Source organism: Chenopodium album, chromosome 4 (assembly GCF_948465745.1).
Source record: "Chenopodium album chromosome 4, dcCheAlbu1.1, whole genome shotgun sequence".
Lineage (NCBI taxonomy): Eukaryota > Viridiplantae > Streptophyta > Magnoliopsida > Caryophyllales > Amaranthaceae > Chenopodium > Chenopodium album.
The window spans coordinates 1547905-1669800 of NC_137837.1; the positions used below are offsets into that span (position 1 = coordinate 1547905).

At 35.6% G+C, this 121896-nt stretch overlaps 11 protein-coding genes, 1 long non-coding RNA gene and 1 pseudogene across 15 annotated transcripts; 8 read left to right on the forward strand and 5 right to left on the reverse strand.

Annotated features, from left to right (window-relative positions):
- Window positions 1-563: 563 nt before the first annotated feature.
- LOC145626665 (pentatricopeptide repeat-containing protein At2g34400-like) lies at window positions 564-1632 on the forward strand. Its single transcript, XM_081679133.1, has 2 exons — window positions 564-1493; window positions 1627-1632. Exons 1-2 carry the CDS (start codon window positions 564-566, stop codon window positions 1630-1632), a joined length of 936 nt encoding a protein of 311 aa, XP_081535259.1.
- Window positions 1633-3936: 2304 nt separating this feature from the next.
- LOC145629837 (25S ribosomal RNA) lies at window positions 3937-5331 on the forward strand (annotated as a pseudogene).
- An 8192-nt stretch (window positions 5332-13523) lies between these two features.
- On the reverse strand, window positions 13524-16892 carry LOC145628443 (zinc finger CCCH domain-containing protein 24-like). The gene is made up of 2 exons (XM_081680736.1): window positions 16378-16892; window positions 13524-16001 (listed from the first exon to the last, which is right to left on the reverse strand). Exon 2 carries the CDS (start codon window positions 15908-15910, stop codon window positions 13820-13822), a length of 2091 nt encoding a protein of 696 aa, XP_081536862.1. The 5' UTR covers window positions 15911-16001; window positions 16378-16892; the 3' UTR covers window positions 13524-13819.
- A 2360-nt stretch (window positions 16893-19252) lies between these two features.
- LOC145628444 (uncharacterized) lies at window positions 19253-40325 on the forward strand. Of its 2 annotated transcripts, XM_081680738.1 has the most exons (9): window positions 19574-19691; window positions 20952-21062; window positions 31179-31898; window positions 32920-33015; window positions 33105-33188; window positions 37669-37903; window positions 38001-38161; window positions 39332-39610; window positions 39718-40325. In XM_081680738.1, the coding sequence occupies exons 2-9, from the start codon at window positions 21057-21059 to the stop codon at window positions 39745-39747; spliced, it is 1611 nt and encodes a 536-aa protein (XP_081536864.1). In that variant the 5' UTR covers window positions 19574-19691; window positions 20952-21056; the 3' UTR covers window positions 39748-40325. The 2 variants fall into 2 exon arrangements, with proteins under 2 accessions (XP_081536863.1, XP_081536864.1); XM_081680737.1 differs by lacking the exon at window positions 20952-21062 and having other exon boundaries at window positions 19253-19691.
- A 149-nt stretch (window positions 40326-40474) lies between these two features.
- LOC145628445 (uncharacterized) lies at window positions 40475-43444 on the reverse strand. Its single transcript, XM_081680739.1, has 3 exons — window positions 43305-43444; window positions 41657-42466; window positions 40475-41007 (listed from the first exon to the last, which is right to left on the reverse strand). The coding sequence occupies exons 1-3, from the start codon at window positions 43322-43324 to the stop codon at window positions 40695-40697; spliced, it is 1143 nt and encodes a 380-aa protein (XP_081536865.1). The 5' UTR covers window positions 43325-43444; the 3' UTR covers window positions 40475-40694.
- A 2632-nt stretch (window positions 43445-46076) lies between these two features.
- On the forward strand, window positions 46077-51463 carry LOC145626260 (uncharacterized). The gene is made up of 7 exons (XM_081678694.1): window positions 46077-46804; window positions 47823-47960; window positions 48872-49117; window positions 49477-49590; window positions 50274-50456; window positions 50552-50769; window positions 50946-51463. Exons 1-7 carry the CDS (start codon window positions 46265-46267, stop codon window positions 51271-51273), a joined length of 1767 nt encoding a protein of 588 aa, XP_081534820.1. The 5' UTR covers window positions 46077-46264; the 3' UTR covers window positions 51274-51463.
- A 4510-nt stretch (window positions 51464-55973) lies between these two features.
- LOC145628446 (chaperonin-like RbcX protein 2, chloroplastic) lies at window positions 55974-59254 on the forward strand. The gene is made up of 5 exons (XM_081680740.1): window positions 55974-56717; window positions 57846-57937; window positions 58534-58591; window positions 58697-58762; window positions 58886-59254. Exons 1-5 carry the CDS (start codon window positions 56388-56390, stop codon window positions 59006-59008), a joined length of 669 nt encoding a protein of 222 aa, XP_081536866.1. The 5' UTR covers window positions 55974-56387; the 3' UTR covers window positions 59009-59254.
- Window positions 59255-79707: 20453 nt separating this feature from the next.
- On the forward strand, window positions 79708-85653 carry LOC145628449 (nuclear transcription factor Y subunit A-1-like). 2 transcript variants are annotated; one of them, XM_081680742.1, is made up of 7 exons: window positions 79708-79981; window positions 81446-81774; window positions 82389-82504; window positions 82617-82688; window positions 84522-84686; window positions 84802-84928; window positions 85020-85653. In XM_081680742.1, exons 2-7 carry the CDS (start codon window positions 81498-81500, stop codon window positions 85172-85174), a joined length of 912 nt encoding a protein of 303 aa, XP_081536868.1. In that variant the 5' UTR covers window positions 79708-79981; window positions 81446-81497; the 3' UTR covers window positions 85175-85653. The 2 variants fall into 2 exon arrangements, with proteins under 2 accessions (XP_081536868.1, XP_081536869.1); XM_081680743.1 differs by having other exon boundaries at window positions 81446-81753.
- A 491-nt stretch (window positions 85654-86144) lies between these two features.
- LOC145628448 (translocation protein SEC62-like) lies at window positions 86145-99769 on the reverse strand. Its single transcript, XM_081680741.1, has 5 exons — window positions 99592-99769; window positions 98406-98720; window positions 88046-88247; window positions 87382-87610; window positions 86145-86581 (listed from the first exon to the last, which is right to left on the reverse strand). Exons 1-5 carry the CDS (start codon window positions 99676-99678, stop codon window positions 86311-86313), a joined length of 1104 nt encoding a protein of 367 aa, XP_081536867.1. The 5' UTR covers window positions 99679-99769; the 3' UTR covers window positions 86145-86310.
- A 2048-nt stretch (window positions 99770-101817) lies between these two features.
- On the forward strand, window positions 101818-102741 carry LOC145626261 (uncharacterized). Its single transcript, XR_014110979.1, has 2 exons — window positions 101818-102175; window positions 102472-102741. It is a non-coding gene; the product is annotated as an uncharacterized LOC145626261 (long non-coding RNA).
- Window positions 102742-103490: 749 nt separating this feature from the next.
- LOC145626723 (uncharacterized) lies at window positions 103491-104486 on the forward strand. The gene has a single exon (XM_081679192.1). It carries the CDS (start codon window positions 103491-103493, stop codon window positions 104484-104486), a length of 996 nt encoding a protein of 331 aa, XP_081535318.1.
- A 3389-nt stretch (window positions 104487-107875) lies between these two features.
- On the reverse strand, window positions 107876-108904 carry LOC145626751 (protein neprosin-like). Its single transcript, XM_081679223.1, has 4 exons — window positions 108896-108904; window positions 108643-108696; window positions 108374-108514; window positions 107876-108241 (listed from the first exon to the last, which is right to left on the reverse strand). The coding sequence occupies exons 1-4, from the start codon at window positions 108902-108904 to the stop codon at window positions 107876-107878; spliced, it is 570 nt and encodes a 189-aa protein (XP_081535349.1).
- A 3304-nt stretch (window positions 108905-112208) lies between these two features.
- LOC145628450 (protein neprosin-like) lies at window positions 112209-118633 on the reverse strand. 2 transcript variants are annotated; one of them, XM_081680745.1, is made up of 9 exons: window positions 118494-118633; window positions 117676-117950; window positions 116462-116650; window positions 113981-114067; window positions 113537-113683; window positions 113260-113415; window positions 113053-113106; window positions 112816-112956; window positions 112209-112673 (listed from the first exon to the last, which is right to left on the reverse strand). In XM_081680745.1, the coding sequence occupies exons 2-9, from the start codon at window positions 117925-117927 to the stop codon at window positions 112314-112316; spliced, it is 1386 nt and encodes a 461-aa protein (XP_081536871.1). In that variant the 5' UTR covers window positions 117928-117950; window positions 118494-118633; the 3' UTR covers window positions 112209-112313. The 2 variants fall into 2 exon arrangements, with proteins under 2 accessions (XP_081536871.1, XP_081536872.1); XM_081680746.1 differs by having other exon boundaries at window positions 117676-117953; window positions 118494-118606.
- Between the last annotated feature and the right edge of the window lie 3263 nt (window positions 118634-121896).

The window sequence follows — 121896 nt, forward strand, 5'->3', positions numbered from 1 at the left end:
TATAAAAGGATAATAATCTTACCTCCATTGAAAGAGTAGCTAGCATTAGTCATAACTCATATCTAATGGGCATGTAATACCCAAATTGTTAAATCACATACTGATACTACGGATTAAAAAAAAACAAAAATAAAATAAAATAAAATAAAAAAACAAAACCCCGAGATACCAAATACATGTATAAGCTAATCTCATAATATGAAGCTTAGCTTGTATGTGCATCCTAGACCTAGACCATGGTCCCAAAAGGGCCAAAATTTGGATAGACTTATCGGTAATTTAAGGGTGATATTAAAATACAATTACTTGTATCAAATAATGTTGCATTTAAAAAAAAAAAAAAAAAAAAAAAAAAAAAAAAAAACCCTACTTGTATTCTGTATATTATGACATCCTAAATACCCGCCAAATATCAACTGTATAACTAACACTTTGAAATGTTTCACAGCTTTTGTTCTTCACTCAATAATACCCCCAAAATCGACCCAAATCACTGGAATTCATTGATAAAAGATCAAGCTAAACTTAAAAATGATCGAGCAATCCTATTTACATTTTCCCAGATGGAAAATTTGCACATTTTACCTGATTCCACTACTTTGCCTCTGATTTTGAAGGCTTGCTTAAAGCTTCATGCCATTGAAACAGGCAAAAGGATCCATTCTAAGATCAAGAGTAAGAATTTGATAAATGATGTTCGGGTTCGATCTTCCTTCGTCGATTTCTATGGGAAATGTGGGTTACTTGAAGATGCCCGCCATGTGTTCGATGAAACGTCTCAAAGAGATGTTGTGTTGTGGAATGTGATGATTAATAGCTATGTAGGATGTTGTTTTTATTGGGAAGCATTGTTGTTGTTTAAGCAGATGTGGGTTGAGAATTTGAAGCCTACCTCGGTGACATTGGTGGCATTGCTTATCGCGTGTGGGGAGCTGGTGCAGTTGAGATTAGGGAAAGAGATACATGGGTTTTGTTTGAGGAATGGTGTTTTTCCTTCAAATTGCTATCTTGGGGCTGCTTTAATTGGATTTTATGTGAAATTCGATGTGAGGGCTTCTCGTGTTGTGTTTGACTTGATGCCTATGAAGAATGTTGTTAGTTGGAATATTATGATGAATGCCTATAAAGGTGTTGGTGATCAACTTATATCGCTAAAGCTTTTTGCGGAATTGTTGATCGAAGGGGTAGTATGTGATAAAGTTTCGCTTTTGGCTGCCATCCAGGCGTGTTCTGAACTTGGTTGTCTGGATTTGGGCATGCAACTTCATCAACTGATCATAAAGTTTAGGTATGCTCAAGACCTACATATCATTAGTGCACTGGTTAATTTGTATGTGAAAACTGGTTGTTTAGAATCTTCATGTAGGATATTTGAATCTGCTCCTATTTATGACATTGCCATATGGAATTCAATGATATCAGCTTGCTTAGAGTATGGAAGACATGAGGAGGCCTGGAAATTGTTTTCTAGGATGCAATTAGAAGGATTTAGAGTAAATGAAGCTACAATGACTATTCTTTTAACTATATGTTTAGAAACGGGTTGTGAATTGAGAGCCAGTAGGTCCTTACAGGCTAAATTCATTAGAAATGGGCTTTCTAATAATACATCAATTGTGAATGCAGTCTTGAGAATCTACGCATGTCATGGCTGTTTTAACGATGCAATGATGCTATTTGACGAGTTGATTAGACCAGATGTAGTGTCCTGGAACATTATGATCTCTGCTCTGGCTGGTAATGGATTAATAAACCATGCTTGGAACTACTTTGAGAAGATGTTAGATTTGGAAATTAAGCCTAATATGCACACGATTATTGCTGTTCTTACTGTTTGCAAGGAAGAATCTTATCTTAATCTTGGTCGATCAATACATGGGTATGTGATGAAGCATGGGATTGAAGTAAATATAGAATTAAGTACTGCACTCATTGAAATGTATGTGAACTGTATTGATGAGGTAGCTGCTAGAAATTTATTTGATAGGTGCTCAAACAGAGATGTTATATTGTGGAATTCTTTGATTGCTAGTTATGTGAGAAACAACCTGGCTCATGAAGCTCTGTCACTTTTCAAGAGAATGATCTTAGAAGCAGAACCCAATTCTATAACAATAATTAATATTCTCTCATCATGCATTGACATAGCTAGTCTTCCTCTAGGTCAATGCCTACATGCTTACACAATTCGTAAAAACTATTTTGGAGGCTTGAATTTGTCACTTGCAAATGCCTTGTTATCTATGTATGCAAGATGTGGCAGTATGCAGAATGCTGAGAAGATTTTCAAAAGCATGCAACGGAAGAACATTAGCTCTTGGAATGCCTTGGTGGCTGGCTATGGTTTGAATGGTCAAGTAACTGATGCTCTGTGTGTGTACTCGCAGATGTTAAGCTCTGGGTTCAGACCAAATGGGAGGACTTTATTGTCATTGTTGTCTGCTTGTAGCCATTCTGGTATGGTGGAGAAAGGCTTGGAGCTTTTTAAATCTATGGTTTATGATTTTGGTGTAACCCCGATACTTGTTCACTATGGTTGCATGGTGGATTTGCTTGGGCGTGCTGGATATGTTGATGAAGCAAGATTAATTATCGATTCAATGCCATTTGAACCAGATGCCTCTGTCTTGAGGGCTCTTCTTAGTGCTTGTAGAGCCCACTCTAAATTGACATTGGCTAAAGTTGTCTTCCAGAGACTTGTGGAAGTAGAACCTACCAATGCCGGAAACTATATTATGTTTTCAAACATCTGTGCAGATGCAGGTCGTTGGTCAGAGGTGAGAGATTTAAGAATGCATCTTAAGGAGAAGGGTCTGAGGAAGAATCCAGGGATTAGTTGGATTTTTTATCGAGATCAGGCTCACTGTTTTATTGCTGGAGATCAGTTTTGCTTCAAGGCTGCTGAAGTTTATGCAACATTGAACTCTTTACTGCTTGCACTCAAGGATGACGGGTACATCCCTGATCTTTGGTGGACTGTACACGAGGAAGAGGATGAAAGAGGTGCTCTTGCCCACTGTGAAAGTTACTTTTGTGACTAATCTCTGAAATTTCGAGTGTCGTTAAATCTATGGGCAATGAATTTTGGGAAAGTTATGGCCTGAGCATCAGGTTGTTTGTCGACAGCTTTTCATGAATATTAATGTCTGATGCCTCAATGCCTCATGATTGCAGCTGCCAGCCAGCCACTTTGTTCCAGGAATCGAAATATGAACTACTAGCATACTGTTGGATGGAGATTATGGCTACAGCCAGAGGTAGAAAATTGTCTTTGGACGTCAAGATTTGTAGAAGTATTGGCAGCATATATGCGTAACAGCGTAAGTACATAATCACCTCATTGTCTATAAATAAAATAAAATCAAATAAACCTCTTTCATTTCTATCTCTGCTATTGATTATGATCCTTTGGAAAAATATTCTTTTATTAAAGTGAAAAACAGGGGAAATAGGGTAAAAGGGGGGAGGATGAAGGATCCTGAGGAGTCCCTTGGTGCACATTTTCGAGGTTTGGGGCTTATTATGAGCCGGTAATGTGGCAAAGACCGCAAAGTGATTGGGAAAGGAAAGGTTGAATGTGATGGTGAGTCCTTTTTAACCACAACGCTAAAAATATTACACTGCTCATACTCTCTTTTAAGCATATTCTGTGATTTGTATGTTAGTATAGGAGTCTTGTTAGATTTGTCGCAATATGTACTTTCAAAATATTTATGTTTACCTGCCAAAAAAAAAAATTCATATGTAAATAAAGATATTAATGGCCTGCCACCCTGGAAACGGCTCAGCCGAAGGTAGGGTCCAGCGGCTGGAAAAGCACCGCACGTTTTGTGTTGTCCGATGCGCCCCCGGCGGCCCTTGAAAATTCGGAGGATCGAGTGCCGATTACACCCGGTCATACTCATAACCGCATCAGGTCTCCAAGGTGAACAGGTCGATGGAACAATGTAGGCAAGACAAGTCAGCAAAACGAATCTGTAACTTCGGGAAAAGGTTGGCTTTGAGAGCTAGGCACGGGGGTCCCAGTCCTGAACTCGTCTACTGTCGGCGGACTGCTCGAGCCGCTTTCGTGGCGAGAGCAGGTCGTCGCGTGTCAGCCGCTTTGGGTGTCAAACAGTCAACTCAAAACTGGTACGGACCAAGGGGAATTTGACTGTTTAATTAAAACAAAGCATTGTGACGGTCCCCGTGGATGTTAACGCAGTGTGATTTTTGCCCTGTGCTCTGAATATTAAAGTGAAAAAAAATCAACTAAGCGCAAGTAAACAACGGGAGTAACTATGACTCTCTTAAAGTAGCCAAATTCCTCATCATCTAATAGTGACATGTATGAATGGATTAACGAGATTCCCACTGGCTACTATCCAGCGAAACCATAGCCAAGGGAATGGGCGGGCTTGGTAGAATCAACTGTTGAGCTTGACTCTAGTTCGACTTTGTGAAATGATTTGAGAGGTGTAGGATAAGTGGGAGCTTCAGCGCAAGTGTAATACCACTACTTTTAACGCTATTTTACTTACTCCGTGAGTTGGAAACGGGGCAATACCCTTCCTTTTAGACCTAAGGTTCACTTTGCGGGCCAATCCAGACAGAGGCAGTTTGGCTAAGGCGGCACATCTGCTAAAAGATAACCAAGTTTCCTAAGATGAGTTCAACGAGAACAGAAAAATCGTGTGGAATAGAAGGGTATAAGCTCGTTTTATTCTGATTTTAAGTGCGAATACGAACCGTGAAAGCGTGGCTTAACGATCCTTTAGACCTTTTGAATTTAAAGCTTGAGGTGTCAGAAAAGTTACCACAAGGATCCTGGCTTGTGGAAGCCAAGTGTTCATAGCAATGTTGCTTTTTGATCCTTCTCTTCCTATCATTGTGCAGCAAAATTAATTCACCAAGTGTTGGATTGTTCACCCACCAATAGGGAACGAAAACTGGGTTTAGACCGTCGTGAGACAAGTCTGTTTTACCCTACTGATGACAGTGTTGCAATGGTAATTCAACCTAGTACGAGAGGAACCGTTGATTCACTTATAAGTGGAAGAGTGGTCTTCCTACTACAATACACTAAGATTCAGTCCTATGTCGCTTCGATTCGTTCATCCCCCTTATTCCCTAAAAACACCTATATTTTGAAAAACGAAGTTAGTAGTGCATCTTATATGCTAAAAAATTCTAAGTGCGGGATTGAGACAAGTCACAAAGCCTAAGTGTTGGGGTGTTGGATGGTGCAAGGGGGCCTGTGGCATGTGCTCAAGACATGTGCACCCAAGGACAAGGCATACGAACGAATAGTTTTGTCATTTGAGGGTATGTCGTCTTTGCCTTAAAACATGATGATTAAGAATGAATGAGGTGGTTTCGGGCACTATTCACGACTCGCAAGGACCTTAGGGAGCCCGTGGAAGTACCTAGATGCATAATCACGCTAGGTGAAAAAATTATGTACAAAAGCCAAATTTGAAGGCTATAATTCACGAAATTGGAGCAATCCAGGAGGTGTTGGGACCCGATGTCAGAAATTCACTGAATTTTACAGGATGCATCCCGAGGTCATATAATGTTATTTCGACCCATATATGACCATTAGTCGGGTACATAAAGGTCCCGTGAAAGCCTATAGCCAATACAAAAGGCGTGTACGAAAACAGATAAGTTGTATGCTTTAAGGCAAATTGGATGGTTCCACCCACCCAATTGAACTCTCGAAGGGTATTGGGGTCTATAGGAAGCTTCTCGGCAATTCTTGTTTCCGGGTAAAAAAAAGTTGAAAATTTGCAAAATTGAAGGTTATAATTCACGCTTTTTGGGCAATTTCGGAGGTTTCTGGATCCGGTGTTGAAAAGTCTCGAGATACTAGAGGATACATTGTGGGATCATATAATGTCGTTTGAAACCATATATGATTATTATATACTGTCATAAATGTCCGTGGTAACCTTGAGTTTATGAACATGGTGCAAGTTGTAAATAGGTAAATTAACAGTTTAAAGGCATATTGGATGGTTTTACCCGCCCAAATGGGCTCCCGGCGTGTATTGGGGTCCATGGGATGCACCTCGGTAAATTTTTTTTCCGGGTTCAAAAAAGTGAAAAATTGTACATAACTGAAGTCTATAATACACGATTTCAGGTCAATTTTTGACATTTTTTCAAAAAATGAACTAAGTGTGTGGGGTGACTCCTGGGGTCATATAAGGTAATTCGAAACCATAAGACACCTATAAAGATGTCTATAAAGTACCAAGAAGGAGTTTTGTTTCTATTTCGAAATTCTGAAATTTTGAAATATAATGATGTCATATAAGTATAATGATGTGATGTGACTTGATTATAATGATGTAATAAAAGTATAATGAAGTGATGTAACTTGACTATAATGATATATGAATTTATTAATTTAACGATGTCTAATTATGTAATTATATTTATAATGATGTGATGTTATATGATATGACTTGACAATAGTGATGTCATATAAGTATGATAAGGGCATGAGCAATAGAACAAACCTCTAAGAGGTTTGTTTACTTGCCATATCATCATCATACAAACCTCACACTTAACAAACCTTTCATCAACAATAAACAAACTTGTTCAAAGGTTCATATAGTGGGCCCTACAACTTTTTTTCCTTAAAAAAAAAGTTAAAAGCTTCACATTTTTGCCAAGTAAGCAAATCAAACCGGTTTGTGTTTACAAACCTCTACCCAACAACAAGAGGTTTGTCAACAAACCTCTAAATTGTTCCCACAAACCTCTTATTGCTATTGCCCTAATGATGTCATATAACCATAATAGTGATGTGATGTGACTTGATATGACAATAGTAATGTAATGGAAAAGAACAAACGTTATGATGTAACTATGAATAATCAATCATACTACTATTCACATGTGTGTTGATTGATGTGATGTGATGCGTTGAGTTGATAGATATATTTGAATTAACAATTCATGTTTGTAATATAAGTATCATATCTTATCTCATGCAAACAATCAATTACCTCATTCCATCATCAATTAACACAAACGGTCCCTCTATCACCATGTTCTCGAGTCAATTACCACATTTCCAGTCCAAAACAACCCCAAACCTCGAAAAACGCGCAACAAGAGTAATATGGGATGTACCAAAGTGTTAAAAACCCATCCCCCTATTATTCTCAACCTTTTTCCCATGTTTTGGGACTATTCCAGCAACTTTCCCTAATTTTTCAATTATCACCTTTTTTCCCGTATTTTCCATTTTTGGGGCTCACGAAAAATATTTTTTGGAAAAATAAGTGTTATATAATAATAACCCATTCTTTCGATTCCTCCACACACAAAAAAAGGGGTGTTATTATCACATTTTCACAAGTTTTGACCCATTATTGTGTTATTGTCGTCGGGTGTTCACTAGAGTTTCACAAGGGGAACCATATAAAGCTCTTTGGGGGAAGGTAGGCAACTCAAGGTTGAATAACTACAAGATGTAGCTATTCAACTTTTAGGGCCTTCAGTGTGCATTGTCAGACGCTAGTAGAATGCCCACAAAAATCTCATCGGGGCAATCCTAGTGTGTTGTGGGGTCCATGAAAAGTACCCTGACCTCTTTTCTTTCCGGACTTGAAAAAGTCCAAAAATAAAGGCTATAATCTTCAAATTTAGCTTTTGAAAACATTTTCGGATCCTGCAAGGTTTGGCATCAAGGTGCTTCCCGGGGTTCCCAAAGGGCCCTAGGAGGACTACTTTTGGTGCCTAGAACCATCTCATACATGCCTTGACCCATCCCTTATTATCATGTCTTCTGACTGCCTTGGCCTTTTGTTGTCTTGCCCTTGCCCTTGCCTCAGCCCTAAGGTTAGCTAAGATGCTACCCTTTATAACCATATATAGTTTGTTTTTTGAAGGATGAGGTGTTTTTAATTCCTTGTGCCCATGCTCATGCTCTATGCCTAGGCCCTGATGTGCCTTGGCTTTGCAGCAGTGCCATGCCTAGGCCTTGGTGTGCATTTGCTGGGAGGCAGCAACAGTTCCCATAACTTGGCTAGGAGGCAGCAGCAATGCCCATGCATAAGCCATGGTGTACCTTGGCTCAGTATCATTAGAGCCAATGCTTTGGCATGCCCTGGGTGGCAAATGCTGATCACAGCCCTAGTTTACCCCTTCCCCCCCCCCCCCCCCCTCCCTCCTTTCTCTGCCTCTAAAAATGTTTAGAAACGAATGGTTTACAAATGTTATGCTACACACTTTTCTTCCTAGTTCTCACTGAAGGTAGTCTTTCTCTTTACACCAATGCCACCCCCTAATCTCACTAGCCTAGAGGTATCTATGCAATCTTACCCCTAATTAATCCCTTTTGCACCACTTTCCAGCCTTTCACTAAAACTTAAGCTGCGTGCGCCTTGCTTAAAAATATGATTATATGATCTGTTACACAAATTTTCTGATCAAGCATCTTCTTACAATTTTTTCCCTGTAAATTGATTATCTAGTCATCCTACATGCTGCCATGTACTGTAATCATATGCTTTAAACTGATTTAAAGAATTCATTATTATTCTTTAAAGACGGAAATCGTGAAATGTCCATATTATTGTATTTTGCCTGTTTGAATTGCTCTTCACAGAAACAGTCAAGGCTATATAGTTCAGTTGTTATATTCAAGAGTGGATTGGGCAAAAGAAACAGAGACTCAGTCTTTCCTCTTTCTAAGATAACAAATCAAGTAAAGGTAGTCTTACTATTTCCTTTTTTTTTTTTTTTTTTTTTTGAGTTAAAATATGAAGGAGATTATAAATTTCCCAGCTCAATACTCAAACCTTGACGATTTGGATGTGTTACCTGATCCTAACATCTGCTCGGTGTTGGTAAATTCAGGATACGCTTTGGTATGTCTTGTTTAAGTACCTAGTTTTGTTTAACTAGGCCAAATATGTGTGTCAATGTACCAATTTGCATGTCTGGGATCATATTTCGTGGAGGGATTAGCAAATTATGGAGTACTTAACTCTGCTTATGCTACATGAATGTTCTACAGTTCTTTACTAGTTTACAACTGTGTGACAATTTCCTTTTCATTTTGCTCATCTGAAAGTTAGCCCAATATTATCTACTTAAGTTCTAATACAATATTTGTTATAGTTTGTTGTTTATGGCCAATACAATGTATGTATATAAAGTTTGATTAAAATCAGAAAAATCCAACAGAATTGTACTTTAAAATGTTCTAGTGAATCTAGTCCATCCATTATATTAGACATGCTAAGAAGATATGACAAGGGGAAAACATATCATGTTTGTGGGATTCCAAAAAACTATATCTTTCTAAATGTCCTTTTCTGGAACCATCATAATTTGGAATCATTATTTTAATTGCATAATCTTGTTTTATCTCTAATAATGTTTCTAAACATCTGCTGATATAACTCCTGGTTTTGCTGGGGAGATTGTTTTCCAGCTAGAAGAAGTGCCCACATAACACATAAAGAACACTATTCACTTGTAGCTCTTTATTTTCCTATTTCATCTACAATCAATTGTCACACCGTCCCAAAAAAAATGGCCTTTTATAACTGATTACTCCACACTTGTTACTACTTCTGTCCCTGAATGATGTGCTTGTATTTTTCCCGAGAGGGAATATGGGTTTTCTTCGGATGGATGGTATTTGGAATTATGAGAAGAATAGAGCCTTTGGACTAAAACCAAATTTGTTGAATTATTTCCCCATCTCACGTCATATAAGCCAACTTTGTGGGGGAAGTGTAACCCTATGATTTAGTGTAATCTCACTCTCTTTAGAAAAAACGTCTAATATACTAAAGTTTGGAGATGCTCTATTGATATTGTTTTCACCCTTGTTATCTCACTTTTAATTTCTTTTTGGTTGCCCTACTCTCCTTGTCCTACAATCCAAATATCACTAACAAAATCTAACTACCATATCAGAAGGTGGTTGTGCAACAACCAACACCATAAATTATGAACACCTGTTAGGGGACCGATGATGGGTCACTCTTAGATTCATACCATAGGTTTTTTTAGGGCATTGTCAAAATACTTTCATTAGTCCTTTTATGGGGTTTCTTAGTCGGGGACGATATATAATATTAGCGTTGATCGATCATAAGTCGGATTGAACCTATCATAAAGTCACCCCCAAATAAAATGTGACGATTAAGTCAAGGACTAAATTGGTCTAAACATGTGCATTCATTACCTTCTACACCCGAAAAAAAAAAATCTCAACCAATCAACTCAAATCATGTTGGACTCAATCAATTCTACAAACTATAATATTACCTAGATGATCTACCTACAAGTGGTAAGCAACTTGATTGCCCCTTAAAGGGGGTTTCGGGTTTGAGCCTCAATGTATGTAGAAACTCTTGTTAGGAGTCTCACCAACCAAAAGTCAGTTGTACGTATCTAGATGATCTATGTGTGCTTATCCTTTGTAGCTCAAACAAATTGTACAAATTAGTTGGGATGAAATCATCTGCAATAAGTCGATGAATGGACATGATTAAAAAAATAGTTGCTTTCATTTATGTTTTTCAAATAATAATGTTATTGTCATTAACCGGAGCACATTGATAATAAATTCACAGAACCTAACCAATTTGTAGCTTTATTCGATTCATAATTTCGTCATTAGTAATACAATAATGAACTAATGCTATCTAAAGCAGTTATCTTTCGCTATCTATGAATGATAAACAATAAATTACTACTACTATGTACTAAGCTTACTTCTTAAATGATGTCATAATTTAATTGCAATTTGCTGAATTATATTGCTGATGTAGTTAAATACCATATTCTTCGTAGGTGTAACGGAGATGTACAATGTACACCTTGCTAACCTAATTCAATGCAATGTGCTGTCTATTTCATGCCATAATTTATATGAGCACTCAAGCAAGGATGGACTTCAATTCTTTCGTGATCATAGGATTCGTTTTGTAAAATACTATACCACTGGAACTTTTATGTAGGCTTTTGTCTATGTAGGGTAGAATGACTTGAATCCCCCCCCCCCCCCCCCTCTCTTATATGTACTTATTTTTCACCTAATATAAGCGGTGAAAGTGTGTAGTGATTATGAAAATAAGATTAGGAAAAAAAACAAAAACAAAATGAATTGCTAGACAACCTTGTATTATTCATAATATGTTTAACCATGATAATTAAGCGTCCATGTAAAGTTAGTATGAAATTTCATTGTTGATACTTACAATAATTAAACATAATACGAAATACTTTGTACCTTTTTTTTTTTTTTTTCCTAGGTTATTAATGCTTTGAAATTAAAAAAAAAAAATTTAAAAAAAAAAAAAAAAAAAAGTGAAAAAGAAAGGAAACTACCCTTAATTCTTGTTGAGTAAACGTTAATATGGACAAAACTAGTCGGTTTAGAAGAAATTAGATTTGAGATTCAGATTGAATCTTATTTCAATTACGTATTCTTTGTGAATATAATGAATAACCAAAATCAAAATGTGTATATAGGGGGAAGAGAATTGGCTACCCTTTTCTATCAAAGCAAGATCTAGAAGTAAGGAATGTTTATAATTTCAAAGTTTGATTTTGTTACATTACCATGTGATCCTTTATATGTAATCAACCGCCTAAATGCTTATTACTTTCTTACTTGATAGTCACCACCCACCCATCATCAACCATATGATTTGGACCGCCCATGAACGTTTCCGAAACTATTAAATTCATATAATATTGTCAAATAACGTATTATTTTATGGTAAATTTTTTAACAGGGTATTTCATAAAAGTAATTTATATTGAATTAGAGACACCGATAATATTTTATAATTACGAAGTATAAGATATACTAGAAGCAATGAAGCATTTAAACCTCTAAGCAATAATACTAAGACTAGCTCAAAAATCAAAGCACCCAAATTTCAATAACTAATCTAAATTAATTAAACAATCCATCCATCAAAGTCGCATCCAAATCACAGTTACAAAGGTGATAATGTTCCCTTAAAAACTGCTAATGATTCTTCCACCATGCGCAAAATCTGTTACTCGGTATAATTTAGAGTTTTAATCATGTATTATATACTTGTATATTATATGTGTGGATTGAGCATAGATTATTAGTTAAATCACAAAGAAAGTAGTAAGGGATATTTAATATTCTCCACTTCAAAAAAGAAACCAACAATATAAGGTTTAGGTGGGGGTGGCATCAAAGTGGCTCATTGGCCATTATACTTTGAACTTTTATGCCTAAACAAAGTATTCCACCTTTAATTTTAAGAGAGTTTTGGACCTTTTCTTGATTTTAAAATTCATCACATCGGATTTTTTTTTTATTTATGAAATCAGCGTATAACTTATCATGACTCGTCTTCCAATATGATCTCTCTCAACTCTTATTATAAAGCCAATCAATATGCTCCAAGCTTTTTTTTTTTTTATTATTATTATTATTGAATAGATATGACTCCAAGCTAATTAATTACTTAAAGACGTATCAATAATATCGTGGAAAATGTTGCTAAACGGTACGTAAGCTCTTTCCACAATAAATGAGATCAATTATAAAATTATAAGATCAGTGGACTTTTATATTTGTAAATTGTTTAAAGTAACACTATTATTATTATTATTATTATTATTATTATCATTTAGGACGTTTATTTTACACTCCACCATACATACAACTCAAGACCCTTACATAATGGACTCTGAGTTTAATTTTTAGCTTGTGCGGAATAACGTTTTATCTATCAAAGCATCTAATTTACACTCTAGTTCTTGTACAGCTCAACAACGCATACTTGACAGACTCTAAATGCGTCACACGTCATCTTGAATGCACCCTTCTTTCAAATACATTCGAGTGTACATTAAATTTAATGAGAGTGCCAAAATCATATCGGAAGAAACATCCTTTCCCTTTCCACCCCCATCTCTTTCTCACATCTTAAAGTTTCCACCCACCATCATCTACCATTGGGATCCACATCATAGATTCCATGCTTTCATGAAAAATGGAAAGAGATAGAGAGAGAAACATACAAACATAAAATAAAGGAAGCAAAATGAATCAGAAACCATCCAAATTTAGACCAAAGGGACAGTATTAGAAATTTAAAGCAAATAATACAATTTAGCTCAAACTTTTCATTTAATGTTCATACATCAATAAGAAGTTAAGAACCAAATGCCACCACCCACCCATCATTGTCAGTCCTACAATAATTCATTTTGTATACGGAGAAAAAAGAAGCCGCTTGAATTTTCCTCATTTTATCCAATACAAGTTTTATTTTTTAATTAAAGCCTTATTTATTTATAATATACTTGTACAGTATTTTGCAAGTGCAAAAATAAGAAATAAATAAATAAAATTCATGCAAAATTTCATATATTCAGTAATAATATATTACTTATACGAAGTATTAGTTATCGACTTATCATACATTGATACATGTTTTTGATACGTATCAAGGGCGATAATAAACGAATTGTCTTAGGAATAATAAAAAAAATATCAAGATTAATGAACAAAAGAAATAATACATAGAAATTTGATTAATTGATTAAATGAAAAAAATTACCAAAAGAATCACCTTAGCTGGGCAACAACTTTGCAAATAGCCCAGATAAGGTTCTCATTTATCTTTTCTTTTTAGTTTCTGTAGTAATAATAATAAATAATCAAATAATATATGGTAAAAAAAAATTCTTGAAGAATGTCCTCCAACTCCCACCTACTGTTAATTGTAGTCTTCTGAATTCTGACCTGAATCTCGAAAACAAAAATGAAAACTTGGGTTTTCACTCTTTCCAGTTCAAGCAAGCATTACTGAGCAGCAATCTGATCAAGCCATGCCCCCAGAGTCGAATGGTCCACGGATTGTTCCTGAGAGTTAGAATTTGAACCATCGGCACAGAGCATTGAACCAGATACTGCATTACTCGGCACCTCTTTATTTTCAGAAGATGGTGAATCCTTGACCAATGATTGAACCCAGGAAAGATCAGGCTCCTCACCATTATTCCCGACTGTATAAGATCGCTTCAAATGAGTCAATTCGTCGCCATTGATAGACCAATCAGCTCTTCCATTGGATGAAGGATCCCACTTAGACCATGAACCCACACTCACAGGAGAACCAGATATCCCACCAGTCTCAGGTATGAGGTCCCGAGGCAAATTAGCACCAAGATCACGTGCACTCAAACTGCGCATCTGCTGGTGTTTGTCACGCAAGGCAAGTGCAGATAAACGAGCATTGAAAGAAGACTGAGGATCGATGCCTCGAGGTGAAGACATCATACCAGGTGAAGATGACCCAAATGAAGGCTGTAAAAGGGAATGATCAACTGGTTTGGGGGAAAAAACTTTGGTATTTATAGGTGACAACATGCTTTGTTGCTGCTGCTGAAAGTGGTTAAAAACTGCTGACTTGTGTGAAGGAGAAAACACGGATGCTGCAAGTGGATCAGAGTACCGAGGGGATGAGATCTCAGCAGAGAAAAGCTCATCAAGGTTGGATGGAGCCAGAGATTTTGGGCGAGCTGAGAGATTCCCATGTGCAAAGCAAGACATATCATTAAGGATATGACGTTGCTCCATATCCTGCAGCATACTCAACTCCTCAGCTGGAATATCTCTCGCATTTAGTGATGATCTCAGACGGCTACTTTGGATATTGTTGGCCTGAATGTTGCTACCTGGAAGATGCAAGGTAGGGATGTTCTGCTGCTGCCAACCTGCAGAGTGAGAGATCCCATTCCCAGATGGAGAGAGTGGCGGTGTGAATGGTGACGGTGACATGGCAGATGCTGCTGATGGTGAACCAGGAAAGAGATTAAGGGCAGCAGCCATATCCATAACAGCAGCTGCAGAGGCTACTGAACGGGGTGAAGGAACAGCAGATCCCGTTGATGCATACAGAGGTCGAAGTTCCTCAGGGGTATGTGCAAAGAAGCAAACACGACGATTACAGCTTGTGCCATCCTTGCACAGTCTAGTCCTGTATTGTGCTGGATGTAGCCAGCATTCAAACACACCATGAGCATATTCACACATATCACCACGTCTACAAGTACCCTTACGAAACTCAGGACAAGGGACACAACTGTAATGGAATTTCCTGGGGTCCCTTCTCCTAGCATTCTCTCCCGGGTGGACAAAGGGGCACTCGGTCCAGTCATGGGAATAAGCTCGTGAACAAGGTCGAATCTTAAATGAGTACATTCGAAAATCATCAGTGGCATAAATGCTATTCTTTATATCAGGTAGAGATGGGTCTACAGGGTATTCCTTCTTTGCGGACATAGGAGATGAAGGAGCCTCTAACCCAGAGGAGATAGATTTGTTCTCCGAAAGAGTAGGGATAACCAAAGGAGCAACCTTCAACCCATTGCCTAAATCGCGGAGATCTTTCTGATCAGTAGAACCATGGCAACTAAGCATATCTTCAAGGGCAACTTGCAGCTGAGGAAGCATCTGGGAAACAGTGATCACATCACATGGTCGATTCCCTTTGGCATCAACTAGATTCGGATCAGCACCATTGGCTAGAAGCAGCTTCACTGCATCAACAGCATCTAGGGATCCACCAGAAGCAGCAGAATGAAGGGCAGTGCACTTATCAGGGCCACAAGCACAATTAACATCCACCTCCGAGATTGAAAGAATAAACTTCATCACATCCAAACTTCCATACATAGACGCAACCATCAACGGCGTCCTATACTCCAATACCATCCCCCGAGCACCCAACTGGCGGCCATACCATAAACCAATCTCGTCGATTACATTAGGTTTCGTCTCTATACATTGTTTAAACCCTTCAACATCATTATCAGCAGCAAGTTCAAGCAGCTCAGAAAAACTAATCTTCGCCTCAAAGACTTCACTAGAATTGCTCGTTTTCACATCCATGATCACAGCAAAACTAACTGACAAAAGTTCAACCTTACTTGCTCTAGCCTTCAAAGGTCTACATACACGCGTCGATAATCCGAAAATCAATCTGATAATCACCAATCAACCCTCTATGTTAGCCATTAATCTCTTGTTGACTTATAAAATTCCGATTTTTTTTTTTTACCAATTAATGCAGAAAATCAGCAAATATTAGCAGAAAATCAACAAAATAAACTTGCTCTTAAATACAGGATATCAGTTTTAACAACAGCTTATCCACAAAGAAATAATTAAACGAATGCTAAAAAGAAAAACCCCAGAATTTGATTTAGCTTAGAACGCATATATGAAATAACTAAACTACATATATTTCACAAATCAATCCCACAAAAAATAATTAACAAGATTAAAAAATAAAGCAGAAGAATAGATGAAATAATAAATTAAAGTGAATAATCAAAGTAAGAAAAAGAAATGCTTACTGAGTTCAAATGAATTAATTGGATTGAGAACAGCAAACTGTATATTTATCTTCTGAATTCAAGAAACCCCACCAAAATCACAAATTCATGGATCTACTGAAGCTCGAACCCCCATAAAAAATGGAGAAAACCCCATTTCAAAGAAACTGAATTTAATCACCATTTTTGTACTTCTTATTCAAATTAATCACAGTAAAAAGGAAACAAAAATAAAACTAAAAAGTACTCCGTAACGTATTAGAGAAGAATAAAAGATTGGAACTTTAGGGGAAAAAATAAATAAAAATGAGTTTGATTTGATTATTATTCATTGAATGAACAAATGAATAAATGAATTCCCTCTCGCTTTCTCTCTCCTATAAATTTGTTTGAGAGTGAAGAGAGAAGATGAAAAAGAAGAGAGAGAAAGAGGGGGGGAAGAGAGAGAAGGAATGGGAGGGTCTGTTTAAATTTGCAGGAAGAAGAGTGGGGGTAATGGGGAACCGGAAGAAGCGGTGAGTGTAATAGGGGGTAGGTGACTGAGGGAATAGGTTTGGTAACCGGATAAAGCGGTAGACAATTCAGTGGACTTCACTTTGAAAATTCAACTGAATTTGGGGGTTTCCTTTGGTGTCCGAAATGTGGATATAAAGGGGCAGATTTTGGGGTACTTTAGTCAATTTTTAGTCAGAAATTACACCATTAAGCATGAGTGTATTGGACTTTTGGTTATGTTTTGTTTTTGACTTGTATCAAATCAAACAATATAAATATACAAGTTGAAGATAAATTATGCAACAATGGAAATAAGTTCAAGTAACTCGTATAGTCGTATATGCAAAGTATGAAGTAAGGGCTTGTTCTCTTACGTTGAAATTCAATTCAGTTCGGCTCGGTTCAGTTCAGTTCAGTTCAGCTCAACTCAGCTCCTAATTTCCTTCTCTTATAAAATATTCATTTCAGTTCAGTTCAGCTGAGTTCAGTCAATGAGAACAGGCCCTAAGTGTCACTAGATTTTTCGTCCCGAATTTATCCTAAGCTATTTGATTTTATTTTGTTTGAAGTAGTGAGTTTTCGGCCAACATGCTTCAGAACATAAAGCTTTATAACAATAGATTTTTAAAAACTTCGACAACTTCATAATATCATATTTTCATGTCATGATCTTCTTCATTGAAACTTGGCCTACTTGATTCCCCATGGCATTATACCATGGTGGACAGGTGGATGTTGAGATAAAGAAAGTGTGTTACAAGAATTAATAAATCTTTTGGGATATTAGTTAGTTATCTTCACACCAGCTACTAGAAGGTAGGAGGTGTATATTAAGTGAAAACGCTACATCCCTTGGCGTGATCACTTGGGATAATAAGCACGTAGACAAGGCATAACACATTAACACCTCATCTTTGTAAAATCTTATTTATGACAATAAAGGATAGTGTCTTGGTACGGTTGATCTTAGGATCTAGGCAAGATGTAAGACAAAGCATCTTAAGATGATATAGGATGCTACTTGAGACAAACAACTCTTCCTTGCCACCCAATCACTTTGCTCCATTCTCATTTTATAATAATCCCTAAACCCTTAAAATGCTCAAAGCAATGAAAGTATTCAATACCTATCCATGTCCGTTCCCCTAAGCTTGTCCTTTTTTTTAAGGGACTTCACTTTGTTTTACATACCTGTTCTTAGTTTTCAAATTTCTACCTTAAACAATATATATAATATATATATTCATAAATAAACACTGTCAACACTAAGCTTAATCCCATTTATTAGGTTCCAACAAGTTTTGTGTTAGTATTTTGTTACTTTCAATTGGGTGTTCATTGGAAATATATATAAGTTAAAATTAAATGTAAAGCTTCATAAGGGAGGGTAAGCAACTCAAGGTTAGTTGGTTGGCTGGTGTACCTCAACAACCTAGGGACTACTATGCTCATAGGGAATGTGTTAGGGCCTTTCTACGACACCGCAACAACAAATGCAGCAATGAAGCTGCATACTTCTTGCTTGTTCCCACAATCGATTGTAGTCGCATCAAGATTCCATGTCACAAGTTCCCCTTTGCTACACAACTCTATTAATAAATAATCGAGACTACCGTGTACCAATTTTTTCCCAATGTTCTTAGGCATGGAGCTCCATACATGTACCTGCAAGAATTGAACAAAATCCCCTAACTCACACTCAGTTCCCATCAACGTCGGGAGCAATAAAGAACGATGTTGCCGTCATAGGTTTGAGGTCGAGTTTGTGGTATCTCGTATTTCAATGCTGTAAGTATGTGATGTCCTATATCTACATGAATGAAAATACAAAAGAATGTTTGTTCAAGTTCTCGAGCAAAATCTCAAGTTAACAATGTTTTCGATGATTTTGAGATTACTACTTCTTTGCTAATGGTCTATGTCGGCAATTTTGTTACCTTCATTTCTCGAAGTAATCTAAACATAACATAATAATAGATACAAGTTTTAATTTATGACATTAGCTTAAACCATTATACACAACTTTTGGAGATTAGAATCCCCAAATCAAGTTTTAACTTTAAATTTTTTGTTTGTTTATTTTGATATCTAAAAGCTTGAGGTGCCCATAATCACACATTATAAAATCGAATCATTACCGATCAACTCTATCAAAATTTCGAAAACTATTGCTCCCATAGTCCAATTCCGCCAAAGAATTTCCGCTATTAATCTCAAGAGTAAAACTTTATCACATCTTATGAGCCAAATTGATTGCTCCCATGTCCCATATTTTTTCACTAACAAACTCATATGGATTTTCAATAATAATAAAAAAAAAAAAAAAAAAAAAAAAAAAAAAAAAAAAAAAAATTAGACTAGTAAAGCCACCAAAAAAAAAAAAAAAAAAAAAAAACAAAAATCAAAAACCAAAAGGCAAAAATCAAGAAGAAACACACCTTTTTTTCTCTTCTCTTTCCTCCCACAATTTCTCTGTCCTCCGTGCTGTACGTGACACCCCGCCGCCGGCGGAGGCAATGCCTACATCAGCGACAAACAACCGCCCGGAGGACCTTATTCTCCGACTATCATCGCCGGAAAATCAGACAAAGTTCAAAGCACTTCGAGAATTGAAGAATCAGATCATCGGAAATCGCACGAAGAAGCTAACCTACGTGAAATCCGGTGTCGTAGTACCTGCTGTAGTGAATTCTCTCTCCTCCAGTGATTCTTCTGTCATCGTTCAAGCTTCGGCAGTTATCGGAAGCTTCGCTTGTGGTGTTGATGCTGGTGTTAAGGCTGTGCTCGATGCTGGCGCTTTCTCTCTCCTCTTAGGTCTTGTTTCTCATTCCGACGTTAAGGTAATTTGATTTTGGAATTGAATTGTGTTCGCGCGCGCTTGTGTTTGTGAATTGAAAAGTTGAAAATTTTGAATTTTAGGTCAAATTTTGATTTGATGAAATGGTGAATTGTGAAAATTGAGTTGGTTATAGCTGTGTGAGGAGGAATGTAAATTGATTAGGTGATGTTGATGTTGAAATTATTGATAATTTTGATGATAGGATAGGCTATTGTTTTGATTAATTTTGTATTTGAATGTATAATTTAGTCGGAGTTTGGGTTGAATTGAAGCTTGGTACTGAAATGTTGTGTAATTTGTCGTATAAGAGTTATAATTTTGGGAGTTTCTGCTGGATTTCGGTTTAATGGAAGGTTGTATTATGAGAATTGAGCTAATGGAATCATGTGAAATTTGATGTGTGACAAACTGATTTAATGCGGTTGTATAAGGTTTGATTTGATTGTTTGATTTATTAGAAAGTTGAGGAGAACTGAAATGAGTTCATTATTATTTACCTAGTTGAGTTAGGGTTGTTGATTTTTAGTTCAAGCTTGAATTGAAGGATGACTGGAATGTGAAGTTAATTTGGTTTTGAGGTTTATAAGTTAGAGGGCGGATGTGAAAGGAACTAGGAAAGCAGTGATTGATTTGGTATTGTGAGGTTTGATATTGATCTTGGAACTGTAAATTTGTAGAGGTTAGATAGAAGTCATAGAACCATGTGTGTGTTAATTCTGGAGTTCAGAATTCTAGAATTGTAGCTCTTATTTGATTTGTTGAATAAGCTCTTTCTGAAAATTTAATTGGGTTTTGAGGTTAATTGGGTGTATGAGGGGAATTTTGAAACGGGGAGTTGATTTATGAGGTGATTGTAAGAAATTATGAATTATTCAGAATTTGTGTCGGCCATAAGGAATTTCTAGAGCAACTGAGTAAATGCTTAAAAGTTCTGTATTTAATTCAATTGATGAAGGGTTTAGGGTTTGTGAGCTTGTTCTATTGTGTCGAATAGGGGAGCAGTTTGAAGAAAAATTGCTAATTTAAGACGATCTGAATAATTTTATGTATAAAAGGCTGTGATGCCAGTGTAGGAGAGAATTGTGTTTATTAGTGATAGATATAAGCTGCTTATATTGGGTATATCCATGTCACTGTTCTTATGCTGACCAATAAAAACAAACTAAAGGATTTTGTATGGATGTTATTTAGCAAAAATTATGGTTTTTATCTATTTGCTAAAACTAAGATGTTCAATATGTGTGAAATGATGCTCTTGCAGTCCCAATTAATGTGCATTGTACTAGCGAAAGCGGTTTCCCACCCAAAGATCATTTCTGAGTCTCAACTGGATGCAACTTTGCAATAGTGTGTTGGCTTATAAATAATGAAGGTAGGTTTTGTTTGTATAGTTTGTTAGTACCCACCTAGTGTGATACAATTTGAAGCCTTCAGTTGTTATCAAAGATGTACATACGTTGTGATTGATTTCTGCGAGCTTTTCCAATATACCTTTAGCAGTTTAGGCCCTTTACAGTGATGCAACAAACACCAGTATTAGATCTATTAATGTCCAGTCCTGCCACTGTGTGGACTGTAATTTCACTCTGGGGTAGCAAGGTGACATTTGATAATTAAACCTAATATCTTAAGTTGGTTTACTTGTATACAATATGCATATATTTGTCGATTATATAATGTAGGGAAATTATCACTCGTACACTCCAGCTTTTGGCTTTTATCTTTGGTACACCTCATTAATTTTCATTATCAGCGATACACTCATAATTAGCACCTAATTACTACAGTAACTAAAACGTTTAGGTAGTTAATCTAAAACGTGTTAGTTGAAAAAAAGAGGAAAAGACCTCAATGCCCTCCCATTTAATCTCCCTCCAACCTTTCCCTCCAACATTTCCCTCCTTATTTTTGAAAAAAAATAAATCAATTCCCACATCATTAACCCTTATAAATACATGCTCTTCTCCATACTTTCTTTTACAATCTTTCTCTTTTGTTTTTTTTGCTTTCTCACTTTTAAGTTCAAATGTGCAATGACTTCCTCTTCTAGCACAAGATCTATTTCAAGCAATAAAAAATATAACTAATGTGTGGGTTAAAACCATTACCTGCAACTGTAATCCTCCAAGATCTGCAGATATCAGGTTCTCAAACTCAACGGCTAATCCTAGAAGGCCCTATTACAACTTTACATGTGCAGGCTATATTGTAAGGGATGTTGGTGGCAGACTCGGTGTCATGTCACATGTCACAATCAGCATATGGTCAACTATTAAAGGCAGAATTCACTAAGTTCATGAAGAAGACAAATGACTTTGCTGATTTTGTTCATATGGCTTTTAAGATTGCTGTTATGTATTTGGTCTAAAATAGATGCAGTTCAAGAATGGGTGTGTGAGTTGCAATGAGAACTTAGTTGTGAGATGTTAATTGAATTGATAATAATAAAAGTGTTTGATTTATGTTATACTTTCCTGTTACTTTAATTATTAACACTTAATGGTGCACTAACAAGAATAAAGTAGTTAAATTAGGGAAAATGAAGTGATATAGAGAAAAGACATATATTAACTGTTATAGCAAAATCACTACAACCCTAACATATTGTTTCAGAAGGTTAAATCAGAAGTAAGACAAACATAATGAAAAACTTGTACTAAGTTCCCAACAAGTACACTTGTTTCTCAAAAAAATCTTAACCAATTGTGTGATCAAACAGCACTAAACTTTGGTTTATATACTTCAAAATAGACTAAAATAGAATTACATCCTTTTTTCACACAATAGACTAAAATAGACTTGACAGTTGTGAGCCTTTGAGCTTGTTACACCATGCCCTTCTCCTTTTGATTTTGCTCTTGCTTCTTTTGCAGCGTTTGTCTGATATCACACTCTTGGGTTTTGTATCACAATTGCTTCTCCAGCCCTTAGCTCTTTTCCAGTCAGCCCTCCTTTGCAATTTTTTTTTTTTTTTTTTTTGTTATGTCCAAAACAAGCACAGCTTGAGCATCTCACAGTTCTTGACCTTTTGACCTTTTGCCTCGCTAGTCCTCTCTTTCTTCTCTTTTCCTTTTGCTAGGTTGGTCCTGCAAGGAGTCAGCCTGGGCCCATAATCACTTATGCTCATAATCACTTATGCTCACAGGAAGGCGAAAAAGAATTCTGTTATGAGTTTGTTAGTGGGGTTTGGGGTAATGTGGTAATTTAGGGAATAGTTTGTTATTTCTTCTTAGGTGTAGAAGTTGCTAGTAACGGATTATAAATAGGGGATTTGTAATAGGAGATGATTATCCAAAAAATTATAGATAGAAGTTTTAGGAGAGATTCCTTCCTCTCGAAAGAAGGGGAGTTGTATTGTTTGCACTGATTATCAATACATCATATTGTTAGCTGCTATTTCCCTTTTTTGTACTTGTGTGTTTTACTCTGTTTTGATCTCAGTTCCTAGCAATTGGTATCACAGCAGTGATGATCGGAGTTGGAGACGGAGATGGCCTGCTTGAATCATAGCAAGAGGTTCCTGGTATGATTAATCGGGTTTCTCTCGAAATCACAGCCGCCATAGAACGGACCATTGTCCGCCATAGCAGCCTTAAAACTGATTTCAGTGACCAAAACGAGAAGCTACGTTGGGAGCTGCGTCTATCCATGGTGAACGTACCGCAATACCAGTCGGACAATCCATTCGCGTTGCAACCTCAGTTAGATTATAAAGACGACAATTTTTGGGGAAGTTGCGCAAGCTCGATTTGCTCCTCTTTGATGGCACAAATCCTGATGGGTGGATCCTGCTGAATGGATCTTCCATTTCTATTGGCTCACTAAGGAAGACTAACTGAAGGCCGCCATCGTCGCGCTTGATGGTGAAGCAATGCTCTGTTTTCGATGGGAGCACCGACGTCATCCTTTGCGAACGTGGGAGGCAATGAAAATGTCGCTTCTCCGTCAATTCAGTACCACATCGATCGGTATGCTTCACGAGCACTGGCTCGCGCATCAGACCCCAACACGGTGGCTGACTACCGGTGTCGCTTCATTGAGCTACTTGCTCCGATTGAGGGTGTACATGAGGAGATTGCAAAGGGGAAATATATCAATGGATTGCAGGAAAATATCCGGGTTGAGGTTCGGATCCTAGACCTGATAACCTTGGATTAGGCCATGCGAATTGAAGAGAAGTTGCGGCTAAGCCCAAGGCCCAAACCATGTAGCTTACCCACGTAGAGACCCTCTAACCCGAATTTTCGACCAGCTAAACACTACAACCAAAACACGACCTTAAACACTACCACCAACCAGCCATACCTAAACCGCACCACCTAACACCCAAAAAAGAACACTGGCGGAATTAGGAGGTTGACGGAGAAGGAATTTCAGCAAAAGCGGGAAGAAGGATTGTGTTTCTGGTGTGACGAGAAGTGGAATCTTGAGCACCGTTATCGCCGCCGTGAGTTAAGTGTGCTACTGTGGATGACGACAAGGAGGTTAGCGAAGAATCCGTTGGATTCGCGGCCTTCGAGATGAGTGAACTAACACCACCTGTAACCTTACCTCTTGACCCAAACCCAGAAGTGTCACTAAGCTCCGTAATGGGCATAACTAGCTCGAAAACCATGTGAATGGAAAGAATCATGATCATCAATGGAGGCAAGGTGATAGTGATGGTGGACCTAGGAGCTACCCATAATTTCGTTTCTGCATCGGTTGCGCATCAATTGCTGGTGCCGATCATTGATTTGAAAAGCTTTGAGGTTACTTTGGGAACCGGAAAAACGGTTCAGGGAGAGTAAGGGGGTGCTATTGGAGCTTCAAGGGATTTCGATTATTCAGGATTTTCTCATCCTTCCTTTGGGAAACTTTGATGTAATCCTAGGCACCCAATGGCTTGAAAAATTGGGTACTATAGCCTCAAATTGGAAGACTCAGACCTTAAAATTTAGGTTGGAGGAGACATGGTGACATTGAAGGGGGACCCACTGTCGCAGAGAACCGACATATCCCTCAAGGCGATGGTGAAGACCTTACATAGAGAAGGGCATGGTGTGTTGTTAGGTCAGAAGGGGGAAGCATCCCACATTCCAGTTGCACTCAGATCTCTCACTATCAGTTGGCCTACCTCATAGGGAGATTGAACATGCCATACACCTTAAAAATGGGACTAATTCGGTAAGTGTCTGGCCATACCGAGATCGAACGATTGGTGCAGGACATGCTACAAGCTGGGATTATTCAGGCTTCTACAAGTGCCTACTCCATCCAGGTCCTCTTAGTCAAGAAAAAGGACGGCTCGTGGAGGTTTTGTATTGTTTATGGGGCACTAAACAAGGAAGGCGAATTTCCATTTCCGATAATCGAGGAGTTGCTAGATGAGCTCCACGGTGCTCGAGTGTTCACGAAGTTGTACTTCAAATCAGGCTATCATCAGATTCGGGTCAAGGAAGAGGATGTGTCAAAAGGGCATTCGTACCCACGAAGGACACTACGAGTTCCTCGTAATGCCCTTCGGGCTTACAAACGCCCCTGCGACTTTCCAATCTTTAATGAACGAGGTATTCAGGTCTTTTCTTCGAAAATTTGTCTTGGTTTTATTTTTATTTTTTTATTTTATTTATTATATACTCATTTATAGTGAGTCTATGCAAGAGCACTACACTCACTTAGGGCAGGTCTTAGTGACGTTAGCATCCCATCGGTTATATGCTTATATGAAGAAGTGTGAAATTAGGAAGGAACGAGTGGCCTATCTAGGGCATGTCATTTCAGGATTAGGGGTGGAAGTGGATGCCTCAAAAGTACAGGCGATGATCAATTGGCCTGACCCCAAGGAACTCTGAGGATTCTTAGGCCTAAATGGGTATTACAAGAAATTTATTCAAGAATATGCGAAGAAAAGGAATGTTGGGGGTGGACTGCTTTAAAAATGTCTGTATTTTGTAGCTTTTAAAATGGCAATGTCTAGGGCACCAAACCTGGCCATGCCTAATTTCTCACTGCTTTTGTTATTGAGACTGACGCTTCAGGATATAGGCTAGGGGCAGTATTATTACAGGGAATTCATCCCATAGCTTACTTCAGCAAGGTCTTAGGAATACGAGCTAGAGCAAAACTAATATACGAGAAGGATTTTATGGCAATCATATTTGCAATAAAAAAGTGGAGGCACTATTTATTAAGTAGGCAATACCAGAAGAGCTCGAGGTACTTGCTGGAACAAAGAGGGGTTGGGCTCGCGTATCAGAAATGGGTTTGGGTTAGCAAACTGCTAGGCTATACTTTTGACATACACTACAAGCCGGGCCCTACTAATAAGGTGGCCGATGCCTTGTTTCGACAACAACCACCGGAGGTGGAATGTGCGACCTTCGTTACAGCATGTGGAGTCAGTTGGGACTTTGTCAAAGTCTTACATTGATAAGGATATGGGGTTACAAAAGCTGATTTCTCGGTTCATCAAGGGGGACTCAGTTCCTAAATGGTTCTCCTTGGAAAATGGTGTGTTGAAGTACAAGGGCAGGGTAGTCATCCCTAACAAATCTAACAAATCTAAGCTCACTGCTCGTTTACTTAAGGAATACCACGATTCACCATTAGGGGATCATGCTAGAGATTTGAAAACGCATCAACCACTTGTACTGGTTAGGCGTGAGGAAAGACGTAGCACATTATGTCAAGCAATGTCATGTATGTCAGCACAATAAGGCTTCAACTCTCTCTCCCTTGGGGTTGCTTCAGCTCTTGCCTATTCCGAATAAGATGTGGGAAGACATATCCTTGGATTTCGCCGAAGGATTACCCAAGTCCGGGGGGTGGGATTCGATTTTAGTGGTGGTTGACCGCCTCACAAAGTATGGATACTTCATTCCCTTAAAACATCCTTACATAGCTTAGGGTTTTGCTCAATGCTTCATGAAAGAGATAGTGTGGCTCCATGGTATACCTTCATCCATAGTTTTGGATCGAGACAGTTTTTCTCGGTGTATTTTGGTCCTAATTGTTTAAACTCCGGGGCATACACTTGCGAAGAAGCACGGTACTCAACAAGGGAGTGGAATCATACCTTCGTTGCTTTGTGAATGGGAAGCCTAAGAGTTTGACATCGTGGTTGCCATGGGCTGAATATTAGTACAATACAGCATTCCACACTGCCACAAATTGTACACCCGTATGGCAGTGACCCCGCTTTATTTAGTGCGGTTCATTCCTGGAAGCAGAACTGTGTCTGCCTTAGAAGATCAATTGCTGGAGAGAGATGCCATCTTGGATGAATTAAATTTCACTTGGTTCAAGCTCAATGTTATATGAAGCAGTATGAGGATAAGAGTAGAAGAGATGGACAATTTCAGGTAGGGGAGTTACCGTCAGGCAACAGCCCGACAAGGAGAAAGAATGAGAAGCTATCTTCAAGGTTTTATGGGCCCTACTCAGTGCTGCAAAGGATTGGGAAGGTGGCTTACGGGCTGCGGTTACCTCCTGTATTCCACATCTGCTAGCTCAAAAAAGCCGTAGGAACAGGACACCATCCCACGCAGCTTCCTACTCAGCTCACTTCAGATTTGGCGCTTGAAGTTGAACAAGAGTAAGTGCTAGCAAGCCTGATCAAATGGAAAGGGCCGTAAGAATTCGAGTCCACTTGAAAGCATTTTAATGAGATAAATTGCAGATTTCCCTCTTTCCACCTCGAGGACAAGGTGCAAGTTTGGGAAGGGGGTCAACTTTTGCATGAGTCATTGCCCTTATAGCATGTTTGACAATTGCTAAGCTTCACATGAGCAAATGTTACTGTTTAGGCTAAGAGGGAATTGTGATTTACCCTTATATTCCCTGGGCTTGACTGGAAAGCTCTATAGGTATAGGTTGTAGTGGCTATGCTGATCTCTCTGACCGCTCTTGCTATCTTCGGGCAGAGTTCATCATCATTCAAGGCCATTGTAGCCTCATGCCTTGAAGCTATCCTGACCATGCACACTCTCCTTATACCTATCATAACATAACAATCAAATTAGTAATGTAATCATTCAAAAATAGTGTGAAATGCAATTTAGCTTGATCATTACCTTTTAGTAAAGTCAATACTAGCTTGCATTTGTCACCTCCAAGTTTGAGTCATTGCACACATTGGATCAAATTTGTGCTTACTCCACTTAGATTAATAGCCTAAATCTGGAAACCATTTCATGACATCCTCCCCAATTTCCTTTTTAAGTCTCTCAATTGACTTTGTGAATGTGAATTTGTTAGTTAGCATTGCAAGCTCTTTGGACAAAGATGTGTACATTAGTGGACTTGGGAAAGCTTTCTTGTAATTTCTACTCAAGTGTCTACAACAATACCTTCTCTTAGCTTCCGATCTTCTCTTAACTTCCGGCCAAACAATTTTCAATGCAACATCAACACCCTACAACAATCACATTTAGCAATGTATGCCATGGAGATGCAATTAAATATAGCAATCCAGAAATGAAAAAAAGGAAATATATACACACCAGTCTTTCCTCCCTGAATCTTTGACTATGTTGTGGATGTGCTAGAAAAAATAACTCCCACTGTCTTTGTGTTACAATTGCATATGCAACCGTGTGTATCTCATTGTTACCATCCAAGGCAATGACAGATAGTAAAATTCCACCATAATTTCCCTTTAAATGAGCACCATCAACTCCAACCAATGGCCTACTGTTAGAAAGCCTTGCCATTGTCCAGCAAATGAGATGAATATGAATATGCTGCCGAATAAGTTAACCCTTAGGAATGCTTTTCTTGCCATGCCACAAAAGCCTTAGAACCTGATGCTCATTATAACTTTAGTTTATCTAGGTAAATGGTTGTATGGCTCATCATGTCCTCCAAATAATTCATGAACAACATATCTCTTCAACCTATACTAGTTGGCTTGCTTCAAAGTAAATGCCTGAAATAGTAGCTAAGGGCCTTTCCTGAAATGTCTGGATTTGCCCTTATGTCTTCCATTACCTTTGGAGCAGCCCGTTTAACTATACAAATTGGGTTATGCATTTCTAACTCCCTGCAGTTATGCACATTTAGCCAAATCTTTTTTATAGCCCAAGTCTTATCATTTTGCAGCCTACTAGCATGCATCCTCCACTCACAGCATTGTGCCAACACCACAACAACTGCAAAGCCTTCCTAAACTTGCATAATCTTCACGGTCTCTCTCAAATGGGCCTTGTCAATAAATATCATCCATGGTCTAAGCATTATCTTCCCAAATTTGATTTCTTCATACATCTCCTTATGCTTATAAAGCTTATCCATATAATTATCATCATAAGAATCATTAATGAAAGCTGACCAAAAGGTAGGTTTCTAGTTGTCTTCTATGTGGGGAACAATGCTTAAATCATGCAACTCATCCTCAGTACATCACTATCAGGGATTACTTCTCTATCTAAAATCCCCATCAGAAGAATCATCACCAATAGAAGAATCATCACTAGAACCATCAGGATCACCACCAGCACCACCCAAACCATATGTAACCCTCCTAGCATTAGGTGCACTACTCTCCCCTAGCTTTATGAGTTCCCTTTTTGACCACTCCATATACCCTTCCTGATTTGAGTACTCTTAGGAATTTTTCTAGTAAATAGGTTAGGGTCAATAATAATATATGATGGTTGGTTGTTTGGACTTGATCTGGGAAGGGGAGTGGTGTGAAAACCTAGGACTTCTTCTCACAAGTAGTGTTTTGAAGACAGTGTGTGGTGAAATTGGAGGTAACTTCTCACTCCCAGACCCAACCGCCTCCAATTGTTTGGACTTGTCCTTACCCTTACCCTTCCCACCACCAGAACCAGCCTTGCCCTTACCCTTCCCAACCCTTCCTACCTCCACAACCAGCCTTTCCCTTATCCCGAGCCTTTTCACTGTATTTCTCAAACTCCTTCGTACCCTTAGTGTATTCTTTACTAGATTGCTGACCATGATTCTCTTCAAACTCATCTTGTATATCAGCAAAGGTAGTGTTTGGGTCATGATTAAATTCAGTCCCAAAAATCTCATGTAATGGAGGGCTACTAGGATTAACCACACTAGCAGTGGCAGTAGCATAATCAGAGTATTTCAATCTCAATCTCAATCACCTCCTAGTCTTTAGTTTGGTGTTCTCATTCCCTTTCTTAGAAGGAGTGGTATTTTCCACAGATGGCTATTAATTCTCACTCACAATCAATGGTAGGGATGGTTGGTTTAGGGTTGGGGATTCTGGTTCTTCATGTACACCTTGGCTAGCTAGTTCAGTAGCTAATTTGTTCCTCCTAAACTCAGATACTATATCATTCATAAAGGTTGAATTTAAAGAAGTCCCAACCAAAATCTCATACATCTTAGCATCAGGGAATGTCCTAAACATCCTATACAGATCACCATCATCATCTATTGGCCAATGTTTGCCTCTATATGCATAAGCAAATATAGGGTTTTAAATCAGTACTCCCTTTTTTAGTAAAATATCTTCAAATTTCGTCATTAAGTCCATTTAGTTGCAAGTATCACAGTCCGAATCAATATCAACATTATGTTGCTTATATTTAAATCTCAGTGTAACCTTGTCATCCATTCTGCAAAGTAAATTAAACTACCATGATTTAACAACAACAGTAATCACAAACTCAATAATACATATTTAAACCTAGATTAAGCATACAATCACTAACACTATAGCATGCAAACCCAAATTCAGCAATTTTCAATAAAGTAAGTCAGAGAGTACAAAATTAAGCAAGCATACATATTCAGTCGAACATAAATCAAGGCTAAATTAACCAACATTAGAGCATAATTCAACCAGTCAACATAATTCAACCACTCACAAGAAAGTACAAACTTCATCTAAAACCTAGCAATGTAATGCAAAAAATTCAAAAATTACAACAAAAAATAATCGCTAACCTTTTACAATCCACAAAGCAGGCCGGTCTGAGGCTACCAGAATTTTGCTTCAGAAGCGCGAGAATTAGGGTTTGATACAGAATAAGAACAGGGGAAAGAGAGAAGGAGATGAACGATGGAAAATTTGGAGTAAATTATGCTAGTTGGGCTTGGAGGGAGAGTTAATGATTGAGGGGGCATTTTAGTCAAGTCAAGTCTAAGTAAAATTCCTGTCATTAACCCTAACTAAACGTGTGATTAACGGTTTATTTACTGTAGTAATTAAGTGTACCGCTGATAATGAAAATTGAATGAGGTGTACCAGTGATAATTTCCCTATAATGTAATTGTGGTCACTGAACACGAAGTGTTTAAAGAAGAATCGACCTCATATACCAAGTCTTGTGAAGCTTTTTGATCAATCGGTTTGCCTTTTGTGTGTGTGTGTTTCTGAAAATCTAAGTTATTGATGCATATACAGGATCAAATAGTTATTTCACTTCACATGCGGTTGCTTTTATGTATGCATTTATCTATCTTTTGCAGTATAATCAAGAAATATCTTTCTTCTTGGTGATTTTGAAACCTTAATGCTATGCAGGTTGTGGATGCTGCTGCTAGATCACTAAAAATAATATACCAGTCAAAGTTAGCCCCCAAGTATGATTTTCTTTTAAAGGAAAACATGTGCTTCCTTATTTCGCTATTAGATAGTGAAAGCGAGAATATTACAGGACTTGGTGCTACTATTATTACGCATTCTTGTCAGATTATAGCAGAGCAGAAAGTGTTGTATGAGGCTGGCATCTTAAAGAAGCTTTTAAACCTTCTGCGAGGTTCCCTTAGCCAGAGAGATGCTAGTTTGGAGGCTCTAGCTGCTGTTAGTAGGAACAATCCTGATGTTAGTTCAGAGTTTGCTGAAGCCAATGATGGAAGAGCTTTTAGGGTTGTATGTGAACTGACGAAGGATAAGTATCCCCGGACAAGGCTTCTGGCCTCCATGTGCTTGATTGCTTTGTGGAACACTTCACCATGTCATCTACAAGATGCTGGGCTCAGATCAAAGCTGATACATATACTGATTGAGCTTCTTGATGATCCTGGTCAAGTTGGAGATGACGCTCCATTCGCTTTGTCCAGTTTGATTGCTGGAAAAGAGGACCTACAAAAACTAGCTTTTGAAGCAGATGTTATTGATAAAATGAGCAAGCACCTAATGAAAGACTCATTACCAGCTAAACGTTTACAAGGGATATTCTTGGCTCTTGCTGATGTATGCTCAAAGTTGGAAGTCTGCAGGGCAAATCTTATATCACTTGAGGTTTGTATCATATATTAGTTTCTCCATGTTTGAAACTTAGTTGTAATGATGTGTCTTTATGTGGATCAGCCAACCAGCTATTTTTTTTTTATATATTTATTTATTTGATATTGTATCTTTTTCCAATTCATGTCACTATTGTTTGAGAGGGTTTGGTCACCTTTTTTTAAGCATGGTGTTTGACAATAGTAATACTACCTTAGTTTCAATCTGATCATAACATTTACTATGTGCACACATTTTAAGAAAATTGGTAAGAGTGGGGGGAAAAAGGCGGATAAACTGATAAAGTAATAAAGAGTGAATGGAAAATGAATATATTGCAGGTAAGAGGGGTGATGTAGTGAAGGAAGATTCTAAATATGAAATAAAGTGATACTGTTAAGAACTTTTAGAAACAAACCAGTAAGGAAAGTGTTAAAGTCATTTGAAAACAGAGTAGAGTTATTAATGTGTTCCTCTTGTTTGTGAGTGTGACCTTATAAACTGTTTATTATATATGAGTAGAATAAACTGAATATTAACAATTTCATATGTATTTGCATTCCTCAATCATCAAATTTCCTACTTTCATATATAATATACCTCTCTTTTAAATGATCATTAATCATTTCCTATGATCTATACATCTTTTTTCCTATATAATTCAAACTTTCATTTTCCCTTTAATTTATGAATCTCTAGAAGAGCAGCTGGGGATACTAACTTCCAAGATTTACCTGGAAAATTACTATTGTTTGATTGAGCAATTACTGATATAGGGTGGCATATCTACAAAATGACTCACCAAGTAGGACTTTCATGAATTAATAAGAAAGATTGCAGGGGGTATCACCAAAAGTTTATACTTTATAGTGAAGCAATGAAATTAATTGGTTGAAGCATTTATTTGTACTGTCATTGAGGCATCCCAAAATCTATAGCAGAATAGTCAAATAGTATTGTCAGAGTACTTAAACATGATAAAGTAAAAATGCGGTTAATAAACTGATGATGCATAATTTTTACCTTGTTGATATAGGTACTCAAGTTGGTAGCTGAGGCATTAAATCATGACTGCTCTGAAGTACGAATTGCAGCTTGCATGTGTTTGCGGAGTGTTTCTCGGTCAGTCAAGGTTTGGACTTTTGATATCTGTAAGAAAGTTTGTATTGCGTTTGTATATTTGCCATCTTTAGTGCATTATCTCATATTCCATTATTTCAGAATTTGAGTGCAGGTATGTTCATGAATGATCTGATTGTGATTCCGTTGATAAAGCTTCTAAATGATGCTTCGACTGCTGTCCAGGTACTGTTCTATCCTTTTTGCAATGTTTTGTGTAATATGCTAAATATCCTGTTCAAACAATGTTACTTAACAACTTTCTTGTATATGACTCTTACATTGGTGTTGATTATGAAGTAATCTTTTTTTTTTTTTTTTTTTTTTTTTTGAAAGAATTATGAAGTAATCTTTATTCCTTAACAAAAATTAGCTTCTTTTGGCCCCTTGACATTGTGGTAGCTGTTCCAGCTAGATGTATGGCTTGTTAAAGATACTCTAAGTTTAGATTACATGTGGTAGCTTGAGAAATGGGAATGGGATAGGAGTGAATAAGAAATAGTCGATCATGTTTAAATATCTGATAGTAAATTTATTTATTCACACTGTTTTTTAGGGTGGTACATTCTCGATAAAGATTGTGGTTTCTAATGTGAAAATATGTGTTTTTTAATCCTTTTTTTTTTTCCTTTTAAATTGGTATTAGGGTTTAGGGTGACACATGCGCCTGTTGTCTGATTGCCATCTTACAGTAGTCGATAAGGCCGCCTTATTATACAATTCCTATTTCCTACGAACGGATCGCAAATGACTTAAATATCGGACATAGTATTGTAAGTGGTAGATTGACTTAAAAACACATGTTTTTCTAGATGAGGGCAGATTTGCACCCTTTGGTGCTAAAAAATGCCAAGTATGGGATTGGCCAAGGCTCAATGCCTTAGTGTGGGGATGTTAAATGTTGATGCAGCTGCCCATAACCCTTGGGGCCAAGGCACAACACCTTAATCTTAAAAAATACCTATTAAAAATAGTTCCAAGTTCCAACCATTAAAAATAGCCTCTCGACATGTTGTGGGGCCCATGGGAAGTACCTCAGCTTGTTTTCTTTCCGTGTCCACTATACTAAATAATTGTCCAAAACCTAAAGCCTATTATATACTCAAAATTTGATAATTTTCGGAAATTTTGGGACCGAGGGTTAAAACTACCGGCATTTTAGTGGATGCTTCTCAGGGTCATATTACATTGTTTGGAAGTATATTTGACCAGTAGTTGGTCACAGAAAAACATGTAGTGGCCTTAAGTAATTTACGGAGGCGTGTGCGTTAAATTTGAGTGGACACTTCAAAGGCTATATGGATGGTTCCAACCAGGCAACCATGCAAATGGCCTCCTGTAGTTTTAGGGTCCATGGGAAAAGCACCACGACTTGCTTTCTTTTTTGGTTCCCAATAGGTAAAAGAAGTCCAAAACCTTTAATTCTATACATAAAATCAGACCTGTTTTGAAGGTTTCATGACCTGGTGTCTAAAACTCTTGGGGTTTAAGTGGATGCATCCTAATGTCATATAATAATGTTTGCAACTATATATGACCACTAGTCAGTTATATAAAGTCTCGTGTTTGCCTTGAGTTAAGAAGGGAGGCACAAGTTATATGGTTAAATTGGTAGTTTAAAGGCGAAACAGGTGGTTCCAACCGCCTAAATGGATTCCCAAGGTGTTGTGGGGTCTATGGGAAGCACCTTAACCCGTTCCTTTCCTAGCCTTGAAGAGTAGCTAACTTTGGAAAAAATATTCCAATATTGAAGTGAATGGGTTGGGTTTCTTCCGGGGTCATGTAAGTTGATTTGGAACCATGATAAACCTACTATAGCATTAATAAATAATGTGGGTATACATATAATCTTCCTAGATGTTTAGGCAGTATCTCTTTGCTTAAGGTTTGAGAAAATGAAATATAGTGGGTATAGTATGGCTATGTGTGTATCTTAACACAGAGTGTTTCCAGCCTATTGCTAACACTCAAAATCATTTTTTCACTTACATATGTAAGTGGAAGTTGTTAATGCCTACTTGCATATGAGAGATATTACCATTAAACTTCAGGGACGCTTAACTATGTCTCCGGGTGTCCGATCAGGGTGAATTATTTTTTGAAATTGGGTGTTTCGACGAGATCTACACCGTCCAAACTCCCAACGAGTGTTTGGCCAGGTAAAAAGTCGAAAAAAGGCCTCTAGAAGGGAAATTGGAATTTCACCCTACATCCATCCCTTAGAAGGGTATTTTGGTAAATTGAACCATGATACCAAAGGTTACATACGTAATTTGCCATAAAATATACCCAATATCCATTCATTAAGTAAATCCATATGTTTTTCTACCATTTTAGTTTTCACACAACACCAAACAACAACCAGAGTTAACTACTACATACTTATAAACCTAACTAATATAAGGTTTTCTTTATTACATTTTTTTTCCTTATATTTTATCAAAAATCTAAGTTGCCATGATGGTACAACACCTTATTGGGTTAGGACCTAGGTTGACTGGAGGTTCAGGATTGAATCTTGACCCACGATTTTTTTTTTTCCCCTCATTTTTATTACTTCAAGCTTTCCACAATATGTTCTCTCATCACTTGAGAAAATTTGATCATAACACCCAATTTTTTTTTTATGGAATCCCAAGAATGGGTATTAATCTTCATTTTGACACTTTTTTTTTTCCAAAAAAATATTTTTTGTGGGCCCCAAAAATGGAAAACACGGGAAAAAAGGTGGTAATTGGAAAAACTGAAAAAGTTGTTGAACAAGCCTAAGAACATGGGAAAAAGGTTTGGAATGGTAGGGGATGTAATTTTGACACTTTGGTACATCCCATATTACCCTTACTGCTCGTTTTTCGAGGTTGTTTTATACCGGGAATGTGCCAATTGACCCCAGGACATGGTGATTGAGGGACAATTTGTGTGTAATTGATGATGGAATATGAGATGAGATGTAATACTTAGATTACAAACATGAATAGTACTAGTATGATGATTTCATAAAAGTATTATTACTATTTATAGTCTATCAATCGACACATTAATCAACACACATGTGAATAGTAGTATGATTATCTATAGTTACATCATCTATACCTTGTGTTATTTTCCAATTCCAAACTATAGTGTGAAGTCACATCACATCACTAATATCAAATCCCATAATATTATGACATCACATCATTATGCATATAATTACATAATATGACATCATTATACTTGTATGACATCCTTAGATTCATATGACATTATTATTGTCAAATCACATCACGTCATTATTGTTAAGTAATATCACATCCATCATTATTATATGACATCATTATTATCAATTCACATCACTTCAATATACTTTTATGACATTATAATTTACTTTTATGACATCATTATTGTCAAGTAATATCACTTCAATATAATTTTTGTGACATCATTATATTCCAAAATTTTAAAATAGAAACATAACTCATTCTTGGTACTTTATAGACATCTTTATAGATGTGTTATGGTTTCAAACCACCTTATATGACCCCGGGAGTCACCCCACGTATTCAGTTCAGTTTTCATAAAAAATGTCAAAAAATGACCCGAAATCGTGTATTTATAGCCTTTAATTTTGGACAATTTTTCACTTTTTAAGACCCGGAAATAAAAATTGCCGAGATGCTTCCCATGGACCCTAATACACCCCAGGAGTCCATTTGGGTGGGTAAAACCATCCGATATACCTTCAAATTGTCAATTTACCCGTTTACAAGTTGCACCGATTTCATAAACTCGAGGCTACCACGGACATTTATGGCAACATATAATGATCATATATGGTTCCAAACGACATTATATGACCTTGGGATGTATCCCCTGGTATCGCGAGACTTTTCGACACCGAGTCCCAAAACCTCTGAAATTGGCCAAAAAGTGTGTATTATAGCCTTCAATTTTGCCAAATTTTGACTTTTTTTTACCCGGAAACAAAAATTTCCGAGAAGCTACCCTATAGACCCTAACACCATATGGGAGTCCAATTGGGTGGGTGAAACCATCCAATTTGCCTTTAAGCATTCAATTTACCAGTTTCCGTACACGCCACTTGTATTGGTTATAAGCTTCCACGGGGCCTTTATGTAGCCGACTTATGGTTGTATATGGGTCCAAACAACATCATATGACCTCAGGATGCATCCCGTAAAATTCCGTGAATTTCTGACACCGGGTCCGGACAACTACTAAATTGCTCTGATTTCGTGTATTATAGCCTTCAAATTTGGCTTCCGTACATCATTTTTTCACTCGGCAAGATTATGCTTCCAAGTAATTGCATGGGTTCCCAAAGGGCCTTGGGAGTCATGGATGATGCCCAGAACCATCTCGTTCATCCTTAATCACCATGTCTTAAGGCAACGATGACATACCCTCAAACGACAAAACTAGTTGTTTGTATGCCTTGTCCTTGGGTGCACATGTCTTGTGCACATGCCACACGCCCCCTTGCATCATCCGTTTATTTGATTTTTTAATGGGGTCTGAAATGATTTTGATTGTGCCTTCTGTTTTTGACAGAAGTCAGACTAAATTATCAGGGGTGTTTTATTTTTATTTGTTGCTTATGGATTAACTTTGGGTGGAGTCTTCCTTATTACATGACTCAATGTATTTTTTTCTCTCTATTGTTTAGATTGCAGCACTCAGTGCTTTATGTAATGTAGTGGTGGAATTCACAACGCGTAAATCCATCTTTCTTCAATATGGAGGTGTCAAACAACTTGTTCATCTGTCAACATCAATGGATTCTACTGTCAGGTTAAATGCTGTACGGGCTCTGAAAAACCTGATTTTCCTGGCCGAAAAACAGTTTAAAGGGGAAATATTTTTGGAGCTGTCACCTGCCACATTGTGGAGTCTCATATGTGGTAATAATTGCTGTTAACTAATTATTGAAGAAAATTTTTGCGTAAGATAATTGTTAAATCTACATATTATGATTTGCTACATTATATTTGCATGCAGATCATGAGTCGTCTGTCCAAGAGCAAGCCATCTCTTTTGTTCGCAATCTTGTTGATGGATGTGTTGACTCTATTGAGTATATATTCACTGAAGAAGCTATCATATTACATGCCATTGTAAGACTACTGAGGAACACATCCAATCCCGAAGTCTGCATTCAGGTTAGATATCTTGCTTGCTTAAGGATATCAACAAAATGTGGTTTATGTTCCTTGCTTGTTCTTGATATGTTATTAGGCTGATGGATGAATCGCCTTTTAAAATGCTATCCTTCTTAAGAAAATAGTACTCCCTCCGTCCCACAATATATTGTGCCCGTTTCTCATTATTTATGGGATTTAAAGGAAAATGGAGGGAGTAGCAAGATTCCTTAGACTGCATCAAATGATTTTCTGGTACATATTTCTTTGCATACTACAGTTATATATATATATATATATATATATATATATATATATATATATATATATATATATATATATATATATATATATATATATAGTAAGACTGTGAGAGAGATAATGTGGATCCAGTGGAGGGAGAGTGAGAAGAGCATCGGTTATTCAGTCAATTCCATTTGAGTTAAAATGTGTCCCAAAATAGTGGCACATTTTTTAATTTTTTGTATAAAAGTTTGGTATTTTTCAGAGGTTAGGTCAATTGTGAGGGTAAGTTTGTCCAAAAAAGTGTGATGTATTAAGAAAGAATCCAAATAGGTGCACCATTTTGGGACACCCGAAAAGAAAAAGTACTATATTATGGGTTGGAGGGAGTAGACCCTAGCGTAATTCAGTTGATGACTACATTACTACAGTGTATTATCTCAGAATTATGTATCAGTTGCACTGCTCTTTCTTTAAAGACAGTAATTGCTACAAACTGTGTTGATTGAAGTAAAAGAAAGTGGGCTGTGTACCGATTGGCATGAATGTAGATAATTGCTGCAATCACTGAAAGGGCTTTGTGGTTCTGAATTCCAAGTTTGGAGCTTGGGTAAATTGCATAGCATGAATTCACTTTAGCTTGCTTGCTTGCATATTTATGTTCACCCACTTATATACTTTGGTAAGAATGGTGCATCCTTTCATTTTCTGATACATAGATGTTGCTTATGTATGAGTCCTTTCCCTGTGGTTGCTGCTCATGGTAGAACTTGCTGAATATTTACTAACAATTTGTGAAAAGGATCAAATTCCAAGTTCATAGAGTATCGTTGTGGTCTGACAAAGCCTATGTTTATTTTGGCACTGATATACTTTTCCTTAAACTACCTCCTCCAACCGCTTTTTTTGGATTAGCTATTTATGTCATATTTTGCATTCTCCTGCTAGGGAATGTATGTACTTGCAAATGTGGCAACTGGAAACGAATTCCACAAAGAAGCAGTTCTGCAGCAACTCCTCCCACCAGCTGGTAGCGATGATCCATCCGTTTTGATCAAGCTTTTGCAAAGCAATGACAACAGATTACGCACAGCGACTGTTTGGACTGTTGTAAATCTAACATTTCCTAGCAGCCCTGGTGCTTATAGTCGGCTTGTCAAGCTACGTAATGCTGGTGTATATAGTTCGATAAAAAACATGGCAAATGATTCCTGCCTTGATGTCAAGGTAAATTATATATAACACAATTTAAAGCATCTATGCCAAGTTACATTTTCTATTATTTTTTATGCGAACTTGTAATATTCTTTATGTTTTTCCCCCTTGCTTTGCAGCTTCGTGTCAAAACTGCACTGGATCAATGAGCAATCTGTGGCGTTTTGTGACTACTCTACCTAGCTTTCTTTGGCTACGAAGAGGCCCTGGTGTAAGAGTCCAAGAGTTTGCACATTCATTTGTAAGTTGTATTACAGTCTGTAGCCCTATGTCCAGTATTGGGGAAGACAGACAAAATATCCATCCTCATAGGCCTCGAAATTTTGCTGAATCTCAGCACAGAGATTGCAATGTATCTGAAAAACAAAAGGGATGGGGCGGTTCATAGTTGAGAAGTAGCAAAGGCATTGCAGTATTCTAGGCTAAAGCTCCTAGAATCAGTGCTGCTTTGAATAGGGTCTATTATAGAAAATTGTTGTAGATTAGAGATTGTTGCTTAGATTATTGAGATTAATCTCAGCTGTATTTTGAGCCATGTGAGACAGATTGTTCTAAGATTACAGGCCATGTAAATGAGGTTTTTGCCCGTGGTATTATTGTAATAATTGTAATGGTTGTACTTGCATTAAGAGGATTTTTTTTTTTTGGTCCGCAAGTTGCTTTATTAATTTGTATCATTCGATTTGAATTAATTCATTCAATAATAAGAAAAAGTGTAATTATAATAGATCAAGTCTTTTTTGTAAGACGTTCAACTGTATATATTGAAGCTTAACTTGGGGATGTTACCAGGCTGCCTTTCCTTAAAACTGCGGAAGATGTTGAACTGGCACAAAGCTGGTAAAAAGAGGGAGTAGAAGTTTAACAAAAACGAAGTTAAGACTTGAACTTGCTTTAATAGTTTTCATAAAAATAAGATTCACAAATACATGCTCTGATGATACAAAGTTAATCTGAAATGTTACATATAAAGCATCTAAAAGTGCCCCTAAATTATTCTGGATTCAAGACGATGTCATAAAAAGGAACTGGAGTAAAAAAAAATAATAAAGAGAAGAAAAAGGTAAAGGAAAGCCATGACTAAATGACTGTAATTTCACCGTCCCTTCGAGAGAGCCTCGTTCAGGTCTTCCTGTGAAGAGGGGAAGAGCTCAATGTAGCGACTTCCAAGGGACTTTCTGTCCTTTTCCATTGCAGCCTCTGAATCTTCAGCACTAGCGAACTCCACAAAAGCCTCGCCAGTTGCCCTCCCATCAGACATAGATGTAATATGGATTGAATCTTCTGACAATACAAATCCGTTGAAAAATTCTATTATGTCCTCCTTTGTGGCTGAAAAAGGCAATCCCCTCAATTTTAAGACTCCAGTATGTTTAATTGGCTCGTTTAGGTCATCTTGAGAATTTGCCCTGCTTGTTAAAGAAACAAGTTAACAACTGAAGATTTTGATCAACCTATGAACTACATTATGTTGAGTAAACCCTCAAACAACAATGAGTTTATAACACAGAAGCTTACAACATAAACAAATATCCAAAATTCTTCATCAGAAATCAAACCAGATGGTGAAGTCACTAATTTGGTAATACTCCCTCCATAATTTTTATGCACCTATTTATTGCGGACTCTTATTTCTAATAGAGTTAAGTTGATGTAAGAAAAAGGTGAATTAATTAACAGAGAATAAAAAGTGGGTGGGTATAGAGTGAGCCAGAAAGTGTAAATATTGTAATGGGTACCCATCATAAAAAACATACTTCAAAATTATGGGTAGATCTTTTGGAAAGAGAGGATGTACATACATTTCCTTCAAAAAACTTTAAATGGGATTCTTGGGAACATGTCCATTGTCCAAAAGGATAATAGGCGAAGTGAAAAAAATTAGCAATTTGCAAAAAACATACTTCAAAACAGTTTAGAAGGCTACCATTAAATAGTAATTAAAGATTTCATTAAGACAAATCACATAGGATGATGGGCATAGGGTTGGTTAAAAAGAAACACATAGATCATGCATGCGAACTGAAGTTGAGGGGGAAGAAAAGATAAGATATACACCTTCCTTTAGCAATTGCGTCATCCATCTCTTCCCGAAGTGCAGGAAATAGCTCAACATATCGACTCCCAAGAGTCATTTTGTCTTTAACCATTGCAGCCCTAGAATCCTCAGGACTAGGAAACTCCACAAAAGCTTCCCCAGATGGCCTACCAGCAGAATTGTAAGTGATATGAATAGCATCATCTGCAAGAACATAATCTTTAAAGAAGTTCTTGATATCCTCCCTTCTAGCTGAAAAAGGCAAACCTCTTAATCGCAATATTCCTGTGTGTTCCAACTGTTCCTTTCCTTCATCATATGACTTTGCTCTAGAACCACGACGTGGAGAAACACCACTAGCCTCTGAAACTTCATTTGAAATAGCTTTATAATATTCATGCCTCTTGCCTCGGAAAACCTCTACATATCTCCGACCAATATTCTGTCTATTTCTCTGGAGGGCAAAATCCACCTGCATAGGATAGCCCAGAACACAATATGCTTCCCCAGAAAAGCGACCCCCTTTATGAACAAATAGGATATCAACAAGGTCCAAACCACGAAGAAACTCTTGAACATCTGCTTCAGTACAGTCAAAAGGCAGACCACGGAGTCGGACAACAGGGAATGGGGGAAGTTGGCTGACATATCCAGCATACGGAGTAGGGTTATACATAATACTTGAACCAGGTGAAGCTCCATAGGGGGTTGAGGCCCCATAGCCAGGAGAAGCCCCATAGCCAGGTGATGCACCGTAATATGAAGATCCTTGCTCCATCAACCGTTGTCTCTTTGGACCCATTTCTCGACCATCAGCATAATCTCCGTATCTAATCATTATTTCAAATCCATAAATAAGCAACGTACAAAGAAACAAGACATACATTCAAATTTCGCCATGACTTCAATAAGCCACTTAGTAGCTCTAGTTCAGATCACAGGGATCTAGCTATCAACTCATAACCGGCAAACCTGTCACTTTACCAGCCAATGTTACCTATAACATAACTACACAAGGACATTTCCACCTTCAACGAGGACATATATATCACCTACAACATTCAATCTCTGTCCTCAAGAAGTCACAGTCGCGCTTACATATCTAAATTGAAGCGAGCTACTACTTCACAAAAGAAGTATTTTTAACAGATTCCCCAAAATGTATCCAACAATCGCACAAATTTTTACAGTGAAATCGTATTTCTTACAAAACCAACTAATTGTTGGTTCTCATTTCATTTTCAATAAATTGCAATTTCATTTTCAAACACCCAACAGTGCTAAACCCTAGATCACAATTAATCAAATTGCACCAAAATAAAACCAAATGTAACTTCTTTCGCATATTTCAGCTTCAAAAATACCCAAAAAACAATCATAATTACAATAAATCAACCCTAACTTTATCAATTATAAAATTATCAAGTTCCCAAGTTTTTCTTCTTATCATATATCAATTGAATCGATGAAACATCATTCATATACCCAACTTTAAACATCAAGCAAAATCTTTCGAAATACTCAAAGTTATAAGTTACAAAACACTAAGAACATAATCAAATATAAAAATAAGCAAAAATCGATGAAAGATTATAAAATAATTAAAGATTAAACAGTATTTAAAATCAAATATTTCGCAGAAAAATAAAATCAGATAAAAAGACTTACCCTCCTCTGTTGTAAAACATCGTATTAAGAATTCTGGAAATTTGTCGTCTGAAATCCTTGAATTTTCTCTCTCTATTCTTTAACAGTTTCTCTCTCCTGTTTTTTCTTGCTGATTTTTAGGGTGTTTTCCAGGAGCTCGTGTTCTTCAGAGTCTTTATTAATTGAATGGGCTTTAAGTTTCAATGTTATGGGCTTTAACTTTACAAAAGTTATGGGCTTTTACAAGGTTCACCCTTGAAGATTTTTTTTTATAAAATCAAACAAAACGATTTCCTTAAAAATTGCTTAAAGATGAAATAATGCTATGTTTGTGTCGGTTTTTGAACTAATTCCTAGCATAGTGTCCACTTAACCCGGATAAGAAGGAGGAGAGTTTGGTCCACGAACAAGGTTTTGGAGCTTCCATACTAAAACCAATTGGCAATAGTAGGAGGTGCTCCTCTACCTTATAAAGTGAAACCATCTCTCCTCTTTCTCCAATGTGGGACACTCATAAGTGGGTTACAATGGGTTTCAATAATAACAATACAATCAACGTTTGATCATGAGTTGTTTTCAAAACAAAAATCGATTAGTATTACTCCATAAGAAGGATATATTGCAGATAATCTTGGCTTGAAATTATAAACAGAGCGGTTAAGAGTTGTCCATTTAAGCGAGTTCAAATTGCAAATGAGAAAAAAAAAGGTTCTCGGGTGGCAACCCTTGACCTGACCCGAAGTTACTGAGAGAAACTCAAATCCGACCCAAGCCCGAACAAGACTCAATTTTCATATTTCGTAATAATATTATATTAGATGAAGCCCATGCGATGCACGGTTTGTTTGAATTTTTTTAAATAATTTTTTTTATACATATATTTATGTGCTAAAATTTGTTATATATTTAGATAAAATTCCTAATATCAAAAGATAATATTTTATATTTAATTAATTTAAATTGGAAAATCTCATTCGCCGATTTTGCTTACGTGGCATTTGAATTATTTAATTATAAAAGATTTTAATAATCTCCTATTTAATTGGTTAGTACTAAAATTTATAATCCTACATGGCACACTATGAAAATTAGATCCTATGTGGCTCTCTAAAAACTCGGGAAAAAACTCCCCTTTATATATATACTAGTTTTGTGCCCCGTGCGATGCCCGGGTTGTTTATTGAAGATAAAATTTTAATCTATGTGTCAAATTTTTAAACATATCATTGATACAAAATTAGTTAGGAATTGATGTGCTTTTATGACAATTTGTTATATTTTAGCAAAAAAAATTTAACAAAATTATAATTCAATTTGTACCTCTGAAATATTGGTATTTTATTGAAAATAAAACTCTAAACTAACAATTTTATCCTAAAATTATATCCAAATAGAATTTAAATTAAGTTTTTAATCGTCTATTTAAATCTATCCAACGTGGCGCGACACTTGACGAAAAGTTGAAACGCCAAGTGTCGATGTCTTGTGACCTGGCTAAAAGTTTAGCTTTATATATTAGTTACTAGTTTTGTGCCCCGTGCGATGCCCGGGTGGTTTATGAAGTCTATTTAAATCTATCCAACGTGGCGCGACACTCAAATTTTATTTTATCAAAAATAAAACTCTAAACTAACAATTTTATCCTAAAATTCTATCAAAATTTGATTCAAAATAGAATTATAAACTAACTTTTTTTATCTTATGAAGTTTATTTAAACCTATCCAACGTGGTGCGACACTTGGCGAAATTCACAACCTTTCCTTAAAACTTGTTGGCGGCTCCCTACTTTCCTTGTCCCTAATTGTATTATGTCAATTCCCACTTCATATGAGTGCCAAGCATATTCACACATGCTTTAACGTAGGCGCACTTCGAACGACGCCTACACAACGAATGAATAATGAGGAAGTTATGACCAAAATACTAAACTGGGCACAAAACGGATTTTACATACGACCCAATGATCATGAGGAGAGTCCAAAGGTTTAATCCCATTCTAATAATCCTTTTTTGAAAAGATAAGATCAAAAAATTTGTGCCCGTGCAGTGCCCGGGTTATTCATTGAATTTTAAGATAAATTTTTAATCTATATGTCAAATTTTAAAACATATCATTGATACAAAATTAATTAGAAATTGATGTGTTTTTATGATGATTTAAACATTTCTTGACCCGTAACCTGAAATAATGACCCTGTCCGAAATGACTCGTGACCCGACCCGATTGAAAGGTCTACATAGAGTAATAAAATTATATTAGATTGTAAAGTATATTGTTTAAATTGATTAAAATATATTATAAATAATGGATATCGTGTTAATTCCTTCGCTCCAAAAAAAATAATATGATACAAAAAATAAATTTATACGTAATTTATGAGTGTTATAATTTTTTTTAATAAAATTATAATTTAATTTGTACATATGAAATATTGGTACTTTATCAAAAATAAAACTCTAAATTAACAATTCTAAATTAACTTTTTTTTATCCTACAAATTGAATTCTATATAACTCTATCCTATGTGACGCGACACTTGGCGAAAAGTTAGAACGCCAAGTGTCGATATCTCGTCTGGCTAAAAATTTAGTTTTATATATTAGTTATATATGATATGATATATTAGATTTTACATTATTTTTTTATTGTTTATAGACATAACCCGAAATCGATCAGAATTCTGACCCGAATTGCCACCCTATTCTTCTCATCCTCACTCATAAACATGCTACTCCATACTCCAACTTTAGTCTTCACTACCAAACGTAGTGACATAATACTCTTAACTTCCTAAGTAACGCAAACCAAGTCGTTTGAACCCTTTTCTCTGCTTTTCATCTTCTCCAATTTTCAATCAACAAACCCAGAAATTGATTCCTTTCAACAAAAATAACCCTTGAATCCAACAAAAATATCACCAAAACCCATATTTTCACAAGAGAGAATTCATATTTTCATTATCCTCCTCATCAAAATCAAATGCTATTACCTTCAATTTCATCAATGTCATTTTCTCCACTATTTCCACCATCTTCTTCTTCAACTTTTCACAGAAATTACAACCTCTTTTATCATCATTTTCTTCCTCATCATCAATGTCTGAAACCACTTTCTCACAACAACACCAATTTGACCCTAAGAGCAAAATCCCACTCCCTTGGACCGGCATCTTCCTCTTTGGAGAGCGAAGTTGTGGAAGGAATTGCCGAAATTGTAGCCGAAGCTGGGGTGGAACCACAAATTGTATCGGAAGAAATCGCTTCGAAGGCGCCGCAATATGCGAAGATGTTGAGGGATAGTGTTGCTGAGCTCGACGAGCTGGCGCTGTGGAACTCTTGGATGAAGGTGGAAATGGCGGCGGCACCCCTTACTTTGAAGGAGAAGATTAAGTACATTGCTAAGGAGAAAGGTGATAATGGGAAAATCCCTTATTTGGAGAGTCTTGGGTTGAGTCTTGCTTCTGCTATTCATCTTGCTCGCCTTCTTTCATCTCAGTCTCTTTCTTCTCTCATTCAAAAGGTTTGTTTGTCTTACTTGAATTTGTTTGGATTTTTTTTTTCTGGGGTTTTCATGTTTTGTTTTAATACAAGTAATTTTTATTTGCTCTATTATTTTGGATTATGATGAGGATTTGATTGTTGGATTAGAATGAGGTTTTCTTTGTTAGTCTTATTTCTGGATTTGCATTAGAATCAGCTTTTTGATTGTTAGATTAGAATGAGGTTTTATTTGTTAGACTTACTTCTGGGTTTGTATTAGAATCAGGTTTTTGATTGTTGGAGATGGAGGAAGGGGAGCTTTGTTGTTGGAATAAGGCTTTGGTTGATTGATGTCATAAAGAAGCAGAATTTTGATGTTAAGCTATGCATTTGATTTTGGTTTTTGGGTATTCTTAAGATTCATAAATAGCCCTTTTTTGAAGGGTGAATGACAATTGTTAAGCAAGTGAATTGTGATTCTGGTATTGATGTAGGAAGAGGAAGATGTGTTAGAAGCTGCTAGTAATTGTAAGTTTTAATTTTTTTTTTAAGTATGCTCATGTTCTAGGACTTTTGGCTTCATGTATTGGAAAATTGCGAAACGAAAATGTCTTCCATCATGAGCTTGGTGAGCGTGGTGGTAAAGTTCGCCTTGTTGGCCTAGTATTTTACTAATAAAAGTAATGTTGTTTAGAATAAAACTTGATTAAGGATTGTGGAATTGATGAATTGACATCTGATGTGCTGGTTGTAGTGTGAAGTGGCACTAGTAATTCATTCATTTTTCGACACTTTATAATTCAACTTGTAATCACCTTCCTTTGATAGAGGAGAGAAAAGTGACTTTCATTGATCTTTTATTGCAATGATTTCTTCATTTTCTTGCATGGTTATAAAAGGGAAGGAAACAATTCTTGGGGTGTTTTGCTAAGTGTTGAGCACTTCCAATGTCTCCAATAACTGTGGCATCGTAACTTGCTGCTAGCTAACTGGTTTGCTTCGAGTGTATGGTGTCAAAGGCACTTTCTGGATTGCTGCTTATATGGTCTTTGTTATAGGTTTTGTATGTCAAGGAAATATGTTTTTCTGGCAGTGATGACAAAAGACAAATTGGCAAGCGTGCCCGTCGTATGATGCTCTACCTTTCAATTTCAATAGATGAGGATTTGCAACAAACTTTATCATTTTTTGAAAAGGTGAGTTTTCGTCACTAAGTATTGTGTGTATGTGTGTATCTGGTAGTTAAATAGAAGCCTTAATCTCTTGTGACTTTGAAGCTGGTTTACATTTTGGTTACTTAATATTTGTTAGAACTTAGAAGTGGTGGATTTATTTCCGGGTTAAAGGGAGCCCTTAGGATTAAATTTGTTGGGTTATTGATTTAATGAATGCCCACAATGGCCTCAAATTTTTAAATCAAGAACTGTGTCATTATGTTCAATATTCATGACATGAAAAATCAAAATAGCTTAACTTAGGGTTTGTAGTTCTATTCTGTCTCCTTAATTTGTCTTTCCAACCCATTGGTTTGCTAAAAGCATCACTCCATGACACTAGTCCTTAACTACTACTGAAGTGACAACCACCCTTTCATGTTTTTACCTCCTTTCCCTCCCAATTCCCCTTAATTAATGAATATAAGTTAATAAATGTGCTTTGAAAATAGAAGTTTACATAAACTAATCAACTATAAAAAGTATATTTTGATCAGAAGTATATTTTAATCATAAGTAAAACCTGATTTTTAAATAGTTGTATTTAGTAAAGATCAAGTTTCGATTTATATAAGAGTATTTCGTACATTATTTAATCTCGTGAATTATGTAGCCATACTAATACTTCATCCGTTTTTTTTTAATTGCAACAAACTCAAGTGGGTGGACTCCAAGGCAATATTTTAATGCGGAAGGAAAATGGATAGGGAGAGAAAGTGGGGCCTATAATGAAGAGAGAGATAGGAACAAGAGACTTGCAAATTAGGAAAGAAAACATTTGTTGCAATTAATTTGAAATTTCTATTTTTGGTAATTGTTGCAATTAAAAAGAAACGGAGGAAGTATGCTTTTCTGTGTTGTATTTAAGGATGCTTCCCTTGTTGCCCCAACAGATTGAAGCAAGACGTGGTGGTTTGAATATGTTAGGATCCTTCGACGCTTCTTTTAGGTATCTCATTGAGTCATTTCCTCGCATTCTTTTGCTATCAGTAGAATCGAATATGAAACCAATGATGAACTTCATGGAGAATGCTGGAGTTCCAAGAGAATGCATGGGAGATGTTTTACTACTATTTCCCCCACTATTTTTTCGCGACATTGAAGCAGAAATTGGAGCTGGATCGTGGACATTTGAGATGGTAAAAATAAATATATAATTTTTTCTATGGTTTATTTTTACCCTTCATAGATATTGGTACTTATAAAATATAAAATTTCATGCTTCTTCTTCCAGAATCTTTGTTGACTTGAAATGCACTGGCATTGTGGCATCTTAAATAAAACTCTTTAAGTTTATTCTGCCAATAATGAATTTTACTTGTCTGGTGCATTCTAAGATCATTCTGCCAATAATGAAATTTACTTGTCTGGTAAAGTTTACTTAGTCTTGCCCTGCTGTTTAACTTATGTGTGTGCTATCACGCACTTTGCGTTCACAGGGATGATTTTGCATTATGACTTTCTCTTACTGATAATTAATACTTATTCTGTCTTCTAGGTTGGAGCACTGGACAAAAAATTAGGCAGGATGTTGGTGAAATATCCTTGGGTGCTGTCAACAAGCATCCAGAAAAATTATAATGATATTTTGGCTTTCTTTGAAACTGAGATGGTAAGGTGTTACAAAACCTGATGTGTTCACATCAGTAGCTATCTTCATTGATATATTTTTTTCATGACCTATGTGATTGCATTGTAAATACTACGTAATATGCAAGATAACTGACTATCCTCTAGTAAAACATTGCTTTGCAGAGTTATAGGGTATAGTTTATTTAGATATTTACTATGTAGAAAAGAAGCCATAGCCTTAGTGTCAGTTCTTAGTTTTTGTTTCTGACAAATAATGCTTGGAAATCCTATATAATCATCCTCTTGGTGCAGCAAGTCCACTTGTTGAGAATGTGTGGCCCTTCGTATTGTAGTTTATGCATATTGTTGAAATTCAAAATTTGTAAACATGTCTTCAGACTTTCGTAGTGGTTTTGCCTGAAAATATCAATTGTGATTGAACATTTTCAATGTTGGATACACTTATTCTTCTTTTTTTTCTTTTCTTTTTCCTGCATTTCAATTATATTATCTGTTACTGCATTAATGGATTGCTGTCTTTTGGTTGTTGATGGTTTAGTGTTGGGCTATTTGAATTAAACTTGTTAAGAATCCAAGGTCATGTGCATCCCAACCCCCTTCCTTCACAGGATTAAGGCCTCTGTAGATTTCCAACAATACTTAACAGTATCAGCAGCAATACTCATGTTTGCTTTTATTTATGGATGAGTCTGTTCATGGCAGGTACCAAAAGTGTGCATAGAGCGAGCAATTAGGGATTGGCCACTTCTGCTGGGCTGTTCAGCAAGCAAGCTGAAGCCAATGATAGAAGAGTTTGATGACCAGGGTGTGAGAACTACAAAACTGGGTAAGGCTATAGCTACAAGTCCTCAGCTTCTACTGCGGCGACCTGAGGAGTTTCGGAAGGTAACTCGGTGCCTGTTCTTTTCTCAGTTCATTGCTTTCGGGAGGCTGTTTCATCTGTTCATTATTGTCTAAGTGGAAAGTTTCCGGTTATATAGGTGGTTATTTTTCTGCAAGATGTGGGTTTTGACAAGGAGAGCATCGGTACAATCCTAGCTCGGTGCCCTGAAATTTTTGCAACAAGAACTGTTGAAAATTATCAGAAAAAGCTTGAATTCTTGACTAGCTTGGGCATATCAGAAAAAGATCTCCCTCGGGTGATAAAGAAATACCCTGAGTTTTTGATATCTGATGTGGATAGTACCGTCAAGCCAAGGTGAAGCTCTCAACTGGCTTTGCATATTTTTTTACCAAAGTTCTGTTTAAACATATTGCCACAGAATATTGGGCGCACAAAGCATGCTGTCACATACCATTACTGCAGAAAGTAAGTTTGGAAAGTTTTGCACTCATACTAGCATAACTGATTTTATTTATTCTCTGCGTAAACAGATTGAGGTACTTGATGAACGCTGGGTTAACTGAGAGACATATTGCTACAATGATTGTACGCTTCTCTCCTCTTCTTGGGTACAGCATTGAGGAAGTGTTGAGGCCAAAGTTGCAGTTCCTGGTCTACACCATGGGCAAGTCAGTGAAGGAAGTTGTGGATTATCCCAGGTATTTCAGCTACTCAATGGAAAAGAAAATAAAGCCAAGGTTTCTATTGCTAAGAAGCAGAAATATAAACATTAGCCTGAAAGATATGTTAGCCAAGAATGATGATGAATTCACAACAGAATTCTTGGCCATTGAAAGAACTTTTGTGTCTGATAGGTAGAACGGTCTAATTTCATGGTCTGATATGTACATATCTTATGCCAGTGTTTTTTTTTTCATAGCATAGAAAAATTAGACCTACAGTAGTATAGTCTGAATACTATCATGTTCTTGTGAATATGTAGTGAATCAAAAATTTTGGATCATCATGTATTGTATATTCGTATCTGCAAAAGTTGTGGTATCATGCTTCAAAATTGTATGTAATTGGTTGTTATATAAGCCTACTTGTTCAAATATTAGAGCAGTATGGACTAATGAAGTCTAAAAGTTTAATCATGAGTTGTTTTCGAAACAAAAATCGGTGAGTAGTACTCCATACTAGTACGATGTATAAATTCTCCATCAATATCCATGTTATTAGAATATAGAACTAGTAATCCTCGGTTTATAAACACGCTACTTTAGTCTTCACTGCCAAATACAATGACATATGAAGCATAAGTAATGTAAATCAAACACACACAAATAACGAGACAGAACAACCATACACAATAAACAAATTGCTTGAACCCATCGCTACTAAACATACCAACAAATAAATCATGAGCACTGCGAATTAAGCATCCATGCTTGAACCCATCGCGACCAAACATAGCAACATATAAATCACTAGTATGATAAACAAAACATCCAAAGGCTCCAACAAGGTATAAAAGCCATACATAAAACATAAATTGCTTGAACCCTTTTCCCTCATTTTCGTCATCTCCAGTTTGCACCCATGCTAAATTTTCACTAGCACCAACAAACATCTCAATCAACAAACCAAGAATTTGATTTCTTTCAATAATACCGTGAATTAAACTTGAATTCAAGAACAAATCACCTATAACTTCATCCACCATATTTTCACAATTCCCAATCTCATAAACTACTAATTCTTTAGCTTTGGCATATGCTTCATCAACTTTTTTTTTAGTATGAAAATTCTTAATAGGAGTATTAATCACCTGCTTTCTTGCCTCTTCAACTCCCATCTTCATCTCAAAGTAATTCCTCTCAAAAAACGTAATGAAGTCCCAACTAAAGCTCTCTTTGTCATCGCGTATACTTGTGTGATTAATCATTTGCATCATTTTCTTCTTTTCACTTTGTATGTACTTCAAATTTTCATACAAAATTTGTAACATTTGATCAATGGCTACCAATGTTAGACTTTCGGTTTCATCTATGCCTTTGCCTTCGTGTTGTATGTTGTGCATAAAAATCGAATGGCAATTGTCCCTGTCTCGGGTTTTGTTACATATATCCTGGATAAAATAGTTTGTATCTAAGAGAAATAATTCATCTTCAAAACTGCAGAATAATGGAGGAAGATAAGAGAGTAGAATACAAAGAATTAACATGAATTTTATTGAATAGGCTACCATTTTTCCTAGTGTCTCTAACACTACTAAAACTTGCTATTGATTGAATTATACTTGGTTGGAAGATATGTTATACAAGTAGGATAATAGGTCAAAGAATGATCATTATGAATAAGTTTTATGGTAAAACAATAATAATTAAGTAACCCTTTTGGGAAAAATAAGATATTCATTGTTACTATGTACAATGACTCACAAAGAATCATATGTAAAAGGTAGGGGTAAATGATATTGATCTTGAATTTTCATCTACATATATAACATAAAATCTTGTGGAATTGGTCTATAATTATAATTAAATATTATGCAACCATTTTGGGAAAAATTAAGTATTCATTATGCGATGACTTATATAGAATCATATGAAATATGAAAATATGGAATCGGTCTACAATAACACCGGTAATAAATTTTTGCCAATTATTTGTGGGAAGTAGCCTCTTGGCCACTTCTTTTAGACTCAAAAGTAGGAATATTGACACAATAATACTCATTGTCCATGACGTCCTATCTCAGGAAATGATAAAACTCATATTTATAATATAAGTGTAATACAAAGTATTTTTGAAAAATTTGTTAATTACTACCTTAAAAAGAAGAGGTCTTTGTGAATGAATACCCCTAAAAAAAAGTTGTTAATTACTACCCCTAGTAACTACTACCTTTTTTCTTTTAATCAACCTACCTTCATGGCATTATTATTCGGGTTCGGTGCAAGTTAATTAAATTGGCCGTTGTAAACCGGTAAATCGATACAATTTGTAAACCGGTAAATTGGTCGTTTAAAGGCAAATTGGATGGTTCCACCCACCCAATTGGACTCCCGGAGGGTATTAGGGACAATGATAAACATTTCGCCAATTTTTATTCCGGACGAAAAAAAATCAAAAGTTTCCAAAATTGAAGGCTAATGTCCACGCTTTTTGAGAAATTTTGGAGATTCCGGGGTCAGGTGTCGCAAAGTCTTGAGATTTTAGGGAATATATCTGGGGGGTCATATAATGTCATTTGGAACCATATATGAACATTATATGTTGTCATATATGTTCGTGGTAGGCCGCTTGAATTAATGAAATCGGTGTAAGTTAGTTGTAAACCGGTAAATTGGTCGTTTAAAGGAAAATTGGATGGTTTCACCCACCCAGTTGGGCTCTCAAAGGGTACTAGGGACCATGGTAAACATTTCGACAATTTTTTTTCCGGGCGAAAAAAAGTCAAAAAATTCCAAAATTGAAGGCTAATATCCACGCTTTTTGAGAAATTTTGTGGGTTTCAAGGCCCGGTGTCGAAAAGACTTGAGATTTTAGGGGATACATCTCAGGGTCATATAATGCCGTTTGAAAACATAAATGACCAATATATGTCGTCATAAATGATCGTGGTAGTTTTGAGTTAATGAAATTAGTGCAAGTTGTAAACCGGTAAATTGGTCGTGTAAAGAAAAAATTGGATGGTTCCACCCAACCAATATAATTGGACTCCCGAAGGATATTAAGGACCGTGTTAAATATTTCGGCAATTTTTATTTCTGGGCGAAATAAAGTAAAAAAATTCCAAAATTGAAGGCTGATATCCACGCTTTTTGAGAAAATTTGGAGGTTTCGAGGCTCGGTATCGAAAAGGCTTGAGATATTAATTAGGAGATAAATCTTAGGGTCATATAATGCCGATTGGAACCATATCTGATCATTATATGTTGCCATAGATGTTCGTGGTAGGCTGCTTGAATTAATGAAATCGGTGTAAGTTAGTTGTAAACGGTAAATTGGTCGTTTAAAGGCAAATTGGATGGTTTCACCCACCCAATTAGACTCTCGGAGGATACTAGGGACCATGGTAAACATTTCTGCAATTTTTTTTTCCGGGCGAAAAAAGTCAAAAAATTCCAAAATTGAATGCTAATATCCACGCTTTTTGAAAAACTTTGTAGGTTTCAAGGCCCGGTGTTGAAAAGAGTTGAGGTTTTAGGGGATACATCTCGGAGTCATATAATGCCGCTTGAAAACATAAATGACCATTATATGTTGTCATAAATGTTTGTGGTAGGTTTTAGTTAATGAAAACGGTGCAAGTTGTAAACCGGTAAATTGGTCGTTTCAAGGCAAATTGGATGGTTCCACCCACCCAATTGGACTCCCGTAGGGTATTAAGGACCATGGTAAACATTTCGGCAATTTTTATTTCCGTGCGAAAAAAAGTAAAAAAATAAAATAAAAAATTGAAGGCTTATCTATGCTTTTAAACAAATTTCGAAAGTTTCGGGGCCCGATATCGAAAAGAAATGAGATTTTAGGGGATACTTATCAGGGTCATATAATGTCGTTTGGAAGCATTAATGATCATTATATGTTGTCATAAATGTTCGTGGTAGGCTTGAGTTAATGAAATCAGTGCAAGTTGTAAACCGCATAATTCACCATTTAAAGGAAAATTCAATGGTTCCACCCACCTAATTAGAATCCAGGAGGGTATTAGGGACCCTGGTAACCACTTCGGCAATTTTTATTTACATGCGAAAAAAAGTCAAAAAAATTCCAAAATTTAAGGCTAATATCCACGTTTTTTGAGAAATTTTGGAGGTTTCGAGGCCCGGTGTCGAAAATCTTTGAGATTCAAGGGAATACATCTCGGGGTCATTTAATATCGTTTTGAACCATATATGATCATTATATGTTGTCATAAATGTTTGTGGTAGGCTTGAGTTAATGAAATCAGTGCAAGTTGTAAACCGGTAAATTGGTTGTTTGAAGGCAAATTGGATGGTTCCACCCAGCCAATTGAACTCTCGGAGGGTACATTTCGGCAATTTTTACTTACAGGCGAAAAAAAGTAAATAAAATTCCAAAATTGAAGGCTAATTTCCACGCTTTTTGAGAAATTTTGGAGGTTTTGAGGCCGTGTCGAAAAGGCTTGAAATTCGGGATATATCTTGGGGTCATATAATGTTGTTTGGAACCATGTATGATCGTTATTTGTTGTCAATTTGTCATAAATGTTCGTGGTAGACTTGAATTAATGACATCGGTGCAAGTTGTAAACCAGTAAATTGGTCGTTTAAAGATAATTTACACCATAAGTACCAAATTTGTAAGCTTATGTCAATTTAACCAATTAAGTAACAATGAAGGAACCTACTCCTATAAATCTGTAATGTAAAAGCACAAAGTTTGAACCATTTGAACAAATATTGTCGTTCAAGTAAATTAAGAACAGTTTTAACACGTAAAATGCAAGTACCTTTGAACTCAAAAACAAATTACATACACGTTGCTTTACCCTAAAACAACCCCCACAACGTTGGAATCCTCTTAACCGTCCAGGTGAACACAAATAAGTGTGGCAAAACTGGTTAACTAACATCAACCTTTTTTTCTTTGGTCTTCCAAAATAAGTAAAAACCCTACATCTTTGGAAACATTTGGACCTCATAATATTCTCTGGTCATCACTTTTGTTTGAATTTTCACAAAAAAAATCACATCTTTGCTTCCTGTACATTCAATTCTCTTCCAAATCTTATTCTCCAAGCACGTTTCTTCGTTTACAAACCCCCTTTAAGTCCCAATTCATGCATCCTTTGGATTAAAATTCTGAAAATTCTACCTTTTTGAATGCCCACCAACTGTTTGTTAAAATTCCCCTAAGAATCTCATTTGTTCATTTCATTGGAATTTTGAGAATTTGATTATCTGGGTGTTGTTATTTTCGTGTGTTTTTAGGTGGGTTGAGTTTTGTTTGTGAGAATAATGGTGGGATCTTTCTCTTTACTGACTTCCCCTGTTATTGATTCTTCGCATACTTGCCCTTGTATTTGTTTGGAAACCATGAATTCATCTAGTATGAATCTCAAGAGTGGTGGAGATGTCGGGTTAGGCAGGAAATCGATGGGTAATAAGCAATCAAAGAATAGGCAGATTGGGTCATTGGAGCTCAGTAGCTCTTTTGTTGATTCAGGGAAAGAATTTTTGGGTATTGTGAATAAGAGGAGCTCAACAAAACAAAGGAAAGTTAGAAGCCCTGTGATTGTCAGTGAACTTGGAGGACAGTATGAGGACAATTTCGAGGACGTCAAGACGGTAACATCTTTATTTGAGAATTTGTCATTGATTATATTGAATATTTAAGCTAAAATGTTCATATTATATTAGATTTCATCATTAAAGCTACCAAAGTACCAAGTGGATTTAGTTTAATGAATTGTTTACCGTTGTTGAATCATATTGTATTGAATTTTGCTGCAAATTGGACTTATATAATCAGCTATATGACGAATGAATTGTTTTAGTTTGTTAAGAATCATATTGAATTGAACTATGGTGGTCGACACTGCAAAGTGGACTTACTGGACTATATCTTAAGTTATATGATTATAAGTTATTTGTACTGATGTATGCATTGTTAACAATAGAGTTTACAGATCTTGGTGAATTCCAGGATTAATTGTGGTTTGTTCTTCATATGACTATGTTAAGATCTTGTTACATTGAGAGCTAATGCAATATGTTGCTATGCTAAAATCTTCTCTGATTCCTAGTTTTTTGAGTGAATGCATATCATCGTGGACCTATAGTGTTGGATGTAGCTCTTAGGAATGTGATATGTGTGCATGCTTCCATAGGTTCATGCTACTCTCTGTAACTTATCTGAGCAGGTTGTAAATTTGTTTATATTCAAGACGCTGTCACGAATGTTTAGGGAGTCTGATTTCAAAGTCATGTTGCTAGGGGAAAACTTGATACCTGATGTTGTAAACTTGTATCTTAAGTCTTTCTCATCGACATTTGGATTTTCCTTAACTCCTGTTTTTTAAATGGAGGAGGTAGCTCTTGGATTAGAAACAAGTACTTTAATTTACATCAACCATTCTCATGGAGCCGTGTCCCTAAATGAAACATTAATGTATGTGGATACAACCATGGAGCTATTTACTATATTGTACTACATAATGAAAAAGATGTGAAGAACCATTTTAACTCGATCGATTTTTTGGCTCCATGATGACTTATTTGATCATTTTTTTTTTAATTATCTGCTTTACGTAAATTTCATTATACAACATACTACTGCAGTCCTGTTAAATTAGAGAACTCTACAAAACTTAGAGAACTCTACAAAACTTTTTTATGTTGATGACTAATGATATTGTCTCTCCTTCTACGTCAATGTTTATTTGATGAAAATATCTTGCTCAATTTTGCTTGCAGCAATTACTCAACTATTTTACTTACAAAGCTACAAGGACTGTTTTAAACCAGCTTTACGAAATGAATCCCACTCAATATACGTGGCTGTATAAGTAAGTAGGCAATTGATTATCTTTTACAGTTTTTACTTATCTGTATACCTTGCACTTCTTTTGTTACTAAATACTATTGCTCTGGAGAAGTAAGAATTAACTTGGCTGGCTCAAAACTGTTAACTTCTAGTGGCCTATTTTATAGGTTAGTGTTTTAGAGTCTTCATGACATTTCTACCTCTTTTGTGACCTGAAAAACAACACTTGTGACAAACATAATGAAAGCTTGGAAAATCTCAAGCATGAGGAGTTTAAATTTTAGAGCTCAAAACATAATGGGGCTCCTGTTTGATTATGTATGTTGTTGGATTAAAATCAAGTATAAGGTCAAACTTTAGAGTGGTCATATAGCTAAAAATATGATGACTCTTTGTAAGATGCATCTTTATTTATGCTCTGTATTTAGTTATTTACAGTCTGTGAATCCTGTTAATGTTCTAGATCGATGACAGATAACTCCTATCAAATGTATATCACGTGCACCATTTCAACCGAGCATCTGATAAATGCTCGAAGTTTTCAAAAATATTCTCGGTTGCATGAATTGAATGAACTGCAGTATTTCAGCTTCATGAACTTGGGTTTTGTCAATGCAGTTTTCTCGTTTCTAACAAACCTGGAGATGGGAAGGTGTTCATCCGTAACCTAGGGAAAGTAAGTTTCTGAAGCCATGCTTTTACATTCAATTGTGAAGCCCTCCCAAAATTAGGGACCAAGAACCAAGGGATAACTCAACATACTAACTCTTGTAATTGACAGGAAAAACAAGAACTTGCAGAAAGAATAATGGTAACACGCCTTCATTTGTATGGAAAATGGATTAAGGTGTGTTAGCAACTAGCAACTCATCTCCTTTCTTCCTCAGTATCAATTTACATGCAAGTCCAAGTAGAATTGTTTGTATTTGTTTTTTTCTAACCCCGTAATCTTCCTGACATTTTGATGCAGAAATGTGACCACGGTGAGATTTATCAATTCATATCAGATGAAAACTTGGAGTTGATGCGGGAAAGGCTATTGGAGACCATAATATGGCCTTCAGATGACACAAACACAGAAAAGATTGGTTAACATGCATTCGAGGGTATCTATTTTTCACTACTTTTCGGCTGTCTTGTTCAGTGTGTCCTGAAGTCTTCATCGAAAGATTAAGATGAACAATACTATGGTGCTTTTTGTAGATTCATGCTTTTGTACATAGTATTGGTTATTTTAGGCTATTAATTGTAAGAATTTTTATTCTGATCTTCACTTTATTAGATGTGAAGTATATTGTTATCAATTACTAAACCAAATGATGTTTTACTCTTTCTTGTTTGATCAAAGCTTAGAAAATGATGTCCTAATTAGTCAATTTCTCCTGATTTTGGTTACTTTTGACCCAAAAAAAAAAAAAAAAAAAAGAAAAAAGTCTTTCTTCCTGATTAGGGGGATGCATAAAATCCGTATATTATGCCGTTTATAATCATGCTAATTTTTTTTTTTTTTAATCAAAAAAGGTGGCAGTACATGTCTACGTGATATTAATCTGGAACATTCCTCTATTAGAGTATAAAGTTAAGTAATTCACTGTTTCAAAAAAAAAAAAAAAAAACATAGTTAATTAGATCATCATTAAAAAGTTAAGCTCTTACTATATTTTCTTCTTCTAATAAAGCTCTTGTGCGTAATTTATGTGGTTTATAAATCTCCATACATGTATGAACTCCAAAAGTTTTCCAAAGTTCTTATTTCTAAATTAGATGGAGTAGTCTACTAACCTTTTTTTTCATTTACTTTCAATGGACAAAGTCTCCTAATCTACCTATTAATCCATACTTTTCTTTTATATTCCCTTGTTATCAACAATATCTCACTATAATTACTTTTTTTAGGTTGTTAGAGTCACGCTAAACTATGTCTTATATTTTGGAGGTTATACCCTTCACTAAAGAATATTCCACATTAACAAGAATATAATACGGAGTAATATTTTTATGCAACAATAGTTTAAGTGTCTAATGAGAAACAAAGGCAAGTCACATGTGACTTTGGTAGAAAATGGTGAGGTAAAAAAGAAATCGGTTTATTTGCAAAACTATCTAAGAAAGTAGGAAAGATTTTATGGTTTTATTTAGTAATTGCAGTAATTATGAAAATTTGTTGTAATAGCCTGTAATTAGCGGCTTTGCCGCTACAAACGGGTTGAGCTTTGGTTCAATAATATCTAGCCATTGCTCGCGTGGGGTAGGTGGCGCGCCATGGTGCCAACCCATAGATTGCCCTTGTACCAGCCCATAGGTCGACCCAGCCCTCTAGACCCACGGGCCTAAGTATGCTTGGGACTTACTTTTCAAATTAAGCCCAGCCCATTAGTGGTGGGTTGGGCCTGTGCAACCCTAAAGCCTACAGGCTTGTTCTATGTCACAGTCCAATCCAAAGTCATCTTTATTTACAATCATAAATACAAAAGGTTATTAAAAAAAAAACCTTTATTGCCACCAACTTCCTTCGTTACACAACCAACCAAATTTATCACCGGAGACTTGTAACCTAAACAAAGCATATATCACATGGAAAGGAACCCAATCCTTGTGTTTCCAAATGCTTTTGAAGAAGCTACAAGTATGGCTAATGTTATGAAAGGGTGGGCTAACTGGGCTTCACTCACTTCCTCAAAGTTGAGGTTTTGGGCGATAGGACGACCATCCATGCGTTGTGTCCAAAATTCATAATACCTAAACAAAAACATATATAGTCAAGCTACATATAAACAATATTTTACACAAACTCATCATGATCAACTAGTTCATTGTTAACATGTTATCCCATGTTATAGCAAAAAAAAAAAAAAAAAAAATACAAATTTCAACAAACCCTAGTGCATATAGAATTTCGATCCAAAATTCAAGAACGAAGAAATGTTATTGAGCCAAAATTTTAACATGATTATCACAATATCAATTTGAACATGGTCATTTTCAGATTATTTTCAATTCAGTTCAGTTCTTAATTTCCTTCTCTCATAAAATATTCAGTTTTTAATTTCCTTCTATGATAAAATATTCAGTTCAGTTCATTTCAGTTCTTAATTTCATTCTCTCATAAAATATTCAGTTCAGCTTAATTCAGCTCAGTTTAGTCAATCAAAACAGGCCCTTATTAGCGGTTACAAATTAGCTATCAATGTAAGGATTGATAAAATAAGCTAAGGTACTTTGATCATTAACAAAAAAGGTGCTTTTGGTAAAGTAATTGTAATAGGTAGAAATAAATCTTGCCAATTATTTTCCTTTATACAAACAGTAATGAAAGTTGGAAGATTATTAGCGGGTGTGGTGACATAATGTCGATAATACATTAATACTGCCAATAATACATTGAGTTTATATGGACTACATATTTTATTCATTAAGCTAAGCAATTTCCTTAAATAATTACTGAACTAATTAGGTCCTCTCTACTTTAAGGCGGGATTAGTAACATTAGTTTACCACTTATTAAAGTTATACTTAAAATAACTATGGAATAATAATAAATAAGGGTCTGTTCTGATTTATTGAACTAAACTAAGCTGAGCTGAATTGTTTATAAGAAAAAAAAATATTAAAAATTGAACTGAACTGAATTTAAGCTGAAGAAAACAAGTCCTAAGTTACGTTGAATAAAAATTAAAAAAAAAAACAACGCAATTCATAGATAACAAGTTAACAATGACATCGTTTGGAGTTTTATTAACAAAATATCTCTAAATAAGTAAATACAAAGGTTTAAAAAGTACAACTGGTAAAATCCAATTTGATATTTACCCAATAAAAATTTTAAAAAAAATACATAAAGAGATAAATATAGGGACAAATTAGTACTCTAGTATAAACCTAAATTCTCTCTTCATACCTCCTCTTTTTTCTCTCCTATTGCCTCCTCTTTCTCTCTCATACACGCACTTTCTCTCTCCTCCTTACAAAAGTCCTGATCATAAAACCCTTCTTTAATGTATCTTTGCTTCTACAAGTGATGTTAAGTCTTCATCATCAAGAATTTTCTGAGAAAATAAACGAATTTTAGTTTACAACAAAAGGTATGTCCCCTAAAGAACTAGTCATATTTCTCATCTTTCAAGAAAATGTCATTTCTATTAAAAATCATTTTATAAAAAATTAAAGTAATTTTTTTTTCTTCTTTACTTTCTTATTTATGTAATTGAATAAATCATTTGATTTTATAATTTGTATGCGTTTCAGTTTCTCCCAAAAAACAAAAACCTATCAAAAGAAAAATGGCACCAACAACAAGTAGAAGAAGAACCCAAAAAATATCAACACCAACAACAAGGAAGATCATCACAAGAAGCATTTACAAGAAGGAGCAACAACTATCATTGCTACATAGCCAAAAACCACCCAAGAAATCAAAGGAATATAACAATCGTGTCGAATCGGTTTCGTGTTTCAACAACCAGGAAGATGACCATCAAAGAATCAACAACAACAACAAAAGTAATGATAATAGCTCATCAAATGGTGGTAGTGGTGATTTGTGCACAACACCAAAATCAGAGAAATATAAGATACCAGAGATAACAACTTGTCCACCAGCACCAAAGAAGCCAAGAAATAGTACTTGTTTATTTCAAAAAAGGAGGCCAATCACTTTTTTTGCTCATCCTGATTTAGACAAATTCTTCATGTTTGCTACTCCTATCAGAGATATCAAGGTTTGAATTTTCCCCCTTTTTTTTTCAAAATCAAAAAAATTTCAAAAAAAATTAATTATAACTAATAGCATATTTAGCGTGTTTTATTTTTTATTAGTTATTAGGTTTTTTTTTTTTTTTGAAGAGCAATAGTGTGAATGAGGTTTTTAGTAAAAACCCTTTTAGGTAAAGGGTTTTTTTTTTTTTAATTAAAAAAAATGTTGGGAAGTTTTTATTAACATTTTATAGTTAGTTTTTTTTTTTTTTTTTTTTTTTTTTTTTTTTTTTGAAATATAAGTTAATGGTGAAAGAGGTCACAATCTCACTGACCAAATGATAAATCAAGCATGAGGTTTGTTTGGTAATCATATTTTGGTTTTTAGTAGAATTATTTCCTGGTGATGAAAAAGAAGGAATCTTATCTTACTGTATAAATTTTTAATTTTTATGGTGTGAAATTGTATATTTTTTAATTTTTGTGTTTTTTTTAGTTAATTAATTTCTATAATGTGGTCAAATCAAAGAAAGCAAAATGCTTTTGAATTTTCTTTGTGCCGCCCATACGCGTTTTATTAATATGTATGCTCTTAATTAAAATCTTATTATGTATTTCCTTTTTATTTTCCTACTTTACTTTAATATAGCAGTCCAATTTGGTTGGTGGAATATTATTTTTGATTATATTGGGCAATAATAAAGCTAACTTTGGTACCAAATGATGCCAATTCATTTAAAAGATACTACTACCACAAATTGCACCGATTAATGGTCGTAATTACATCCCTTAATTACCTCTTTTATCTCCATGTATGACTCGTAATTAGGCTGTTTTTTGGTAACAGATTAAGCGTTTGTGGTATCTGGTATGTTTATTTGAGCAGTAACCTTTGCAGTTCTGTAAAAATCAGCTAAACTTATTTTAAAATGAAACTGTCATGTCGAAAATATGTTGTTCAAATAAGAATCCGATAATTATTAATCTGTATATTGAAATGATTAGTCAAGTTCAAATACAAAGGAAATGATGATAAATTGGCAAAGTTATGAATGTAAATTGGTCTACCATGCAATATTGCAATATATATAAATTCTATCATGAATATAATGGTTCAATATTTTATATTCTATGCTAATTCTATTGTCTTTTTTTGATCAATTATAAAAAGGCTTCCACATTCCACAAAAAGTGACCAATTCAAGTCAAGAAATTAAATTCCACTTTTGTGTGCTCAATTCATCAGCACATACGTATCAATTTCATTTCGCAGCTTTAAGTCGATCCCCACACGAGTTGATTGCATTTTTTTTATTTTTATCTATGGAAGGTTTAAATATGGTCCACAAGAAAGACTAATGACTCAACTAATGAACCAGCCAATTCTTTCATGGTTGATTAATCAACTATTAAAAAAGTTAAGGTTAGATTTGATTGTGTCCGTCAATTCGCAGTAAATTATCATATGCATTATGGAGAATTATATTTTTATTAACATGTGTAGGTAGCACGTTGATTCATACCTCGACGAGGGAATATTAAATTAGGTATATACAGCGTGTATGATGTATCATGTATCAATTCATAAATAAATGGTCATACAAGTAAGATATTTCAAATTACCCAAAAAAACAACATGATTTGTAAAGATAATGCAATCCTTATAAACAACACATACAATTTTTTTTTTTTTTTTTTGAAGGAACATATATAATATACAATCATTCCCTATTTTTATTTTTCATGGGAGTAGTTGGGGGAAAAAAAAAGGGAAAAAAATCAAAGAAATTAGGATAATTCCATTATACTTTAATTAACGCGTGGGACATAAACATAATAGACATGAATAATTGGTCTTGATATTATGAACTACTCCACCCCATAATTAGATATAGACTATGGTACAATACATAAAGATAATGTGATAATATAAAGTTTTTATATGTATCACAATTATATAATATGGTTTGATATTAAAATAATTAAGTAGGGTGGTGTCTGAGTCAGAGATAGCCATCAATTAGAAGGGAATCCAAGGAAGAGAGTGGCTCGTGCGGGTTGTGATCATTGTCCTTGTTAGTAGGGAATCTCAAGAAATACCTCCTTTTCCACTCAAATCCACCAATTTTATTTTTATGTATTTCCCTTAATTAAAATGTAACTGGTCACACCGTATGGCCAACTATAAGTGTTACGAGGGTTAAAATTACCTAGTAAGCCGGTTAAGTGTCCAGGAATTACTTCGTCAATATTATAAGGTTACTTCGTCATTGTTAAAAGGGTTACTGGATTAATATTTCAAGGGTTACTCGGTCACTGTTTTAAGGATTATTTTGTTCTTGTACATACAAAATGCACTGTTTATTTTATTTACACTTTGTATTACTTTGTATGTATTTTTTTTATGTTTTTAATTTTTATTTTATATAATTATATTTTTATATTATTATTATGTGTTGAAGATAAGGGGGTGAATTTCCTGATTGTATGCAGGGTAAGCAGCAGAGTGACATTAACTGGCAATAAATTTGGGGTTCTATTCTTTGCATATGCTCAGAAAATTAACCTGTGTTTTTAAGGGGAGGCAATGTTCACTGATCAAGTGACTCAATAACTTTTTGATTATGACATGAGTTTCCTTGCCTTAGATTCCTTTAAACTAGGCAGTTGCCTGCCAATTCTGGTACTAATGTAAATATAGAGTACTTGTATTTCCTTTTTTGTTTATTGTCCAATCGTGTAGAGAGACTGAGTGGAAGTAGTAATGTAATATAGTTATGTATTTGTTGTTACACAACAAGGCAAATTTGTAAATATTTTAAAGGTTAACATTAGTATTATTGAATTGTGAAATGTACAATTTATAGTGAAATAATAATATATATATAGGCTATAAATGATTATGATGTTACTTAAGATTGCTAAAATGGTATGCTTTTGAAGTTAGTATATATACTATTCGGTTATGAAATCGTGTTATTGGTAGTGTAATGATATTATAAATGGTTGTAAACTTGTAATGGTAAGTGGTATACTAAAAATTTATAAATTAAAGTGACAAAATGTGGTCTCATCACCTATTATTGTTATACTAACATACCATTATATCCTTATTATTATATACCAACACATACACATAAATAACAATATCCCTTTAGACTTCCTCATACGATATGATGAAGATATACAACTAATACAAGTATGGCTTTAGTTTAGCATTTTGTAATGAGGGTTCGTGGATCGGACATCAAGTGAAGCTCGACTTTGTATTACCTACAAGATCAATATACAAGGTCCTGTGCTTTTATTTGGAATGATCTTCAAATTAGTTAAGCTCGACTTAGTATTATTCTACTTCAGTTTAATTCAATTCAGTTTAGCTCAGCCTAGCTCATTATTCTACTTTCTTTTCTATACACATAGTATAACTCATGTGGTCTAGACTTATCTTATTAGCTTAGTTTGTCTACTACAATATAAGCTGGCCAATTATAAGCCCTAAATCATAGATAACTATCCAATAAACCTGGCCAAATAAGCCTTGATTAAGGAGCTTCAATGCCTTATAATATGTAAGACAAATCTAATTACTTTTTTTTTCTTCTTAGATTTATATCTTTGATGATCCTCTATTAGAAAATATTTTCTTTTTAAAACTATGTAATGGGGTTCTCTCATGCTTTTAGTTACATTTATGTCTACTAATAAAGATTGCATAAATGAGACTAAAATGTTTTATTATTGTACGGAAATGACATATCTTTGTAGCTCATCTTTTGCTTTTGCTTTCCTTTTAATTGAAATCAAATTACCAAGGCCAAAATCACAATCATTCTCAAAGTTAGGGCCGATAATATGTGACCTATTAAAGATAATTAATTTACATGTACTTATGTTGGCCTTGTATGTTTCAGTCCTCGATATTAAGAGTTCAAAAGATTAGCTAAAGTTTTAAACTTTGATTCTAGCTTTAAATATGTATATTGATCACTTTCACTAGCATTTGTCAGGAACACCACCATAAGTCTTAGTTTATCCATTACAACATATATAATTAGTTCTAATTACTAATTAGGATTGTATACTTATTAGCAAATTGTTTGCGCCACAGAAATGTCCCAATAGTAATTTGACTAAACTAAGTTCATTTTTTATTTCCATTACATTTTTAAATAATATATAACAACATGTTATCAATAAATGGAGGTGTTAATAAATTTTTTAAGGGGAAACGTGAGTTGGTGTAGGTAAACAACCCAAGAAGAGGGCACGATTGGTCCTGTTACAAACAAATTATGTTCCCCTACACTTACAAGTAAAGGATCGGAGGATTAACCTCCTCTACTAAAATTGCCATACACTAGACTAAATTATTACTGTATTTAATTTATATCTTCTCTAGTATAAAACGATTCACATATAAACATTCGCAAGGTTTTCAAGATAAACGAATCATCATCAATGCTCAAATACTCATCAATGCTTGAAACTAATCGTTTCAAAAAAAAAAAAAAAAAAAAAAAAAAAAAAAAAAAAAAAAAAAGGTGATGTAAGGTATAAGATGCAAATCCTTAGTCTATATAATACTTGAGTGTGCATGGTATGTAAATAAACCAAGACATTGAACTATTATCAAGTAGATAAGGATACACGACATATATAAAAGTAGGGAATCCTTTTTTTCATAATAAAATCAAGGAAGTTTACGTGAAGTAATTACATACATATTAATTACTGTTAATTCGTGTAATAGTACACTTGATTGTCACAAATGGACATAAATTAAGTTGAAAAAAATGTAAGTGGTTTCTCGGAATGAGGGTTGACAAAATATGTTCATAGGAAGGAATCAATTAAAAAAATAAATTGCATTTGGATTGGTGTCTTTTTGCTAAAGTTGATGAATTCCTTTTATAATTCCAATGATATAATGTACGTGAAAATATATATGTATTATATCAAAGCAAATGCTTCTTTTTCTTTAAAATTGAGTTAATTAAATGAAGTATGTGTCATAGAAAACTCATCAAAGCTTTTCTAGAATCCGAGGTTCTCTTTGCTCCTTCTAGTAATACTTTGGCTTTTGGGTCAAAACACCATTACTAGCTTAACTACTGTTGTAATTAAAGTTTGGGCAGCACTTCTTCAGTTTTCCCTCCTTCGATGTGTTTTTTCTTTTGGGGTATTTGTTTGTTCTTATTAGGGTTGGCAAAAGTTAATCGCACATATACTCATTTGGGGAAAAAAATTACTCCGTAGTTTTTTCAAATTGAATTTTTAATTTAAACTTTTACTCTATTCACATACTTCACTTTGATCTCATTAATACTAATACATAAGATTAAATTAAATATACAGAGAATAATATAGTCATGTGGACACTTGTCATAATCGTTTTAATGTATGGTTTGCGAATATCAACTGTTTATAATTCAATCATGTTGATACTTGAAGAGATTATTGATCAGAGTGACGTTCTGTATTGGCAAATATGCCAATCAAATTATAGATTTTTTTATTGTTATTTTGATATAAATGGAGTAACAACACAATACAAGGTTGACATGTAATTATGCTTTTGCCTAGCTTTTAATCTTTTATGATTATTTATCCAATTTTATTGATTTAATTATTTTTTTTATTTTTTTTTTATTTTTTTTTTGTGAGTTAGTAAATAAAATTAGATGCCATTGTACATGTTGCATTTAATGAGTTCATGTGATATATTTGAATTTTCAACTCATGCATTATTTTCTGTTTTTGTTTCTAGCATAGATATCTCACAAAGCCAAACCATATTACTTACTACTACGTAGTAAAAAAAAATATAAAAAATAAAAAAATATCAATAAAGCAAATTAATTTAAAAGGATTAATAATACTTCGTATAATTAATTTAAAAGCAAACCTTTCACTTCAATTCGTATAATAAATCAATAAAGTAAATAATTAATTGAGTTTGTTAGGAATATAGGAAAATATATTATTGTGATATATTTTCCATATATATCTTATGATATTATATTTAGGATAATAATATATCTTAGTGATATTCAAAGATAGATTTATGGAAGTTTATATGATAGAGTTTATATTGTGTAGGTTATCTTATGTAGGCTATAAATATTAGCCAAGATCATCAATACAATTCAAGCTATTCTCTCTCATAAATAATTTATCATGGTATCAAGAGCAGGTTAAATCTTGGGACCGTTCACACAAATACCCCCCCTGCCGGTGGGTTAGAATATTAAACCCACCGGTGGGATTCATAAATTTGCTTCCGCTATGCAATAGTATTGCTCTTTGAAATTTCTATTTTTTTATTTAATCTTTTTTTTTTTGGAATAACCATGTGATACGTGGGTTATTATTGGTGTATGTGATCAATATGAATGGTCATATGTGATTTGGTTAGGTTGTAGTGTTTGAGTGTGCTTCCTCCATTATTGCATCTCCAAGGAGATGAAGAAAAGCCACGTTTGGCGTATTATTTATTATTTAAAAAAAAAAATTGCAAAAGACCACGGACACCAGCGAAGGGCCTGGCAAAGAAGATTACGGACACCAGCAAAGGGCCGTGGCAAAGAAGATTACGGACACCAGCAAAGGGCCGTGGCAAAGAAGACCACGGACACCAGCAAAGGGCCGTGACAAAAGACCACGGACACCAGCAAAGGGCCGTGACAAAAGACCATGGACACCAGCAAAGGGCCGTGGTAGCAAAAGTTCGTTTTTTTTTTAAATAAAAAAAAAATTGAAGGTGACATCAATAGAGAGGTGCAACTTGATCGACTTCAACAAAGTGCGAATTTCCAATCATAACGTTCGTGTTACTGCCGTTACGATTGCGGGAGGGTGTTAGGAATATAGGAAAATATATTATTGTGATATATTTTCCATATATATCTTATGATATTATATTTAGGATAATAATATATCTTAGTGATATTCAAAGATAGATTTATGGAAGTTTATATGATAGAGTTTATATTGTGTAGGTTATCTTATGTAGGCTATAAATATTAGCTATTCTCTCTCATAAATAATTTATCAGAGTTTGACACTAGACTACTAGTGAAGGATTCAAAGATATTAATGTCGCTGTACAGACCAAATCCAATGATCAAGATCATTGTATTAACGATGAGGTATTATTGTAATTTACAATGCTAATTTTACCCATAGTTTTTATATATCAGGTGCTATTATCACGTATTGCTCATTACAAATTTACAAGTACCCCAATCTATTCCACGGTCCCACCTTGTTTGAACCCTTCAACATATCACTTCATAAAGAAAATGATCAATTGAAGATTAAACGAAAATTCGAAAGTCTCAGGGCCTGTTTCGATTCACTGAAAACAACTGAACTGAACTTATTTGATTGGGACTGAATTGAGCTGAATTGAATAGAGCTGTAGTGAATTGTTATGAGAAAAAGAAATTAGAAATTGAACTAAACTAATTAAAGCCAAACTTAATTGAATGAATTAAATTGAACTGAAATGAAGCCGAACAAAATAGGCCTTTAGATTGACTATTATACATAAGATAAGCTAAGAATTCTTTATAGCATTCTCAAATGAACTCGCATATCAAGTCCTATGCTTGCAAACAATGTGTATTGGTATATGGGCCTTAAATATTGGACTTGCTATATTTTGGACTCCCAAAAGCTGCTCTTACATAGCAACACGTTTTCCTAGAACTCTAGAAGCTTATGCAAAATTGCAAATATTCCTGAGTTAGGTTTTAAGGTTTGAGAAAAGGTTTGTATACACTACTAGTTCTTGGATTTTATATTTTTGGTCAGTTGTTGATGTCATTTCTTAACAAAATCTTTGATCTTTACTTCTTTAGCAGTGGATTGAGTCAACATAGTCATCAATTCACTAATTTAAAATAGCTTAATTTGACCATTTTGCCTATTATTTATGGTACATTTTTTCTTGACATAAAAGGCTAAAGATAACTATACAAATACAGAAATCGATTTACTTGATAGGGTTACTTTGGAGACTTGAGTAATGCAATACATCATTTTACATTCCAACTCAAAATTTGGTCAAAATTATTGTGATCTCATAAAAACAAATAGATAGGCTTTGTGTTCTTAATATTACATATATATCGGTATACTAAATACTAATCTACAAAATGAAATCACTTGCAACTAGAGCTGTCAATTCGGGAAAATGAGTTGGGTCAACTCGGGTCGGGTCAATTCGGATTAATTCCATAACCTATACGGGTCGGGTTCAGCTTGGGTCATGCTTGAGTCGGGTCACGTCGGGTAATACTTCTTATCAGGTTTGGGTCGGGTCTAGTTTAGGTCGGATTACATTCGGGTCGGGTGAACAATAGGTCGGGTTTAATTCGGGTTTTCACGGGTTAGGGTAATTCTCGGGTTCGAGTTAGGTTCGGTTCACGTCAATAATTTGCGGGTTAGAATCAGGTTGGGTCATTCTCGGGTTTGAGTCGGGTTCGGTTCAAGTCAATAATTTGTGGATTATAATCAGGTCGAGTCATTTTCAAGTCGGGACATTCTCGGGTTCAAGTCGGGTTCGGTTCAAGTCAATAATTTGCGGGTTATAATCAAGTTGGGTGATTCTCGGATTCAATTCAGGTAATATTCAAGTCAATAATTTGCAGGTTACAATCAGATCAGATGAGGTCATTTCCAAGTCACGTCATATTTGGGTTCAACTAACTATAAATAGATAATTATCATTTTTATCACGCTAATTATTTCCTTTGACTATAATATATATGACAATATACTAGGGAATTATAGTCTATAATTTAGGAAGATAATTATCTCCTTTGACCATACAACAAATATATACTATATTTAACTCTTAAATTTGAGGATGATGCTCCTTTCTTTTGCTAGCCTGGACCGACTTGGTCTCTCTAGACAAAATGTTTGATCAACAATAATAAGGTGGTCTAAATTGCATTTAAGGTGATTTGAAATCAGGTCAAGAATAATTTGGGTTGAATTTAGGTCAGGTCAATAACAAGTCGTGTTAATTTCGAGTCGGGTTAGTAACAGATCGGGTTGAATTTTTGGGTCGGGTAAGTAATACGTCTGGTAAAATTCAGGTCAGGTCAATAACAAGTCGGGTTGAATTTGGGTCAGGTCAACAACAACTCAGGTTGATTTCGGGTCGGGTTTGTAACAAGTTGGGTTAAATTCGGGTCGGGTTAAGAACGGGTCGGGCTGAATTCAGGTCAAGTTAGTAACAAGTCGGATTAAATTCAGGTTTTGACAGGTTAAAACGGGTTAGGTTCAATTTTGGTTCAAGTCGGGTTCGGTGCAAGTTAAATAAATTGGCCGTTGTAAACAGGTAAATCGGTGAAAGTTGTAAACAAATAAATTGGCCGTTTAACAACAAATTGAATGGTTTCAAACACCCAATTGGACTCCCGTATGATATTAAGGACCACATAAAAAATTTTGGACAATTTTATATCCGGACAAACAAAAGTAAAAAAATTCCAAAATTGAAGGCTAATATCCACGCATTTTGAGAAATTTTGAAGGTTTCAAGGCCCGATGTCGAAAAGTCTTGAAATTCTATGGGATACATCTCGGGGTCATATAATGTCGTTTGAAACCATATATGATCATTATTTGTTGTCATAAATGTTCGTGGTAGGCTTGGATTAATGGCTTGGATTAATGAAATCATTGCAAGTTATAAACCGGTAAATTGGCCGTTTAACAGCAAATTGGATGGTTCCACACACCTGATTGGACTCCCAAAATGTATTAGGTACCATTATGGTAAACATTTCGGCAATTTTTATTTCCGGGCGAAAAAAAGTCAAAAAATTCAAAAATTGAAGGCTAATCACGTTTTTTGAAAAAAATTCGAGGTTTCAGGGCCCGGTGTAGAAAAGTCTTAATATTTTAGGGAATACATCTCGGGGTCATATAATGCCTTTTGGAACCATATATGATCATTATATGTTGTCATAAATGTTCATAGAATGCTTGAATTAATGAAATCCGTGCAAGTTGTAAACCGGTAAATTAGTCGTTTAAAGGTAAATTAGATGGTTCCACCAACCCAACTGGACTCCCGGAGGGTATTAGGGACCATGGTAAACATTTCGGCAATTTTTATTTCCGGGCGAAAAAAAGTCAAATTTTTCAAAAATTGAAGACTAATATCCACGCTTTTTGAGAAATTTTGGAGGTTTCGGGGCCTGGTGTAGAAAAGTCTTGAAATTCTAGGGGATACATCCCGGGGTCATATAATTTCGTTTGGAACCATATATTTTCATTATTTGTTGTCATAAATGTTCGTGGTAGGCTCTAGTTAATGAAATCGGTGCAAGTTGTAAACCGGTAAATTGGTCGTTTAAAGGCAAATTGGATGGTTCCACCCACCCAATGGGACTCCCGGACAGTATTAGGGATCATAGTAAACATTTCGGCAATTTTTATTTCTGGGCGAAAAAAAGTCAAAAAATTCCAAAATTGAAGGCTAATATCCACGTTTTTAAGAAATTTTGCAGGTTTCAAGGCATGGTGTCATAAAGCCTTTAAATTTTAGGGAATATATCTTATGGTCATATAATGCCGTTTGGAACCATTTATGATCATTATATGTTGTCATAAATGTTCGTGGTAGGCTTGATTTAATGAAATAGGTGCAAGTTGAAAACCGATAAATTGGCCGTTTAAAGGCAAAATTGGATATTTGAACCCACCCAATTGGCCTGGACTCTCGAAGGATATTAGGAACAATGATAAAATTTCGGCAATTTTTATTTGCGGGCGAAAAAAAAGTCAAAAAATTCAAAAATTGAAGGCTTATATCCACACTTTTTGAGAAATTTTGGAGCGTTCGGATCACGGTGTCAAAAAGCCTCGAAAATTTAATAGATACATCTTATGGGTCATTTAATGTCGTTTTTGAAATCATATATAATCATTATATGTTGTCATTGACAGGGTAAAGTCGTATCCCCTAATCAAAAATAATTACCTAATTCACTAACTAAAGTAGATAGGGAAGTAGGGTCGATCTCCACAGGGAAACAAGTCTTTTTACTCCTAATTAAATATTATAATCTAAATTATTTAAGTAACCAATATTAAAAGTTGAATATGAAACTAAACTAAAAAGAGTAGGAAAAGGGAGAAAATAATATATAAAAGGATCTAGGGCATAGGTTCACCAATAAATAATACTCCGGGGTAAAATAGGGTAATCAATCATTGACATTGCATAAATAACATGATTAACAGGCTCTCACAATTTATTAATCAACATAGATCTAACAGGCTCTCGCAATTTACTAGATCTAAGTTCTTATTGAAAATAGCCTTTAATATCAAATTAACATCTGCTCGATTCATCAATTTAATATTGCTATACTTTTACAAGCCGCAATTGTAAAACATTAAAACAATCCAATAAGAAATTATCATGCAATACCAACAATCAATAATAGTCAATCATCAATGCATCAATTAACCAGATTGTAAAGGGCTCTCGCTACTTATTACAATCACACAATTAAATTACCGGTATTAATTCTCATCTCTCGAATCTTGATTTAACAATTTATAAATTAACTTGCCTATTGAAACTAGACCTAAACATTAATTCTCATCTCTCGATTCTTGAATCAATATTGTCAAACTCATGCATAAAAGATAGGCCTAATCTAGTCACAGAGCATTAAATCAATCAATAGGAAATTAATCTAGCATTAATAATCAACAACAATAATTTACCCCTTCATATCATTTATTAGATCCCCATAAACCCTAGAAATTAAACTACTCACACATAATTAAATATAGACTAAGCAAGGCAATAAAATAAATCATGATAAAAGGAATAAAATAAATAACTAAGATTAAGGGAAGAGAAATCGTCACCAAAATAAATCTGGAATTAATCAAAGAAATAAGAACAAAGGTTTAGAGAGAGAAAACTAAGTAGAGAGAGAAAGTCTAGGAGAAAGGATTAAGAGAAGAAGAAAGGAGAAGAAGAGAGAAGAAGATCTCCCCAAAACTCCAAAAGAAGAGACGATCTAAAAACGTATTACGGAGGAGTATTTATACTCCGTACAAAAATCCTAAACTAAAACAAATTAAAACGACTCTAATTGTCTCCTAAATAAACACGCGCCCGATCGGGCGAGGCACCGCCCGATCGGGCGCGCCTTTTTCACCTCTAATAACAATCTCGCGCCCGGCCGGGCGCGTCACCGGGCGCGCCTCCGGGCGCCAGCCTTTTTGGCCGGGCGGATCATTTGGGCCAATATTTGGACTTCGATTGGGCTCCAATTCTTCGGGCCAATCTAGGTTTCCTCTTTGGGTCTTGAATACTCGGTCCAAACGCCCCGGTATCACCTCTACCGAGCCCTTAATCACCGGTTCGATGGCTCCAACCGGCCCTGGGCTATAAAATCTGGTCGTGCTTCTCCAGTGCTCGTGATTGCTCCAAAATATCTCGGGAAAATACTCCACAAGCATAAATCCCTGCAAAAGTCAACCAAATCTACGAAAACACTAGAAAACACCAATTAGTAATAAAAGTGGCTCTAAAGAGCCAAAAACACTACTAATTATGACCAAGGGACGGGGGTAAAATACTATATAAAACGGACACATCAGTCATAAATGTTCGTGGCAGGTTTGAGTTAATGAAATTGGTGCAAGTAGTAAACCGATAAATTGGTCGTTTATAGGCAAATTGGATGTTCCAACCACCCAATTGGACTCCTGGTGGGTATTAGGGACCATGGTAAACATTTCGTCAATTTTCGTTTCAGGGCGAAAAAAAGTGAAAAGATTCCAAAATTGAAGTCTAATATCCATGCTTTTTGAGAAAATTTGGAGGTTTCGGGGCCCGTTGACTAAAAGACTCGAGATTTTAGGGGATATATTTTGGGGTCATATAATGCCGTTTGGAACCATAATATATATAATAATTATATGTTGTCATAAATGTTCGTGGTAAAGTTAGATTAATGAAATCGGTGCAAGTTGTAAATCGGTAAATTGGCAGTTTAAAGACAAATAGGATGGTTCCACCCATCCAATTGGACACCTGGAGGGTATTAGTGACCAAGGTAAATATTTCGGCAATATTTATTTGCGGGCGAAAAAAATAAAAAAAATAAAAAAAAATTGATGGCTAATATCCACGCTTTTTCAGAAATTTTAGAGGTTTCGGGGCTCGGTGTAGAAAAGTCTTGAAATTCTAGGTGATACATCTCAGGGTCATATAATGTCGTTTGGAACCATATATGGTCATTATTTGTTGTCATAGATATTCGTGGTAGGCTTCATTTAATGAAATCGGTCAAGTTGTAAACCAGTAAATTGATCGTTTAAAGGCAAATTGGATGATTCCACCCACCTAATGGGACTCCCGCATGGTATTATGGATCATGGTAAACATTTCGGAAGTTTTTCTTTCCGGGCGAAAAAAAAGTCAAAAAATTAAAAAATTTAAGGCTAATATCCATGTTTTGGAGAAATTTTGCAGGTTTCGAGACCTGGTGTCGAAAAGCCTTTAAATTTTAGAGGATATATCTCGGGGTCATATAATGCAGTTGGAACCATATATGATAATTCTATGTTGTCATAAATGTTCGTGGTAGGCTTGAATTAATGAAATCAGTTCAAGTTGTAGTTTGGTAAATTGGTCGTTTAGATACACTTTTTAAGAAATTTTGGATGTTTCGGGTCACGGTATCAAAAAAGCCTTGAGATTTTATGGAATACATCTCGGGGTCATATAATGACGTTTGGAACCATAAATGATCATTATATGTTGTCATAAATGTCCGTGGTAGGCTTGAGTTAATGAAATCGGTGCAAGTTGTAAACCGGTTAATTGGTCGTTTAAAGGCAAATTGGATGGTTCCACCAACCCAATTGGACTCCCGGAGAGTATTAGTGACCATGGTAAACATTTCGGCAAATTTTATTTCCGGCGAAAAAAAAGTCAAAAAATTCCAAAATTGAAGGCTAATATCCACACTTTTTGAGAAATTTTGGAGGTTTCGGGCCTAGTGTCGAAAACTCTTGAAATTCTAGAGGATATATCTCGGGGTCATATAATGCCGTTTGGAACCATATATGATCATTATATGTTGTCATAAATGTTCGTGTTAGGCTTTGATTTAATGAAATCGGTGCAAGTTGTAAACCGGTAAATTGGCCGTTTAAAGGCAAATTGGATAGTTCAACCCACCCTATTGGACTCCCGAAGGGTATTAGGAGCCATAATAAAAAATTTCGGAAATTTTTATTTGCTGGCGAAAAAAAGTCAAAAAAATTCAAAAATTGAAGGCTTATATCCACACTTTTTGAGAAATTTTGGAGTGTTCGGGTTATGGTGTCAAAAAGCTTTGAAATATTAAGAAATACATCTCGGGGTCATATAATGACGTTTGGAACTATATATGATCATTATATGTTGTCATAAATGTTCGTGGTAGGCTTGAATTAATGAAATCGATGCAAGTTAAAATCCGGTAAATTGGTCATTTAAACGCAAATTGGATTGTTCCACCCACCCAATTGTACTCTCAGAAGGTATTAGGGACCATGATAAACATTTCGTTAATTTTTTATTTGCGGGCGAAAAAAAATCAAAAAATTCCTTAATTGAAGTCTAATATCCACGCTATTTGAGAAATTTTAGAGTTTTCGGGGTCCGTTGACGAAAAAACTCGAGATTTTAGGGGATACATCTCGGGGTCATATAATGTCGTTTGGATCCATATATGATCATTATATGTTGTCATAAATGTTCGTGCTAGGCTTGAATTAATGAAATCGGTGGAAGTTGTAAATCGGTAAATTAGCCGTTTAAAGACAAATAGGATGGTTCCACCCACCCAATTGGACTCCAGGAGGGTATTAGGGACCATGGTAAACATTTTGGGAATTTTTATTTCCGGGCGAAAAAAGTCAAAAAATTCCAAAATTGAAGGCTAATATCCACACTTTTTGAGAAATTTTGGATGTTTCGGGTCACGGTGTCAAAAAGCCTTGAGATTTTAGGAAATACATCTCGGGGTCATAAATGACGTTTGGAACCATAAATGATCATTATATGTTGTCATAAATGTCCGTGGTAGGCTTGAGTTAATGAATCGGTGCAAGTTTTAAACCAGTAAATTGGTCGTTTAAAGGCAAATTGGATGGTTCCACCCACCCAATTGGACTTCCAGAGGATATTAGTGACCGTGGTAAATATTTCGGCAATTTTTATTTTCGGGTGAAAAAAAGTCGAAAAATTCTAAAATTGAAGGCTAATTATATCCACGATTTTTGAGAAACTCTAGAGATTTCGAGGCCCCACTGTGGAAAAGCTTCGAAAAATTAAGGGATACATCTCGGGGTCATATAATGCCGTTTGAAATCATATATAATCATTATATGTTGTCATAAATGTTCGTGGCAGACTTGCATTAATGAAATTTGTGCAAGTTTTATACCGGTAAATTGGTCGTTTAAAGACAAATTGGATGGTTCCATCCAAACAATTGGACTCCAGGAGGGTATTAAGGATCATGGTAAACAATTCGGCAATTTTCATTTCCGGTGAAAAAAAGTAAAAAAATGCCAAAATTCAAGGCTAATATCCACACTTTTTGAGAAATTTTGGAGGTTTCGGGCCCTGTGTCGAAAACTCTTGAAATTCTAGAGGATATATCTCGAGGTCATATAATGCCGTTTGGAACCATATATGATCAGTATATGCTGTCATAAATGTTCGTGGTAGGCTTGATTTAATGAAATCGATGCAAGTTTTAAATCGGTAAATTGGTCGTTTAAAAGCAAATTGGATAGTTCAACCCACCCTATTGGACTACTGAAGGGTATTAGGAGCCATGATAAAAATTTCGGCAATTTTTATTTGCGGCCGAAAAAATGTTAAAAAATTCAAAAATTGAAGGCTTATATCCACGCTTTTTGAGAAATTTTGGAGTGTTCGGGTCACGGTGTTAAAAAGCCTTGAAATTTTAGGGAATACATCTCGGGATCATATAATGACGTATTAGGGACCATGATAAACATTTCGGCAATTTTTAATATTTGGGGGAAAAAAATTCAAAAAATTCCAAAATTGAAGGCTAATATCCATGCTAATTATCTGGTTCAAGTCAATAATTTGCGGGTTAGAATCAGGTCGGGTTATTCTCGGGTTTGAGATGGGTTCGGTTCAAGTCAATAATTTGCGGATTATAATCAGATCGGGTTATTTTCAAGTCAGGTCATTCTCGGGTTCAAGTCGGGTTTGATTCAAGTCAATAATTTGCCGGTTATAATCAGGTTGTGTCATTTCCAAGTCGGGTCATTCTCGAATTCAAGTCAGTTTATGTTCAAGTCAATAATTTGCAGGTTACGATCAGGTCGGGTCATTTTCAAGTTAGGTCATATTCGAGTTCAACTAACTATAAATAGATAATTATCATTTTTATCAAGCTAATAATTATTTCCTTTGACTATAATATATATGATAATATATTAGAGAAATATAGTCTATAATTTTGGAAGATAATTATGTCATTTGACCATACAACAAATATATCCTTTATTTAACTCTTAAATTTGAGGATGATGCTTCTTTCTTTTGTTGGCCTGGACCGACTTGGTCTCCCTAGACAAAATGCTTTGATCAACAATAATAAGGTGCTCCTAATTGCATTTAAGGTGATTTGAAATCGGGTTAGGAGCAATTTGGGTTGAATTTAGGTCGGGTCAATAACAAGTCGTGTTGATTTTGAATCGGGTTTGTAACAGATCGGGTTGAATTTTTAGGTCGGGTTAGTAATAGGTCTGGTAAAATTTGGGTCAGGTTAATAACATTTTTTTTTTTTTTGAATTTTATTTTAGAATTTTTTATTTTAAAGAGTGAAAACTAGTGGCGGCTAAAGGGGAGAGTAGTAAGAGTGAAGAGGTATAGTGAAGTAACACGAGAGCACTGGAACACTTCAACGTGTCGTCCTTATACCATTCTTGTTCTGTTGCGCAGTCTTCCCGTTTATTTTCCTCCTCTCAATTTTTTTTATTTTTTATTTATTTATTTTCAAAAATTAAAAAACAAAAACGAAAAAAAGACTACCCAACGAAAGACTTTGCTACGACTTCCTTCTTCACAAGATTGGAGGAGAAAAAATAAATAAAATTTAGAGAGAGAAAATTAAAAAACAAAAAGTACCCAAAATTAAATTTTTACAATTTGATTTTTGGGTGGAATTTCAAATTAATTTTGATATATTCAATTGAAAGTTTCCCCCAATTTTTCGAAATTCTCAAAATTTTAGGGTTCTTATTGTTAATTCTCTTTTGTTTCATCAAGCGAGAATTTTTCTTCCAAGTAAGTATTTTTTTTGTATTCCGATTGGTCTGATTTGAATTTGTTGAGGATTGAGCGTCTCTTTTGAGGTTTTAATTGGTGTTTGTGTTTGTAATTCGATGCGAATTTTGGTTTTTTTCGAATTTTTGTTGGGTAATTTTATTTTGAGTTGTTAGGGTTTCTGCATGTCGATATCTATAAGTTTTAATTGTTCTGAGAATTCTGTATTAATTGTTTGTGATCCTGTTTGTTTGATTTTCATCGTTGATTGAGCTAGGGGATTGGATTATGATAATTTGGGGAATTTTGGTGGGTTTTAGTTTGTCAACTGTTGTTGGGATTTGCATTGGGATTTTGTTTAAATTGATTTGGATTGATTATTGAAATCATGACTATAAATTTATTAGCTTTTAGTTTGATAAATGTTGCATTTATTTTGCCTAAAATTATGAGTGAATTATGGTCTCTCAGCGGCAAAGTGTTGAAGGTTGTCAAATTCTGGGGCACTCTGCATGTTAAATTACCTGAATTCTTAACAACCTAAAGAGATATTGATTGAAGAAAGTCTCGGATCATATACAGTGTTCGAGTTATCGCGATATAGATAGTGTCGAAGGTGACATAAATCTTTCTCAATTTTCTCTCAGAAAGGGGTTGAGACGGGTGATTGCTAAGATATGTGACAATTGATCTAGTAGATGACGAATCGTCCTGTCATACTTTGCTTCCCAGGAAAAAGGGTGTTTCAGCTTCATGCAATTAGTTTTTTTTGACAATCTTGGTAGACTGTGTAATTCAATTGAAGTGTTGGAAGGGGATGATGATATATGTTATTAGTTACTTGGGGATCTATAGTATTTGATGACTCCAGATTGGTTTGGAATTCGGCTGATTCCTATGTCAAGCTCGAAGTGAGCTTATAGATTGTGAAGCTGGTTTAAGCATATCCAGAGTACTTGAAGTCAGTGAATTCATTAATTTTGAGAATTCAATGCCAGAGGTGATAGGACTGGATAAGGGTAAGATAGGGGAAAGCAGCTAATCATGTTTCGGAGAACTAGTTTTAGTCTTTTAGGTCAATAATATTATTGTACCTCCGAGATTATGATCTTGTTCTTGATTAGTGGATAGGTTATGTCAGCAAAATTATATTAAGAGGAGATGACTATTGTTAATACAAGTAATAAAAAAACGATAATTAGAGAAAATCATATAATTCGTAGTACGTAAGCTAAAATGTGGAAAGGTGATAGGTCTAAGATCCTGAGATTAATAGAAATACACACGTAAGTTTGAGAGGGAGTAAATAATTATATAGATTACTTTATTAACTGGAAGAATTTAAAGTTGGAAAACAGGATCTTTGCTCGAAATTTTTAGCTTAAGGATTTGACTTGTATTTTTCCAATGTTAAAATCACATGATTGGTTTTTTGATGCTATTTTTGCAGAATCTCTAGGCTGATCTAGGTTAAACACTTTGCAGGTTCAAAGTTGAATATCTGTGATTGATGCCTTTTTAAGTGCTTAACTGAAGCATGCCATCAAAATCTATTTTGGCAAGCCAACCCGAGCCTAATTCCCAAACTAATACTCCACCATCAGCAGCTTGTTCTGATCAGTGGTGGCGAGGGGCTGGATATGGTCCATTGCCTCTAACTGATGCAGTTGGAAGTGTTCCTAAACCAACATTGCTAAACCATCCAGTTGAGATGTCGGGATCTAAAGATGACCAGTCACTGTCAAATGCGGGGGATGATGAAGAAGAGACCAGCAAAGACTCAGAAACTACAGGTTCTACTTCTACCCCTCGAGGTATTGTTCCACATATATGTTACTCGCTCCCTCTCTAGATATTAGGCCACATTTCTATTTTGGATTGTCTAATAATAGTCCACTTTTAAAATTTTGTCGATCAAAACTTACAACTTGTCCATATTAATCTTAACCGATGGTAACTTAAATAAAAGAATACTTTGTGGGCTCTATGGCATGGTAATAATGCAAAGTTTTTCAATTAGGATGATTATGATAGTTCTATCCAATTCCTTAGCTTTACCTTTTATTATATGTGGCTTATTATTTAGGGATGGGGGGAGTATCATTATGCCAAGATAATGGCGTGTTCATAATGCGGTGCTCTATAATTAATTGGAAGAAGTATCTCATACTCTATTTGCTTTCTAATTCCCCCCCCCCCCCCCCTATTATTTGAGGGCTAGGATGGGTGTGTGTTTATGGGCTTGTGTCTGTATGTAGTATGTAAATAGTAAATCATTAACAGATTTTAAGATTTGTACATTAGTTGCAGACTTGCTGGACTTGTACTAGAATGCAAAGTAGGAATTTAATTTACTTTTTTGCTTTAATAAGGAACCAATATAAGATTCTCTTCGCTATGCTAATCAGTTTATTTTCCCTGCCTCAAGACGGTAGCTGTGGGCACGATCTTCAGAAATCGCAATATGGTGAGTCTGGTATGTCTCTCGGAAGTGCAGATTACTATTCACAGCATCCACAGCTAGAACTTGTTGGTCACTCAATTGTAAGTGATACATGTTTTTTGTTTACGCTGCTAGACTTGCCAAATGATGATTACTGCAAATATGAATATATTACAACCAACTATTTTTGTAATACTATACTGCTATATGCAGGCCTGCGCGTCAGCTCCTTATCCTGATCTCTACTATGGAGGAATGATGGCTGCCTATGGATCTCAGCCCCTGGTAGGTCGCTTTATATTTTCGTAACTGGTGATTTTTTGTCATAGGGGAAGTGGGGAGTGCACTAGGAGTTTTTTTTGTCCTTAATAACCTACAATTACTTACTCATAATTTGTGATTGCTCTGAGGGAAAGATCATTGTCAAAGGAAAAGGGATGCATAGAAATATATTAATAGCTGTGTTGTTAATTTAACTTCTTGTTGTCTAGTGTGTGTGCCTATTGTCTGGTGTATGTTTGTTTTTTCCCATGTGAAAGCTCTATGATGTGAAAGTATCACCTTTTTTCCCCTTCTGATTAGTTCAATTTGTTCTGGAGCCCATTAAACTACCATCTTACCACATTATTCTCTCTGCAACGTCTCATTATGCCCCAAGAACTAGCAGCTACTACACAGATGATCCCTAGAGCAGTGACACTGACCGACCACCCTCTTCTCCATGCTTGGATCTTGGCCGTCTAATTCACTTTATATGCAAATGGCTTTCGCTACTTGGTAATCACTTTCTGAAATGACTGCTGCTCTTCTGCATATGTTCTCTGCGCATGAGAAACTTCTTCAATTGCAGTTCTTCAGCATGAATAATTCTGCATTTAGCTTAATGACATTCTCTCTGCAAGCAGTACATAGTCCTTTCTGAAACCACTTTCCACTCTCTAGTAGTCTCTTAAGCTCATTTAGACCCACATGGCCGCACACAGTGACATAACTGCAGTTAGCTCCACACAGCTTTGGACTTGGAACCTTTAAAGTAAAGAATGCTTGCAATTTGCGACATTTATGTATAGGAGCAGAAAATCACATATCCTACTTAACAGGTAATATATCTGTGGAGGAGAACTCCTGCATATATATCCACCGAGTAAGTAGGATTCTAAATTGTCTAACTCCATTTTTTCCCCACTGTTGGAAGTCACCTCCATTTTATAGATGGTCATAATAGACCTCCATTCTGCTTCATTTACGAGAAGTAGTCACTGTTAAAATGTCAATTGCCTTAAATAAAGAAAATAACTGATTATCGCTGAAGCTTGCTTGTTGCTTGAGAACTGACAGTCTCTAGGCTTCGGCACACTTTTGCATTATTTTTGTTAAAGCAACAAGTCTATAATTTAATTGTCTAAATCTGTTTTTTGAAATGACTATTTGCTGGCAGACTTAAGCATTAAATAGCTTATTCTGCTATTGGAATGGCTCTATTGACGAGATTATCAGGGTTGTGGCGTTCTCCAGACTACTGATTGGATTTATGTCTTAAGGTTCTGTCCTAGCATCACTTTGTCTTAGTGCTTGTGGTTAGCCTAAGGTTTATGATAATTGCCTTAATCTTACAACTTGTGAAAATTGGAAGTTTTAGGACTTTTAGGATTTTTAAAATAGGGGAAAAAATGTTTTTTTTTTTTCTAGGGAAATACGAGTGTAATATTATCTTCCCGGTTGATGATCTTGGATGAGTTTTATCTATAGTAATGTGCTTTGTCCACCTTCTAACTCGACATCTCTCCCATTAGCAGTAATTGCTTTAAGAAGGGAGGGGGTAATGACCTCTAAATAAACATGGATTGGATGTTATTCAGCTGTATAATGTTTGATAAAGCTAGCTAGGACAGTTGTGTTTGCGATTGTGTTTACAGTTTTACAGGTTTTTCATGTTAGAGGTCTGTTTCATCTATCAACTTTAAATGCTTTCAATTGTCAATCGTCCAAAACCTTGCTATTGAGTATCTGTTTGGCCTTAGTTTTATGAATAAGATATGCTGTTTGTTTTTGGCTTGAGTAGGGTAATGATGTGTGCCTGTGTGACTAAATCTTTCCTTTAATGTATGATATGATTAGGTTCCTCCCCAGTTTTTTGGGATGCATCAACCTAGGATGCCTCTACCTCTTGAGATGGCGCAAGAACCTGTTTATGTTAATGCTAAGCAGTACCATGGAATCTTGAGACGGAGGCAGGTCCGTGCTAAAGCTGAGCTGGAAAGGAAACTTATCAAAATCAGAAAGGTAATTGCATGCTTGATCCATGTAGACTTCGTATCTAATTTTCTCTTGTGACCTTTGAATGTGTTGAATCCTTAATATGTGTGTGTGTGTGTGTGCGTGTTTCCCTTTTCTGTAGCCATATCTCCACGAGTCTCGCCACCAACATGCTTTGAGAAGGGCTAGAGGTACAGGAGGACGTTTTGCGAAGAAGGGTGAAGCTGAAGGTTCTAGCCACTCTGCTGATGAGAAAAATAAATCATCAGGTTTTGATTACCCTTCTGATCTTTATTGGATAGTTTCAGGATGTTGCTTTTATTCTCTTTTGACATTTGGAAAATTTATGTATACAATCAGATGCAGGAGGGTCCCATTCGCATGAGGCCCATGAAGAACGGGCTGACATGTCCAACGGTTCGGGAGGAACTAGAACTGGGGAAGGTCAGTCGAACCAGCAATGGGGTAACAGCATGTCTAATGACCAGGCTCCACAATGTGCACTAGCCATATGAAAGTTTGAGCATAACGAGGGAGTCGAGAATTCAACTACCTGGATAGAAGATGTAAATGTCCTATTTCTCTTTATCTTTTTATGGCAGATTGGATCTTCTCTTGGCCTTAAATGGCCAAGCGGCAAATCATTCTTGGCTGGTTAATAGTGCTTGTGGGTGTCAGGGAGAGTAGGATAAACTTGGATAGCAAATGTTAGCTGTTTGATGGCCTTTGTGTTTATCGGCATACCCTCTGGATTATGTACAGTTTGTAGTTTTTATTTTTCTGTAGTTCAGAGCTTTAGGTTAGTGAGGAAGGATAATGAGGCTAAGATATCATCATTTGGTAGCTCGTTATGTTCGATCTTGACGACTTTTACTTCATTTTAGTACTTTGTATAGTTGGTAGGTTTATGGTGCTATTAGGTTCGTATTTGAGATATTACCATACTCTTGGCTGGCTACAGCTCATAAAGTGTTTGGAACAATAGGTTTACTGAGATTTTGTGTTTAACCATTCTACTTGAGACTAACACTGTACATGTTTTACCGGCACTTTGGTAGCATTAAAGATGGCTGAATAGTGCGCTTTTGCTGGTTTGTTGCTCTGCTCAGGGTGAAGATTAGAGTAGGAGATTACGAATAAGCTACTCATTCATTGGGTACTTGGCTATGCGATCCTCCAATTGACCTGGGGCATCTCTTACGTAGATGTATGTTGAAACTGTAAACAAATGTTAAAAGTGCAATGTATGTTCTCGTAGTAGTTTTTCAAAGCTGAAAACGTTGTAGTACAGACAAGCAAAAAAAAAAAGGCTCCTTTCATATTTTGTGTTTTACTCCGTTTTAATTTCAACACTCGACGAGGTTAACAATGCTAAAACGATAGTGCACACATTTTTTTCTTTTTTTTTTTTTTTTGAACAAATGTCTAAGCAAATTTTTAGTTGTAAACAAAAGGTGAAATCAAGATGTTAGTTTCACCAAGATGTTGACGTCCAATAAGGTTCAATTTAAATAAAATCAGATGAAAGGGTCCCCTAGGTTTCTCTCACACGTTAAATACATGGTTTTACAATGTAGAAGGGAGAGAAATGTAACAAAAATGGTAGCCATAAAACTGTAATTTCAAGTAGACAAAATTAACACAATATGGATTATACATCTCCATGATGTTGTGACTGCCCCTTGTCATCCTCAATATCCTCTACGGTTTCTTCCACAGGCTCATCACCAACATGAACATCAACATCTACGCTACTTGGTGGTGGTGGCACCTCAAAGTTGGATCCACTATCACTTGCAGACTCATTATGAAAGTCGGTCACATTGACTCCCTCGGGTTGTTGATTCATTATTCCTGAGATAGCCAGTTTCGGGGACCACTCCAGGACATCATCAATGATATTAGAAACCCTCTTCTGGTACCTGAAAACATAATGTTGGCCATTAGGCTCTGTTCCCTTCAACTTAAACCTATTATTGGGGTCCTAAATTCCTTTCTCAGTTAAATTCAACAAAGTATTTTACGTAGTAATTAAGAAAATCAGCTCGTCAGTCCCATTTTAGTTTGATAAGTATACAATACCAAGCATTTCTTTCAAATTTTTTTCTAACCATGAAAAAGAACTCAGGTAAATGGGCCCTCCACAACTACTATCTTCTCTCTCTACTTCATACTCTCCTTGTTCTCCTTTTTTATTTTTGGGATGTACTTCGTAAATAAAAAAATTTCTATATGCAACTATAAGTCTAAGTGTGTTTAAACTCTACACTCCAATTACCAGTGGAATTTGTAGCACCTTCCCAATCTAAGTAAATCATTCTATTGTACAGGAAAATAAAAAATAAAAAAATAATAAAAAAATCTAATTCCAATATTATAAAAACATACTGTGTGTGGTTTTGTAACTAGACCTTAGATGATAAAAGCAAGGATCTCCTATAGGTTACCACTTATGTTATAAGAACATGGTCGCAAAACAACATTAAAACCAAACTATATGATGGGGCCTGTCATCTCCAAGAAGTCTAGATTATTTTGGCACAATTTGAAAAATCAATGGCCATTTCAAAATGTCCAGTATCCAACATGGGTATTATTGGTAAGGCAATTACACCACAACACTAACAATAAATTTTTAAAATAAAAATCAAATGCAAATTGAGAAAAGCAGACACCAGTAAGTACAGGGCTAGACAAAAATAGATTTGAATATGACACTAACCTAGCTCGAGCAGCTTCATCAGGAGCATGATGTCTCAAAATCAATATGACAACAACAGATGTTACAGCATAGAAAAGCCGGCTAGTCCACTTTGGTGGGTCCTCTTCATCTTTTTTAGGCCAAAAACGGAACAACTCGCTTAATGTTGCTTCTTCTGCAAGAATATTGGGGAAAATCCACACGCGCTTTCCAAGGAAAATCCAAAGAGCACCAAAAATTGTGGCTCTCACTGCAATTGTAATCACCAAAAATTAGTGATACATGAATTGAAGACAGACAGTATAGAATGCAAGTTAAAACTAATGCATCAGAATATAGAATGCAAGTTAAAAATATATGGGTCTTGTAATCTGTTAAAAATATATATCCACCCATTCATGCAATATTATCAGACGAAGTCTGGCAATCTTCAATAAGATTGAAAGCCACCAGTGCAGAATATGCAATAAGGTTGCACCAACAAAGACAGTTGATAGATAAAGATTTGAGGTGGGGTGGAGGGATCTAGTGATTCGGCAACAACTCCATACAGTAACAAGTACAGTAAATGAAAGTGATGACAAGTATAGGCCAGGAATATATGAATGAATTCAGAAACAAGAAGATAACAAGGAACAAACTACAGCTGGCAACAACAAAAAATATCAAGACATAGGAAACATACACATTAGAACGCTAAGTATAAGTAGAAGAATCCCAGCACACGAGTAGAGTACCACAAGCTTGGCCGTGTGTGGGTACACTGGAAATAAGCAGATTGCTAATGTTAGAACAGGCCAAGAGAATGAGAGAAGTGTCTGCCACAAAGGATGCCGCTTTATAAATGTCCATACAAAGAAAGCATCATTATCTGAAAAGGTTTGAACCTGCAACACAACAAGAAAAGTGGCTAATGAACACCAACAGGAAGGAAGAAAAACTTTAGACTTTTTTAAGAAAAGACTAGTCACATAGCAAACGGGACAGCAAATATATCTTACTCTAGATTCATAATAATCATAATCACATCAACTATAGAATAATAATAATAAAAAAAAAAAAAAAAAAAACAGAGATAATGATAATTGCCTAAAGGTAAGTTCATGATTTAATTAGAAAAAACTTACAACTCAGAGAGATAGAGTTAAAAACTTGAGTACTGAACAGTAAACTACGACAAAACACATCATGAAATAGCTCAGTCTTGCTGGATTCCTGTTCTTCAAACACTCGGACAGAGAAATTTACAAGAAAACTATAGCACCCATTTCCCAAGACAGTCAAATGGATGAGAAACCCCAATGTACAATTCGCTAATCCAATTTATCATAAATTACAAGAAAGAACAACATTAAGGAGGACATGAATAGTCATAGATTGTACCCTGACAAGTCCATATTTCAGAAGACATGTTAAGCATAAACACATCATGGAGTAGGAATGTCAAAACAGAGAGAATAGACTTCACTCACATCAGCATATGATTAACATGGATCCAACCCAAACCCAAAAACAAATTCCTACATTTTAAGATGTAATTTACAAATAATATGCAGACTGCTCTAGAGGAACCATCATCACAAATAAGACCAAACAAAAGTCCAGAGACGGATCTTACAACAATAGAGGAACAAGAAAATTTTCACTTGACAATTCACAAAACCTTGCATCACACAGAGTCTATACAATTATACAAATCCAGGTAAAGACCGTGGTACACCCTTGAATAAAAAGGGAAATAGATTGATGATAAAATCAGCAAGAAAATGGATTGGGAAGCTAATCATGAGCTTCAACTCCTTTAAATATGACCATCATTTCCCGGAAGGCCAGCTGCGTTTGCTCACCCCTCTTTCCAGTTTCCATGCCTAATTCATTAATCTCTTCCATGTCAACAGACTAGTCACCTAACGCCTTGTTTCATTGATTCTCAACTAGAGCTGTCAAAACATGACCGGATTCGAAATAACGACTCAAACATGATAATTAACCGACCCATCTGAACCCAAAAATATGGTGACCCAAACCCGACCTGAAACAAACCCTAGACCCGTGTTAACCCGAGTATGTGCAACCCGAACCCGAACATGAACTGACCTGGAGATGACCCGACCCGAATGTAACCCGTAAATTATTGACCTGAACCGAACCCGACTTGAACCGAAATTGACCCAAACCCGTTTTAACCCGTCGGAACCCGAATTTAACCCGCCTAGTTACTAACCTGACCTGAATTCAACTCGACCCGATCCTTAGCCGACCCAAATTTAATCCAACCTATTACAAACCCGACCCGAAATCAACCCGACTTGTTATTAACCTAACCCAAATTCAACCCGACTTTTTATTGCCCCGACCCGAATTTTACCGGGTCTATTACTAACCCGACCCATAAATTCAACCCGATCTGTTACTAACCCGACTCGAAATAAACACGACTTATTATTGACCCGATCAAAATTCAACCCAAATTGTTCATGATCCGATTTCAAATCACCTTAGATGCAATTTAGACAACCTTATTACTGTTAATCAAAGCATTTTGTCTAGAGAGACCAAGACGGTCCACGCCAGCAAAAGAAATGAGCATCATCCTCAAGTTTAAGAGTTAAATATAGTATATATTTGTTGTATGGTCAAAGGAGATAATTATTTTCTTAAATTAAAAACAATAGTTCCCTAGTATATTGCCATATAAATTATAGTCAATGAAAATAATTAACTTGATAAAAATGATAATTATCTATTTATACTTAGTTTAACCCGAATATGACCTCACTGCGAAATGACCCGACTCTAACTTACAAATTATTGACTTGAACATAAAACGACACGACTCCGAGAATGACCCGACTTGGAAATGACCCAACCTGGTTATAACCCATAAAATATTGACTTGAACCGAACCCAACATGAACCCGAGAATGACCCGACTTGATTATAACCCGTAAATTATTGACTTGAACCGAACCCGACTCAAAACCCGAAAATGACCCAACCTAATTCAAACCCGCAAATAATTGACTTGAACTGAACCCGACTCGAACCCAAGAATTACCCTAACCCATTTAAACCCGAGAAAACACAACCTATTGTTCACCCTACCCGAATGTAACCAAACCAAACTTGATAAGAAGTATGACCTGACGTGACCCGTCTAAAGCATGACCCAACCCTAACCCGACACGCATAGGTTATGGAATTAATCCGAATTGACCCGACCTAATAATACCGACCCAAACCCGTCCTGTTTACCCGAATTGACAGAAACCTCCAAATATTCTCAAAAAGAGTGGATATTCAATTTTGGAATTTTTTTACTTTTTTTTCGCCCGGATATATAAATTACTGAAATGTTTACCATGGTCCCAAATACCCTCCGGAATTCCAATTGGGTGGGTAAAACCATCAAATTTGCCTTTAAACAACCAATTTACCGGTTTACAACTTACACCGATTTCATTAATTTAAGCCTACCACGAACATTTATGACAACAAATAATGATCATATATGGTTCCAAACGTCATTATATGACTCCAAGATGTAACCCCTAAAATCTCTAGTCTTTTCGATATCGGGAACCGAAACCTCCAAAATTTCTCAGAAGACGTGGATATTAACATTCAATTTTGGAATTTTTTAGACTTTTTTTTGCCCGGAAATAAAAATTACCGAAATGTTTACCATGATCCTTAATACCCGCTAGTAGTCTAATTGGGTAGGTGGAACCATCATATTTGCCTTTAATCAGCCAATTTACCAATATATAACTTGCACCGATTTCATTAATTCAAGCCTACCACGAACATTTATGACAACATATAATGATCATATATGGTAACGGCATTAAATGACCCCGATATGTATCCCCTAAAATCTTAAGGCTTTTCGACAACCACCCTAAAACCTCCAAAATTTCTTAAAAAACGTGAATATTAGCCTTTTATTTTGTAATTTTTTTACTTTTTTTCGCATAAAAATAAAAATTGACGAAATATTTACCATGGTCCCTAATACCCTCCGCGAGTACCATTGGGTGGGTAGAACCATCCAATTTGCCATTAAACGACAAATTTACAGATTTACAACTTACACCGATTTCATTAACTCAAGTCTACCACAAACATTTATGACAACATATAATGATCATTTATGGTTCCATACGACATTATATGACCCCGAGATGTATCCCCTATAATCTCATTTCTCTTCGACACCGCCCAAAAACCTTCGAAATTTATAAAAAGGCATAGATACTTGCCTTCAATCTTTGAATTTTTTGACTTTTTTCGCCCGGAAATAACAATTGCAGAAATGTTTACCATGGTCCATAATACCCTCCCGGAGTCCAATTGGGTAATTTACCGATTTAAAAACTTGCACTGATTTCATTAATTCAAGCTTACCACGAACATTTATGACAACAAATAATGATCATATATGGTTCCAAACGGCATTATATGACCCCGAGATGTATCCCCTAAAATCTTAAGGCTTTTCAAAAACAGCCCCGAAACCTCCAAAATTTCTCAAAAAACGTGGATATTAGCCTTCAATTTTGAATTTTTTTTTTATTTTTTTCGCCCAAAAATAAAAATTGACAAAATATTTAACATGGTCCCTAATATCCTCCGGGAGTCCCATTGGGTGGGTGGAACCATCCAATTCGCCTTTAAATAACAAATTTACCGATTTACAACTTGCACCGATATCATTAACTCAAGTCTACCACGAACAATAATGACAACATATAATATTCATAAATGGTTCCAAACGACATCATATGACACCAAAATGTATTCCCTGGAATTTCAAGACTTTTCGACACCGAGTCCCGAAACTTTCAAAATTTCGCTAAATACGTGGATATTAGTCTTCAATTTTGATTTTTTTTTTACTTTTTTGGCTCAAAAATAAAATTGTCAAAATGTTCAGCGAGGTACCCAATACCCAATTGGGTGGGTGGAACCATCCAATTTGCCTTTAAACGGCCAATTTACTAGTTTACAACTTGCACCAATTTCATTAACTCAAGCCTACCACGAACATTTATAAGAACATATAATGATCATATATGGAACTAAACGGCATTACATGACTCCTAAATGTATCCCCTAAAGTCTAAGTCTTTTCGACACGCCTGAAACCTCCGAATTTCTCAAAAAGCATGGATATAAGCATTCAATTTTAGAATTTTTTTACTTTTTTCGCCCGGAAATAAAAATTGCCAAAATGTTTACCATAAGCTCTAATACCCTCTTGGAGTCCAATTGGGTGGGTGGAACCATCCAATTTTCCTTTAATTGGCGAATATACCGGTTTACAACTTACACCAATTTCATTAACTCAAGCCTACCACGAACATTTATGACAACATATATTGATCATTTATGGTTTAAAACAGGATTATATGACCCCAGATGAATTCCCTAAAATCTCAAAGCTTTTCGACACCGGGCCCCGAAACCTACAAAATTTCTCAAAACGCGTGTATATTAACCTTCAATTTTGGAAACTTTTAACTTTTTTTCGCCTGAAAATAAAAATTGCCGAAATGTTTTCCATGGTCCCTAATACCCTCCGGTAGTCCAATTGGGTGGGTTAAACCATCCAATTCTCATTTAAACGGCCAATTTACCGGTTTACAACTTGCACTTATTTCATTAACTCAAGTCTACCACAAACATTCATGACAACATACAATGGTCCTTTATGGTTTCAAACGTCATTATATGACCCCAAAATTAATCTAATAAATCTCATTTCTGTTCGACACCTAGCCACAAACCTTCGAAATTTCTCAAAAAGCGTGGATATTAATCTTCAATTTAGGAATTTTTTGACTTTTTTCCGCCCAGATATAAAAAATGCCGAAATGTTTACCATGGTCCCTAATACCCTCCGGGAGTCCAATTGGGTGGGTGGAACAATCCAGTTTGCCTTTAAACGACCGATTTACCGGTCTACAGCTTGCACCGATTTCATTAATTCAAGCCTACCACGAACATTTATGACAACAAATAATGATCATATATGGTTCCAAATGGCATTAAATGACCCCGAGATGTATCCTATAGAATTTCAAGACTTTTCGACATTAGACCTCAAAACCTCCAAAATTTCTCTATAAACGTGGATATTAGCCTTCAATTTTGGAATTTTTTTACTTTTTTTCGCACGGTAATAAAAATTGTCGTAATATTTACCATGGTCCCTAATACCCTCCGGGAGTCCAATTGGGTGTGTGGAACCATTCAATTTACTTTTAAACGGCCAATTTACCGATTTATAACTTGCACCGATTTACCGATTTACAACGGCAAAATTAACTAACTTGCACAGAACTCGACTAGAACCGAAATTGACCCAAACATGTTTTATTCCGTCAAAACCCGAATTTAACCTGACTTGTTACTACCCTGACTTGAATTCAACCCGACCCGAATTTAACCCAATGTGTTACAAACCTGACCCGAAATCAACTCGACTTGTTATTGATCTGACCTTAATTCAACCCGAATTATTATTGATCTTACCTAAATTCAACCCGACTTGTTATTGACCCGACCCAAATTTTACCATACCTATTACTAACCTGACTCGAAATTAACATGACTTGTTATTGACCCGACCTAAATTCAACCCGAGTTGTTCCTGACCCAATTTCAAATCACGTGAAATGCAATTTAGACCACCTTATTATTGTTGATCAAACCATTTTGTCTTCGAGAGACCAATGATCCAAGCGAGCAAAAGAAAGGAGCATCATCCTCAAATTTAAGAGATAAAAATATAGTATATATTTGTTGTATGGTAAAAGAAGATAATTATATTCCTAAATTATAGACTGTAGTCCCCTAGTATATTGCCATTCAAATTATAGTGAGAGGAAATAATTAGCTTGATAAAAATAATAATTATCTATTTATAGTTAGTTAAACTCGAATATGACCTGACTTGGAAATGACCCGACCTGATTGTAACCTACAAATTATTGACTTTGACATAACCCAACTTTAATCCGAGAATGACCCAACTTGGAAATGAACCAACCTGATTATAACCCGCAAATTATTGACCTGAAACCGAAACTGACTTGAACCCGAAAATGACCCGACTTGAAAATGACCCGACCTGATTATAATACGCAAATTCTTGACTTGAACCGAATCCGACTCAAACCCGAGAATGACCTGACCTGATTCTAACCCGCAAATTATTGACTTGAATCGAACCCGAGAATTACCCTAACCCGTTTTAACCCGTGAAAACACAAATTAAATCCGACCTATTGTTCATCCGACCCGAATGTAACCCGACCCAAACCCGATAAGAAGTATGACCCCACTCAAGCATGACCCAACCCAAACCTGACCCGCATAGGTTATGAAATTAATCTTAATTATTGACCCGACCCGAGTTGACCTGACCCACTCTTACCCGACTTAAACTTGAACCGTTTACCCGAATTGATAGCACTATTATCAGCCACAATTATAACTAGACCTAAAGTCAGAAATATTCCTTTACATATAGGACACCTTGTGAAGCCGGGTGGGTTCATCAAACGTATTTCATTTCTACATGCAAAAACACTATAAGACTTAAGCTACTAGAGCACAAAAAATAAGGGCCCCGTGTCTTCCATTAGAAGAGACAAGAGTTGAGCACAGTTTTGAGGCAAGGGAAGGATATCATGCCTAATATAGCAAGATGGCTAGCATAGTGGCTATGGAAGGCAATCTAATTTGCACTAATATTCAGCAATCACCTCTACTTTCATGAATCATTGCAAGTGATGTAGAAAAATCCCAAGACATTTAGAATGTTTTAATTTCAAACAATAGTATTTAGCTAGGTTACAAATGGTGATGCAACACATAGAGGAGCTATAGGAACATGAACTATAAAGGCTAAAAATCTTTACAGAATTTACAGAAACAAAGTCTCTAACACAACTTGTAAGCTCCTTTACCATCCAATGTTGAAGGCCAAAAGATGGAATTTACAACAAGAAAATTACCCGTTGTAATGATATCAATGACTAACTCAGTAATATCAACATTCCATCAAACAAAAAATGTTTTCCCACATGTTTGGATACAATGAATAATTTCTAAAATCAGGCCCACATATTATCACATCCAACAAAGAAAATGTTTTCTCCTTTATTTAGACCTTTCTTTCCCCAAACTCTCACTATTCTCATACAATGTTGGCCAAAGGAAGCCAAAATTGTGAGAAGCAACACAAAGGGACGCTAAACAAACACCAACCCAAACACCTAGTGCAACTTAACTAGAAATAACAAATCCTTTGCAACACAATAAAGAGACAAGATCTCCATCTCCTAAATGACTAAGTGACATTCATAGCCCCAACGCCTAGAGCAACTTGAAATAACAAATCCTTTGCAACGCAACTACACATTCTTCTTTTACAAACTCTTCTTCTTAAGAAATAACTCTCATAAAGTATTCTTAAGAAACCAACTCCATGGTCAACAAGTCCACATCCAATAAAAAGTCATATAGCATTACAACACATCCAAAGATCAACCCTTGTATGAAAGCTCGAATATACTTTAACTTCCTCATAGACTTTACTATAATTACAAAGGAATTAAAAATATTAGAAAAAATAAATAATACTTTCTCCGTTCCCCTAATGTTGCAACAACGGGGGAAGACACGAAATATAAAATGAGGAGAGATATAACGTAAAATAAAGATAGAGACCCAAGTGATGAGGAGAGAGACAAGTAGAAAGCATGTGCAAATATTGGGTCATGTTGCAATATTTGTAAAACTTCCGAAAATGGTAATTGTTGCAATATTTAGGAAATAGGTGAAGTAGTAAATGAAATATATCTAAAAGAAAATTTGTTTGTTATCTAGTTTCCTTTAAACTCTAAGAAGTTGTTCTTATATATCCCTATCATAATAGCTTAGATTGTGTTTGCAAATGTTCTTAAAAACGGTTCAATACTTCCGCATATAAAGAGACATAGATTCTGTAGTTTAAAAGAAATGCAATTTGTTGACTACTATCACATTGGGAATACAATAATACATAGCTCTTTCTCCTATTATGCTTCCAGTTTCTTTACTTCACTTTGTTTCTTTTCTTTGTTTTTTGTTTCTCATTGCTTCCTTGAGTTCCATCTATTTCCCCCACTATCTACTTTACCATCCAACTATTTCCAATCAACTTTCTCAATCTCTACCAATTAAGGTATTGCCATCTCTTTCCAATACATTCTCACCGTTATAGAATCTAATACTTATTAACAATATAGGTCAACCACAAATTCTCAAATCAAAATGTAGAGCTTTAAATAACTACATAACATTCAATAATCGAAAATCCTATCTCCAAATAAAATCTATCCAAGTAAAAAACCTCAGGTTGCTCAGCTAACCCCAAACAAAATCCAAGCATTTCATAAACCCACCATTGCAGCAATAAGTCGCTGACAGAGTCGCGTATCATAAAGACAAAATTCCTAATGCAATCACCAAAACACCTCACATTGCTTTAATATATGAATCATTATTCCTCACCAAACAATACACGTTCAATTTCAAACTTAAGATCCAATGAGAAGATGAATCATTCGCAGAGACCTGCAGAGTATCTTACCTGGCACGCTTAGAAGCGTGTGGACCACACACTAAGAACAAGAACAATTGCTCAAAGCCTCGTAATCAAAAAATTTAGCAGCCATATGCCCAATTGCCCAGCACAAAATCAATCAGTAAGGTGTAAACCATATTTGATCAGCAACATATAGCACGAGCCTTCTAAAGGGCATAACAACATGCTATTAACAACTTAGTGAGAGGATAGTGGTGTACATCCCACAATCTCTACTCTCACAAATGTGTACACTAATCACTAGAGGTGGTTATTGGGTAGGGTAGCCCAATGATAATAGGGTCAGACCAAGCTTAAAGGGCTTTTAATGGACAGGGCCCTGCCCTTCGTCAATATAGGGCCAAAATGTTTTTCCAATTTAATTAATAAAGAAAATAGATAATGCAAAAATAGTTACATAGATAAATTTATATTCATATATACTTAATAATGGCTTTGTCCAATATTTTTTAAAATTGATATTTTGTAGGCCCATCCATTATCGACCCGCTATTGACTAGGGGTGAAAGTTCGGTTTGCGATTTGGATTATAGCCAAAACCGAATCCAATCCGAATTAATTCGATTTCGGAAATCTCATCCGAATCCAAACCGAATTATGATTCGATCCGATCCAATCCAAACCGAATTAATTCGGTCTTTCAAATTAGAATTCAATCCAAACCAAATTTTGTTCCCTTCTTTTGCAATATTCAAACCCGAAACTCGAACTTCACCTAGAAAATTCCTACAATCATTTCTTTTTAACTAAATTCTTTGTGAAAGAGTAAGATATTGAGAAAGGAGAATTGAGAACTAGGTTTTTTTTTAAGTTTATATATGAAAGGGGAAAGTGGTTAGATAATTTGAAAAAGAAAATGAGCTTAAATTATTGGGTCGAAATTCGGTTTTCGGTTTTTTAAAACACCAAACCGAATCCAATCCGTAATCCATATTTTTTAATTTTTTCAATCCAATCCAATCCAATTCGAATTTAAAAAAATCCAAACAGAATTAGTAATTCGGTTTGGTTTTCGGTTTTAATCGGAATCACTTTCACCCCTACTATTGACCCGCGGCCCGCATTGGTCCGTCCCAATATTGACCCTATAAAATTTGACCCTCTTTAACCCGACCCGCAACTGACTCTCACCGACCCTGACCTGACCCGACCCGCCCAATAACCAGGTCTACTGATCACCCATATTTACAGCTCTAAATACTGACTTGAAAGCACAATAAGTTAAAAGTCAGAAGAAAACAAAGTTTATAAAAAGAAAAATTACCCTAATTAACATCTCAAAGTCAAACCATACAAATTTATAATACAAACTTAATTCCAAAAGTGTCTTTTCCTGTTTTTTAAGGACGGAAGGGGTTGGGTTAGGCGAGCAAAAAAAGAAACTTACAGGAAAGATCTCCAAATGTGCAGGCCATGTTGACAACTTCTTCTTACCCGGCCTTAAAGTTTTTACAACACGGTCACATCGTACAATGAGGTTTTTCTTCAATAGTACATCGGCAATATCTTCTGCTTCTAGATTACTATCTGAACCCAGTATATCTCTGACCTCTGGGTGACTTTTTAAGAATCTCACAAAATCCTTCCCCCTGAAGTACTCAACGCGTGTCTCTTGTAAAACTGCCCACCTTGACTCCAATTCTTTATGATCTCTCACCTTTTCAGCAAATAACAGGTATACATCCTTCTCTACAGCTTGTTTCTGAAATATAACACGACAATTCAAATCAGAGATGTATCCACACCTCCTCAAAAACACAAAAGGAGCTACATAAGACAAACATGGATACATAGCAAGGAAAGAATAACCTATAAGAAATAAAAGAGCCACCTCATTTGCTTTTGTAATAAACTCGTTGTTTCAAACGGGTTCAAATTACCAAAGTAACCAATCTGCTAGAGCTAAACAATAAAAAACGAATAGAAATTCAAGCCACCAAATCATATACATCACCGAAACGACGAATTCACATAATTGGTACCAGTCTTTCCAATATGCTCCATCCGTCCCGAAACAGTTGCTACTTCCCTCCTATTCTCTCTCCCTAATTCATTCCAAATGTTCTGTAAGTCCGTATCAAGATGAATCCGAGCAATAATCAACTTACAATTACCGAAAATGAAACAAACTTTCTTCAGACATCCCAAATTATACTATGCGTATGTTATATTCGAAGAGAAATCACTACAAAATTGGCATGCATTGCTTAATTTTCTTAAAAACACCATGATCTCATACACTATTAACATCTATCAATTACGAAAAAACAACCTAAAATAAACAAAATTCAAATCTAAATCACCAAAACAAACTAAAATATCATTCATCACAACAATTAAACCTCAATTCACAACAAAACTTCAACCGAAATTGAACAATTCATCAGCCAAAACAGATAAAATCATCAACCGACAACTAATTCCATAAACAGAAACATCATCAAGAAATTAATCATCCAAAATGTGACAAACTAAAAGACGAAATTCAAGATCTGTAACTAACTTAAACCCTAAATCATCAAACAAAAATCAACAAAAATGCGAGAAAAAGAGGAGAGAGAAAGAGGCTGAACCCGAGGAGGAGTATCACTGCCGCCGCTTTGCAGAGATCCGGCGGATGATCGCCGGACTTTCTTCTTATCGGCGCCGGCTTTCTTCATATTTTCTCTCTCCTCTGATTATTTTTGTGATGGAAGAAAGAAAAATGGGTTGGTATTTCACGTATTTCGACGAACTTATTTGAAACGTTTTTATGTTTCTTTCTTACAAAATCTGTTTGATTTTTTTTATGCTGTACTCGAGTGTAGCATAACGAAGTCATTACTTGTCGTTTTAGCGTTTTGAGCTTATGTGGCGGCGTGTGGATGCGCCACCTCAGAGCCAATTATTATACACGTTGGTAAGTAAAATATATAATAAAATGAGCCATAAAAATAATACAAATCTAAATTAAGGGAATGAAATTTGAACATGTAAGAGAGTCTATTATGTTAGGGCTGTACAGAGTTTGGTTTGGACCGTAATCAAATCAGACCAAACCGCATTTTAGCGGTTTGGTTTGGTTTACGATTTGGAAAAATACGGTTTGGTTTCGATTTTTTGGGAAATACGGTTTGCGGTTTGGTTTGGTTTTTCAAAAATTATAAACCAAACCAAACCGTAAACCAATAAACCCCATTTTAATATTTATATAATATTTATAAAAATTAAAATAGTTATTATATATTTTAAAAAAGAAAAAAAATAATAAAAAAACATGAAAAATCATTAGAAGACGGTCAGTAATTCAGTATAATACTATACTCCAAGATCAGTTTAGCTCCGGCAATCATTGATATCGCATAATGTAGCCCTTGATGTTGTCAAGTTGTTGCCAATTATTAAAAACTATAATGTAGTATGAATTTTTTTTTTTGGACAAATGTATTATGTTTTTTTCCACTGTAATTTGTTATGTATTATTTTTATTATGTGTTATTGTGTTAGCACTTGATTAGTTGGTTGTTATTTTATTAAAACTTTGTAGTGTAATTTAATCCGTTTGGGCTAATTATTTGAACTTTATTATAATTTATTAATATTTGACAATTTTTAGGAAAAAATGTCGTCTCATCATAAACTGCAAACCAAACCGCATTATTACAGTTTGGTTTGGTTTCAATATTAATATGGTTTGGTTTGGTTTAGAAAATTGACCAAACCGTATTTTGCGGTTTGGTTTGGTTTATACTCAAACCGCACCAAACCAGACCATGTTCACCCCTAATTATGTATATCTGAATGTACCGTATATTCGGGGTCATTCAATCAACAAATGTGTAAAAATATTACTTGTTTATTTGTTGATGGAATGAGCAAATGACCTTGTATAGTACACACGGATGTATATAACAAATTCTAAACATGTAACAATCTTAATCACTAGGCCAAGATTTAATACATGTATATAAAATGTTGGTGCTTTGGGGTAAACATAAAAACAGTGAAGATAAAATAATGTACTCCCTCTGTCCCATAATATTTGACACGATTTCTCATTTTCATCAATACCATAATACTTGACATGTTATGGAGTACTAAATATCTAATAGGACCGCTAATAAAAAAAAATATTTCCCACATTTTCTCTCTTCACCTAGTCCGTTTTCACCCCACTTGCTGTTTTCTTGCAATATAAAAATATAAAAGAAAATCTTTTATACAATAAACTAATGTTTTAAATGGACTCACTTGTAATTTTCTTAAACTACGTGTTCACTCGAAGTCTCAAGTATTATGGGACGGAAGAAGTAGTATAGTAGCACATTGGGAAAATTTAAATCTATGCCTCTAGTACCTGAGTCCTGAATTACTCTAATAAACACGTCGTTGGTATTAAATTGTGTTTAGATGGTAACATTTAAATACCAACAAGGAAATATATCAATACCAACAAAACATTTTTGTCTTTGTTGATATTATTGAATTAGTATTTTGGTATCATGATAATACCATCTAAAGTATTATTTAATACCAATGCGTGTTATTAGAGTCGTTCATGACTCAAATTATTATGGGTAGAGAATTCCTCAAGTTTTAATATGAACATACAACCTTTAAGGAGCATCAACTTGCTTATCACTTGAGTCGGCTCTTCTTGATTCCGATAGTTCAATCAATATGTAATTTATGAGCCTTATGGAATTAATTATAATTGGACTCTTATGAGCCTCTACGAAGATCCTCTGTCATGAGCCACATATATGGACCCACATGAAAATGCAATAATAATATAATGAACGGTTTAAATATTTGTAAAATTGTGGGTGTTGAAGAATACAAAATCAAAGCACAACCTTATCCCTCAAATGCATCATCTTTGCTCTCTGTCACCTCAAACTCCATTACCAACAACAACAAACAACTTCTTTCACTTCTTCAATCCCAATAATTCTACCACTAATAATCATGGTTTATATGGAATTAATTGGAGATTTAATCCACTAAATATGCTACCCAAAAGAGGCATTTATCATCAAAGGTGGATTATTTCATCAGCAATGGAAAATGATTCAAATTTTGAAGTGGACCAAGATAAGGCTAGACAAGCTCTTAGTGATCTTGACCAACAGCTTGATTCTCTCTCCTCCAAACAAGTCAATCCTCCTAAAATTAGAGGTCTTGTATAATTTCTCCTCTTTTTCTAATCGTATTAATCTAGTTTACTCCCTCCATTTTTAGTTGATAGTCGTTTTAATTTATATGATGATATAAGCAACCATATTTAATATGTACATTATCAACAAACTTGCATAAAAAAGGGTGAAATTGAGTAGCACCACCCAAGTTAGATAGAGTTATTCAGTTTTTATTCAAAGGTTTCGTTTCTATGACAGAACACCACGTGATAATGTTACCTTTTTCGTGTTACATCTTAGGACTAACAAAATTAACGCGTTTGAAAATAAATGCAGCCTCGAGTATTGGCGACTTGAAGGGGCAAGTGAGAGATGAGCCACCAGAAATATCAGGATCATATTTAGGATATACAGCATTTGTTCTTTTTTTGTTCACAATATTTTATAATGTACTTTTCTATACAGTCATTAAACCTTCAGTCGATGGACCAGATGAAGATATTGCATCTACTGATGTTACTTTAACTTATCAAACTCCCGATGTAATAAGCCAACCATAACAATAAAAACATTTTAATTTGATAATATAAAGTTAATATTATCTTATTCGTTTAATTTAATAGCACCTCTTTTTTCTCCAAGTCAGACGATATTCTTGATATTATTAGTAGATTGCTGTTATTTATTATCTTTGTTATTGAGATTCAATTTGAAACCAATAATTGTTCCAATTTATTATAATGATGTTGGTTTAATTTGATTAATTTGTCTTCAATTTCAATTTAAAAATAACTTTTTTTATGGCTTGATGCATGATCGGTTAATTGATTGCTTGTAAATGAATGAAAATAGTTATAGCTTACAAGTAATTGATTGTACATATTGATTCATACCTAGACTTATATAACATTAATTATTCCGAACCCATAATCGAGCCAAGCTCACCATTTTTAGTTCATAAAAAATGGGTACGAGAACGTGATGTATGATTTTTTTTTTTATTTTATTTTATTTTATTTTGGTATTGAGGAGAGTTAGATAAGAACATTAAATCATTAAGTACGATATTGGGATAATATCATATATGTAAATATTGTTAAAGAGATATTATTGTACTTATCCTAGGAAGTATATCTTTTAGAGGATATTAGGGTTGAGCACTCTAGTATATATATTTGTATTGTGGCCGTGACATACACATGAAATACAGAGAATTCATTGAGATTATTTTATCATGGTATCAAGAGCTTAGGTTTGATCCGATTGTTTTTCACCCGTTATTTTCACAATTTGCGAGTGAAGGGAAGGTGAGAGTTCACTGCAAAAAAATTTCAGGCGTGATTTTGTGAAACACAATGTCAGGGGGAGATGGTGGAAAAACGACTAAGGTGGATCTCACATATCACCTTGGATCGAGTGATGCTCCTGGCAGTGTGATTACTCCTATTCAACTTAGGGGTGAGAACTATGATGAGTGGGCTAGGGCTGTGCGTACGGCTCTAAAGGCCAAGAGGAAATTTGGCTTCATTGATGGGTCAGTTTCAAAGCCGAGTGACGCTGAGAAGCTAGAGGATTGGGTGGCTGTGCACTCCATGCTCGTGTCATGGCTAACCAATACTCTAGACCCGATTGTTCGTTCCACGATTGGTGATTATGATGATGCGAAACTTCTTTGGAATAATCTCAAGAACCGGTTTTGTGTAGTCAGTGGGACTCGGGTTTGCCAATTGAAGAAATCGTTGGGTGATTGCAAGCAGGGGCCGAGTGAAACAATTGCAGCTTACTTTGGACGATTGTCCGAAATTTGGGACGAGATGAATGCTTATATTTCTGTACCGACTTGTTCTTGTGGTGGCTTTAAGTGCAACATTGTTGCTCAGGTGGAGAAAATTCGTGAAGCTGACTATGTTCATTGTTTTTTGATAGGGCTCGATGACGCTTATGCGCCTATTCGAGGCCAATTATTGGCTCAAGAACCCCTGCCAGGTGTAGACAAAGCCTACCAACAGGTTACTCAAGCAGAGAGATTGCGTGGGGTTGAGACTTCTATGGTCTCGACTCGTGAGAATGCGGTAGCCTTTAAGGTTCAATATGACTTGAAGACGAAGCCAAGGTCAGGTGATACTAGTGACAAATTATGTGCTCATTGCAATCGCGAAGGGCATGACGAGTCCGGGTGTTTTCAAATTCATGGTTTCCCGGAGTGGTGGGGAGATAGACCTCGTGGAGGCCGAGGACCAGGGCGTGGGGGTGCTGCAGCAGCCCGTGGAGGCAGAACAGGTGGCCGTGGGAGAGGGGGGGTTGCAGCCCCTGTCCGTGCTCATAAGACATGTGGGCAGCCCTCTTCTTAGCATACTCAAGGCAGCAGCGCTGCTTCTTCAACCATGGCAGATGGAGGGGCTCTTGCTGGGGTCACTTCTGCTCAAATCCAACAGTTGTTGGATCACTTAAGTAGTATTAAACCCAAGCTTCACGGTGAGTTGGGTTGGATAATTGATACCGGTGCTTCTAACCATGTGACATGTGACCTTTCTCTCTTGCATAATGTGACTAACATACCGAAGTGTCCGGTGGGATTGCCGGATGGAAAGAGTGCCAATGCCTTAAAAATTGGCTCGGTGAAATTACAAGGAGGATTAACGATTAATAATGTCCTTTTTGTACCTCAATTAGATTGCAATTTGATTTCGGTGACTCAATTGTGTGATGAATCGAATTGTAGTACTCAATTTACTAATAAACTTTGTGTGATGCAGGACCTAACGACGAGGAAGGTGATTGGAGTGGGTGAACGAGTAGATGGACTTTATTACTTCCGTGGTGTTCCTGAGGTGAAGGCTTTGGCAGTGAATGGGAATCGATCATTTGAGCTTTGCATCAACGGATGGGACATCCTTCAACAAAAGTTATGCAATTTCTTCCAGTTTTGAGTAATTCTAATCGTGTCCTTAGAAATAAAAATTGTGATGTATGCCCCCGGGCAAAACAACATAGAAGTAGTTTTCCTATTAGCATGAATAAGGCTAGCCGTGTTTTTGAACTAGTTCATGTGGATTTGTGGGGACCCTACAAGACTCCTTCGTCTTGCGGGGCTCATTATTTTTTAACCATAGTCGATGATTTCTCTAGGGGTGTGTGGACTTATTTGATAAGTAATAAAACGGAAGTTGAAGTCATGTTCCTTAATTTTGTTTCTATGGTTAAACGACAATTTAATCATGATATTAAAATTGTTCGTAGTGATAATGGACGGAGTTTGATTCTTTGCGGAACTATTTTTTTGCTAATGGGATAATTTTTGAGACTTCTTGTGTGGGTACGCCTCAACAAAATGGGAGAGTTGAGCGTAAACATCAACATATTTTAAATGTGGCCCGAGCATTGCGTTTTCAAGCAAACTTGCCTTTGAGATTTTGGGGTGAGTGTGTGCAAACGGCGTGTCACTTGATTAATAGGACTCCCTCTAGGTTGCTTGATGATAAAACACCTATTGATGTCTTATTTAATAAAACCCCGTCATATGATTATATTCGAGTCTTTGGTTGTTTGTGCTTTGCTTATAATCAACGGAGCAAGGGTGATAAATTTGCAAGTAGGAGTCGTCGTTGTGTATTTTTGGGGTATCCTTTTGGAAAAAAAGGGTGGAAAGTGTATGACTTAGACACAACTAATGCCAGCAACAACTAATGCCAGCAACATGGGTAAAGGGATGCGACAGAAATTTGCTAATAGCAAGTATCGTGACTACGTGACTCACACCATACGGAACACAAGTCCATCTACTCTGACATATCAGAGTTCACCCGTGCCATCGTCATCTTCCTCAAGTACTGTTTATTCTATCACACATTGTATTGATACTCATCGATTTTCTGCAAAACATAGAAATTATATTGCAGCGATATCTGGAGGAAATGAGCCGAAGAGTTTCAAAGAAGCTATGAAGAATGAAGGTTGGAGAAAAGCTATGGCCGAGGAAATAGCTGCTCTTGAGGCACAGGGGACTTGGGTTCTAGAAAAATTACCACCGGGGAAGAAGGCACTAGGAAGCAAGTGGGTATACAAGGAGAAATATGATGAGCATGGTAATCTACAACGATTAAAAGCTAGACTGGTAATTTTTGGTAATCATCAGATTGAAGGACTGGACTATACTGAGACTTTTGCACCGGTGGCGAAAATGGTGACAGTGCGAACGTTTCTTGCCGTAGCTGCAGTGAAAAATTGGGAAGTGCATCAGATGGACGTCCACAATGCATTTCTCCATGGAGACTTGGAGGAAGAGGTATATATGAAAATACCTCCTGGCTTTAATAAAAACAACTCTGACAAAGTTTGCAGGATGAAGAAATCTCTAGATGGTCTCAAACAGGCTCCTAGATGTTGGTTTGCAAAGCTAGCTACAGCTTTGAAATCCTATGGCTTTAAACAGTCATATTATGATTATTCTCTTTTTACTCTGACAAAGGGAAACATGCAGCTCAATGTGTTAGTATATGTTGATGATTTAATTATTGCAGGAAATGATAAATCTGCTATGAATAAGTTTAAATCATACTTGGGAAATTGCTTCAAGATGAAAGATCTTGGAGCGTTGAAATATTTTTTAGGGCTAGAGGTAGCCCGGAATGCGCAGGGAATATTCATTTGTCAGAGAAAATATGCACTTGATATTATTACTGAGACCGGTTTGCTTGAGGCCAAACCTGCAGAGTTTCCTATGGAGCAACATCACAAATTGGCCTTGGCGCAGGGGGAATATTTGCGTGACATTGAGAAATATCAACGTCTTATAGGACGTCTGATTTACTTATCTGTGACGAGACCGGATTTAGCATATTCTGTACACATTTTATCATAGTTTATGCAAAATCCCAGATTTGAGCATTGGGAAGCAGCTTTGCGAGTTGTCAGGTACTTGAAGAAAAGTCCAGGCCAGGGTATTTTATTGCGTTCTGATAGTGCTTTACAGTTGCAAGGGTGGTGTGATTCAGATTGGGCAGGTTGTCCCCTTTCCAGACGATCCTTGAGTGGCTGGTTTGTGCTTCTTGGCTTATCCCCAGTGTCATGGAAAACCAAGAAGCAACCGACCGTTGCCCTTTCTTCATCGAAAGCGGAATATCGTTGTATGAATGCAACGACTTGTGAATTGAAGTGGTTGAAACGACTCCTTGCGGACTTAGGTGTTAAACATGAGAATGGGATGCATCTTTATTGTGATAGTCAGTCTGCGTTATATATTGCACAGAATCCGGTGTTTCATGAGCGAACAAAACACATTGAATCAGATTGTCATTTTGTTCGGGATGCGATTACAGATGGGACGATTTTACCTTCGTATGTTCCTACGACGGTTCAGTTGGCTGACATTTTTACAAAGGCTTTGGGAAAAGCTAAGTTCGAGTTTCTACTTAGCAAGTTGGGCATTTGTGACCCGTATGCTCCAACTTGAGGGGGGGTATTGGGATAATATCATATATGTAAATATTGTTAAAGAGATATTATTGTACTTATCCTAGGAAGTATATCTTTTAGAGGATATTAGGGTTGAGCACTCTAGTATATATATTTGTATTGTGGCCGTGACATACACATGAAATACAGAGAATTCATTGAGATTGTTTTATCATACGAATAATAAGAACATTAAGACATCTCAACATATATTTTACTTATAAAAGGTATAATTATTCAAAAATAGAGATATAATTCTCCACAAATTCGGAGTAATAATATATTTTTACTCAATAATTTCATAAGGACCTCCATAATAAAAGCGACGACCCCAAAAAGGATCGCTACTAGTTCCAGCATCCGCGGTTGTAAAATCAGTACAATCCTCATAAAAATCGGTATCCTCGGGGTTTAGAAAACCACGATCAACTTTCATTTGGAAGAAAACTGCTGATTTTCTATAGTCTTTTCTTGCCTTTAGACCACTACCCATATAAGGGTCTGGTTCAGCTAACCCTGGATTGCTAATCTCTCCACCCCATTCTACATTCGTGGCTTCTTCTGTCAATGATGTAAACAAACTTTTTGGCCAATACCCAACTGGCCTTTTGTCCTCATACATCGACAACCACCAATTCTCGTCATCTTTGTGCTACACATCATCAAAATTTCAAACATATAATTAATATAATATACGGAAAGATGTTATTTTTTAAAATTTGATTTGGATGACTAGACTTGTTAATAACGTGTATGTTGTAACTGCAAATGTACATCTACGTACCTGGTCAAGATATAAATTCCAATAAGTGATGTTTTCGTCATTGATATGCATATATTTATCGGGATGATTGCCTATAAAAATGTCTTTGGATACTTGAACAAAACCCTTACAATCAAAATTGAAACATCCATTTGGTCCAGCCTGTGACACAAAAGAAAAATACTACTTAATTAGAATAGAGAATTATAAAGAAATGCAAAAAATTATTAAAAGAGAGGTGTATAAATACAAATATTTACTTGTATATAGGATGTAGTAAGGTTACTTACCTTGAATCTTATGTAAAGATGAGCTTTAGTGTTGTTGAACACAGATGGATTTACCTATTAATTTAAAAGTATACGTATCAAGGTCCGTACATTAATAAAAGTATACGTATTAATAATTGTTGTACATACATGATGATTCCAAATGTATGACGCTTTATTTTGTGTTTTTTGGTGTTTAGAGAGCCAAAAGGATTAGGGTGAGAATTGATCTAGAATTGAGTGAAAAGCTCTAACCACTTGAGCTATGCTTCACTCTCTCCATGTATGACTCTTTATAAATGAATTATTTTTAATACGAAGTAAGTAAAACAGTTATGGTTTAAACTAACCATCACACCAGCTTCGATAATATCGGGTCCATTTGAAACTTTCATTCGAGAAGCAGACCATTGTTTTCCAAACACAGTAGATTGATATAAGGTTACCGCGGCTCCCACTCCATGAAATTTCCTGCCTCCATAGCCTGTACTTACAATAGAAGCACTCTGCATCAAACCAATAAAATAATTAGAATTTAGAAGTAATAAAAGTTATATTTTGTTATAATCGAGTTATGATAGAGTATAAAACATATTCACGGGCCTCAACCAAAAGCTTAAGCTGATGGTTGATAGAGCATAAAACACATCATGTTTTATACTTTATCAAGTTAATTGGATTGTTTAGTAATCGTCGAGTCAAAGTTCATAAATTAAACGACTTTTAGACGCGAAATAATTGTCATTTGAAATTCCCTTTGATTTAAAGTGTCATTCATATGTAACTCATTTACACCCCTATATGTCGTTTCATTTTATTTTCTCCATCCACATTTGAAATTTTTACACAAAAGAATTCATAAAACATAAATAATCAAGGTGTACTTACACAATGTTCTCCTTCTGTGTTAGGTTTGATGGTTGAAGGCTTTAGGACGTTAAGAGATCTTAAAATAGGGACGGTACCTAAAGGACATCCTTTTTTGAGCCCTAAGTTATTGGGTTTCCCTCCTTGACTTTGCAGAGAAATTAGCTTTTCCTGCAAATAAAAAATTGGATGATCTCAAAAAATTAAAAATAGGTCTTACATACTTTGGGAAATTGATTTTTTTGGAAAATTGATTTTGGCACAACCTTATGCAAAAAGAGCATAGAAAATCGTGCTCTCATATAGAAGTGTGCCAAAATCATTTCTCCGGCTACAGATATATCGTATAGTTGTGTATCTATTGACTTACCTTAGGCATATGGCTTATTATCGAAGAATTAATAAAAGTTGGTTGCTTATAAAAATCCACACAATCAATTTCTTCTCCTGTCTCCATCTGCAATATAAAAGCATACTAGTAAAAATATAGATTATTTACTTTGAAAAAAAGGCGTGGAATCTTTCATTATTGTTTTCTTGTGAAATGTAATGTAATAACTATTGGACATAACTATATAAGGTGTAAAAATTCAATGATTCTTTATTTCTTGTCAAAAAAAATATATATATATAAGGTGTAAAAATTCAAACTTTGCATTACTTTTCATTTGCTTTGAATTTCATAATATACACTAGAGATAAAACTAGAAAAAGTAATTTGATCTGAAAACACACTTTGATGGTAAAAACCGGTTGTTGTTTGTAGAATGGGGATCCATTGACTCCACACAAAACTCCCATTACTATAGTAGAAATGAAAAGGCATGCTAGTTTAGACATTTTTGCAGTCATGATATTGAAATAATTTAATTAGAAGAGAATGTAATAAATCATCAGTTTAAATAGCATCATTGGTTTAGAAAATAAAATCTACGAGTACATGAAAGGAAATAAATCATCAGATCATAAATGTAATAAATGATGAAATCTACAGAAAAGAAAATAAATCAAAATTGATAAGGAAATGAATTGAATCAAAACCATTTCAACATTTATGTAAGAAACTCAAGTAATCCATGACCGAGTAACTCAAGTAAGGGCATGTTCACATTTACTTAATTTCAGTTCAGTTCAGTTTAGTTCAGCTCCAATCAGTTCAGTTCAGTTTAGCTCCAATCAGTTCAGTTCAGCTCTTAATTTTCCTCTCTCATAAAATATTCAGTTCAGCTCCAATCAGTTCAGTTCAGTTCAGCTCCAATCAGTTCAGTTTAGTTCAGTTCAGCTCCAATCAGTTCATTTGAGTTCACCCCAATTCAGTAAATGTGAACATGCCCTAACTAGGGATGACAATGGGGCTGGTCGGATGCGGATGATGGTACCTCCATACCCATACCCGCCTAAAAATCTTATACCCATCCCCGCCCACCACTCGTGACGGGTACAATATCCATATCCATACCCGCCCCCACCGGGTACAAGATAGAATCCATCACCGCCCCATCACCCACTTGGATATTCATACCCACCTCATACCCGCCCCAAAATCGTCACAAACCCTTTGCAATGATGCTCTATTGTATCACATTAATGACGATTATATCAAATTAGGTTAAGAAAATTAGGACTTTCACTATTCAAGCTTATTGGGTCTTAGGGGGTATCTATCAAGTTTAATAAATTCTCAACTCTTCTAAAAGAAATATGGTGCTGGTATAAGGTGGGTACGGGGCGGGGCGGGTCTACTCTAAAATCCATACCCGCCCCATCACCCATGGCGGGTACACATTTTATACCCATCCCCGCCCCATCACCCGCCAAACCTCCCTCCATCCCCGCCCCACTTGGGCGGGGATGGGGCTGGTCTCCTATTTAACCCGACCCACTGCCATCCCTAGTCCTAACCCCTGACCGAGAAACTTGAGTAACCCCTGACTGAGAAATTCGAGTAACCCCTGACTGAAAAACTCAAGTAAGCCTGAAAACTCAAGTAACCCCAAACCGAGAAATTCAATTAAGCCTTGCCGCACGATACAACAGGCCGCATATAAAAATTTGTGTTTCTAAATATAATTATTTTATCGGTCTTTTAATACTTTTGTGTATAAGATTTAAATATGAAGTACGTACTTTGTTTATATATATCCTTCCTCAATAAATAAATAAATTATATCCAAGCTAATGCACGTGTCAATTACGTGTAAACGAGATAATTAAAGTTGAGCATAGCCCTGTTTTTTTTAGTACAAAAAAAAAAAAAAAAAAAGTTCTTAACTGTTAGAATAATGGTTTTTTTTGGTGTTTAGAAAGCCATAATGGCGGCCAGCGGAATTAAGAATAATCGATCCTAAGATCTCTTGAAATCAGGAAGGAAACTCTAACCACTAGAGCTATCCCCCACTCTTTGAGCATTACCCTAATTATGTTCATGTTAATCATGTTCAAATATACATGTATTTGCAATTACTTTTGATTATTTGTACAATGTACTTCTTTATACTCCGTAATAAAAATGAATAAGTTTGTAATGATATATTTTTACGAGTACCTTGTTAATATGTGTCATTATTTGTATTCACAAAAGTTGTTATCATTTTATCAAGCTTTTTTTGCTCCTTGACTAGACTTTTAATTGCAGAGTAATTAAACACAACAAAACTTTTTTTTTATTAAGGTAAATTTAACGACCTAACCAGCTAACCTATTTATAATAGGCTTAAATATAAATAATAAAAAAGACATATTAAAGGGCTTAAAGGCAAGTATAAAATTTGCTGCAAATTACATGAAGCTAGATACTAGTTCGACTTATTTGGAGCAATAATTACTCAACTTTTTGGACCTCCGTAAAAAATTAAACGACCCCAAAAATCTCGAGTTCCAGCATCATAGACTGTATAATCGTTACATTCTGCATATATTTCTGATTCTCCTGGGATTAATACACCTTTATCAACACTAACGTCGAAGATCGCTGCACTTCTTGTAAGGTCATCTGTTGCCTTAATACCACTACCCATTTCAGGATCATCTGGAGTTCTATCACCAGGGTTGTTGATTTGGCCTCCCCATTCAATTTGAGCAGCCGAATCTGCCAATGATGTAAACAAACTTTTCGGCCAAAATCCAATCTGAATGTTACTCGAAGCCATATAAATTGACAACCACCAATTTCCATCATCAGGATGCTACATGATGATTAAAATAAAATCAATATCCATAAAGAGAACGATATATACTTATTTTACGAGTAACATAATTTGGATGATTAAACTTATTGTGAGCGGAGTAACATTTAATTATGTCACAAGTTTACATTTATGTACGTACCTTTTCAATAGTGATGTTCCAATAAAATATTGTCTCATCACCTATGTGAGTAAAGCGATCGGGCCTAGCGCCTAAAGGAAAGTTTTTGGACACTTGAACAAATCCCGGACATTGTAAACTTAAGCATTCTGTTGGTCCAGCCTATGATAAATTAATAATAAGAATGGATCGAGTAATAAAAAGATGTTTGAATGAATAACTACAAATGTGTATAAATTACGAAAAACTAGTACTTACAGTGAATTTTGCATAAAGATGGGGATCAGAGCTGCTGTATAGAGGTGGATTTACCTAAAGATAATACTCGTAAAACATAAGTATATACCATTCAAGGTGGAAATCTTACATTAATTGCAGTTAGGAGGGGATTGGAACCTAACCACCCATAATTGGTCCTGAAACAACGAATACCAAAAAAAAAAAAGAAGCTAGAATTAAACTAACCATCCAACCAGCTTCAATACTATCGTTTCCACTTTGAAGTTTTATTCGAGAAGCAGACCATTGCGTTCCACTTACTACAGGTTTAAATATGCCCACTGAACCACTAGCTCCATAAAATACTCTACCTCCAATTCCTGTAGTTCGAAGTGAAGCAATCTACACCAAACAATAGAATAATTAATTAGAGGGAAATTGATTGATTACATTCATTTCATTTTATTTGCTCCATTAACGATAGAAATCTAAATAAGAATTCGTGAAATAAAAGGGCACTTACACAATTTTCTCCTTCGTTAGGCTCGACAATTGAAGATTTTAGATCGTAAAATGATCGTAAAATAGGGACGGTTCCTAATGGACAACCATTTTTGAGTGCTAAATTCTTGGGTTCCCCTTCTTGACTTTGCAAAGAAGTTATGTTTACCTGTATGCAACCATTTTCTAATAACATTAATAATTTTCAAGACAATATGAAATGGATCTAGGTAACCCAAATAAGGAGGAGAATTCGGTCCACAAACAAGGCTTATAAGCTTTCATACTAAAACCTCTATATAAACATTGAATAGACATACGGAGTATATATAGAGGTCTTGCTCAATGCTCAGTAGTTGAAATCGATTTGACTAATAAGAGGTTCCAACCCTTTATAGTCTTCCCTTTACTTACAAAATAATAATCAATAAAAAAAGTACATGCATTCAATTGTTCATTGACTTGCCTCATGCATATGATTTTTCATCAATGGATTATTAAAAGTTGGTTGCTTATAAAAATCCACGCAATCAAATTCTTGGCCGTTCTCAGTCTGCAAAATAAAAATTCATAAAAATTCATAAAAGTGTGTATGTGAACAATTATAGCTTTTGATCATTAATATGTCTAGCCCTCAATAAATAATAATACGGAGTAATAAAAATTGATATCTTAAAATTACAAATTGAAACAGTTTTAACAATATCCACATGACTACATTATTCATCACATATTTACATATAAATCGCAATAGATAGTCAAAGGCTCCAAAGGAGAGCATGTCAGTAGTGTCAAAATGAACATGATGCAACATTTGTAGAACGGGAAAATATATTCAGTATAAAATAGACTAAATTATTTTCTTGGGAAAAAAAAAAGTAACGATTGGACATAAGGTACAAATTAAGATCTTATTATAATCTTCTGTAAAATCATTGATTTGATTTTCATATTTTACAATAGAGCTAATCAAAACTACAATAGTAAAAATAATTTGATTGGAAAACGCACCTTGATGGTAAGAACAGGCTGCTGTTGATGGAATGATGATCCATGTACTCCACACAAAATTCCCATTAAAATGCTAGCTATAAAATAACATACTAGTATAGACATTTTTGAGGTCATAACTAAATTTTGGGTAATTGAATTAAATTCAATTTTTAAAATGACAATGAAGTTAATTAGAAAAGATTGTAAATGAGTCAGTTTAAATAGCTTCTTTTTCCTTTTTTTTTTTTTTTTTTTTTTTTTTTTTTTTTTTTTTTTTTTTTTTTTTTTTTGATTCAAAAGAAGTACAAAGACCAAAGAGAATAAGTCAGTTTAAATAGCTACTTTGTCAAAAAGAAATATGCAAAAGGGAATCAGATAATAAGGAAATAAATCAAATAACAAGGAACTAAATCAAACAATAAGGAAATAAAGCTATTGATAATGAAATTAATCAAAACCAAGATTAATTAGCTTGTGATTCTAAAATAAATGTGGCCTTTGTGGGGTAAGTTAAATAATTATGATTCAAATAAGAAGATAAAATAATTATCAAGAAGAAAGGAAATAAAATTGATTAATGGAGTGAAATGAGTATAGATACACAGAGAGAAGGCAAATTTTTATTTTTCAAGGAAATGAAGAAAAATAGTTGTCAGTTTGTCACCACTTAAAATGGGACCTAAAAACAAAGGCAGCTTCCAACATTCTTCTGTATGAATGTATGTAACATGCATGTCTTATGGAAAAAGGTCTAATAATAAGTAATACTCCGTAACTCCGTACCAGTATAATCATACAGTTATCCAATATCAAGGAAAGAGCTATAGTCAATGATCCAAATTGGACGAACACAGGATTCTTTCCTTTTAAAATAAGCCAACTTAACATAGCCTGTTTGCGAGTTAAGAACCTTTGAGGTAATCCTTGATAATCTTATGAGCTGAGAGTGAAAGTAGTACGCTCTTTATCTGAGATCGATATTTGGCCTAAACATCACCTCTAATTATGTTTGATACTTTCTTCCACTCGTGTAACAGCGTCCATAAGGACATCGATTCCCCAATCCTTCACATCCTCCTGCACACGCAAAAAATCCAAAGATTAGTTTGCTATTTTTACAAGAATACAAGACAACAGTCCTTTCCCTCATACATACCAGATTACCAGATCATATACGAACACGGGACCTCACATGTGCAGCCTCTCTATTTCTCACCGGCTCTCTGATCTATCCCCAATTCCCCACATAGTTCCATATATTCAGTAAGACTGCCAGTGGCTGTACACCATCACATCAATCATGGATTAAGGGTGAGCTGACTGTCTCTTGTCAACCAAGGGCTGCTTATCAGGCACCTTCTCATTCATATAAGCTTGGTTTCAGCTATCACCGCACACCACTAACACCCCCCTCAAAAAAAAAAAAAAACCCAAAACTGCCACTACTCTGTAAAACTCCCACTTGCACAACCACTCCAACCATCCCTAAATACCAATTCCTAAATCACCTGCCCCTGCAATGCCCCTCCCCACCCCATATCAGAACATCCTCTCTTCTAAAACAAAATACGTAGTAAAAAACAATCTACCAGTCCATGAAATTCTTTAACTTAATATAGGTTGCAAACCCCCATGAATCACAGTCGTTTGGAGGTTGAATTCGAACCTTTCAACAACCAAAATTCATGTCGATTTGACACGTGCATCACAAACACTGACAGGTACCAACCTGGCAAGCTAGCTGAATCCTTAACTTAGAGAGGCCCTTTAAAAAGAAGATACTACAGAGGAAACAGTCAGCAAAATCAGCACAATACTCTCCCCTAATCATGTTATCTAGCAGAATGTGTTTTGAAATCGACCCCATTCTGGACAAAAAAACAAGTTAACAGTAGTAAATTGTAAATACAGGACATAAAAAGACTCTAGCAGTATAAGTATAGCATGAGATTACCTTTCTAACAGCACCTCCTGTCCTTATTCGTGCATTAGGTCGAGCAAGCTTTGATTCAAAAGGTGTCCTGGGCCTCACTTCTCGAATTTCCTCCCACTCTTCACGGGTGAGCATCCTAACCGTCCCTTGTTCAGGAGGAGCATTCCTTATCTTGCGCTCAATCAATTCTTGAGATCTTGACTCATCATACTGCCAGCCAACAGAAACAGTCCCAATTCTCAAATCTTGTGAACACACACTGACATAATAAAAGGAAAAGAAGAAATAGCGTAAGAGCTTGAATGAGCAGCATAAATTATTATGACACTCATGTTAGCAATATGGACACAATATGTTAAAGAACTATTGGAAAAGCTAGTGGTCACCAGCTAACAAACATAGATAACTTGGTGAGGGGATAAGGGTTTGGCACTTCCACTGTTCCGCATAACACTCATCAAGCACAATTCCAACTCATCCAAAGATGTGATTTGAGACTTAAAATTATTCAACTAACAATGGAAGTTTGAGAAATAAAGTATACATACGGGGTAGAAAATTGGACACTATAATCAAAGTTAAAGATACATTAAGGTAAAAGATCTATGAGAAGATTGTCATCACTAAAGCAACTCCCATGGTTCAAACTTTAGGTAGTTAAAGTGGGATAAGAATTGAAAAAATTAGTACTTCATAGTGGCAGTCTAAAGTTCAGAGTTCAGAGTCCAGAGACTCCAGAACCTTGCATTTGTAATATACTGTTACCAGGGTTGAAGATACATTAAGGTAGAAGACCTATGAGAAAATTGTCATCGCTTACAATTTGTCGGATAGCAAGATAGAAGGGAAAGGAGAGTGGAGTGAGAGAAGAACTGAAGAAGGGAGCTCCTCCAAATCTCTTCAATTTCGAAGGAGTGGCATTTATTAAAGAACGAGGAAAATAAATCTTTCCACTTCCTTCCCCATACCCCTTAACAAAACAAGGGAATTTGTTCCCCTCCCTATCCCTTTCTCTCCAATTACTGTTCAAACTGATCCACCTTAGCCTAGGTTACATGGCTATTTGGATTTTGAGAGTAATGATAGTTTGTGACACAACTATTTATGCTTTCAAATTAGCTTGCGCAGAATAATTCTCCCATCTTCTCATGAAAGCATAAAACAAAGCCCAATGCTTGCATTGCTATTAGTAGGAAAATAATTAACCTTGCCAACAAAAGAAAACGAAGAATTACCATCATAAGAAGTTTGGCAAAAAGTGCAACCCCAACAGCAGTAAGCATCATTGGCATGGTAGCTGTATCGTAAAACGACATGGACTCTGGAACTTCAACAAAAACCTCAGTTTTCTTCGGATTTCTTGCCTTCCTCTTTTTCTCAAGATCAGCAACCTTTCTCTTCAGGGTTTCACTTGGTGTATCATGGGAAATTGTATGCAAGCTTCGGAATCTCCGTAATAAGAAGAGACTTCCCCGGACATTATACATGGTAGCCTAGAAACTAATCAGGCCTGCTAACCACACACAAAGTCACTAAATGAAAGCTTCGAAACAATCAACTAGGTATAATTTACATCTATATCAGCCAAGTTGATAATAGCAGATATTTCACATCACAATTCCAAAAATGGTTTGATCAAGTCAAATTCTATTTTCAAGAACACAACACAGGAGAATTATCAAACTCTAAAGTCATATACTTTGTAAGCATTACACTCGAAAGTACAACATAACTAAAGCTACATCGCTGATTTGTATAGTTCAATCCTAACAATAAAGGGTTGTGCAATACATTAGCAATCAAATTTGATGCAATTATCATTCAAAAAATCACATCATTTTAAGGATATGTGATTCAATTATCAAATTAGGCTCATAATTTTCTATTCTAGCAACATTATCGCTTATTATGACTTTCATAATCTTAGTATTTAGAAATTAGAACCAAAAGCTGAGATTTTCGAACCCTAAACTTAGTGCACTGACAATTGAATTAAATTAAACCCTAGATTGTGAAACTGATATGATGATTACAAAAGGAAACAACAACTTACCTCGGAAGCGGCTGAAATCAAGAAGAACAATAGTTTGTAATGGAGACCGTCAAGTGTGATGTTGAGTGCGCTTCAATGGAGAATATGACGCTATGTTCACCCGTTTATTATTTCACCCGTTTATTACAACAAAACGTACAATGTATAGCAATGGGGCACTTAAAATAAAACGGCAAGTTATAGACTTATAGTACACCCTCCGTTTTTTTTTTAGGGGTGTCCATTATTCGGATAAAAACCGAAATCCAATCTAATCCAATTCAAACCGAATTACCAATTCAAACTGGATCCAAACTTTAAATCGGATTGACCTTTAAAAAAAATTCGGATTTTCGGATTGAATCGGATTGACCTTGTTCGGATCCAAAAATCCGAAATAACCGAATTATGAAAGAGTTGTTTTACAAAATAATATTGTTAATATTAATCATGTTAAACTATGTTTATGATTATAATAATTTTAATCATGTAAACTATGTTTTCAATACTTATTTAAATTATATACTACTATACTTTCAAGAATTGAAATTTTATTATTGCAATTTTATTTTTATAATCGTATTAGGCCCAAAATAAATAGCAACTTATTTTAATTCGGATTTTCGGATTGGATCCAAATAACTGAATTATAATTCGGATTGGATTTGGTAAGTAATTCGGATCGGTTTGGATTTGAAAATTAGAAACCGAATGGACACCCCTAGTTTTTTTAACTCGATATTTGGATTGAATGTACGGAGTTTGAGGAGAGTAATACGGAGTATAATTTGTAAATTGGTAAATAAATTATTACAGTATAACATTGTGAGTGGGTGAATAAAGTAAGATGAGAACCAAATGATAAAATAATTTGAGTTGGGTTTAAAGTAAGAGAGGGAAATGATAAAATATAGTATACAATTACCAAATTTAGAACACCCATATAAATAAAGTGATGCAAACAATAAATTTAAAAAAACAAAAAAAAAAACAAAAAAAAAACAAAACAAAAAACGAGGGAGTAATAATTAGGAGCACTTTGGCTATATTTGGCGGTTGCGTTTGAGGTAGCAGTAGCGTTATATCTGAATCAAAATACTATTAGGGTGTGTTTGGTTTATCAAGTTGGAAAGGATTGTATGGAATCTCATACTGTAGAGGTATGGATTTTGAAACCCATACTAGTCTGGTGTTGTTTGGTTTTAGAGCTGTAATGGATTTTATCCTTAATTAATAGAATGGATTGTACGTGAATCTTATAGGGGTGTTGAGTATGGGGGATTTAGAACCCCTTGGATATGAGATTGCATTACTAAAAGCTCAACCAAACAAAAAATAAGATGGAATGGATTATAACTCCATTATAACTCATTCCAAATGATCCAACCAAACGACCCCTGAGAGAAATATTATAGTGTTGGGCAAGGTAGTGCTTCATAGTAGAGGTAGCATTTAGGTAACTTTTTGTTAGACATTAAATAATAGCGTTTCAAAAGTAGTCGGATCGAAAGTGTTTGTCAAATTTTGGTTACCATTTAAAACAAAATGAACCTCACATTATCGACCATTAATTTGACAGCTAACCTCTACCCATTACTAATTAACAAATACTCAGCTACTCTAATAACAACTGTTATTTGACCACTATAAGCTACCCACAACATTAGTTTTACCAAACGGTGTCTATTTAATAAACAAACTTAGGGCGTTTGTCATGTATGAATGGAAATGTGAAAAATATGAAGTGGAAGTAGGAATAGGACTTAATAATCGGGAATTTATCAAATATTCTCAATCTCTTGTTTTGCACTAGAGAATAAAATTAGGATTAAGGGGGTGTTTGGTAAGTGGGAATTGGGGCTTGGGAATGGGAATGGGAATGGGAATTGGGGCTTGGGAATGGGAATTGGAGGGGTGGGAGTATGTATTGCTTTGTTTGTTTTGTGGGAAGGGGAATTGTAGGTGGGATTGAGAATGGGAATAAAATTGGTCTATTCCCATGATTTTATTACTTGGGGAGGGCAAGTAATAGAGATGGGGATTGGGAATATATAGAAAAAGACCATTTTACCATTAATGAAAGCATAAGGATATATTATTGTTAAGGGTGTTATTGTAAATTTGCTATTTATTCCCAATCAATTCCCTTCACACTCCAAACAAGGGATTGTCAATATTTTATTGAATTCCCAACTATAAATCCCAATCCCATTCCCAACCCTCTAATCCTCAAATTCTCATTCCCACTTGCCAAACGCCCTGTAAGGGTTTATCCTTGTTTTAAATCTCAAATTTGATATGCATTACTAAATTAAGGGCAAATATGTCTTTGACTTAGCTAGAGAATTCTCATTCTTCTCCCTAATCTAATTTCAATCAAACAAACATGGGTTTATAGAGGCTTGGAAAGTTGGAATCCTATTCCTACCTCATAATCCCACATACCAAACACACCCCCAAAGGCCAGAGGAAGTCAAATCTAAACACCTTCCCTTTTAAATGGAGATTCACTAAAAAAAAAAAAAACGGAGAGTTGTTTAATCAGTTGATAATTTGATGAAAAATGAGCAACGATGGTAAAAATGAGACGGAAAAACCGGAAACAGACAACAAAAACAACAACAAAGTTCCAGCCTCCCAACAACACAAACGCAACAGCGATTTCTTCACCGGAGAAGAAGGCAGTTCTCCTTCCCTCTTCGCCGGAAACGACGACTTTGTTTGGCCGGAATTATCCTCCTCCGGCGAAATCCCCAACGACAACAACAATGCCCACATTACAATGTACTCCATTGAATCCATTCCATCTACTTCAGAATCAACCTCAAACGGCGCCGTTTCAGCACCTACTGATCAAGTCAAAATTCTAGGGTTTGAGGAGAAATTGAAGGGTTCCGGTGTGGTTGCGGTTAGCAGCGACGACGATGACGAAGAGGAGGAATTGAGTGAAGAAGATTCAGAGGAAGTTATAGTGGATGATGAATTTAGGGCAAAATTGGCGGGAAAAGCATCGAAATCGATTTCAACTGCGATGGAATGCTTAATTGAGGTACTGAAACAGTTGTATGTGAGTGATGACAAGGGAAATGGGGAGAATGTTGATATATTGGAGACTGTTAAACGTAGGGGGATGACATTTCCTAAGCCTAGAGGATATGATTCGTAAAATCCGATCCGATTCGAAAATCCGATAATCTAGTCTAGTGTTATAGTTGATGAATTTAGTCTAGTTGTTCAAAATTGTGATATTTTGAAGGTTTAAATTTCAGTAGTGGAATTTGGATAAATGGAAATGTAACTGCTTAAATGCTAATATTTTGTACCACTTTTTGCTGCTGTTGTTGTAAAGTTGGGGTACTTTTTGTTTAAAATGATGTTGGATCACCATATATAGTGATGTGAATGTGTTGTATTGGTGAAAATA

Bases quoted from the DNA above. Each gene is read 5' to 3' on its own strand.
- LOC145626665 (XM_081679133.1), top strand. From the start codon at position 564: ATGGAAAATTTGCACATTTTACCTGATTCCACTACTTTGCCTCTGATT.
- LOC145628443 (XM_081680736.1), bottom strand. From the start codon at position 15,910: ATGGATGTGAAAACGAGCAATTCTAGTGAAGTCTTTGAGGCGAAGATT.
- LOC145628444 (XM_081680737.1), top strand. From the start codon at position 19,368: ATGCCTACATCAGCGACAAACAACCGCCCGGAGGACCTTATTCTCCGA. The intron at 19,692-31,178 runs GTAATTTGATTT...AATGCTATGCAG, and splicing joins TTTCTCATTCCGACGTTAAG to GTTGTGGATGCTGCTGCTAG. The intron at 33,016-33,104 runs GTTTGGACTTTT...CCATTATTTCAG, and splicing joins GTGTTTCTCGGTCAGTCAAG to AATTTGAGTGCAGGTATGTT.
- LOC145628445 (XM_081680739.1), bottom strand. From the start codon at position 43,324: ATGTTTTACAACAGAGGAGG. The intron at 42,467-43,304 runs GTAAGTCTTTTT...AATAATGATTAG, and splicing joins ATGTTTTACAACAGAGGAGG to ATACGGAGATTATGCTGATG. The intron at 41,008-41,656 runs GTGTATATCTTA...TTTAACAAGCAG, and splicing joins GACGCAATTGCTAAAGGAAG to GGCAAATTCTCAAGATGACC.
- LOC145626260 (XM_081678694.1), top strand. From the start codon at position 46,265: ATGCTATTACCTTCAATTTCATCAATGTCATTTTCTCCACTATTTCCA. The intron at 49,118-49,476 runs GTAAAAATAAAT...TCTGTCTTCTAG, and splicing joins GATCGTGGACATTTGAGATG to GTTGGAGCACTGGACAAAAA. The intron at 50,457-50,551 runs GTAACTCGGTGC...CCGGTTATATAG, and splicing joins GACCTGAGGAGTTTCGGAAG to GTGGTTATTTTTCTGCAAGA.
- LOC145628446 (XM_081680740.1), top strand. From the start codon at position 56,388: ATGGTGGGATCTTTCTCTTTACTGACTTCCCCTGTTATTGATTCTTCG. The intron at 57,938-58,533 runs GTAAGTAGGCAA...TTGTCAATGCAG, and splicing joins CAATATACGTGGCTGTATAA to TTTTCTCGTTTCTAACAAAC. The intron at 58,763-58,885 runs GTGTGTTAGCAA...ATTTTGATGCAG, and splicing joins TGTATGGAAAATGGATTAAG to AAATGTGACCACGGTGAGAT.
- LOC145628449 (XM_081680742.1), top strand. From the start codon at position 81,498: ATGCCATCAAAATCTATTTTGGCAAGCCAACCCGAGCCTAATTCCCAA. The intron at 84,687-84,801 runs GTAATTGCATGC...CCTTTTCTGTAG, and splicing joins AACTTATCAAAATCAGAAAG to CCATATCTCCACGAGTCTCG. The intron at 84,929-85,019 runs GTTTTGATTACC...GTATACAATCAG, and splicing joins TGAGAAAAATAAATCATCAG to ATGCAGGAGGGTCCCATTCG.
- LOC145628448 (XM_081680741.1), bottom strand. From the start codon at position 99,678: ATGAAGAAAGCCGGCGCCGATAAGAAGAAAGTCCGGCGATCATCCGCC. The intron at 98,721-99,591 runs GTTCAGCCTCTT...GTTATATTTCAG, and splicing joins GCAGTGATACTCCTCCTCGG to AAACAAGCTGTAGAGAAGGA. The intron at 88,248-98,405 runs GTAAGTTTCTTT...GTTGTGTTGCAG, and splicing joins CACATTTGGAGATCTTTCCT to GTTCAAACCTTTTCAGATAA.
- LOC145626723 (XM_081679192.1), top strand. From the start codon at position 103,491: ATGTCAGGGGGAGATGGTGGAAAAACGACTAAGGTGGATCTCACATAT.
- LOC145626751 (XM_081679223.1), bottom strand. The intron at 108,515-108,642 runs GTAAGTAACCTT...TTTGTGTCACAG, and splicing joins ATCTTTACATAAGATTCAAG to GCTGGACCAAATGGATGTTT. The intron at 108,242-108,373 runs GTACGTAGATGT...GATGATGTGTAG, and splicing joins GGAATTTATATCTTGACCAG to CACAAAGATGACGAGAATTG.
- LOC145628450 (XM_081680745.1), bottom strand. From the start codon at position 117,927: ATGTATAATGTCCGGGGAAGTCTCTTCTTATTACGGAGATTCCGAAGC. The intron at 113,107-113,259 runs GTTAGTTTAATT...TATTATCTTTAG, and splicing joins GTATTGAAGCTGGTTGGATG to GTAAATCCACCTCTATACAG. The intron at 112,674-112,815 runs GTACGTACATAA...ATCATCATGTAG, and splicing joins GGAACATCACTATTGAAAAG to CATCCTGATGATGGAAATTG.